At 45.5% G+C, this 129032-nt stretch overlaps 1 protein-coding gene across 1 annotated transcript; it reads right to left on the bottom strand.

The window, feature by feature from the left end:
• Positions 1 to 11113: 11113 nt before the first annotated feature.
• On the bottom strand, positions 11114 to 104445 carry BCAN (brevican). Its single transcript, XM_086947320.1, has 13 exons — positions 104336 to 104445; positions 100885 to 101274; positions 100592 to 100766; positions 97592 to 97719; positions 89272 to 89565; positions 86174 to 86572; positions 78080 to 79642; positions 55516 to 55623; positions 34650 to 34808; positions 33011 to 33093; positions 30572 to 30716; positions 12851 to 13033; positions 11114 to 11966 (listed from the first exon to the last, which is right to left on the bottom strand). The coding sequence occupies exons 1-13, from the start codon at positions 104409 to 104411 to the stop codon at positions 11944 to 11946; spliced, it is 3726 nt and encodes a 1241-aa protein (XP_086803446.1). The 5' UTR covers positions 104412 to 104445; the 3' UTR covers positions 11114 to 11943.
• Between the last annotated feature and the right edge of the window lie 24587 nt (positions 104446 to 129032).

Below are 129032 nucleotides of genomic sequence, written 5' to 3'. Positions count from 1 at the left end.
CAGTAGGTAAAACTAGACAGGGGAGATGGAGTCATTAACACAGCGCCCTGCCTACAACCCCCGGAGGGGGGGGCCGGCCGCGTGGCTTAGGGGAGAGCAGAGCAAGAGGTGGCCATAAGCTGGCAATGCGTCGTTGTGTGGGGTAGGCACGTATGTGAGGAATAGCAATGGTGTCACATTTTCAACAGGCCCAACAGGGACCTAACTGCCCCAAAGAGGGGTGGAAGCCAGAGTGGCAAGTAGGAAGGAAGTAAAGTCGGGAAAGAAGCTAGCAGTGACAAGGTGAAGAGGAGGCAGAGGGGTGCACCCGTGGCCACAAACAGGAAATGCAAAACACAAAGCGGCACTGGGGGTAGCGGTTAAGAGTCTAGTCTGCTGGGGTCAGCAGGGATGAGGGCGTCCTCGAACAATTGCAGAGCGCGAAGCCTGGGAGGCATGTGGCGGGCATAGCTGATGGAGCACAAGAGACGCACTAGGGGTTCCCACACTGCCTTGAAGCGCACCCCCCTGGATTGTATCCGCGCTGTGAGGAGTTCCATAGTCAGGACCTGCCAGAGGCGCACGAACCAGGATGCTATCGGCGGCGCCTCTGCTCGCTTCCAGTACAGGGCAATGAGCTGTTTGGCAGCACCTAACATGTGAAGGGTGAGGATCCATTCGCTGCGCGTGAGGGCTCTAAGTGTGGGGGGTCGGATGCCCAGTAGAAGTGTGCAAATCTCTTCAGGGAGGGGGAAACCCAACACCTTCTTGATGTGACTGAGGACCTCCTTCCAAAAGACAGCTAGGGTAGGGCAGGACCACCAGATGTGTACGAAGTCACCAGTCGCAGTGCCACACCTCCAGCACAACGGCGAGGAAGCGGGGAACATTTTGCTGAGTCGCAGGGGGGTGTAGTACCATTGCGTCAGCATCTTGTATGCGTTTTCCCTTTGCGGGATGCTGCGGTAGGTTTTGGGGATGTCGTTCCAGAGCCGAGTCCATTGAGAGGGCGTGATGTCAGCGCCTGTCGCCGACTGCCACTGCTTCTGATAGGGGTGTACAGGTGGGGCGGTGGGGTGCTGCAAGATGTTATAGATCTGGGAGATGAGCCGTTTCAGTCCCCCGAGGGATCGTGCCAACTTCTCAAAGGGGGTATATGCCCTAGTAGCAGCCTGGTACATGTCATCTCCCGAGGTCCAGTGGCGCAGCTGCGTATATTGTAAGTGGGCGGTGAGGGGGAGTCTAAATTCCTCCTTGCAGTCTAGCCATGTTTTAGGCGACCCGCCAAGAAAAAGGTCTCCTGCAACTCTGCAGTCGCCTTGCGTCCAGCTCTCAAAAGCTCGGGTCCGGGCAGCTGGGGGGAAGTGCGGGTTACCCGCAATGGGAGTGTGTGGAGAGGGAAACGTGGTGAGACCCTTGGCCACTGCCACCCTGTCCCATACTTCAAGAACCGTCCTCGTGGGGACCGCAAGATATGCACTTCTGGAACGTGCCGCCCGCGGTAACCAAGGCAGGTCCCATATGGTGCGCCCCGTGACCGATCGGTCCATGTGGAACCAGTGCTTGTCGCTTTCGCGTGCACCCCATTCGATCACGTACCGGAGGTGTGCCGCCCAATAGTAGTGGAGGAGATTCGGGCAGGCAAGACCGCCCCTGTCTCTCGGTTCCATCAGGACTTTCTGCGAGAACCGGGGTCTTTTGCCCCCCCATATGAAGGACGTGAGGTCACGTTGAAGGTTTCTGATGCAGTGAATCGGGATCGGGGTGGGGAGGCACTGGAAAACATACAGAATGCGGGGGAGGACGGACATCTTGACAGCGTTGAGCCGCCCCAGCCAGGAGATCATCAAGGGTTTCCATTTTCGCAGGTCAGCCAGAACTTCCTTGCGGCAAGAGGCCCAATTCCTCGAGGACCACGAGTCAAGATGGGGCGCGAGGTCCAGGCCCAGGTATTGAATATGGCTGTCCGCCCAGCGATAGGGCGTGACCCCCTGCAGGAAAGAGATCTCCTCGTCGGGGACGGTGAGGTTAAGCGCCCAAGACTTGGCGTGGTTGATTTTAAGGCCGGACGCCTGCTCAAACAGGGAAAGGGCTTCGTGCACCGCTGGGAAGGAGACCCGAGGGTTCGTAAGAGTAAGAATCAGGTCATCGGCGAAGAGCGCTACCTTATTAGTGCGCCCTCCGTGGGGGATACCATGAATGTCAGGGGTACGCCTAATCAGCTCCGCCAGCGGCTCAACCGCAAGGGCGAACAAGAGCGGCGACAGCGGGCATCCCTGCCTCGTACCCCTGTGGACCGAAAGCGGCGAAGTCAATTGGCCATTGACCCGGATTCGGGCTTGCGGTCCTAGGTAGGGGGCCATGCACCTGGCTATCATGATAGGGCCAAGACCTAGTTTCTTGAGGACCGCCCGCAGGAAGGTCCAATCGATCCGGTCGAAGGCTTTTTCTGCGTCCAGCGAGAGGAGACAAGCCGGTATTTTCCAATGGTGCACCTTTCCCACCAAGTGTGCCAGCCTGCGGACATTGTCGGCTCCCTGGCGGTCTCGGATAAATCCCACCTGGTCCGGATTCACCAGGCCCGGCATGTGTGGGTCAAGTCGTTTGGCCAAAACCTTGGTGTAAATCTTGAGATCAGTGTTAAGGAGGGCGATGGGGCGGTAGGAGGCGCACAGGTCCGGGTCTTTCCCAGGTTTGGGGAGCAGGGCTATTTCCGCCAGACCCATGTCAGGGGAGGGGCCGACGGTATCAGAAAAGGAGCTGTATAGTCGCAACAGATGCGGGCGGAGCTGGGTCAAGAACAGGCGATAGAAGGCCAACGGTAGGCCGTCTGGCCCCGGGGTTTTCCCCAATGGGAAGATCCTTAACAGCCTCCGTTATTTCCTCCTCCTGTAAGGGGCTCTCCAGCAAGGCCGCACACGCCGGGGACAGGGTGGACCCCCCGTAGTCTGTGAGGACGGCCTCTCGGGCCTCCGGGGAGGTGGGCTCCTCGGCATATAGGGAGGAGTAGTAAGCAACAAAGGCGGCCTGCTTGGCCTTCTCGGCGGTGGCGCAAGTGCCGTCCTGCTGCTTGACGTTGGCGATGTGGGCCCTAGCGGTACGTGCCCGCAGCCTGCCGGCCAGTAGTCGGCCAACCTTGTCCCCACCCTCGTAATACCGTTGCTTGAGCGCTAGCAGGGAGTGTTCCGCCTTGTTGGTGCGCAGGGTGCGGAGTTGCCCCCGTAGGTTAGCTAGAGTTCTCTTTGACGCCCGCGAGGGGGAGGCCCGGTCCCGGGCCTCCGCAAGCTTGATTTCGCTAGCCAGGTCGGTTTCCAACTTGGACGCCTCCTTTCTCCGTGCTGCCGCCAGGGAGGTGATGTGACCCCGAATGGTGGCCTTGAAGGCGTCCCAGACCGTGTGAAACGGCAGATCAGGGGTGTCGTTAACGGCGAAATACGAGTCTATGGCGTCACGGATGCTGGCGACGTCGTCCGGGACTCGAAGGATCCTCGGGGGGAGCGTCCATCGGCGTTCACGAGCGGCTTGGGACAGGGGGTCCTGTAGCAAGAGCTCCACGTGAGCGTGGTCCGACAGGGAGATGTCGGAGATAGCAGCAGCTAAAGAGTCTCGGGCCACCTCAAGGGAGGCGAAAAGATAGTCGATTCGGGAGTACGTCCTATGAGAGTGTGAGTAGAAGGAGTAGTCCCGCGCCCCCGGGTTGTGGTAGCGCCACACATCCACAAGCCCCAGGTCCCTTAGCTGTGTTCTAAGAGTGGAAGACATTGCTCCCGCTCCAGTAAAGGGGGCTCCCGCCCGATCTAGCTCGGGGTCCCAAACAAGATTGAAATCGCTGCCCAGGATCACATTATTGTCGCCCGATGGGAACTGCTCCCGCAGGAGTGTCTGGAGGTATTTGTCCTGCGACTGGTTGGGAGCATAGACACACCCAAGCGTGAACTGCGCACGGCCCAGCTGTATCGTGGCTCGGAGGAAGCGCCCGTCAGCACTTTTGGAAGGTTTCACGGGTCCCCGCCTAATGCCAGCCCTGCATAGGATTGCCACCCCCGCTGTCTTGGTGTCAGAGGATGCCCAGAACTGTGTAGGGTATCTAGGGTGGGCCATGCGTTTGGTGTCTCCCCTGAGAAGGTGCGTCTCCTGGAGGAGGATAATGTCAGGGGCGTGGTGTAGGAGGTAGCGCCATACCTGCTGCCGCTTGTTGGGGGAGTTGAGCCCTTTGACGTTGAGAGAGAGGACTTTCAAGGGTGTAGGGATGTTCGCTGTCATAGCACTAAGGGGGGGTGGAGTCGCGCATAACCCAGTGTTGCAGACCCTCCCGTAGACAATACAGCGGCAGCCACTTCTCGCCCCCAGCGCGTCAGCCCCCGCAGAACCCACCCCTCCACCCCACCGCAGGCGCGAGAAGAACGCGAAAGGAAAGGGCGGTATAAAAGTGAAGTAGGAAGAGAAAGGTGAGGAAAAAGAAGAAAGGCACAAAAAAGAGATCGAACCAAAACAGGCCAACAGGGCCAGTATACAATGTCCCAGGTACCGGACATCCTCTACCCGAGGGTTTGGATGAAGCCAGGAATGTCACTTCCTACAGGACAAAGGGAGGGAGCGGAGATCTGGGCAAGTGGAGTAGTATCAAATCGTCTCAGAGCCCATCCACCCCGCTGCCTAGAGGTAGTCCGGGGGTGCGTCAGGCTGCGGGGCCACTTGGTCCGTTCAGGCGCCAGTGGGGCGCAGGGGCTCTGCGGTGAAGTCCGTGACCTGAAGGAGGCAAAGAGCGTCGTCTTTTCCACGAACAACGGGGGTAGGCCACCATGGAGCCGGGAGACACGCTGAAGTGCCTAGAAGGCGAGCGTGTGCACAGGGTAGCTGGAGTCACAGTGGCAACGTTCAGTGGCCATCTGGAGTCGAGGGGCGATCCCCACCCTCAGATCCTGAAGCAGGGGGCTGGGAGGCCCGCTCCTCGCGGTCGCCCTCGAGGGAGCGGATGTGGGCAATGATGTCCTGCTTAGTCTGCGAGGTAGAAAGTGCGTCCACCGGAGGGGACCGCCGACGTCTGCGCACAGTGGACCATTCAGAGCGTGGAGGGGCCTTCTCCGAGCGGGGAGGACGCGTCGGGCTGTGATCTGGTGACTCCGGCATGTCCAGCAGTTGCGCCGCCTCTCGGTAGGACCTAAGTGACCTGCGCTTGCCCTCCCACCTGAAGATGAGTGCAAAGGGATGTCCCCACTGGTAAGAGATGTTGAGGGTCCGGAGCTTCTCTGTGATCGGGCGGAAGACTCGCCGTCTGTGGAGTGTGGTGGGGGCCAGGTCCTGGAAGATCTGGATCCTGTGGCCTTCGTATCGCAGGTCCGGGTTATCCCTAGCCGCCTTCAGGATGGCCTCCTTCTCGGTGAAGTAGTGGAGCCTGGTGACGATGTCGGGCAGGAGACCCGCTTTTCCTCCCGCTCCGAAGACACGGTGTGCGCGGTCTAGGCGCGGCGGGGGGGCGTCCTCTTCGCCCCACACCGCTTGCAAGAGTAGGGCCACATAGGCCATGGTATTAGTCCCCTCTTCTCCGAGTGGCACACCCCGTATGCGGAGGTTGTTGCGGCGTCCCCTGTTTTCCAAGTCTTCCTGTTTGATCTGGAGCTGGATATGCTGTTCCTCGAGGGTCGCCACTCTCCGCCAGATTTGTTCGAGGTCCTCAGTGCGGGAGTCGACCGTTCTTTCCAGGCCGTCGACGCGATCGCCGAGGTCGGTGACTTCCTTGCGCATTTCTTTGACGCAGGTGTGGACCTCCGTCCTGAGGGACCCAATTTCAGTCTTCAGATCAGCCATAAAGGAGGTCATGAAGGCCTGCGTCACCGGTGGGGAGTCGGGTGGCGGTGGGGGCTTCCCCCCTGACGGTGCCGAGAGCCCTCCGGAGGGTGATGGCGAGCCCGCCTTGCCCCACATAGAGGCTACTGACGCCCCTCTGGTCGTCGTGGGTGTGGGGTCCGGTTTATTCCCCTTGCCGCGGGTCATGGTCCACGTGGGCCGCACTCAAATAGAGGAAGTCCAGGCCGTGGAGGGGCCGCCGGAGCTAGGGTGGGCAGCGCACCCGAGAAGATGAGACAGCGCGGAGGCAGGGGAGGCGGCGGAGAGGTGAGGACTGTAGATGGGCCACAGCAGGCCGGGCCGGTGTCCGCAGGCGGGGGGCCTCTCGCAGTCTCGTGGTGCGGCTCAGTCCCCCAGCGCCGCCCAGGTCAGGGCCTCCTCCCCGTGTAGCAAGGAGTGTCCAGGAGGGCCCCTGCCTCCCAGCGGCGGGGAGCCCAGTGTCAAGGGGTAACAGGCAGCAGAGATCCCTGGGGTCCCCGCGTGCGCACAGCAGGGTCACCCAGTCCGGGGTCCGCCAGGCGTGGCAGGGCCGGGTCTCGGCGGCAAGGTGGCCAGGGGTCGGTGGCTGCAGGGCTGGGGCCCACCAAGGCTCAGGGGTCGCCAATGCACAGCGGCTCAACAGCGCGCCAGGCCGCAGTCCATGTGTCCAGGGCGGCTGGGGGCGCTCAGGCTGGGATTGTCGGTGTGTGGAGGTCGGCCCTCCGCCAAAGGGGGGAAGTGGCGGGAAGACCAACCGCCGGGCCCCGCAAGCGTCGGGCCCCTCCGGGAGATGGCAGGCGGGGGGGGGCAGCGCGCTGCAGCTCACCGTCTGGGCCCAGCGACGGGCGATGGAGTCCCGACCAGGGCTCGCGTGCACGGGGGCCGCCGGCTATCCCACAGATCCGGGCCTGGTTTTCCCGCCGAGGCCGGGGACTCAGGTAGGAGCGGCGTCCGGGCCGCCGCTGCGCCTCTCGCTGGTGGCAGTCCGGCAGTCCGGCTCTAGCAGCTCCGGCGCGGCTCCGCCGTCGACAGACTGGGGCCGCTGGTCCCGCACGGCTGCAGGTGAGGCCAGGAGTGCTCCGGTGTCCCCTCCGGGCCGCAGCGCCGGTCCTCTCCCCAGGGGCTCGTCCCGACACCCCAGTAGCAGTCTCTGGGCAAGATGGCGGTCAGCGACCGTTGGCGGGGATCCCGCCGGCTGGTGGTGTGGCCGTAGGAGCTTTCACGGCCGCGTCTCTTTGCCGATGAGGGGCACCAGCAGGGACCGTGATGTGTGGGGGTCCCCAGGAGTGATTACCCCCCGAAAACTACGCTGAAGCAGGCGAAATAAAGCAGCGGGGCGACGGAGCTCAAGTGAGACACGTCTGCTCACATCGCCGTCGTAGCCACGCCCTCCTTGAAGGTATTTTTAAGAAGGGGTTTATTGATGGGCATGCTAATACAAAAAACACCCGCATAAGAGTAAGACAGTTGCTATTCATAAAAAAAGTCTAACTCTACTAAAGCTGTAATGGTGATAAAAACAGACTTAAATCTTCTCTAGCACAGCTTTCGAATAAGTCAAGCACCACACCTAGCTAACCACTGGTGCTGCAATACACTCCCATACAAAATAATAGAGGCAAGCTCAAACAACAAGACACCATTGGAAATAATGTAAAATATAGTAACTTGTTTTCTAAATTCTATCTATCTATCTATCTATCTATCTATCTATCTATCTATCTATCTCTCTCTCTCTCTCGAAATATATATATAGATATTCGAGACACTTCTGTTTGATCTGCCGTGCTAAATAAAATCGATTTTCAACACTCCGTGGACTGCTGTTCTGTTACCAACCTAACAGAAGTGTTGTGAATGTGGAAATGCCCGGGTGCGGGCTTCCGACGAGCCCCCCCCGCCCCCCACGTGTTGGCTGTACGCCATCCACACACACGCACATACTGGTATATATATATTAAGAGCCGAAACGTTATGGCGGCACAGCAATAAACAACTAAACAAACTGGAATTTCTGGTCCGTGTCTGTGTTTGAAACGCAAGTTCTTTGCACGCGGAGTGGAGTGATATATATATGTAGGACTTACCGAACTACCTCAGGTGAGCGATCACATGGCAAGGGAGGTATGTCTCTCCAATTAAAGGAGGACTGCAAAGTCATTCAAAAGTGGTGGCGTGAGGTGGATTCAGTGTAGCAGCGGCATCTGAGGAAGACATTACGTCAAAATGCATTATGCCAGAACTGCTTTCCAATTAAAGATCTTTTCCTGGTGTGGCCTCTTCCTTCTGCTTGCTGGAGGTTTTGTGTGGATATATATATATATATATATATATATATATATATATATCAGTAACATATTTTCGCTTTCATGCTGTAGATAAGCCACAAATGTGTGCATATTTTTGGAGGTGTGATATTATTCCATGTTAGTTTCTTTTCCCATTTCTAATATAATCAAACTATATACAAATATATATGTATATATAGGGAGGAGAGAGAATCTGAAGGGCGAGTGGTTGATAAATGTCACCTCAATGGGGTTATAGGACCATATTACACTTGTTGATCGTTATGTATTTTTTATATGACATCATTTATGAACGATTTTAATACTCTTTAGAATCTGGTGCTCCAGAACAGAAGGACATAGTAAGCAGTCTTTGCAATGTACACTTTTATTCAATCTCCCATTAAGCACTTGAGGATTTGGGAAGCCCCTTCTGTTAGATCACTTCCATATTTATTTTGCAAGGAAATAAGAACAATTAGGGGGTCATCATCATGACCCCCTAGGATACAAATACTACAGTTGAGAAGTTTCTGTAAATGAGTTGCCCTTCCATATATACAAAGAAAAACATGTTGGGCACTGGAAAAAATGTTAATTTGCTATTGATCAAACTGGAAAACTGAATTCAGATAAAGGCCAAAAGGACCGTCACGTGCTAAAAGGGATCCTCAGCCATCATTTTCACTTGCACCAAGCTGGAGGCATGTTGTACTTTTTTTTCTTTGTCCTTCTTTCCTCTTGTAAAGTTCCCTGAAGGCCTATTTGGTAATGTTAGCACTTTGCAAACCCTAAAACTAATCAAGGAGGGAGTTTTTGTATGATGTTACAACAGCTATCTCAGACTTATAGATAGGCAGTTAAGATGCATAGCTTGGGGTCTACCACCCCCACAAATGTTTAATCTGTTTTGGCCACAGTATTTCCTCTGTCTGGATTCTTCTTGGGCTGAATACTAGACTGGCTGAGTGTAACTTGAGTTTGTGGCGTATAAGGGGTGCAATTAACCATGAATGAGTTTTAGTGTATATTTTGGTGTTAATAGAGTAGACTGAACTTCCTGCCAATATCCATCACTTCATATGAGTAGTCTAAGCCATCTCTTCCCCTCTTTGCTTTAATGCCCACATCAAGTCCTGTTGCCAGTAGGGTGGTGAATAGAGGCCAGAACAAGGTCTTGATAAGCAAGGATGTGGGGTGGAAAGAAACCAAGAGAAGGTCTTGAAAAAACGACTTCACACAACACACTATGGCGTGATCTTCGTGTTGGTGCTTAAATTAGTAATGGGTGCACCTGTTGTTCTCACGTATGGTGTTGGCTTGTTAGAACTTGAAAATAAGTATCTTACCCAGTGTTTACAATCCTTCACAACACTACAGGCTTCTTTACAACTCAACAGCAGTGAGCCTTAACTCTTTGAGTTAAATGGATTGTATGCACCAATGACCAGTCAATAGTTGCTACCTTTATATGTGAAGATCTACACAGTATGACTTGCACTGATATGGGCTCTAAACTTCCTTAACATAGGTCACAACTATGATTCCCGGCAGCATTAAGGCCTGCGGGACACTCAAGGATCTACACGCCTGTGTAAAAGGTCCAAGCCACCCTTGCAGAGTGAACATTGCTGTGTTGACCTGTATCAATGCATTGTCTGAGTATGTTTCAAAAATTCCCTGATAAAGAAATGTGGCTTGAAGAGTCATTGAGTTTCTTAGATTAGATTGCATTCTGATCTTCTGAAACACTATTGAATGCAGGTAATTTCAACGTTTTTGTCCCAGGAGCTCTGTGAGACATAAACACTAAAGTCTTCTTTCGTGTGGCAAGATTCCTGCACTTGTGAACTAGATAAGGCACAACAGGCTGAGCGCCATGTAGAAGGCAGATAATAGATTCCTTGATGGTGTGAAGCGATCACAGTGGTGAACACCACAGAAAGGGGGCCGTAAACTCATCAATGGGGTGGGAGGGGATCAGAGTGTCTGACATTATGGAAAGAGCAATAGATTAGTCAGTGGGATGGAAGGGATTCAAGCATTTGACACTATGGATAATAGAGTCATCTATGGAGGGGGGAGATGAGAGTGTCAGACACTAGGGAAAGTGTATATTTTATTCTTCCATGGGGGTGGACTGTGATCCGAGTATCTCACACCATGGAGATGGATATTAGATTCATTGATGGTATGAGAGGGGATCAGAGTTTCTGACACCACAGAAAATTGATAGTAGATTTGTCCATTGGGTGGGAAAGGATCAGAGAGTCTGGCAGGAATGAACTGAGATGTTAGATTTATTGATAGATGGGAGGGCCTCAGAGTGTCTGACTATATGCTAAGTAGATAGTAAATTTACTGATATAGTGGCTGACTCTATGGAAAGCGGATAATAGATCCATCAATGGAGAAAGGGAAGGAGAGTATATGATGCTATAGAAAGTGGATCATAGATTTCTCCACAGGGTGGGTGGCGATCAGAGTGTTGGACACTATGGATAATAGATTTATTCGTAGATTATATAGATTTGTTGATGGCGTGGGAGGGGATCAGAGTGTCGGACACTATGGATAATAGATAGATTCATTGATGGAGTGGGAGGGGAGAGGGCATCAGAGTGACGGACACTGTGAATAACAGATAGGTTCGTTGATGGCGTGGGAGGGGATCAGAATGTCAAACACTGTGGATAATAGATTCATCGATGTTAAGAGAGGGGATCAGAGTGTCGGACACTGTGGCTAATAGATTCATTGATGGCGTGGGAGGGGATCAGAGTGTCGGACACTGGATAATAGATTCATGATGATGTGGGAGGGGATCAAGGTGTCGGACACTATGGATAATAGATTCATTGATGTCAAGAGAGGGGATCAGAGTGTCGGACACTGTGGATAATAGATTCATTGATGACGTTTGAGGGGATCAGAGTGTCAGACACTATGGATAATAGAGTTGTTGGAGGCGTGGCAGGGATCAGAGAGTTGGACACAATTGATAATAGATTCATTGATGGCTTGGGAGGGGATCAGGGTGTCGGACACTGTGGATAATAGATTCATCGATGTCAAGAGAGGGGATCAGAGTGTCGACACTGTGGCTAATAGATTCATTGATGGCGTGGGAGGGGATAAGGGTGTCGGACACTATGGATAATAGATTCATTGATGTCAAGAGAGGGGATCAGAGTGTCGGACACTGTGGATAATAGATTCATTGATGACATCTGACGGGATCAGAGTGTCAGACACTATGGATAACAGATAGATTTGTTGGTGGCGTGGCAGGGATCAGAGAGTCGACACAAATGATAATAGGTTCATTGATGGCGTGGGAGGGGATCAGAGTGTCAGACATTATGGATAATAGATTCATTGATGGCGTGAGAGATTCATTGATGGCTTGGGAGGAGATCAGAGTGCCATACATTATGCTGTTGATAGCAAGAGGACCATCCTGATCATATTTGGAATCAGGATCTCTGATGGCTGCTCCTTGAATTTCCATATCCTAATAATCACTGCACCTTCAAGCCTGGAACGTGCATCTAACCTTGGCCATCAGAACTCAGTGGAAGCCACTGACGTGCTCCTGATCATGTGCCCCATTCCATTGTGAGGGTTCTGTAACCGGACCTGCTCTCATACTATACTTCGAGTCAATCTTCATGGGGTATAACTCCTCCTGGTGGCACCCTAACACTTTTGTGGTGATTGGCACTTTCAGTTGAATTGACAAAACTGGGTGGGGAAGATGATTCCTTGAAGTTGAGTACATGGTTGGCACTTCCAGAGCTGGCTGCAGGAGAGAGGACACTGCCTGGAGAATATTGTTGATTGCGGGAATTCAGTGTTGGATTCTGTGTCGTCCTGCAATGGGAAATAGGAAAGTAGATTATGCTACAAATATGGTTTAGGGCCTCAGAGCAAAGCAATTGTAGAAATGTACAATCAACCTGTATGTTATAGTTTGGTACCTAAGCCACTCGCTGGTGCAAAAAAGCATTTTTGATGTGCTTCAAGAATTTTGGGGGTACTGGGCGAAACAAGATTTAGCTACCCCTATTCAGAGCAGTGTTTTTCATTTAATTTCCCATTGTCTACTAATTCAAGACCCATAATGCCATATAACAGCAGAGATGGAGAAATGGAGAAATGGATGTGAGCTAGAGAGAAAGTTCACTATCCTAAAGACCCCTTGGCAGGGGGTGACCCTGGGCACTTGCCCACTTTGCAGCTGCGTTAAAACGTCTCTGCCTCCCACCCATCCACCCAGAGGAGTCACCAGTCAGGTGACCCTGCTATTAAAAAGCAGCTGGGTACATATGCTCTCAGTTCAGTGACACAACACTGCAGAGAGGTTGAGGGACAGCCATTGGGAGACTGACCACACGCATGGGCTAGCATTCAGACTGGTCAAGGATGGGAAGGAGTCGGTATAAAGCAAAGATGTTTGAGGAGAAGGTGCCCTGGGCTCCTCTTCATGGCTGGTGCCCATTCTGAGGCAGTAATTCCCCCAATGTCTCAAATCATATACGTGAGGCTGCCAAGCCACAAACAAATTGCTCCTAAATGCAATCATTAGTAATGGAACCAATGGTAGTTTGTGCGTTTTTCTGTCATTCACTATCAGTGTAACCTGGCAAGGTACTATTTGTGTCTATGTGCATCAGGCACTGCCACCTAGTGTTTGTATTCTTAACATGTACATTGCCCATTAACAAAACCTAATGAGGCACGTCAAATAAACTCACGTGTGACGCAGATGAGCTTGGGCTTCTCCCATTGGCCATCGGCTTGGCACCTGATTATAGCCGACCTGCGCTTGAAGGGGCCATCGTTACATCGGTGTCGCACAATCGAGCCGATTTCATATCGCTTTTTCAACTTGCCAAATCGAATGGCGTTGAATACTTCTGGCGGCGGCCCACAAGACACTAAAATCACAGAAACGGCAGATATGTGTTATTTACAGTCTGGATTATTATTATTATTATTATCATTATTAATATTGATTTTATCATTAATACTATTCAACTGTAGCATCACCTTCTAGGCTGACCAACTGGCATGATTGCAAATTCAGGACAGTGAGTGTAAAAATTCAGGACAAAGGGTCAAAATTCAGGACAAATATTCATGACAGGAGGTCAAAATTCAGGACAAAACTTTGGGACAAAAGGTAAGGTTTACAGACATGTCAGAGGAGGTCACACAATAGTATAAAAGTAAGTAAATAGGGAACCACTTAAGTGCAAGCAAAATAAGTTTATATTAGGTTGAGACAATCGTGCACTGCACGGTATTTCAGTATGCCCGCAGCTTGCTACCTTAGACAATTCAAAACTTGCATCTCGCTCCAGCAGGTATTAGTCACTAGGCAATGGTGAACCACACCTGAATTCAAGTGGGACCGCTTTTATTGTTGATTGAAAACTACTGGATATACAATGAACTTTGTAGTGCCAGCCCCCAGTAACAAAACCGCCTCCCCCTTCCAACCTCCCAGGGAAACACCCGATGCCCGGTGTGGCCTTGCTACCACCCTCCAATGGTGCCCCTCATCTTTATATAGACCGTCTCTCATGTGTATTTAATTTCTCTTATAGTGCTACTGATCCCAAGTATGTAGGCCAGGGTGTCGGAGTGTGTTACATCACACACATTATATAGAGACAATAACCCATATAAATGTGAAAGTCAATGTATAGGAAATGTTACTTAAGATAATGGGTGCTACAAGGTGTAATCATTCTTTTATCTATCATTCAGTCTTTCACCATTCATTCTGTCCTCCCAACTGTGTGCCCATCTATATCCAAACATATTCAACCATTTGCAAACCTATCCACCATGTATCCTTCCATCCATCATTTCACTCCTCCATCCCTCCATCCACCCTTTCGCTCATCCATATGTACATACATACATCCACTCTTACACCCATCCATCTATTCACTCACCCATCCAGCCATTTACCCTTTCACCCATCCAGCCATCCTTTCACTTACTCATCCATCCACCCAGTCACATATCCTTCCACCCATTCTCCCTTTCAGTCATTCATTCTACCTTTCTCTCTACATCCCCCCTTCACTTATCCATCCATCCTTCCACCCACCCAGCCATTTACTCATCCATTCATGAATCCATCCATTGACCCTATTACTCATCCATCCTTTCGCTCATCCATCCATCCATTCTCTCATCCATGCACCCTTTCACTTCTTCACTTATCTATCCATCCCTTTGTCCATCTACCCCCTTTCACTCACTCATCAATCCTTACCTCCACCCTTTCACTCATCCATCCACCCTTTCACTTATCAATTCAGCAATCCATCATTTCACTCATTCATCCAACAATTCACTCGCCCATCATCTACCCTTTCACTCATCCATCCATCCTTTCACTCACCCATCCACCCGTTTACCCATCTTTCTACCCTTCCACCCATACATCCATCTATTTACCTTTTCTCTCACCCATCCTTCCACTCACTCACTCATCCATCCTTTCTTTCATTATCTATCCATTCACCCTTTCACTAATCCATCCAGCCATTTACACATTCCTTCACTTATTTACTCACCCACCTTTTCACAGTATGAGCTGAGCCTTTGTCTGCAGAGTTGCAGACAGAAAACGCCCATCAAGAACTTCACCTCCCTTTAGTTCCTAAAGCAAGGTGTGGGGTAGGGGAGGGTTCACTAGGCCCCTGCACATAGGCAATCTGAAAACCTAGAAGTCATGAGTCATGCATGATGCACAGTGCCAGGGCATGAGGTGACTGTGACATGGTTTTGTTTCCAGGGACTTAAGTGGGGTAAACAAACTGAGGGGGTATCTTCAAAGGGAGTGTTTGCTGTAATTTAGGGCGTGACTTAAAACACCTAGGCTAAAAATCTGTACAGTATAATGTTCAATCCGACTGGTATTATGTTGTTTCTGTCATTGCATCCAGATATATAATACAGCAAGTATCAGTACACCAACAACAAGCCAGGACTATTGGCTTTGTCAATGGTTGCTTAAAATAAAAACGCAGCAATCATGGCTTTGTTGAATATAATATTGGAAATGTGTCAGTTCTAAAATGATGAGACAGTGAAAGAACTATAACAAGTTCTTTTTTTTACTTGTTTCACAGGCATCTTTATCTAAACTGTATTCTCACGTTTCAGCAAGGGCGCTGTACCTTTAATCCATGTGACAGAATGCCCTGCTGTACACTGAGGCAGGAGGAGGCCATCACATGCTTTGCAGCCCAGACTGCCCCATTCTCATTCTGTATGTGGCAATCAGCCGCAGACAGAAAGACAATGGGTGGGGTGAGGCTGCTATGGGCTCAGAGGAGTGCAAGTTGGTGGCCCCCTCAGGCGGCTAAGGCTTCTCTCAGGGGAGCAGTGCCGCTCCCTGCAATGGCCATAATTACGGACAAAAGGCGTCCGTAAACAGGATCCTCACGGACAACGGACGTGAGGTCCAAATTATGGACCGTCCGTGAAATTTACGGACGGTTGGTCACCCTATCACCTTCTCCTCGAAGATAGACATGCAATTTTAAGGTCTGTGTTGGAAGTGAATTCATCCAGAAAGTACAGTTCTCAATTATGACCACTAGAGGACAGTGCAATACAAGGGAGCCTTCTCTCAACTCCTAGCGCAGCTAAAGTCACTGTGCTGCGTTGCATCAAAGGGAGTGAGAAAAATTGCACCATATCGACTAAGATATACTACTATAACTCTGTTCTCTTGCGCCGTTGGACTTTAGGATGACATGCTGTTAGAAATGGGATTTTTGGTTGGCTGAGGCTTGCACCCAAGCCAGGCAGAAACCACAACTCCAGTCAGGGCAAGGCAGTTACACGCCAAGATAACCCCTGCTCACCCTCTAGGTAGCGTGTCGAGAGCAGTCAAGACTTATCCCGGAGGCATTGTAAGTTAAGCATTTGCGCACGCACCCACCAGCACCAACATCCCAGGCCCCCCACAAAAGGAACTCCACACAAGGTTATATCAAAAATAATCTTTGTATTATCAAAACAGATCAGAATCATAATCACAGGATGTACATTGTGCCAACTGGCACGGGCAATATTTACAAGGGATTATGTACACCTGACAGGGCCACATGGACCACTGTCAGGATCAGCACTTGGTAAGGAAATACTACATTAGATAGATGGTTAACGCACACAGCCTTGAATTATAGTGCAATTATAGTGCAAGAGTGTGTGTGTTCTGCGAAACACAGGTTTTGTGTTGGATGGGTAAACTTCCCTTACAAAATATGATGCTTTGACAAAGTTTAACACTTTTCCCACTTTATGTGTAAGCTGTACAATAGAAAGTTTGGATACTTATTAAACTTGCTCCACCATTACGTCTGCTTTGAAAAGACGTATATTGTTTTGGCACAAGTATCTGTCCACAAATATTAACAGATAGGGATTTGCATCAAACCCCAAGGGTGGTTGCAGCTGAACACATGTACCACCCATGGGACACACCTTTGACGCAAAGTAGGGCAAAATAGCACATCACACAATTTTCTAACACAAATCATAATTTGGGCTGGAAAGTTAATCCCACCTTAAAACACTTTGCATCAAGTTAATAATGGAAACCCAGAGCAAAATGTTAAGAAACTTCCCCAGTGTTTGTAAACTTTGAGATTGTACCTCAAATGGGCTTCATGGTAATTAATAAGGACGGTTTAAGCTGAACCGTACAGAAGTGACCCTTGTGACTTGATACGCTGGAAGTTCTGATGTGATGAGAAAAAACAATGTGAAGCAATTTAAGGGCATGTAGGACAGATCTACACATTTTTCACACAATGCAGAGCACCACCCAATGTTGCTGGACTGTGCAGCATGAAAGCAGAACAGCAACATTTCTACTAAGATGCAACCTTTTTCTTTTTTTTTCTTTTTTAAATATGTTTATTGACATTTACTTAATTACATTACAAAAGCACTTCTCCGCAGCAAAACGTAGTGGTATATTCAGTGCTACTTCAACAGCATACATAGACGACAGCGGTGGGCAGTCAAAACTCTGTATCATATCTTTGCACATTTTTATGAGACCCTTCTTATCTCGCAACCCGCACACCCACCCGAAATGATCATTGTGAATCATTGAGCGAGAGTCCATAATGTGTGAGCCATGGTTTCCATATTTTCCAAAACGGTTTGGGGAAACCCTGTGCCTTATAAGTCGTACTTTCTCCCAACATATACATATCCATGTTTTTTTTCCATTCAATCAGAGATGGGTTTGCCACTGCCCCTCATGCCCTAGCCAGGTCACGTTTCGCCGCCACTAATCCTAAATGAAGTAGGGTTAACTTTGGTTTGGGGAGGTCAATGTCAGTGGATATTCCCAACAGAACAAACTGGGTATTAAGCAGAATTGTCTCTCCCAGAACTGTTCCCAGCTCTTCCAAAAGGGTAGCCCAATACAGTTGAATCTTAGAACAATCCCAGACTGTGTACCTGGTAATGTCCTACAGCGCAGGCAGTCTGGTGTTTACGCCCTCCCTACATGGTGCAATCGCGCTCTATCATAGTATGCTCTCAGCAGATACTTAAACTAAATCAGTCTGAGCCTGGACTTAATGGCCACCTCTCGAGGATGCATCAACGCCATTTCCCAATCTAAGTCTTCCATCTCCCCCAACTCCGACTCCCATTTTGCCCGTAGCTTCTGTAAAGTGTCTGGCTTATTGTTTATTATCGGATGTATGACGTTACGATGCGTACTTTGACAACGCGTACCGTTACAACGCTACTTTTACAACGCAAGTCGTTACAACGACTTGCGTTGGGGGCGCTGGATAGTAAATAGTTTTATTTACTATTCCAACTCCAGTTCCCGTGGACTCTAGGGAAGGAGTTGGATAGTAAATTATTTACTATCCTGGAGCGCCCCCCAGCGCAAGTCGTTGTAACGACTTGCGTTGTAAAAGTAGCGTGGTAACAGTACCGCGTTGTTAAAGTTTCGTCATAAAGGATGTTCCCCTTTATTATCGTTCTGTATGTCCAGGAAACTGCCTTCTCTACTAGCTCTCCCATCAGGAGTCGCCCCTCCAAAGGTGCATTTTTGGGAATGTCAGTGGTGTCTGTGTGATGTGCTTGCCACTCATGGACCAGCTGCAGGTATTTGTAATGTTGTGTCTTGTTCATGTTGTACTCAGCCTGAAGGTGAGCGAAAGTAACTAGCTCCCCACGGTACAATATATCCTTAAGTTGTGAAATGCCTAGCAAGTCCCACTGTCTGAAACCACGTGATTTTGTGATTTTCTGAAGTCGGTTCCCTACCCAGAGTGGTGTTTCCCTCGTGGCACGGCCGTCCCATTTCATTTGTCGCTCAGCCAGTTTCCATGCTGTCACCACAATTCGTGTCGCTGTCAAAAGCTGTGTAGCGCCACTCTCTCCATATATGTAATGTGTGTTTGGTAAATTGTGTGCATTCAAGTACATATGTGGGGTGATCTCTCTCTACGTGTTGCCATTCATTCACAACAACTAGATGGGCTGCCCAATAATATGCCCGAAGATCAGGCAGGGAGATACCGCCGTTATATTGATTACGTTGTAGCGTCACAAATGCTATCCTCAGTGGTTTCCCTTTCCAGAGGAACGTCCGTAGTAGGTCGTCAATTTTAGTAAACACCTCCATCGAAATGAGCTAATAGGTGTTTTGCAATACATAAAGAAATTTGGGGAGCACTATCATTTTATATAGTGCTGCCCTGCCTAGCTACGTCAGTGGCACAGCCTTCCACCTCTCCACTTCCTCTCGGAAATCCCTGAGCACCCTATATAGATTGTGATCCAGGGCCATTGCTGCGTACATTGTAACATAGATCCCTAGGTATTTTATGTCCTCCCGGGCTAACTGGAGTTGGCTTGGGCCTACCGCATAGCCACCACTCTTATCAGATGGATATAGGTATGATTTCCCCCGGTTAATTTTGTATCCTGCGTGTGCGCCATATGTCGCACAGCATGATTCTAGGGAGTGTCGTCTCCGGGTTTGTGACATACATTATTATGTTGTCCGCATACAAGGATATCCGTTCGTCGATCTCGTCATTCTCTCCATTCCTGAATCCCGTTAATCCTGGGTGCAGTCGGATCACACAAGCGAGTGGTTCCAGCACCAGGGCAAAAAGCTTGGGGGATAACGGGCCGCCTTGTCGTGTGCCTCTACCTATTGGGAATTCCCTCGACATTACCCCATTGTCTCTAAACCTGGCCACAGGTCTCTCATAGACTACCACGACCCAACGCCTGAATACCGGACCAAACCCGAACTCTTCCAATACAGACATAAGAAAAGGCCAGTGGACAGTGTCAAATGCCTTTTCGGCATCAAGGGAAAGGATAAGGTGTGGATCGTCTCTTTTGCTAACCACTTCCAACCAGTTATGCAGTCTCCTCAATTTGAGCCTTGTCGATCTTTTAGGCATGAAGCCAGACTGGTCTCTATGAATGAGGTCGGGGACTACTGTGGTAAGCCTGTCTGCTACTACTCTTGCTAGTATCTTAGTCTCCATGTTTATGAGGGAGATAGAGTGATACGAGCTACACGCCTGTGGTGGCCTGTCCTTTTTGGGGATGACTGCGATCGTGGCGGTCCGCAAGTCTCTGGGTAGGTTTCCCGTCTGGTACGCCTCCAAGTATAGTTGCAAGAGGTGTGGGCTAAAAAGCATCGCATGTTGCTTGAAAAATTCAGGAGGCAGTCCATTAGGTCCTGGGACCTTCCCAGTTTTCAGTTGGCCAATAGCTGTCATAATTTCTTCTTTTGTAATCTTCTCTTCTAGTGTCTTGGACTCACTGTCTGCTAATTTGGAGAGCTGTGTCTCCCGGAGATATACTTGTATTTGTGACAGGTCAGCCAGTTCGCACTCCCTGTAAAAGGCCTCATAGTTGTCTTCAAAGGCGTCGGCTATCGCGACTGGGGTCAAATAAGTTAGTTAGTGTGATAGTAAGCACAGGTTTTGTAGCAGATGGGTACCATTGCAGCAAACACTTTGCAAAGGCATAGTTTAACACCTTTTTATCCTGCTTTGTATGGGAGCTCTGCAGAGCAGCGCACAAGCAAATTTTGAAAAGTATGGAGAAATTAAAATATTCTCAAAGTTAATGCCGGCCTAAATGAGGTGCTGCCCAAATCCCTGTCTACACATGTTAGTAGGTAGGGTTTTGCATCGAAAACCATGGGAGGTTGCATGAGAACACTCATGTGCCACCGATGATAGACTTTCCGATGCAAAGGAACACAGAGTAGCATGTAAGCTACTTTGTATTGTGTCACTTTAAGGTTACTTTTCAGTGCAAACCTTGCACCAGTGATGCAAGCCTGGCGGTATGTGTTAGTAAATGTGCCCCAAAGAGTTTCAGAAACACTGCTTCTATGGCCCCCACGCAGGCAAGAGGTGCTCCATTGTGGATACGCGGTGTACTCTGTTTCCAGCTGTACGTTGCCACCAGTAGTAACCTCTTTCAAGGAGTAGGGCCTCCATTTCCTTCAACGGGCAAGCCTGGAATCTCTTTTGGGAATGGGCACCTCCGTAGGTGAATTTGTGGTGGTCAAGGACAGCTTTCCACAACAGCGAGGAAGGCTTGGCAGAACCAGTGCTTAATTTGTAAAAAAATAAGTACCAGGGCCCTCGTCAGGTGGCCACTGCAGCTTGCACCACACATTGCCCCTGACAGAGCTGCCAATGACGTTACCAAAACAACTACTAACCATCACACACCTGCAAATATTAATAATGATATCATTCCTATTTGTAAAGCGCAAACATATCACCCCTTAAGGTTTCGAGGCGCTGGGGGCCACATGGGAGATTAAGAGAGCTGCTGCCCAGAGTCACCTGATGCTGAGCTGATCTGAGCTGCCACGGTTCGAACCGTGACCCCGTGCTCCAGAGTCAGCTGCTCTGGCCACTGTACCACACCTCTCTCTCTACAAGTGTGGCAATACCCACTATTCCAGCCCCTCCAAAGCCATAAGAATGGCTTGGGCGGTAGGTATTAGTACTTTTTAATGTATATTTCATTTATAAACAACTGTTGTGCTCATCTCTAAGCTAGGCAAACAGAGCCACCATGTGGCAGATTGTCATAAGTGCCGGTGCCAAGCACCAGAAACCACTGGCACAAATTAAGCACTGGCAGAAAACAAAACAGAAAAGAAACAAAACAAAGTAGAATGCCTTGATCCCAGGGGCTTGGCTTTTCCTACAGCCTGTTAAAGAAGTGGTTTTTGCCAATTAAGTGCACAAAGGTACACCTCTACTGACACCAAGATACGTCAAAGGTTTTGTAGTATTAGCCATTATCAGAATGCTTGAGTATATACACACGACACAAGGCCATTCCTCACAGTGTATACAAAATATGATGTGACATCTTTTCCTATGGGATGGAGCACACAGAAATAATACATTTTAGAGGATTTTTGTGCATATGTCTTCTGAGGTAGATTGCAAGTGTGAGTTTTCAAAAACAATACTCCAGAGGGTGCCAATAATGATTGGGCAGTAAAACCATAGGGCAAATTGTGCACCTACTAAATTGCCACTGTGCATGGTTTCTAATTTACATCTAATTATGGGATGGGCACCTTGGAATGGGGAATAATGTGTCAGTTGTTCATGTCATTCCCTATTGCAAGGTGTACAAACAACACATGTGTTTTATCTGCCACAAACCACAGGAGTAAACACGATTGATGTGCACTCTTATTGCAATCCCATTTTAGGCACAAGTTGTATTTTAAAAGGGGATTTCCAGGCGCATCAAGATTGTCATTTGGACATTATCTGATAAAGGCAAAGGATCCTTTTTTTAACCATAAACATTCTAGGAAAAGTTTCTTTGTATTCATGCAGGCTGGTGTCAGATGAGAAAAACAGTGTTTATCCTGACATCTGAGACTGGATCAAAATTGGAAGGCAGTAACTGTATTCCAAATTACATACTCCTGGTGCATTGAACATACACAATAGTGATGTATTGTGCCACATCTGCTATTTAAACACGTTTAAACTCAGTAATAACAAGCATATTGCAAGACCAAAATGGGGGTAAACGATTTCCTCACCATGTTTCTTTTTGATCAAGTAAATGCTGGTTTGGATGTTTTTAATTATTTACGAAAAATTGCTCTATAGGGCTGTGGAAGGATATTTATGACACAATATTTCTATCACATAATAATATGGTTATGATATTCTGGTACCATACCCATTGCTTATTTTGAGCCAGTGGTTTCCGGTGCTCAGCATCAGCACTTAATCATCAACACCAGCGCTTTTCATGAGCACCAGTTAAGGACACTTTCATTTTTGGTAGACAGGGAAAGATTAAGTGATTTGCTCAGAATCACAGGATGTTGAGCCGATGCCGAGACTCCAACCTGGTTACCCAGCTCCAAAGTCGGTAGCTTTGGCCATTATGCCACATCCTCTCCCCACTTAGATGGTTAGTACTTGGTTCTGGTTTAGGTGGCGCTAATAGGAGAAATGGGCTAGTGCAAGCTGCTTCCTGACGAGAGACCCGGCACCTATTTTTTTTTTACATATTAACCACTGACCATACCTTCTGCACAGGGTAATTAATTGGTTCAAGAAATATTGCACACCCCACAGTTTGCCCCAGATCAATTTCAGCAAGTTAAAGCCATTAGGGGAAAAATGGCCAGTAATTATGATTAAGGCTCCCGGTTTTATGGTATTTATTTTTCCGACATGTCCATCTGTATTTATTCATAATTATTTATTGCTATTTTTTTCTGTATTTATCCATTTTGTTTTTGTGTTTTCTGTATAAATGAAACCGCAATGGGTATTTTAACACATATATTTAACTGATAAATGTATACTCACATTTAAATGTCCAGAAGTATACAGTGCAACAGCGTTATCTGAAAACACTTGCATTGTAGAATGGCAGAAGTAACGGTAGATCTGCACTTAATTAAGCCTGATTAGTAAATCTATTGTTTTTTTCATCTCCCCCTACCTCTAAATCTGTACACCTACTGACCTTACACTCATGATTTACAGTAGAAAAAATCATCCAAAGAAGGCCTTTTTTCCGTATTTTTCTGTATTTAAAAATAAATACAGACAGGAAAATAAATAGTTTTCTGTCTGTATTTAACAGTAAAAATCAGTAAATGGAAACCTGGGAGCCCAAATTATGATTAGGGCTCCCGGTTTTTATGGTATTTTTTTTTAACACTTCCGTCTGTATTAGTCAATATTTATTTTTGTGCCGTCATGTTAGTATTTATCCAAATTTATTTTGTGCTTTAAGAATAAATTAAGTGGTAATATGGTATATTTCCACATTTATTAACTGCTAAATATGCATTGATACTTTGATTCCTGTTGCGTTTTAGCAAATTAAGCAGTCAATATAGCAAAATACTACATCCCCATGTAAATATGAGCATTATATACACCTATAAGTTAACAATATGTATTTAAGGAAATCTCATCCTGTTTCTTAACTTCCCAGGCTCTCTATCTGCTCAGATGTTGTCTTAGAATTCATGAAGGACAACATCAAAAAGCACTCACAAACAGCAATATGTTCTGTATGTCTCTGCTTTTATAAGTAAATACAGACAGGAAACACAGAGTTTTCTGTCTGTATTGTAGCTTTATAGCCTGCCGTAGCGGGCTATACCGGCTATTAAAGGCCAGCTGCAGCATTAAAGGCCCGAGCCGAAGGCTAGGGACTTTAACAAAGCAGCTGGACTTTAATAGCTGGTATAGCCCCGCTACGAAGGGCTATAAGGATGTTAGAACATTCTGCCACTACAGGGCAGAATGTTCTAACAAATAAAACAAAGCCTTCAGGGAGCACAGACTCCCTGAAGCCTTTGTTCAGCCAGAGCTGTGAACAAAGAAACATTGGAATGTTGGAGCTCCGGGCTTATACCAGCCATTATAAGCCCGGAGCACTCCATTGTTTTCAATGGAGCTCCCAACATTCCAATGTTCTAATTATCAGTAAAAAGCTGTAAAAACGGAAAACTGGGAGCCTTAATTATGATACATCCGGTTTTTGGTGCAGTACGCAAAAATGTAGGCAATGTGGCAGGGATTGAAAGGTAGAGAGAGAGAGAGAGAGAGAGAGAGAGAGAGAGAGAGAGAGAGAGAGAGAGAGAGAGAGAGAGAGAGATATGCAGAGAAAAGACAATGGAGTAGGGCTGTCATGATAGAGAAGTTTACAGATGGAAGCAAGCAACACAGAGGGAGTTCCACGGGATCTCTTTCGTGCTCTTTTCAGTAATATATCTTAAGCAATTTTCACTAATTATTCTAGGACTTCAGCTAGGCTAGTAATTTTACCAGTATATTGTGTCAAAGACATGCAGGTTTAATAAGTGCTCTGTGCCCTTCAGTGGTTTTAGCCATGTCTGTCATTACAAGGCCATTTAATAGGAAACCCCTGTTACAGACTGCATGAGGTTGTGAAGGAGGCTAAGTCAGATAAGCAAAATTATTTTAACTTTTAGTGTGCTTCTGCCACTTCTTTTTTTTTAATAAAACATTTTATTTGCTGTTAACATATAACTAACAAAACGAATGGCCCAAGTTAGAGCTTGGCAAAGAGGGTACTCTATTGCGCTGTTACAATCTCAATGACGTACTCACTTGAGTACCCTCTCTGCCAAAACGAAGGTCCGCACGCCGAATTTAGAGACAGGAGGACCTTCAGTATGTCAACGGCAGAGACTATTCCGTCTCCGCCGCCAATAAACCACTCCAATGGCCTGAAAAAGTAAAGGCCTTTGGAGGTTTTCCCATTTGTCCGCGGTCCCAATTCAGAGTGTGTGAACTAATAGCAAGTTCTCACCGCCTGTCACCGTCAGGTAAACCCTGGCATCAGGGAGCAGGTACAGCTGCAAAACTCATTGCTTTATTTATTTCCCAAAAACTCCACTTTGGGATTTTCTTTCTTGAATTTAAAAAAACAATTTGAAAGTTTGACTATGGCACTGTCATGTTGATGGAGCCATCCTTCAACCTTTCAATGCATATATAGGGACTGCCGTGACGAAGGTTCCTGGAAATCCAAGAGATGTCGGCGACCTGGCCTGGCGGACATTTTTAAATTTGGCGGGCAGAGTGCCCTCACCTTGATGAATGCGAAGCGCTACGACAGGGCAACGGTACATACACTATCTTCCAAAATCTAGATCACGCCTGAACTTCAGACACTTCTTGATGCTGCTTAAATATAATGGTATAAGGATCAAAGTATAGGCCTTTTTTTGTAAAAGGCGAAAGCTTTTTTAATTTTGAAGAGAAACTAGAGGTTTTTTTTTTAATTTGTTTTTGGTACATACTGTGATTAGCAAAATATCTGGTTTGCTCCTGCAGAATGAGGTTGGGCCATGTACTAAAGTCATTTGGAGAGTTGGAGCCTTTCCAACTCACAAAAAGGGTTTTGTGAATCATTACAAATTGATATTGGGAGAGGATGTGAAAGGGAAATCTGCTCCTAATTTCAATTTACCACGATTTGTATCAGTGGTTCCACTGAAAAGATGAAAAATGTAATATACTTCACAAAATATGCTAACTTATTCGCAATGGGGAATACCTCCCATAGGAACTGGTTGTCTCTTGGTAATAATGTTGGGCAACCTAGGGGTGGGGGGAGTGTGGGGGCGGGTGTTTTTGTTCCCAAGAGTGAAACATTTGTTTTTTAAAGCAGCACCCGTCTCTTTAAGTTTATGGTAATATTGGATTCTAATCTATGGGAATGCATATATCAAAAGGAGAATAAATCGAAGGTCAGCACTGGTTATAAAAGCTTTAATTCTCATAAAGAAAGTGTTTGTGGAAGAATAGCTGTACGGTGGAGTCAGAAAATGGGGTATAATATATCTGCCAATGTGATCTCATCTGCACTTAGTGGTATATGCAAAGTGGTGCATTCATATAATTGAAAATTACAGCTATATAGAACTATTTGTTTTTTATGTTATACCCCAGAGCGAATATCCAAGTGGGCATCAAATCTGATTACTGGGGATCGGATAGATGCCCGAAATGTGATCTGGTGGCAGCTGATCTTCAACACATGTTTTTCTTGAGTCCTATGTTGGGAGAATTCTGGCAAGGGGTGACTAAAGTCGTATCACTTAAATTAGATAGACATATCTCGTTCACAGTATCTGATGTCTTAATTGGGGGACACAACTGGGACTCTAAACAGAACGATTTAATAACTATATTACTGGCCTGTGCTAGATTAACTATAGCCCCGGCTTGGATTTCAAAATCACCACCAGCAGTGGTGGAATGGTGGAGTATGGTTAAAGATATACATAATGTGGAGCTTTTACTTGCTAAAACTAGGGGGATTCAATCGCTCTGTAAGATGAAAAAAATCTGGGAAACCTTTATGTAAAGTCTGGCTTTAATTTCTTTTTCCTCAGTTTCGAATCCCATGCCATCTTGTATTTTGTATCTTGTACTATTACTCTTTGGTTTCATTTTATCCATTGATGTGTGTCTTGATGTATCAGTATTACTAAGGTTTTACTTTATTTTTTGTTATTTGTTTATGATAAATGTTCTTATGTTAATAATCATATTTTTAAAAAATAAAATAAAAAAATGATCTCCTGTGACTTGTAGACTCCCATCTGTGCATTCCCAGCCATTCTTTGTAGCTTGCCCAATGAATATTCATTTGAAAAGTCATGCTGCATAATAATAGATACGCATATGCATTTGTAGAATGACTTGACCAACCTACGCCCCATTTCCCTGCTAGCAGCCCCCGGAAAAATGCTCGAGAAACTGATTCAACGCCAATTGAACAGTTTCATAGAGAATAACGGTATCCTTCACGAAACACAATCGGGTTTCAGAACTGGTTTCAGCACCGAGACGGCCCTTATTGAGGTTGCTGAGTCAATTAGATGGTCTTTAGACGAAGGGGCGTCAACTATGCTGGTGCTCCTGGATCTATCGGCCGCTTTTGATTCAGTAGACCATGGAAGATTGCTGTTAAGGTTAAGAGATACAGGTCTGGAGGATAGAGCACTGAACTGGCTTCAATCCTACTTAACAGATCGCTCCCAGAAAGTTGCATTGGGCACTTTCTCCTCCAAACCAAAACGGCTCTGGTGTGGGGTCCCCCAGGGGTCTGCACTCAGCCCGTTACTTTTTAATATTTACTTAGCCCCACTTTTTACCTTGATCGCCAAATGGGGGGTCAAGGCAATCTCATATGCCGATGATACTCAATTGGTTTTCCCCTTTGTTGAAGTATCTGAGATTGCTTTCAGTAAAATTAAGGGCTGCCTTAAAGACATAGCCAATTGGATGAACACTAATAAACTTAAGCTGAATGCATCCAAAACGGAAGTGCTATTCTTTGGAAAAAATACGCGTCCTACTCCAGACTTATGGTGGCCCCCGGAAATGGGACCAGCTCCAGCCCCTGGATCTAATGCGAAGAACTTGGGAGTAAGATGGGACGAGAATCTCTCTTTCTCCTCGCATGTTCAGCAGGTCTCCACAGGTTGCCTTCACAAACTTAGGAACCTTCGCAAATTTCTATCTCTCCTACCTCCTGAGTGCCGTAAAACGGTAGTCCACGCAACAGTTACCTCAAGACTGGACTACTCGAACGGCCTCTACCTTGGTCTCCCCAAGTATCTGGTGCAGCGCCTGCAGATCGTGCAGAATGCGGCTGCGAGACTTATAAAACCGATTCCATTTAAACATCATGTCTCTCCGCACCTTCGCGAACTGCACTGGCTTCCAGTGGCGAGCAGAATAAAATTTAAAGTTCTTACCCTGGCGTTTAGAGCATTAAAAGGTACCTGCCCTAACTATTTAAAACTTAGACTCACCCGCTACCATCAGGACAGACATTTACGCTCCAACTCCCTGCTTCAGCTAACTATACCAAGAGTTAGGAAGGCCAGACTTGGGGGTAGATCCTTTTCTGCCGGTACAGCGAAACTGTGGAACGCCCTGCCTCTGGCCATTCAATCCACCTCGACAGAAGCAAGTTTTAAGAAACTCCTGAAGACCTGGCTTTTCATGCAAAAAACCTAGACATTTGTCATAGCTTCTGTCTTAAGCTGTAAGCTCTCTACTAGCGCCGGGACACCTCCTTGTGAGGTAGCTGTTCGCGCTTTACAAGCATCAGTATTATTATTATTATTATTAGAATCATCTGCAAACCAGTCAGTGTGCGAATTGGCTCCCTGGTTTGCAAAAGGATATTAGTATATTTAGCAGGTAGTCTATTTTAAATTAGTCTTTGTTACCCCTTCTATGCTGATGACGGCCCCCGTCCGTCATGCACTGCGGTGGGCGTGTGCTGATGACGGCTGGGGGCCGTCATAAACCCGCCCACTTATTAAAAGCGCTGCACAGGCGCAGAATCCGGCCGCGCCCAAGGGGTAAATAGACAAGTTTCCGGCCTTGATGTCCTTATGTTCCTAATGTTTGCCTTGGAAGTTGCTGTTTATGAAGTTATTGTCACAATGTCACCATACTGTTTAGAAGGGTGGCCATTGGTATTGAATTTGCTAATGAGAAGCAGACAAGTATGGGGCCACGAGTGTGGGAACAGATTGTATGAAATGTTCTTGTAGGAAACAAAACAGCTCATGGTAAATCCCTTCTACATATATATGCTTATATCCACGGGTACATCTATTTTAAATGACAGGTGGCTGGTAAAGTCATTCTTATAACATTCGACTGTCATATTAGTGTCCTAGAATGTCGTGTTCATTTTCTTCTGGAACTCTTACAAAATTCATATAAGAGTGTCCCTTAAGAATGTTAGCCTAGACTGTCTCACCAAGAGCTATATCAGTCTTACAACAGGAAATACAGAGGATTGTGTCAAGAAAAATATAAACATTTAAGAAAACCCAAATAGAAGTCCTCATTATGAGTTTCACATTCTTGGGGTGAGGGGTGAATCTTTGATTTTAGCCAAAATTCTTGCACCAAGAGCTGGAGATTACTAGTTATTTTTAAGCCTGAGCGAGTTTGCAGAGTTCCGCTATGCGGAACACCGCGGAGTGACAAAAAACTCTGCAGCGCTGAGTTCTGCGAGCGGTGGAGTGCATTCGCCGTTCCCTGCGAGTTTAAGTGCCGGGTGTTTGTCTCACGCTGTAAAATCATCGCAAATGGCACCATGCACGGCGCAAGAGGGCGGAAGGTTTCTCAACACGAGTGGCCATGACCTGCTGCGACCACTTGCATTGAGAAATCCGACTACCCGAATTGATTATCCTCGCTCGCGCTTGCCAACTAGTCCTTGAATAAGGACTAACTGGAGGATCCAGGAATATAGGGTCCAAACCTGCCTGTTTTTCCCCTTCCGTGCGAAGTAATGGGCCAAACTCCAAACCAAATGGCCTCCTTTGAGCAGGAAATAAAAAGGTTTGGTGGCTCTTTGAAGGCCCCTGGTGCAGGTGGTAGGTGGCAGAGGGTTCGGGAAGGGTAGAGAAGATTTGAGAAGAGCTGGAAAGAGCTTTTTCTTCCCCATCCATGCTACAGAAAGATAGTGGGAAAGGGGTTGGATCTAAGCGTGGCACACTTGTCCAGGTCTGGTCTCTCCAGGCCTAGAATAATCTGTTCCTGTATCTTCATACCTGGTAAGTCCAGGCCTGAAAACACCATCAGTTGGAATGTCCGGGAGCGGTATCCCTACCGGTATATCTCTCTCGGCCACGTGTAGCAAGGGTCTTGGTAGTGAATATAGTAACCAATTTTCATGAAACACCAGAGAGTTACCCACTCCCAGGTAAGCCTTATTGTATTGTGTGGAAGAGCTTTCCTTGCAAAACACAGGCTACATACAAGCCAGACCTGACTGTATGGAACATGTGTGTACATGTGACTAGCTTAGGGCCCTAGAAAGCTAACTAACCATTGAATAGTAATTCTAACAAATTTGTGCTTGATCTCCATATTTATTTAGAATTTCTTTTTGACAGTAGTCATGTTTTAAAACAAGAGAACTGAGAATTTTCTGTTTTCTGAAAACTGAAGCGCTGTCAGGATTGTATCACTCCTAACACGCCCAGGCCCCCAGACTAAAGCAACATAACTTGTTAGGGAGGGGTCAGAGGCACCTGCCAATTATCCCTTTCTCCAGACGGGGTAAAGTAGGCACGTTTCCTTTTATGGCACAGGTAGGGGATCTATTAAAGAAGTGCGGATTACAATACCATGGATCTGGTGTGATGGTTCACAATGGGCATGAACCAGGGAGTATCTCATTTGAGAGCCCAAAGTAATGTGAGTGTTGCACCGTTGGAGTACATTGGAAGAAAAAATGTGGGGTGCGAGTGTGTGTTGAAAGAGTGGTTGGTGTCCAAAGTTATTTATTACAGCAAGCACACCAAATGGATACTCCTGGCAAAATTACATGAGCCCCATACTTACCAAGGCCCATCTTGCAGGTGTATGACAGGTGGTAGTTGCAAGGCACATCACTCCACTGGCCGCCATCATGCCACACAATCACCGCACAATCTTCTCCAGACAGGAAGTAGCTGTCTGGTTGACCATGGTGCCAGTTCTCATAAAGCTACCAAAGGCAGGCAGAGGTAATAATAATTGAAAGATTGTAAAACAAACACAATAAGAACCACATTTTTCATTTATGTATTACTCAAGATTATGTTACAGTTTGATGAGCATTGACCAACCCTATTAGGCTGCAGGATGATAAACCAATTGGAAACTAATCTAAAACTTTGAACATCAAAAAATAATTCCTTTGTACACCACAATTACATAAATTCAATGTAATTCTGAAGTTTGTCATTATTCAATGTATAAAAGTTAAAAACATATTTAAATTAAAAAATACATAAACATATTGTTTGGTGTACAAATATAATAAATGTTAAAATCAAACCATTCTAAAAAATGATATAGTACATTAATATATCGATCAATTAATGTGACAAAGAAGTATTAAAAATGTTAGTTTTTTATGTAAGATAATTAAAAAAGGTACATTAGGCTAAAGGCTGCCTTTATCTCAGCTGTCTATTTTTTGATATGCTTTCTGAGCCAGGGCATGACAGATTTCTATATGATTGTCCCTTTGGTAATGGCATGCAAGTTAAAAAAAACAGCATGCTGCTCCGAGAATCGAAAAATAATAGCAACACAGGATAAGAGCTTATAACGTGACCATCACATTTTCTCATTGTTAGTGATTCTCTGTTATTGAGTTTTCCACATGATTAAAATAAATGCAAACATAAAATTAAGAACATTTGCTCAAAATTATTATAAGCTGTATGGCTTCTAAGTTTATTGTATACGGATTGGTCTTCGATTTCATTATTTTAAAAGACAGGATAATGAAAATTCTGAATATCCTTCAGTACAGTCATATTGTCGATGATGAAACCCAATCTATGAAAGCTTGTGTTCAATATGCAAATCATAATGATGCCACAGGCTCTGAAACCTTTGACCCCTCATAAATATGTTTGCTGCTATTAATTTAAGAACAGGCGGATTAAAAACGACAGATTTTTGCATCTGTATTTTCTTTTTCCTTAAGAAATCTTTTGACATTGATGCTGCTCTACCAAAATGGAATGAGGTGAAGGTCTGTTCAGAGAAGCTGGTTTTAATGCTTAATAAGATGTCACCCTAAATATTTATAAGACAAAAGCAGACTACCACAATGTAACATCCTTGACAGCATTTAAATCTGGTATCAACAGTTCACATGAGTATATTGACAGATTGCTTTGGGGTTTTTATATTTAATTTGCATAACAAATCTAATAAGTAACTCATCTTACATGTAAATGTTTCTGTACATTAAAATAATTAAAGAATTACATTTGTTTTGACCCATGAAAGTTTGCCAAATCTCCATTGAACAGTGAAATCTTGATGTTTTTCTTCCCAAAAGATTCTTTACGTGAAATATAACTAAGACATTTTTGACCATTTTTGGAGTGCCATAATATGACATTAGGAGAAAAAGAAGGTGTGCAATCTTTTTAAAATCCTAAAGATTTGTGTATCAAATTATAATCTTCAAATTAAGTGTTTTGTGGCATGTTAATTGGGTGATTTTAGCATTTGTGCATATATATCTAATCCAATTCCAATGATGATATTAATTATAAAACAAAGGGGGGGCTTTTCTGTAAAGGGCAGGTGATGGGAATCCTACGCAGTGCTAAAATGCGAGAGTAGAAAAATATTCTCAAATAAATTATTACACAAAATTGGAGCCCTACTTAGATCAAAGAGCTTTCCAAAACCATCTTTGGTTGGCTGCTACTCTGAGTTTTTGACCACAGCAAACACTATCGTTTATAGGGTAAGCAGCTATAAAATACTGTACTAAAGTTCCTATTGAAAAGCACAACTCATAACTCCTTATATTCCTGCTCGGCACTGACCCCCAAGATAATCTTGATGTTTGGAATTTCTCAATGTATTAAAGAAGCAAAAGATGTTCTATCAAGATATTATAATCATATAGAATGTGATGCTCTAATATTTTCCCATTGCTGTAAATTGCAATGTATGTCTTTGTTTGGTCTCTGAGTTGATGAGACTTGGAAATACTGAAGTACTGTTAACCCCTTCCGTGCGGCCGCGTTTTCCCCCGTGTGCGGCCGCCGGACGAACAGGGGCGGGCCGTGACGAACCCAAGCCGTCATCAGCACACGAGCACCGTGGAGCGTGACGGCTGGGGTTCGTCACCAGCATGGAAGGGGTTAATGAGATATAGTTATTTTTTTATAACGCATATTGCAAGAATTTGCCTGAGACTTAACAGATTATAAATAAGCATCATAATACTGCATTCAAGATAATGCATTCATAGATAACATTTACCAAGGGGGTTCCGTCCGACCACTGAAAATCTCCTTCTATGGTCCTGTCATTCAAACCAATCCACTGATATTCCTTGTATTTGTCTGTGGATAAAAAGCTTTACATTAGTGCCAACAGTTTGCAGAAACAATCTTGTTAACAGCAAATAGTGAAGAGTGAAATACATCTAGAAGGATTTCAGAGCTTCAGGCCACTGGGTTTTGTGCAAACATTACATATCAGAAATAGACCCAAGAGAAATTTCGGATCTGTAGCCATAACTCGAAATTCCAGAGAATATTCTGTTATGCCACACCATGTAATTACATGCCATTTATGTAAAAAATGTAGCGCAAGTGAGCCGCAAACAACCAGAATGCGTGTGGGCGCTGTTTGTAACGTTATAGGTTGTTTTACACTATCTTTTAGCACATAACGCGTCCTCTAGTCCAAAATGGGCGAGAGAACGCAATACATGCTAAAATAGAGCATTAAATGGTGGTTTTGTATTTCATATAATTACACATAATTTTGCGTGATTACGCAAAAGCTTGTCGCAAACTGTATTTCTTTTACAGTGGTTTCTTTGTTAGTGGGGCTACAGTATATGCCATCTGGAACCACTTAGAAGGTTAATGCTTGATCTAGTTGTTACTTGGAAATGGGGTTGGGAGTATGTGAGCAGTATTTTTATTATTTCACCTACAACAAAGAGGTGTATAGCTCACAAAGTTTCAATATATGTCATTTAATTGGTGGAATCTTGAAGGTGAATTGTGATAGGCATTCTATCTTGGCACACGAGCCACAGACTTATCTCCTTTTTGAATCCTATGTATGGGCTTCACTTTAAAAAAAACAACAACTCTTCCTTCATGCCTTCCCAGCGGCATGCCTTTGCAAATGGAGGCGGATACACATGCGCAATGTGCTCACAAGCTAAGGGTATCTGAGAGCAACCTATTTTTTAAAATCCGTACCGTCGGGTGTGCAAATTAACAACAGCGTAAATTGAGCTTGATTCCAAGTTTGACAGCTTGAAATGGGGAATAACTTCTCAACAGTACACAGTTTCCCTCTTTGCAAAGTGTATAAACCGTGCATGTGGTTGTTTTCGTCATTGATTAATCTGGACATGGAATGTTCTGAGATCATTTCTCTTGACCAACCGTATCTAAGGTAAGGTCGAAAACTGAAGCGTGTGCTGCCATAACTCAGCATTTGCGAAACTCTGCTAGTAAGACGACGTTAAACTGAAGGTGCTCACAATGACTCTGATCAAATAGCATCCAACATCATCAATCTATACCTTCTAGACATACAATCAAACATTTATGAGCTATGTTGATGTGAGGTCTGATAAAAGATACAATGATCTAGACTTGCTTGTCATCCATCTGATGGGCCAATTGACACATACATACAGCCTTTGGGATTCAGTTAGTGAGTAAGTCGCCATTCCTTCTGGGGTAGACTGAATTCAAATTCTCTGATGGTCAGCCTGAGGCTGGTGGATGTCTTAGCCTGCCCTCAAACAGCCAACTCCTAAGTATGCCTTTAAAATCACTTTACCAGGAAAGGAAGGTCCTGGATCAGGGCTATCCCTCCATGAGAAGGATGTAAACATACATTCCAGCTCTGCACTCAAGCTGCTCCTTACTGTTGATGAAGTTCTGCTCCTCAGGTGTGTTGATGCTCGCCAGGTGACCTCCAACATCCCGGCAGTTGGTTTCCGCGTCCTCCCAGCTTCTTCGAGTCAGGAAATGCCGGTAGCAGTAGCCCTGGAATTTATCCCAGCCTTGGCCGCACTCTTCCCTACCTACACAAGGGGTTCAATCAGCACAAAGGCAGACATTTTGAAAGTGAAGTGACTAAGACACAGCAAAGAAACAATGTGAGTCAAAAAGTTGCCATTTATATTTTAATATATCAAGGACGGTGGTATTAGCCAATTAAAGGGGCCATTCCGGTGAATGATGTCTCAATGTGCCTCAAAATCCAAGCAGACGTCATCAATAAAGGAACATTCTAGAATGCTTCTTATTGGTCATTGTTTGGGATCCAGGACTAGATGGTCCCTTTCAATAATATTTTCCAACTCACAGCGAGACCCTTTGTGGGTATATCAGTGCTATACGATTACGTCAATCAACAAAATAGAATATGTTTTAATGATATATCTGTGCACTGGAAATCTAGTCACGGAAGTGGTTAATACTTTGTATTGTACTGGGTCAATGAAATCACATATAAATATATTAGCTTTTGAGCCCAAATAAGCACCCACAAAAGAACCACTGCCAGCAATAGACATAAATGATAGTCATATAGATATATATCACCCTTTCCTAAGCTTCTTATAAGAACCCATGTGGGAAATGTACAGCCGTCAACTGTACATATATATTACAAAGTCAGCGATAGCAGGACTATAGCAATGCAGTTATCGTTAAGTAACAATTTACATAGGAAATGCAATTTTAGGGTTCAATAATTGCTCAGATCCACTCCAATCAACCAAGATTTGGGAGACACTTTTACTCCCTTAATTCACTTTGTTTCAAATTTAGTCTAGATTTCTCAACAGTCGCAGTCTGTGCAGGAAAGCATGGTGTGGCGGGTGGTGGGTGGCGGGGGCGATAGTCGACAAATGACAGATTTATTTATTTTATTTTCTGTTTCTCAAGTGGGAGTTACTTGGTGACTCATTTTCATTCCAGTAGATGATGAAGACTTTCCAAAAGAATGCAAAAACTGCTGGACGGACTTACAGCACACATGGGATGAAAACAGTAATTTAATTAGAGTAGGTTCGCGTTTTGGTTTATTATAAATATGTTCCGTATGTTTTTTAAAGATGATGTATGTCAAAGATGTGACAGCTAGACACAAAGGTTTAGTTTTAAGTATGGTCCAACAATTGTGATCCCACACTTGTTCAAAGGTCTAAGGGTCTGTAATGGAAAATAAAATATTAAAATATGATAGATCCATATGATTTGTCCTCCATCAGCCACTGCAGAAAATTGGACTTCATAAGAGGCTGCAAGACTCAACATTTTGATTCACTGAGGGCGACAAGAAAATGTGTTGGTGCTGCCATTACTAGAGGAAAAGGAGAGACAGTGAACCGTGTATTCTGCAGACCCAGAAAGTTGGGGTCCCTGGTGAAGAGCTGGGGGGGGACCAATAGGACAATTTCTGCTCTTACAATTAAATACAGATATTTTCAATTGGGTCTGGAAGCACTTAGAGACTACGGATGCCACTAGGAAGTCATATTGAAATGACAGTCACCCACCCCCAAGAGATGGTGCTGATACAATAATAGGAAATTCTTGTGAACCTGGAAATATGAACAAAGGGACGGGAAAAACGTATGGAAACTGTTCAGGGGAATGGCCCAGCTCTTGTGAGAACTTTTAGAGCACCCGATCTGAGTAATAGCAAATCGACCACATTTAATTTTGAGGCCTATGAATTAAAGAAACAGAATGCCCCAGTGCCACAATGTACACTACAGGCTGGGTCATTCGACTCTGGAAGAGAATTCTGTGCATAACTAAAGATTCTGCAAAGTGGCAGTGAGGAAGTAGTGTGTATCTTCAATCATGTACCGCTCCCAGAATTTACTACCAATGCCCAAAGTCTGTGTCACGTGACTGCATACAGAAGGTTTCAGAGTTCTGCGCATTGGGCTAAAGGCGCGTCCGAAGGCCACAGCCTATGCCCTGGACCCAAAGTGCACAAGTGAAGGCTGGGCACAGCAGGCTCTGCCGGAAATGGGTTGGGAACAGGAAATGGCTGAATGTACCCAGAGCCTTATCTACATGGTTGAAAGTTGCACCCAATGGTTACGCGATAATGAGGCCTATTTGCTGAGTGCAGGGCACGACTGAAGGCCATTCTCAAAAGCCACTGTCAACCACTTACAAAGGCCATGTGCAGGGCTTCTGACTCATGGGTACTGTCTGTAGTAAGCATGGGCGAATTTTGCGAATCTCGCGTTCGGGAATTTTGCGGATTTGCGAACTCGCAATCCGCAAAATCCGCGAATTCTCGCAAATTTGTGGATTTTTTTTTGTGTTCGCGCGGGTTTCTGCCAGTTCGCGAGGGTTTTGTACAATTTCGCAAACGCGAACTTACCTGTCGGGTCGCAAGTTTTGCGAACTTGTTGTTTCTACGTGTCCAGCCTGTTTGGGACACTCTTCTTCATCACTGCCACTCTCTGTCACCACTGCCACTCTCTGACTACTCATGCCACCCTCTGGCCCACCCATGCCACCCTCTGTTTCATCACCGCACCCTCTGGTTGTCCAGTGTACATTATTTTCGGCAAAGCAAAGCACACCTTCCCTGCCTCAAGTGACCTGAATTAATTTGGGGCTGATTAATGTGTCACAGAATATTTTTTTAGCTGGCACCTGCTTCCTTAGTGCTTCCTGATTAGTGATCTTTTGCACTTGCTAAGTGCTTTCATTGTTGCAAAATTAGTTACAACACCTGCCCTGCCCCAACTGACAATAATGAATTAGGGGCTGATTAATGTGTCACTGGATTTGAACTTCCAGCCTGGCTCCTGCTGGTCTGCCTTAGCTGTAATTCAGGACCTTTGTGTAACTATTCTGAGGGTCAGAGCAGGGTCACATAATAGTTGCAAGTAGGCAACTGAACTCTGGAGGGGCCCCTCAGGAAGCACTACAGGAAATGGCTACTAATGATGAGCTTGAACTTTTGAACCTGGTAAGTAGTTTCAGTTTTGCTAAGATCGCATTTCTGCAATTTAGCGCTTATTCGCGGGGCGCGAAGTTGAACTGGGAAGCCGCGAACTCACGCGAACAGTGCGAGCAAGCCATAAAATCCGCTGCTTGCGGATTTGCGGATTTTGCGGGAAATTCGCGAATCTCGCGGATTGCGAATTTACCGAAAATCCGCAAAATCCGCGAGCGTAACGGATTTTCCGCCCATGGATTTTGTGTAAATGACAAAATTGGAGAGTATTTTGCTGACACAAGTTTTTGCATGATTTTTGTCGGTGGCAGACTGGTTCGAGCAGAAAATGACCCGTGCGAAATATTTCATTCTCAAACCAGTCTCCTGACTTTTTAACTCGAGGTTCATGCTCATATTTAATTTTCAAATGAGATACTGGCAATTGAATTTGGATACATTTCACAAAATTCCACGGAATTGAGGTGACTCAATGATATGTGGGTGCAGGCCATGTTGAAATGCCATGCCATGATGCATCCAAATTCCACGTTATATGACCTTAGTCCACACACGGGGTTACAGGGCTCAATGAATAACAAGCACAACTGCATGCTGCAAAGGCCAAAGGTTATTGGCAACTGATTTTGTGGGCACAATTACTGCGTGAAGACTGTGGCACACTGCCACGCCCTTTACCCAGAACCTGATGCAAACAGCTGGGTGCGGGGCATGGTAGGAGACAATGTCTTTTGCATTCCCACTGACCATGGCCAAACATCCTAATCAATGGGTTCTTGAAGGCAATGACTGGGCACCAATCATGGTCGAAGTCCATGTCATGCACCTTGATTCTGTTGCTCAGGTCTAAAGGCCACACACACGAGTGCCATGGACAGGTTGGTTGGGCGCAGAGCATGGCTCAGGGCCAATCCATGCACCCAAAGGATGCTGGACAATGCCGAGGGAATGCAATATGGATTCTAGGGGCAGCATAGCTGGGATCAGGGCATGGACTGTGAACTGTGCCCACAGTGGATTCCTAATGGCCGCAAATGGCGCCGGTGGGTTCATTAATAATAGAAGCTGGGCTTGGAGCAATTAGTTGAAATGGAATAACTAAAATATTCTCAGTTTAGGAAAAGAAATCTATACTAATATAATAAAGCGAGAGCCCAAACCTTTGAGGCGGGTAATCTCAGGAACCACAGCACCAATCACAACATCCAATACAGAGTTGGAAAGGGCAGTTGCAGCAGAAGGACATAGGCTATGCAGACGCCCACCATATACATTTAAAAGGTAAAAGAACCGTGCCAGCAAAGTAGTCCCTTGTGGGCGTGTCTGCGTTGTGCTGTGGGCGTGAGAAACGCTGGGGGCATGTGGTACGTTCCGCCCTTCATGCCATGTCTCATATCGTGTGCTGTGGGCCTGTGCTGGGGGCGTGGGCGTGTGCAGGGCGCAGGATTACGGGAAAAAAAAGCGAGCGTTGTGCCCAATATTTCATTGTTTTTTCTTCCCAGGTTCTCTACATTCCAGCTCCGGGTGTGCTTGCCCCGTGCTCCCAGTGACGTGCACCTGCTTTACTGTATGGAGGTCAGGCATGGAGCTATTCCCAAGGGCCGAAAGGAGCGCAAACAGGGGCCATTGTGCAGGAAATGTAATCTCGCCTTAACTTCCGGTGATGCCTGAAGCACACACTGGAGATTTTCCACTTCTGTTGCGCACAGGCCTCGCGCCACGCACATCCGGACACAAGGCCGGCCTCCACGCAAATAGCAAGAAAGGGACTATCCCTCCCCCGGGAATATGTGATGATATTCCGCAAAACGCAGGACTATTACTCCGCAGAGACATAATTTCTAAACCTTTTACAACGCATATGACTTTACCATGCATGCCATTATAACCCAAATGCATGTGTGGTAAAGTCATATACATTGTAAAAGTACATTATTAAAACATCAAATATATGTTTGTATATATGTGTATATATATATATATATTCAACAGCGCTTGCTCCTGCTGTAACTTCCTGCCGGATTCACAAAGAAGACAAGGCAGACCCAATTTGATGCATTGATTTTATTTTTCAGACACCACCAAAGCCCTCACGACGCATTTCGGCAGATCCCTGCCTTGATCATACACACATTTTTTTAATTTAATTAAAACATTTAGGGCCAGATGTAGGTAGCCCAATACCGGTCGGAAACGGCCGAAAATACCGATTCTCTGCCGTTTCCGACCGGTATTAGGCTATGGAGATGTAGGGCCCTTGAAAACATAAAGAATCGGTAATTTTGCCGATTCGGTAATATTACCGAATCGGTAAAATTACCGATTCTGTATGTTTCCAATGTAGGTAGCACTTTTGACACTGCTACAGGGCTTTCAGGATTCAGTATTTACCATGCAATACAATTGCATGGTAAATAATGAATTCTTGTGTACATGCACATCTTTGCATGTACACATGTGCCATGTGGCACACAGACATGCCCTACGGGCCCTACGGGCATGTCTGTGTGCCACATGGCACACAAGCCAAAAACAGGGGTGCAACAGGGTGTCAAAGTGACACCCTGTCCCCCTTGGCAATTCGGTATTTTTACCGATTCGGTAAATACCGAATCGGTATTTGCTATTGAATCCTATTGGCTTCAAGGCCCATAGGATTCAATAGCAAATACTGATTCGGTATTTATCGAATCGGTAAATACCGAATCTTACCGAATCAGTATTTTTTACTGATTTTTTACCTACATAGGTTTTACCGCTTCTTAAATACCGAATCGGTAAAATTCGGTATTTAAGAATCGGTAAAACCTATTTACCTACATCTAGCCCAAATTCTTTTAAATTGCATTATTTATATTATTTTTATTTATTATTTTATTTTATTACCCTTTACACCCTAAAAACTAATCCCACTCTGCTCCCTTTAAATATCCCTGCACCCCATAATCATAACCCACCCTTACTCCCTAAAATACCCCAACACCCTTAAACACTAATCCATCTTAACCCTATAAATATACCTTGTACCACAAAACCCAAACCTATCCCTAAACCCTAAAAATACCCATGTACCCCAAACCCCAAGCCTTGCCCTGAACCCTATAAATACCCCTGTACCTCAAAACCCAAACCTACCCCTGAACCCTAAAAATACCTCTGTACCCCAAAACCCAAACCTAGCCCTGAACCCTAAAAATACCCCTGTACCCCAAAACCCAAACCTACCCCTGAACCCTAAAATACTCCTGTACCCCAAAACCCAAACCTACCCCTGAACCCTGAAATATCCCTGTACCCCAAAACCCAAACCTAGCCCTGAAGCCTTAAAATACCCCTGTACCCCAAAACCCAAACCTACCTCTGAACCCTAAAAATACCCCTGTACCCCAAAACCCAAACCTAACCCTGAACCTTAAAAATAACCCTGTACGCCAAAACCCAAATGTACCCCTGAAACCTAAAATACCCCTGTACCCCAAAACCCAAACCTAGCCCTGAACCTTAAAAATACCCCTGTACCCCAAAACCCAAACCTAGCCCTGAACCCTTAAAATACCCATGTACCCCAAAACCCAAACCTACCCCTGAACCCTAAAAATACCCCTATACGCCAAAACCCAAACCTAGCCCTGAACCCTAAAAATACCCCTGTACCCCAAAACCCATACCTATCCCTAAACCCTAAAACTACCCCTGTACCCCATAACCCAAAACGATATCTGAACCCTTAAAATACCCAAACACCCCAAAACATATACCTCAGTACCCCAAAACATATACCCCTATACACATACTTACCTTTTCCAAACATAAAAAAACATGCTTTTACCATTACTGCATTTACAACTAATTTTGTTGTAAATGTATGCATGGTAAAATGGGGTCCAAGGGATGGTTTAAGACCTGCCCAGGTTTGTTTCCCCAAATACGTATACTCACAGCACAATAGAAACCGGGGGCCTAGTATTATAGTCAAAACAGTAGACTATAGGCAAGGCCTGACTATTAACAAATCAGTCACGGATACGAAATTCCTATAAAGCCTGTAGGAAAAACCACAACCGTTAGCGAGAATCGGAGCAAACAAGTGATTGTTGGTGAGACTCAAAATGTTTGGATTCCCATCAAATGTCATGCGATGATCAATAATCTCATTTGGTTATCCAAAATCATGGGGTGGTACGTCTCTTGATTATTGAGACCACTTCCACGCCCAATTCGTAGATCTGCAATGGGTCAAGCCCACAATCACTGTGCTAACCAAGAGAGAAATGAAATTGTATGGGAACCAGTGCAGTGCAAAAAAGAAGGAAGTGGTGAATAAAATAGAGTAAAGAGACAGAAAAGAGTTGTCTTTATTAGATAGAGTGTCTCTCTCCCTAATTAAAATCAAGAACAGTGCAAAGAGGCAGTATCAAACAAATAATTAACTGCCATGAGGGGCCAACATGTTTCAGCCTATAGGGAAAGGGGACCCGCGGCTTTCTTCAGGGCCTCTGTTCTACAAAATGCTACCGCTAGAGTGAATATAAGAAAGAAAAGTACGCTAGTAAACAGTAAAAAGGATACGGATAAACATATTAGTCTATATTCGTATTCCTCCGTGTCAATGGTGTGTCTCACATCCAGATTGACCGGGGACTAGACCTCACCTCTCCTGGGCCCAGCTCAGGAAGATGGAGGCCCCGCTCTGTCCGTCGTTGCCCCACAGAACAGTCCTGAGTCAGGGTGGAGTTCATTTTTTGTTTGATTCTTGTGGTTTTTTCTACAGGCTTTATAGGAATTTCGTATCCGTGACTGATTTGTTAACAGTCAGGCCTTGCCTATAGTCTACTGTTTTGACTATAATACTAGACCCCCGGTTTCTATTGTGTTGTCAATTACAAGTGACTCAATAATTATTAAATCAATAAGTGTGGTAATACCAAGCAGAGCATTATGACACCAATGGAATTTATGTGCCTTTATCTGGCCTTGCGAGCTTCAAATCAGGAATGGGGAGTAACATAGCAAAATTCATAATACCCCATTGACCTCTGAATGCTTTCCCTAAATCTGCAGAAAATGGGAATATTGGCCAACATGTAATCAGACAGTACTTTATTTTAAGTGGATTTATGTTTCTCTCCATAGATAGAATGCTAAAAGAAATACTTCCTCTGATGGTCACTGCTCTGTCAGGACATTGGAGGAAGTTTTCAGTCGACTGAGCCAACTGGGGCTCCGATGATGCAAAACATACGATCAGCCCGTCTCTACATGAGGCAGGCGGACTAAGGGCCATATTATCAAGAAAGGTTGTTACATTATCGCCACTTTTATCGGAAGGGAACTGCCGCTAAAACGGCGATAATGGGCTTGATAATAGGTCCTTCTGAATTTCCATAGAAGCCCAGGTTCTGGTGTTAACCTGGGCTTGCATGGGAATTCACAAGGGTATATTATCAAGGCCATTATCGCCAGTTTCCTGCTGATAAAAGCGGCGATAATGTATTAACCTCTCTTGATAACATGGCTCTAAGGGTTTTCCAGACAGGGCTCTCCATCATGTTAGCGAAATGTAATGAAAGGAAAAAGAAAGAAAGCAAAATGAAAGAGAGAGATACCGAGAGAAACAAAGAAACAAAAATAACATAAAAAGGAACAAAGAAAGGGAAAGGTTGTCTCAAGAAGACAGTGAAAGAATTTTGCCACCCATATTTCCTGTCACTTAAGGCACATTCACAGCTCCAACTGAGAGGTGTAAGGTAAGGAATCTGCCATCTGGATGAACTGAGTGTGGTTATCGTGCATTAGCTATAGATGTAATCAAGATAAGGTGGCCTTTACTGTCATCCTACAAGGAGATCTTAGGTAAATAAATAGATCAAGGCAAAGATTAATTTTAAAATTAAAGAAATACAAAACCAGAACTGCAAACCATAATGGCTGAACACAAAGACTGCAGGCTCTGAACAGTTGCTCAAATAGATAGATTCAACTTAGACAAGCTACCCAGAAAAAATTACTTTCGCCTAAGGTTTTTTTTGTATATAACTCTTTTTATTGTTTGTAGACAAACACAATGTAAACATTGGCAGATAACATGTGTTCTAAGAGTGTGCAGCATGGGTACAATGTGCTAAAAGACTCAAGATGATGTCTAGATATTGCTTCCCTAGGTTTTAATACACAGGGCCCAGTGATGGGCATACATCATATGACTTACAACTGAGCATGCCTCAGGAAAGCCCAGCTGCAATAGTTGAGCACTTAAATAATGATCTCGCAGTATATGATAACTGAGAGGTTCTGACCTGCTTAAACCTCCCCACAATTCTTGGATCTACGCTGTGAGTGAGTTTCACTCACTGGTCCTCACTCCCTTAAAGCTTATGTAAGATACTTTTAAGGGCTACCCGCCATTGCCCAGCTTTTATAATATTGTCCACTCCTGCACAGCTGGGGTAAGAGGCTCTCTACTGATTACACAAAAAACATGTGCGACCACACATGTACATATGTGCTGGCAGAACAATTGAGACTGCTGTCATACTCAGCCCGGTATCTGAGAACAGGCACCCTGTAGCAAATGGAACATTAAATAAATTGGTTATGGCCTGGCAGGCCTGATAACTTAATTAAGCATCCAAAATGAAGTACCCCTGTTTCTTGTTGACTAGAGTGTGGATCTGTGGTGCTTTACTGTATTCGTACTCTAGGTGAAAGCTACACTATAATAGAGTGCAGTTTTCTTTTGAGTCCGCCCTTAGTGAGATTCAGGCTCTGAACTATTCTGCTAGGCCAAGTTAGTTCCTCTGCTGGCCAGCAGGAAGATCAAAATCTCCCCCAGGTAACTGGCCCATTGAAAGAGATGATCCTTCTCTCATGAGAGAGAGCAGGTGGGAGATAAGTCCGCATAGGCTGGTTAGCTGCCAGTTCACTTATAAGCCGGGCGTGCCTTTCTAACAGGTACCAGGGGCGGCCTTAGGCATGTGCAAGCTGTGCACCTGCACAGGGCCGCCAAACCCCAGGGGCCACCACACCAATATATATCCTTAATATAATAATCCTCTGAGGATGGATACATATTTGCGTGACAGCCCCTGGCAGGGATTTGGCGGTCTCCACTTCCAGCCACTTCCAAACCCCCTGACCCCCCCCCCCACACTCTTCACTGGTCTCCGCGCTCCACGCTGCCCGGACCCCCTCTTCGGGGCCCCCTACCTACGCTCCATGCCCAGGGTCGCCATGAGCCTAGAGCCGCCCCTGCAGGTACAAAAGGAGACCGCCACACCTGTGGGAGCACCTCTCCCATAGGACCCCCTTTTGAGGTTTTAGAGGGAAGAAACCATTTTGCAGTGGCATTTATAGGCAAAAATGGGAGCCAAGAAATGTGATTTTTCACATTGAACAAAAGCCCTTTGCTTTAAAATACTAATTGTGTACAATGTTCAGAAAGGGATGCTTTTGTGGTGTCTGAGATGTTTCCTATTTCAGTAGCATTCGGAGTCACATTTCATACGAATGATCAAAGACATTTGGATTATTTTGTAACCCTTGTTGTTTGGGCCTTGAGTGCCTGCAGCCTGGATCTGACAGCTGGGTGTCTGTGTTGTTTTAGACAAATGATCTTCAGACCCACAAGAGAGAGTACCTGTTGCAATGATTTTTAACTGGGGATGGAAGCACTTTGGACTTGCTGTGAGTTTGTACTGACAGCTAAAAAGTTGTTTACAAGTAAAATGTACTTGTTAGCCCCAACCCTGAAGGAATACCGAAATCATCTAACGATGCCGTCCAAAATCAAAGGCAGAATTTTTTCAGCCTTGGCAAATTTTGTTCTAATTTGTGGAAGTAATACTAGACGACTGGGTTGGCCAGTTGAAGGAATCCTGGGAAGGAGCCACCAACAAAAATCGACGTCACATCCTGGGGTGGTCATCAAAGTGCCTCTTTTCCCAACTGGTGGTTTTGCTGTCAGTATTTCTCGGGAAACATCCTTTACGACGCAACTTTTACCACCCAGTGCCTTTACAATGCAGGTTTTTCAACGCAAGTCATTACAACGAATTGCGCTGGGGGGCGCTGTAGGATAGGTAATAGTTTAATTTACTATCCAACACCTTACCTACTATCCACGGGGACTGGAGTTGGAATAGTAAATTAAACTATTCACTATCCAGAACCCCCCAACGCAAGTCGTTACAACGTTGTAAAGGCATGCGTGGTAAAAGCACGCGTTGTAACAACGTACATCCGTATTTCTCTCTTCCTTAAGGACTTCTGCTATCTTATCAGCCTGACTGATTGTTGCTCCATATCAAAGACTAAGGTCCTACACCTAAATTAAAAGGAAATGTACTTCAATGCAAGTACATGTATGTTTGGAGTGCACTTCTGACTTTTTGGAATTTACAAAGGATCACAGGTACACTTCAAAGTATTGTCATAAACACGGTTTTCCTATGGTGGTACTGGACATTTCTAGTGAACTCATGTTTCTCCCATGCAAACACATTTTTGCATATGTAAATAGAGCAAATGAACCACTCTAGTTAAACTTTTTGATTAATTTTGTTAACTGAGTTATTAATAATGATGGCAATAGTTCTTTTAATCTTTTTGTGTACTAATTCAGAGTTTGGGCATTGCTGTGCAATTTCACTAACAGATGTGAGATTCTTTGGTTGGCTTGTCTGAGCACCAAACCGCTTACCCACATGAGCACAAGCCAGTGTGAGAGGTGATTGATGTCTGTAAGTTTTCTTAACCTTCTTAAAAGGTACCAGTTCCACGTTGGGGCTCGAGAAATCTACAGGGTGTGACCCTAATAATTTTGGAGAACACAACAATACCTTAGTTAATGTTGTAAATTAAAATAAACAAAATATAAACAATGTTGCAAGTTAAACACTCGTAGTAAATTGAAAGAATTGAATAAAGATTTGTAGTTTACTTTAGGAGAGCCGCTAGGGATTCAATGGATCACCAGTATTCATGCCTTGCCACTCCTTCCGGTCATCCACATTTGTGTACTTTACTGTTGTAAGAAATTAATATTATTATCCTATTCCAGTAACTTGCTGTAAGTGGTTTCCAAGCCTTAGAGCTGCCTGTGTTTCACATCAGCTTTAATAAGATCTTCAGTTGTTTGACTCAGAACAAGAGGTCCATAAAGCAGTTTGAAGCACAGTCTTGAAGCCCACGGAAATTGAAATTAGATTACCTTTCCGCATGCCCTGCAGTCCTTCTTCCATGCAGCTCAACTCTGCTTGCTTTTTTGTATCAGCTCATGTTCTTTCTGGACTTCAGCCAAATGCCTCACCTCTGATCTTGCCATCATCATGTGGACCTCCTGTACTGTCCCAAATGACGACCTATTTAGAGTCATAGGCATTCGATTCTTCCTACGACTATTTATGGCAGATCAGCAGATGACCTTAGGCAAAAATAGGATCATTAGCGGCAAGTCAATTCTGTAGATGTCAAAGCGCGACCCAAGTACGGGCTGATCGATGGCTGCAAGCAGGAGGCTGGCAGCGGCGTCGATGCTGAACCAGCAAAGGAAGGATCGCTGCTGCAAGAGGACATTCATTTAAATTTGGGTCCACTACAGTGGACAATTTGAAATGCAAAGCATGCATAACAACAGTTTCTGTAATGAACTATCAGGATCAGCCGTACCTGCTCCCTCTATATTACTTTGCTGTCATGTTGCAAAGAACAAAGGGGCATATTACCAACAAGTAGTGATATTTATCGCTAAATAGGCTTAGGGACGATTTTTTAATCGCTGCCTATCGCTGGATATGTTAGCGGAGAAAACATGCTATTAGCAACGTTTTTCTCCATTGTGCTAAAATATCCAGCGATAGCGGCGAAATGCGTGAATATCGCTGAGAATACAGCGATATTTACGCATTAGCGACAAAATGCTCTTAGCCATGTTATCCACCCACCATTGGATAACATGGCTAAGAACTGGTCTGGGCAGGTGTTAGTATTTGGAGATATTCGCGCTTAGCGTGAATATTTCCATCGCTATGCCTGCCTTGCTAATAGGCGATAGCGACGTTAGCGACTGCTTTCAGTCGCTAACTGGTTGGGTACGCCCACTTTGCATGTCATTAGCGATAAACATAGCTGACATGCAAAGCGGGCCCCAAATCGCTCGCTATCGCCTAAAAGCTGTCGCTAACATCAGTTAGCAACAGTTTGCTAATAGGGCAATAGAATTATCGCCGATTTAGCGGCCGAAAACGGCCGCTAAATCGGCGATAATTGCCTATCGCCCCCCTTGGTAATATGCCCCAAAGTCTCCAACACGCAGGTGAGTAAAGACCCAAGGATCTTTTTCAGCTCTTGTCACATGTCCTTGCAGACCATTTCCCCTCCAGTCACCTGCCATGGTATCATCCATGGAACACTGCGGTAAACGTATCCATGTCACAATCACTTCTTCCTCCGTCTTCCTCAGAAGTTCTTGCCCCCTCAATTCTTAAGTAAAAGAAAAGGAGGGTGTTCTTCCTCTTATTAGGAAAGCCTATTCCAACTATGGCGACTAAGTACATTTTGAATCTGCGTAACCACATTTTCTGCTGCACGAGTAAAGCACTCTTGGTGGGGTAGCTCTGTGCCTAATGACACTGTCATGATTTGTATACATGTCACGGTAAGCTTAGGATTTAAATAAGAGTCCGCACATTGTGATAAATTAGAATTGAGTTAAAATTGGGATTGCTCTTAAGGCATTTAGTGGATTTTCTTTTTTTTGTTTTTTTAAATCTTTTTATTAGTTTTAGAAAAACAAAGAATAAAAAGGGCGTATCAAGTACAGTTAAATCAAGCAATGGTAAAATCAGGATATTAGCGGGACATCAATCCGGACACCAAGACCCAACGCTTAAAGTTAATCAAAATACGGGAACAAATGACATTTACGACATACATTCAGCGTGTAGCACTTAGGGTCCACCCACCCAGTGAATCAGGATATCTAAGCTTGTATAGCCCCCTCGATATTGAAGCCGCTTGCAGGATAAATTATGGACATCAAAATACACCATAAATAAATCAGAATATTAAAGCTTGTACTGCCACCCGGTACTGCAATATGAACAGGATAAATGACGGATATCCGTACTTGGAAGACCAAGAAAAGGAAAAGAAACAAAAAAAAAGAAATAAAAACCGCGGCATGCGCAACTCCCCACCCCCCACCCTGCACCCCTGCATAAAGCTTACGCTCAACCCCAACTAGCAGTGTGCCTGTCGCCCCATCTAAACTACATTAACAAAATAGTAAATGGAGGAGGACCTTCGTACAGGCTCCCGGCCTCTCCCCCCGCCACATTTGAGCCTCCCCTTTATTTACAGATTAACTAAATATTAATCAAAACAGACTAAGAGTCGGGGAATCAATTTTCGCCAAGATCACCCTCATTACCAATATTTTGCAAGTGAGTCCCACACATCCACCAATCCAATAAATGTCTCTCAACAGTCAGTTGTTCTCAGCCTTGGCCAGTTCGATCAGGAACACGAATATTACCCAGCCGGCCTGCCGCCATCTCAAGAGAAAGGAAGGACCAAAGGTAGTCATCTAGCTGCACACGAAAGCAAGCCAGGAACAACTGGGCACTTTCGATCACACTGTCTCTGAGTTCCGCCTGACCCGACAAGAACCCCCGGCAATATTTCCAGACCAGCTGCTTAGAGTCCGGGAGGAAGGATAGGGCCATGCATTCAGACCACCCTTGAGTCGCAGTTCGATCAATCAGTAGATTAGCACCACACAGATTTACACCCACCAGAGCTGCCATTAAGTGCCAGGTTTCATCTGGGACCTCCGGCGATCGACTAGCTGTAGTGTCCAGACACTCCCGAATCTCCGGTTTCCTGGGGTGTACGCCGTTGGTTGGTTTGGTTGTTGTGGGCATCTTGGCTCTCGGTTTGTCGATCGGTGGGGTAACAGTTGTTCTCGTTAGCCCCAGTTCAGATGTTATAGCGACCAATTTATTTTCCAAGGCTCGGGCGCTCTGGTCCAGGGAAGAATATAACTTTCCGATAGCCGCCACTACAGCCCCGATCGTCGGTACAGCCCCGGCCAGCGCTAATTGTTCTACCATATCGTCGGTATTCTTACCAGCCGTGGACAGGATATATCGACCCAAGTGGTGTGTTCGATCTTTCTCTGTCACTTTGGAGGAGCGAGTCTGGTCTGTGATTAGTCCAAACATGGACGCCATTGCGTTCTTTTAGATCGCGGTTTGAGCCTCACGTCTAGCAATATAGACCCCGCATTGCTGTAAAGTCACAGTCCGGATATTAACACATCGAGTCGTTGGGAGATGACAGGGTAGTGTTCAGGATTGCGCCCGTGTCCAACGGGCCGGGTCTCAAATAACGTCCGAATTGTCCACCCTCCGGACTGCGTGAATTGGGGCGATCCAAATATTCCTGCGGTGTTGTTTTATCGCTCCACTTGCGCCACTAATCCATTCGGATGTTCGCCGCTGGAATTGGGCAAAACTCCACCTCCATATCGGGTGGACCGGTCCCTCCCGGACATTTATGGCCGATGGTATTCAACAAGTGGCCGGCTTCTCCCATACTTGAGGCCCCGGCTCAGATGCTGATGTAGGCCGCAAACTTCAAGGCGACGTTTCTCCGTCCTAAAAGCTGGTGGATCGCTCGGTACCACTCGATTAGGCATCGTTACGATTCATCTGTACGAGGGTGTTGCGTAGGCGCAGGATAAATTACAGGATCTTGTGGCAGGATAAGGAGGTCTTCGGAGCCGGGAGCCTAAGTGGCCATCTTGGTCGCCAGCTTGGCTCCTCCCCTAGTGGATTTTCCTAAGGGGTGCCGGAATCGCTGTTTTTTAAATAGTGAACCCTGTATGTTGTTTTAACGTATCTAACCACGAAAGTGCAACAAATGTTAATGAATCAGCTGTTCACATGGATGTGTTTCTATGCAACTCTTTGATTGTGATACCATGACAGTTAACTACATTGGCATATAGCGCTCAAAGATATGTATTTGTTTATACTTGTAGATGTCCCTGACGAAGGGAGGGTTCCTCCCGAAATGCATTGGACTATTGGCAGTAAATCGTGACATGGAATGAACCCCATGCTTCTGAATACTTTTTGGAATACGGAAATAACACATTGAATAAAATGAATCGAATAAAAAGAAAAAAGTATGGTGAAATTGCAAGGAGTAAAGTTTTACAGTGAAGAAGAATGAAACAAATTTGATTCGTTGGATTTAATCCAGCACCTGGCTGTGCAGCTTTTGTGGATCCGAAACTGGTCCACAGTACTTGTACCTAATGACACTGTGCCATGTGTAATACCTTACAGTCTGTGCCCCTGCAAATACACCATGGATAAACAACTCACCTGGAGCTCCACTCAATCGTTATCGGTGAAGTAAGCTTTAGTTGATCCACTTATTGCACCATAAGATGATCCACATCCTATGAATGGACACAATACCACAGGCTGAAAGTCCAGCTTGGCATCAAACCACTACATAAAAAACTGGGTGCAGAGCAGAAGAACCACGTGCACCACCAAGGTGACCAACGCTCTTATGCGGAGAAGCCAGTACATGCTCAGGACTACTCATCCTTGACAAAATAGTGCCCTGCTGCTGTGAAGGAAGATTCCAAAACACAGGTAAGTGAATCTGCTGCAAGGTGAAAATATTATGTGGTACGGCAGGGGTGACTTACCATGTTACATGTAATTTTAGCATAATGCACAAAGATGGACCCCAGGCACTCTCTCAGTATACCTTCTCTCAGTTGGTAGAGTGGCAAAGAGCAGACAGGCTACTTAGAGGAACATGTGTTAAGTATTTCACATCCCCAACATGGACAATAAGTAATTGACATGACTCGAGAAAAATCTGACACCAACTTATAAAAATAGCTCAGATTTGTATATATTTTAGACACCAAAACAAAATCAATATATACAGTATAAATGGAGTTGTCAATTTTAAAACATTAAATAAATCAGTACTTTTCAATGTGAAAACATTAAAGTTGAGGTAAATGGGAAAAACACAAGGTCTTGTGAGTCCCTAAACCATTTCATAACAGCTAGCACAATTTTACCTGGCTCAGGAGAGCGGGGTGCAGAGTTGCACTTTAGCTGTCAAACGGAGCTGTCAACCCGGCTCGCAGCATTGGAATGGTTACCTTAGCAATAAGGTACTTTCGAGGCAAGTCGAGCAAAACCTTTTGGAAACAAAACAAGGAGCTGACTCTGGACCAGGAGTCCCCAGGCAGATCCAATCTATCTGACTTGGGGGACTCGGTGCAGAGGTGCTCTTAACTATACGTGGTGCTGAACTGGATCCGCGGCCAGAGGAGCAGGTAGGCATGCCAAGAGAGGGTGAAAACCGATGCAAAATCTTTGTATGAAGTTACAGGGGTGGTTAGTCATTCGTGCAGGTGATTCTCTTCTTTTGAAGCATTGAGTAAAGCAGGTTGGAGTCGGACTGACCACCAACAAGCTTTGACTCACTGGACCAGGGGAATGTTGTAGAAAGCTGAGCCTGGTTGAGGGTCAGGACTATAGATCCCGGAAGCTTCCTGCCAAAGGACTTTTAGTGGCCACACCAGACTATTGGGGAACAGGGCTTAAGGATTGTGGACTTTGTGGAACTCATTGGAACTGGCCTCTTACCTTGGTCGAGTCAAAATCCAGTGGGGGCAGGGTGGCTGCCACAGGAAACCTCCATTACAAAGCAGTCATTACAAGGACCTACCTTTATAATGCATGACATTACAATGCATGTCACTACAACGCATGTCATTACAATGCATACCATTTCAACGCATTACAATGCTTTATAAGGTAAGTAATGGAGATTTTTTTTAGTATTAGGGTGGGCATGGGTTTTGGGGTACACGGGGATAGTAATTTTTACCCCTACACTATCCAACACTTTCCCTACTGTTGCACTCATTGAAGTGGGAATACTAATTTTACCCCTACACTATCCAAAACTTAGTAATTTGTACCCCTACGCTATCCAACACCCCACAGTTGCACTCACTTTAGTGGGAATAGTAATTTTTACCCCTACACTATCCAACACTTACCCTACTGTTGCACTTACTGTAGTAGGAATAGTAATGTTTATCCCTACACTATCCAACACTTTCCCTACTGTTGCACTCATTGGAGTGGGAATACTAATTTTACCCCTACACTATCCAAAACTTAGTAATTTGTACCCCTACACTATCCAACACCCCACAGTTGCACTCACTGGAGTGGGAATAGTCATTTTTACCCCTACACTATCCAACACTTTCCCTACTGTTGCAGTCACTGGAGTGGGAATAGTAATTTTTACCCCTACACTATCCAACACTTACCCTACTGTTGCACTCACTGTAGTAGGAATAGTAATGTTTATCCCTACACTATCCAAACCCTTACCCTACTGTTTCCCTAAGAGTATTATGCGTTGTAAAGGTTTGTGTTGTAGTGGTTGTTTTAAAAAATGCGTTGTAATGCCATGCATTGTAAAATCATGCGATGTAGTGGTAGTTGTGATGTAAAGACTGCATTGTAAAAGCATGCGTTGTAACATCATATATTCGGCTGCCACAGCTGCAGAGCTTAGTGCCTCTCTTCGCGGAGTCCTACCTTGTCATGGATACTGGGTTCTTCTTGGTATCACATTGAATCTGAGGTTCTGGTGTCTGGGGTGCCTCTTAAATCCTGGATTTAGGGGGTGTTTGTGGGTGTGAGGACTAACAGCCAATAAGCATGTAGTCTTGTGGATAATCCACCCCAGTGGTGATGGCATCCTTTGGGTGTATGTCACTAAAACTGCTCAGAACCTGATTTCTAACCTTAAAACAAGATGGTTAAAACCATCCTCGACTGTACATCTCAGCCGCAACCCCCTAGCAGTGTGATCAGCCTTGTGGAGGTGGGTGTCTCCTGCATAGCTAATTTCCTGCCTGTCCATGAAAAACAGTGCCTTGGGCAGGGGAGGCTTTGCCCTCAAGTGGGGGACAAATTCCTTTGTCCAGTGGCACCAGTGAAGCCTTTGAGGCTCGTCGCCGCAATGGTCTAATCACTAGCCATCCTGTGTAGGGGGAGGTGGCACCTCCTGCTTACTCGGGTCTTTGTCTCTGACCTCTCGGAGTGGCACACACTCCGGGGCATGAGGCCAGACTTCTGTCTTAGTGGCAAACCTTTGAAAAAGCCCGCCAAGGCACGAGAACACTGGCTGTACACAGTCTAAAGTGCCATCTAGGTAAATGCTGGTTAAGCCTCTGTGCTGGGCCTGGTTAGCAGGACCCAGCACATTTTCAAATCAGTTACCACAGCATCTATCAGGAAAAAGTGGGGGGAGGACCATCCAAAAAGGGCACAATACAACAGAGCCACGCAAGAAATTAATAAAGAGCACGACAACACCTCCATCCACTCACACTGCTCCAACAGCCTGCTTTGAAATCCCCCCTTAGCAACACAAGTCACATGAATACATCACGTGCACAGCACACTGACACACACAAACATTCACACGAACATACAGACAGAGCAGGATGGCACAACTCCTTGAGTGGTAAGGGCTGGACTCCAGTTTCAAGTAGCCACAATTGTGCACAAACCTGTCAATAGGTTGTGCAAAGTAAAACACCTTTAATTGCCACTTCAGTCGGGAACATTTGCAGATTCAATAAGAAGGCGACAGCTTTGTCTCTTACTGCTCTAGAGCAGTTAGAAGAGCCCTGTTTATGAGTAATCTGAACCCCTATCTGGATCCAAGCCCAATAGCTTTGTTACAGTTACTCCTGTCCACTGTAGGTCCAAGATTTAGGAGAACTGATCAATATGTCCCTAGAATCTGGTTCGGTGGGCTGGAATATAACGCCGTGTGTCGGAACCCAAAGATGTTTCTGCAAACTGGGGATCCGTATGTCTTGGAAGGGTAGTCTCTAGTGAGCTTGAATAATTCATTGGATAAAGTCTGGATTCTCTGGCGATCTGTGTTCCTCTCTACTCAATCCCTCAGACATCTGAGATGATGGCCATGAGTAAATGCATAATGCAAAATGTACCTACGTACCCTCTATCCCTTATGTACCCAGCACACCGCCCCTTCCTATATTATTGTGTACTTTTGTTGACTTCAAACCTATTGTATACTGTTTTGTTCCTGTAAAGCGCTCTGACACCCTAATGGGTCAAGTTTGTGCTCTATAAACCACAAAAATAAATAAATACAAAATGCAAATTTAATAACATTTGTTATATACAAAAGGTAGGACAATTGTTTGATAGGTCAACAATTGAAGTCTGTATAGCAATGCTTATAGTACAATGGAAGCTCCAAGGTAGGGGATATCTTGACAGGGTTTTGAAATTACTACAGTTCCCACATGCATTCCCATTCCATGATTTGCTTTCTCGTGTTGAAAGCTCTAGTACCTTGCTTCTTCTCACATTAGAAGACGTTTTCTTCAGAAAAAAAGACAGACTTTGGTTTATTTTTTATAAAAACTCCATTCAAAGAGGAAGTCCCACTTGTACCCTATCTCACTGTTGGTGTGCAATTTCTTTAAAAAGAAAATGCCATTCACTGACAATATTTAAATAATGGTATTTTAGAACTCATATTTAAAAAATAAACCAAAGTCTGGCAAGACTTCCTTAGAGTTCTTGGCATGTGGACTCATTCTACACCCTCCAAGCATTTTTCATGTGACTCATGAAAGAAGAAAAATACAATTGAGAACAGCAGTGAATCCCATGCCCCATACTCACTTGCTTCACAGAATGTCCCTTCATGGCCAGGGAGGCAGTGGCAAGTGATGCGCTCTCCCTCCTCGGAGCAGGTCCCTCCATGTTGGCATGGATTGGGTATGCAGTCATCTGAAATATTGGGCAAAAAAGGCTTCAAGTTTGCTCCTGGATTCAGGGTCAAAGGGTGGGTGGCAAACCACTAGTCGGTTTAAAAGTTAGTGGCAGGGATTTACTGAAACCAATGCAAACGTTTTTTCCCCTGGACTTGTTATAATCCAAACCTTTGCTAAGTGGATGTTTAATTATCAACCTAAGAACAACAGATATAACTTCAATGTAAAAATAAATAACCAATTATGCTCCAAAGGGGTTAGTCTCTAAATTGTTGATGGAATTATCAAAAAACCAGAAGCAGAGCTGAGAAAAATTATTACCACCTTTTACCATTGGCAAATTCACCTAGGATGAGATATTGAAATAAAGCGACCACTATAGGAAGCATGGTATTATCTATATTGCCTTGCATTGTTCCAGGGCTATGGTATTTAATGCATACCTAGCTGACATCTTCCTCCTTGTCAAGACAGGCTCAACAATCCTGGAAAGGTAGATACATGGTAGGTTTGTGCAGTTTTTCAGATATCTGTTTTCTGTATGAGAACCGAGTATTGGGGGTTAATCTGTAAGTTTAAGCAGGAGGTGCTGCTGCTTCCCTGCTTGCAGCCAGATAAACCCCATGACACCCGGAGATGCCTCTCATCTTCTCAAACGATAAAATGTTCAATGCAATAGAATAATAATTCGAAATATGAGACAAGGGCAGATGAGGGCAGATTGGAAAGGGGCGACCACTCGGTCCCCCCGAACGTATGGTTGGGGGCCCGGATCCTCCCGGGAAACCATTTTGGGCGGGGGCGTTTAACGGCTGGTATGCCCGAAGCGGCGTAGCCGGGGCACGCCTTTTTCCCGCCCAAGAGGGGTTGTCCTAGACACCTACACCGATGGCCACGCCCAGTAGGCATACCAGCGGAGGGTTCACGCCCGCCCGAAGAGGAATAAAGAGAGCGGGAATCCGAAGAAGCATCCTCTTGTTCCTGTGCTTGGAAGCTGCACCCACTCGTTGCACGTGAGCCCTCGACGGAACAAGGAGCAATTTTGAGAACTTGTAATTCTTGTGTTTCTCTTTCAGCGACTTCGAGGCTAAGGATCCAGGACCGTGTTGATCAACTTGGATCGAATATTCGAGAACAATGCCTGGCAAGAAGGCAGGAAAGAAGTCCGGGACTGACCAGATGCTTCGCATGCTGGTAAGAGATATGGCGAGCATGAAGAAGCAGATAGCTGCGATGAACAATCCGGGTAAACCAAAGAAGGTAATAGGCCCGGCATTGCCGGGAGTTGCCTCCGAGGGTAGGGGGAAACGGGTCAGGAATAGGGCGGCAGGGGGGGTGGTTCCGATCCCCGAGGTACCCCCGGCGAGCCTTGCCATTCCAGTCGAGGCCCCGGTACCAATCCCGGACGCGGGTCAGCCGATTCCGGTTGTGATTACGCCCGCCGACGAGGAGGACATGCCTCCTGAATTGGCCGCCCAGTTGGCCGCATGGCTCGGTAGAAAAACAGGGGGTGCTACGGCACCTGGAGACACGGCCGAAGAGGCCAGGTTACTAATGCAGCAGTTGCGGCAGTCGCGAGATGCCGCAAAGGCGAATCTCCCTCTTGTCCCCCCACAGGTGACCCCGGAAGGATCGGCAGCTGGCGTCGGAAAAACAGCGGGAACGACAACCGAGCCGGGTAAGCAGGCAATGCCAATTGCGGGGGAGGGCTCTTTGCCCTCAAGACGGGAGAGAGTGGTTCAACATATCCCGTTGGCCACGAAAGAATTGATATGGGCTGACAAGTATGTAAATATGTTTTCTCTGCTGACTGACCATCGCGAGATGGAGTATGCTAAGACGCAGAAAGATTTGTGGCTCCCGAGTGTCTGGCGAGCCAAGATGGCGGGATTCAGGGTGGATGAGACAATCACAAATTGGGCCAAGGCCTTTGCGATGTTTACTGCAATTATTGGGGAACGTAAGCCCGAGGTTTTGCCTGAATTGTCTTGCTATCAGGCACGAATAATGGATTTCTATTAAACGTATGAGGGGAATGAATGGATGGGTTACGATATGAAATTCCGTAAGGCCAAAGAGTACGATTCATCTCTGACGTGGGATTGTCTCGACTCGATTTCTTGGCAGAAGCAGCTCCTGCCGGGCGCGACGAAGACGTCCTCGCCAGGCGGGAATGGGTCGGGGTTTTCCCGCCAACAGCCCGCGGTGCCCTTTCGAGCGGGCGCCGGTGGCGACCACCAAGCAAATACTGGTGGGAATGGGGGAAAGAAAGGGGTCTGTTGGAGCTTTAACAGGGGCAATTGCACCAGGCCTCAAGGGACATGTAAGTTCAGACATGCTTGTGCAGGTTGCGGGAATTCCTCGCACCCCGAGAGTTCGTGCAGATCCAAGAATAGTGGGTCGGGTAGAGGAGGGTCCAAACAAGACTGAGGGGGACCACTGTGTACCGCTACCTACCCCTGTTGATATCATGGCAATGATCCCCTGGCTAAACGAATACCCTGATCATGTCTCCGCTGGGGTGTTGAGGAATGGATTCTTATATGGTTTCCACATCCCGGCGGGGGATTTTCGTGGGGAGCCACTTTGTAGAAACCAACTGTCGGCTCAGCATAATCCAGCGGTGGTGGAGAGGAAGATTGCAAAAGAGGTTGCCCTTGGCCGGGTTGCTGGCCCATATAGGCACCCGCCAGTACCTGATTTCATCTGTTCCCCGTTAGGAGTGGTTCCCAAGAAAGACCCGGGGGAATTTAGGCTGATCCACAACTTTTCGGCTCCGAGGGGTCTCTCGGTGAACGATGCGATTGACCCGGGAGTTTGTTCGGTGCAGTACGCATCCTTCGATGATGCCGTCACCATGTTGAATCGCCTGGGGCCCAGAGCGCTGATGGCGAAGTCAGATATTGAGTCGGCGTTCCGGTTGCTCCCGGTACACCCACGGGATCAGCGTCTTTTAGGCCTTGTGTTCCAGGGACGTTACTACATGGATAGATGTATGCCAATGGGTTGCTCCATCTCTTGTGCTTATTTTGAGAAATTCAGCTGTTTTTTGGAATGGGCATTCACCGAAGCCACTGGCCATAGCCATGTTATGCATTGCTTAGATGATTTTCTGTTCTTGGGGGCAGCCGGCGGCACAAAATGTGCGCAGGCACTACAGGAGTTTTGCATCCTCATGAAGGAATTCGGAGTGCCATTGGCACCAGGTAAGACGGTGGGACCATCTACTTCACTGGAGTTTCTGGGAATTGAACTCGATTCTGTGGAGGGATGTTTCCGTTTGCCAGTAGGAAAAGTAGCGAAATTCAGGGCTTCCCTGGAACTGTGCCTTATTAAGGAGAAAGTTACCCTCCATCAGTTACAACAAGCAGTGGGTCAGCTTAACTTTGCCCTAAGAGTGATACCAATGGCCCGCCCCTTTTCCCGCTCTATTGCACAAGCTATGGTTGGTCTCAAGGAAGGACACCACCGCACAAGACTGTCTACGGAGGTTCGCCAGGACATGCGCATATGGTTGGCATTTCTGGCGGACTTCAACGGTCGAGTGGTATGGAACAAGCCACCTGCGTCTTCGGACGAGCTAGGTTTGTGGACCGACTCGGCGGGGAGCGTGGGATTTGGCGCAATCTTTGGTAATCGATGGTCGGCGCAAACATGGCCGACGTGGTGGCACACCAGCGGTCTCACAAATAACATTGGGTTCCTCGAGCTATTCCCCATTTTTGTGGCTCTGATGGCTTGGCCGGACGAGTTCAGAGATTGCTCTGTGGTATTTTGGTCCGACAATATGACTGTTGTTGAATGTATAAATAATCAGGCAGCACGCTGCAAGTGGATATTGACATTGTTGAAGGAAATTGTACTACTTTGCATGAGACTGAATGTGCAATCAGGGCGAAACATGTGCCGGGTGTACTGAATCAGGCTGCTGATGCACTGTCTCGTTCACATATGCAGGCTTTCAGGGGTTATCTACCTTCTGCGGACCTAGCGGCGGCACCATTTCCCGAAGCACTCTGGCTACTCGGTGCCCCGGATTACAAGACCTCGTGGCAGCAAGCTTAGCCCCCAGGACGAGGAAGGCATACGAAGGAGCGTTTCGTTCCTATTGTGCATTTTTGGGTCCGGCAGAGGAGGAGAAATGGGGTCAGGAGGATTGCTTCCTAAGGTTTCTGGTAGCATTACACAGGGAAGGCCGATCAGTAGCAACGACCAATAGGCACCGGGCTGCCATTTCATTCATGGCGCAGGCGCATGGCATCAAGGACCCGACATCGTCCTTTTTGGTAAAGAAAACCCTTCGTGGCTGGCAACGCCTGGAAGGTCGTAGAGTAGACGAGAGGCGTCCGATTGGGTTAGAAAGGTTGTCCCTGCTCATGTCGATACTACCCACAACATGTTCCTCCCATTTCGAAGCAGTACTGTTCCGGGCCGCTTTCGCATTAGCGTTTCATGGGGCTATGCGGGTGAGCGAACTGGTCGCAAAGAATAAGAAAGATGTGGAGGGAGGTCTGTGTCGGGATCACATCCTGATTAGGGGTGATTCAATGGTGGTCACAATAGCCAAGTCCAAGACTGACCAGAGAGCTATGGGAGACAGTATCGTCGTCCAGCGCATGCGAGGGTCCCCCATGTGCCCGGTAAAATGCGTTGAGGAATATTTGGCGCGAAGGGCGGATACATGGGGGGGGAGCCTGCTGAGACACATTGATGCCACCCCACTGACGAGGTTTCAGTTTCAGAGGGTGCTAACAATGGCAATCGCAGCGGCGGGCTTGGACCCGTGCGATTTTGGGACCCACTCCTTTAGGATAGGGGCTGCTACTGAGGCTGCAGCCAGGGGTCAGAGTGTTGAAGAGGTGAAACAGTTGGGACGATGGTCCTCGAATTGTTTTAAAAGGTATGTGCGATTGCACATGTTGTGAAGTCAAGTTACATGCACTCACGCTTCTTGTCTTCTGTTTAATTTACAGTTTCGCAAGCATGTTATGCGGGGCGGAATTTGCAGTCGACCCGGCACCAGGGGACCAGCGGTCAGAGATCACCGGCTGAGGAGAGAGTGGTGTGGGTCGTGGGCCACTCTTACGTGAGGCGGGCCGGGGACGTTTTCAAAGCAGGTGACGCGACTCGCGCAGCTGGGGAGTACGGGTACAGAGTGACCTTCCACGGAAGGGGCGGGCTCTGTATTGACCAGTTTGAATCTTTTGTCGAGGAACTCTTAGGGCGGCAGAGGTCACCGCCATCTGTAATCATAGTACACCTGGGGGGAAATGACATGGTGACACTCGGTAGGCGAGTACTACTCGAGCGAGTTTTGTCTACCGTTAGCGGGCTGGCGAGGAGGATCCCGGGGTGCACGATAGCATGGTCCCACATGATTCCCAGGAAGGTGTGGCGGGGGGGCCTCTCGGTGTCAGCACTGAACCATTTGGTGAAAAAGGTCAACAACAAAATTGGTAGGTTGTTTCGCTCGGCGCAGTTGCACAGTATTCCGCATGGGTGTATTCGGGGGGATCACATGTATCTCGATGATGGGGTTCACTTGTCCCGGGAGGGGAATGTCTTACTCATAGGAGACTTCATAGCATGGCTAAGGAGTTTAAGAAAACATGACCTTTAGGAGGAGTTTGTGGGGGGGCCAGATAGCCGGTCAACTATCTGGCCTGTGGCGGTAAGGTCATGATCGGTGAGCAGTAATTTCAAGGTCCCTAGAGGGGGGCGCCACCCACTATGGATGGGAGCGCCTGGGGGAGGCGGCCATTGGCCCCTCCCACGGGGAGGCGGCACCCACTAAGTATGGGTCGCCTAGGGGAAGGCAGCCATAGGCCCCTTCCAGGGGAGGAGACGGCTATATGCCCCTCCTACGAATTTCCCGGGGCCCGGATATCCGCGACGGCGGATGTGATAGACAGTGTGGGGTGGGAGGGGGAGTCCACGCTGCCTTCTTACAGACACCTCACACGGGTCCTCGGACGACCTTTAAGATGGCGTCGAGTTAAAATGGGGGGCCCCCAACAAGACAAGGGAAATTGGAGTTGGCACAGAGGGTACAGTCCTCTGCGCGGCCGCCACTCACACCGTGAGGGCAAGAGTTTTGGTAGTAGGGATCTGACACCGGTTGCGACCTTGCCGTTGGCCCGTAATGCTAGGATGTACAATTTTAATTTAGAAAGTATGCATTTGCAGGATGTTAGACTCGGCTAGGAAAACCTTTGTACTAGAGATTTGTTAAGGTTAGCCAATGAACATGTCTTCATCGAAATGTAATAAATGAAAATTGTACATGATATGAAACTTTTATTTTAATGTTTTAATTTTGTTTCATATTTTAATAAATACGGCCGGGAGGGTAACTCCCTCCCGCCTTCCAAAAGTTCAGAACTGCGTCCGTCTTCCCATCCTTGGGGATTGTGTTGGGAGGGGGTGACAGGCATCCCGGCCATATGGAAAGGGGCGACCACTCGATCCCCCCGAAGGTATGGTTGGGGGCCCGGATCCTCCCGGGAAACCATTTTGGGCGGGGGGCGTGTCACGGCTGGTATGCCCGAAGCGGCGTAGCCGGGGCGCGCCTTTTTCCCGCCCAAGAGGGGTTGTCCTAGACACCTACACCGATGGCCACGCCCAGTAGGCGTACCAGCGGAGGGTTCACGCCCGCCCGAAGAGGAATAAAGAGAGTGGGAATCCGAAGAAGCATCCTCTTGTTCCTGTGCTTGGAAGCTGCACCCACTCGTTGCACATGAGCCCTCGACGGAACAAGGAGCAATTTTGACCCACCCACCAGCCCCTTATGGCAATGTTAGTTCTGCAATAAAGTAATTTTCTCTGATAACATCTTCTTCCCTTGGTTTAGCGGTATATGACGGTCTAGTTTAATGATACGATTAATGTCTGAAGGTACTGTTTTCTTGTAGTATAGACAAATATTGCAAATAAACAGGATGAGTTTTTCTCCCTTAGTAGGTAATCAAATGTCGTATTTATTTTTTGGTCGGGCGGTAAGGTCATGATCGGTGAGCAGTAATTTCAAGGTCCCTAGAGGGGGGCGCCACCCACTATGGATGGGAGCGCCCGGGGGGAGGCGGCCATTGGCACCTCCCACGGGGAGGCGGCACCCACTAAGTATGGGTCGCCTAGGGGAAGACGGCCATAGTCCTTCCAGGGGAGGAGGCGGCTATATGCCCCTCCTACGAATTTCCCGGGGCCCGGATATCCGCGACGGCGGATGTGATAGACAGTGTGGGGTGGGAGGGGGAGTCCACGCTGCCTTCTTACAGACACCTCACACGGGTCCTCGGACGACCTTTAAGATGGCGTCGAGTTAAAATGGGGGGCCCCCAACAAGACAAGGGAAATTGGAGTTGGCACAGAGGGTACAGTCCTCTGCGCGGCCGCCACTCACACCGTGAGGGCGAGAGTTTTGGTAGTAGGGATCTGACACCGGTTGCGACCTTGCCGTTGGCCCGTAATGCTAGGATGTACAATTTTATTTTAATTTAGAAAGTATGCATTTGCAGGATGTTAGACTCGGCTAGGAAAACCTTTGTACTAGAGATTTGTTAAGGTTAGCCAATGAACATGTCTTCATCGAAATGTAATAAATGAAAATTGTACATGATATGAAACTTTTATTTTAATGTTTTAATTTTGTTTCATATTTTAATAAATACGGCCGGGAGGGTAACTATGAGACAAGGGCAGATGAGGGCAGATAAGTCCTAATCTCTAGTATTGGCAATCCTAGTCACAAGTTATATGAAGCAGTTGTTTTTGAATAACCCAAAATTCTGGCTCCCTAGAGGGAACACTGGTTATTGTATGTTGAATTATTTAGGGAAAATCACATCTACCTTCAAGACGTGATTTGACCAGTGTGTGGTCCTTAGATTCAGGGACAAACAATCAGACCCCATCCAGGAGTGAAGACCAGTCTGTTCTACCCCGTTAGAGTGATGCTCCTTGGCCATACACGACCGGTGTAACAAACTCTATCCCCCTGGCTTGAGGGATGTTTAGGGCAACAGGGTAGGACTGGTCACGCATGGGTCAAATAACGCCTGGAGGGTGGATGTGATTTTTTCAATTACAAGGAGTGGTTACAAATTTGTCACTTGTGCTCTCAAAGATGTTGTGCCAAACACTATGGTGAACTAACTGTGATCAATTTGGCCCTGATGAAGCCCTGTTGAGGGTGAAACGCGTTGGCTGCGCTGTTTTTCTGACTCCACATAATAAGGAAGGATACAGATCCTACACTGAAGGCTGAAGAAAAGATTTGTTTTCACTTATTGTCTTGTTGCTATTGTTTACTCTCTACCTATGAATTGTTTGTCGCATTGTATGATCTATGAGCAACGGACCTTAGAGGTGGGCAACATTATTGATAATTACTTGATCATACAATTGTGTGACGAATTGGGCAGTGGGGCTTCGAATCCCTTGGTTGCTTGATATAATTTGAATTTAATTATTAAGGGTGCTAAAAGATTTAAGCGGCACTAATATGTACGAGAAAGGGAAATAGAACAAATCTGCTTCAGGTAAGCATGGGTACTACCTTTTATCCTCAACAGTTTGAAAGTTCCAGAGCCATAGAGCAGGCTCGGAGGTGGACAGAGCACCAGGGAAACTGGAAGATTTCTTGTCATACATTTGCCTCAAAAGATCTAAACGAGATCAAAATGCAGTTCCAGCAGGGAGAGGAACCAGACTTTTTATTCATATTTCTCTATTATAAAAACATTTGTACTTTTCGTGTCCTTTTTCTCTTTTTCACAAACGTCTTTTCAGGTTACTTTTCACTCTTCACGTCCAAATTTCAAATTATTGATCCTTAAGTACATTTATCAATGCTGACAGAGCTAAATTCGAACTACAAATCATATTTTTCCCAATTGATACATACATTTTAATAGCAATATCTGTGCCTTTTTTGCAGTCAAACCAGGCCTCATCTCTAAATCCATAATGTATGAAAGTATGCTATATGCCTTTATTTAATCACCTTTTCAGAATTAAAGCTGCAGTTCAAGCTGTGGGAGCAGAAAGCCAGGCCGCAAGATGGCTGCTACTGAGTGAGGCTCTGCCACCTAGGCTGCTCTTGCCCCTTTGTAGATTTGGGGTGAGGCGGAGTCTTCGACTCTCCTGTGAGGTGCCTGTATACCGACCTGGTAGCTCTGATCCCCTTGCTATTGCTCACAACATTTCACAAACTTTTGCAGGAATCAGTCTAAACTACAATTTGAATAAAAGCGCCCCTCGAGATCTATCACCGCGGATGCTGGTGACCAGCTGTGACGGGGCGGGCTCCACACCCGAGGGTCCAGAAGCAATACAGGACTGGTGGTCCGCTGTACCCCTCACACCCAATTGTGTCCCCTTGCAGCAGCAGTCTGAACCTCACCAAAGCACCGACTGGGATCCGGACGAGCAACCAACATGGAGCTAGGAAGAAGGAAAGGAATCCGGCGCCTTTAAATGGGGATATCACCCGGACGAGACTCCTCCTCCTTTGGATGACGTAGCACAGGACCCATCAAAATAGAACGGAACCCGGAAGAGGACGGACGGCGTTTCCCTGGAGGCGAGGTGCGAGCGAGAGCAGAGGAGAGCGTATCGAGAAGTACCGGAGGACGAAGGAGACGAGGAGACCGGAGACCTGATTATCCGCGGCAGTTCCAGCAGGCCCGGAGGCCAACGACCCCACGAGTCGCCCCGCCATGTTCCCACGGGAGGAGCGTGGCTTCAACAGGTACGGGGCAAGATAGCGGGTTGGGTGGGACCACGTTCCACTCCTTCTCCCTAAAACAACACAACTTGTGTATGTTCTGCATACATTGTATATAGTGTAAATAATCTGGAAGTCTCTGCACGTCCCCCCCCCCTTCACGAGCACTCATCTCACTGCCTCTGTAAAGGACAAACACCCAAACACTCGGTTTCCTTCACTCCCGGTCCCTTTAGAGTCCCACAAACAGGACGACCGTCCTAATACTTGTGTTTTGTTCCTTTTGTTTTTGGGTCTTCTCTGGTACGTGATACCATCCAGGAGGAGTGTTTCCTACCACTCTGCGGAGATCCCGCTGGGACTTAACAGGACATAACCGGCCAGACACTGGATCCCTTAAAGAATCCCAGAACCGATCCAGCGGCCTTCGCAAGAGAAAGAATCACAAGTCGCCAGAGAAGGGTGTTCATGAAAATAAAGCCATCATTGAAAAGCACACTTAAGGGCTCGGTGTCAGTTCCTCTTTTCCCACCTAGCGTCCCACGTTCCCCGCAACACCAGCATTCACCTAGTGGAAGACAGAATGAACTACCCGTCGGCATGGGCATAAGAACCATACTTGATAACAAGTGATGCAGTCTCCGAACCATAGACTTTAAAATTGACATACTGACGAATTGTCTAGATATTATGGGTGATAGACTTGTTAAACATGGTGACAAATTAGAACACCTTGAAGAAGAGTGTTTCATACTAAAGATGGGGCAGCAGAGCGCAACTAACAGCTTTTGTGGATGGTAAGCATAATGGAGGTAATCAAAACCAAGAATGAGGATCTTGAGGATCGCTCAAGAAGAAACTACATCAGAATCCGGCTACTATACGAACTGCCGACTTACAGAGTTCACGTAATTTTGCAATCAGCATAGGTAGATGTCAGGGATGTCCACTTTCCTCGATTTCGAATTAAACAGCTTTAGAGCTGATCTCAGCTCGGCTTCAAGACCATGGTGGACATGGCCTAAATCACATTGCACTTAGGGTTGTGGTATCAATGTATGCAGATGACATAATATCTAATCTTGAGCCCATGTTGAGGGGATTTCTAAAAATCTGGTGCTCTCACTGGGATTAGGGTTAAATGATCAAAGCCGTTGATTTTCCCTTGTATCGTAGCCATGACATGTTTTGCAACCAAGTTTCTATTGTGATGGGCTGATTTGGCCATTCAGTATTTGGGATTATGGGTGAGCAGGGACATCACACAGATATGGCAGGAAAATTATAGTGCAGTGTTCTGTGGTTAGTGGGGCAGCTTTTGCTCTGGTCTAGAATGCCCCGGTCACTCGCTAGGAGAATAGCCATCTCAAACATGGTACTATTGCCCAAGTTCCTTTACCTTTTTGTAAATTTTCCAGCTCCATTGACTAGAGCATTCTTTCACCACATTTGATCCCTCCTTGTAGGCTTAGAGTTGGCCGGTAGCAGCTGAAGCTATATTCGGAATTAGTGACCTTACCATATGAACAGGGCAGACTGAGTGTTCCCGTCCTGAAGCTGTAATACAACTGTATGTAGGCTCAATACTGGATCCATCCAACGCCGTATCACCTGCATGTTCGGGTGAGACTCCTGCCCCTAAGCTACAGGTTGTGCTGCCCCAGCGCAGTCTAGAGGAGTTATTGATACAGTTAAACATGTGGTATGGGCTTGGGATATGGTATTGGGATTATCTGCGCCGTAGAGCCTGTCTTGATTGTATATACTCTACTCAGCAGAACCTGTTTTTACCTCTTACGGCAGATGAGCGGGTCCAGAAAACAGCTGCGGTGCATGCGACTTGAGGTGATGGGGACATGTATCCTGTAGGTATATGTATTGCTTTACAAGAACATAGAGTGCATGCTACTCATGTATTCTTCTATCCCCGACTATGCAGTACTTGTAGTAAGATGCCTAGTACTTTCCCACGAAAACCCAAGTGCTTGACTGTGAACTAAATTCTCCTCCTCTATGGGGCTAATCAAAAGGCCGTACTCTCTATGCAGGCCAAAGCCCCAGTGGCCACATTTTGGAGAAGTCTTAACCCCTTGCGTGCTGCCGTCGGCCGTTGACCGACGGGAGCACTACCTCGCTAGTGCTGCCGTCGGTCGTTGGCCGACGCGGCCCCGCCCATTTTGCGGAAGTGCCGCATTGCCGCGAAATCGCGCTGCAGCAAAAATCAGGCTGCTTTGGATGACGATTTGACCGATGAGAAATGGTAGTATTGCTGCGCCCACACAGGGATGCTCTCACCCAATTACAGATTGCGAATAATTCATGTTACATTATTGCACAAACCGTACCCACACCCACTAGGCTACATACAGTGGATCTCTTGGAGGACAACAAATGTTTGCAATGTGGTATGCACGACATTTGTTTTCTGGATTTGGAGTGGAAGTGGCTGAGTTTTGGTACTCATATGATTGTATAGATGAAGTGATCTGTGAGACTGTGCAGAGAATGTCCTTAGTGTCCTTGCAAGGCTATGTAAAGAGGGGGGGCGCTAGAGGGCGCACTGCAGCATGGCCGCACTGCTGTGAGGCTCCTGCAGCCCGGAGCTTTCATCCGGCCATCTATCCTACGGATCATCGCCGTCCCCTAACCTGACCCTAGAATCTGCCTTGGGAGGTTCTAATCTGCACTCGGTCCGCTTCCCGCGCCGATCCGTGGTTCCCAGCCGGAGTTAGAGGCTCCTGAAGAATCACCGCCTGTTGCTCTGGAGACCAGGCGTTCTGCTGTCCGGCGTCCCGGCTTACTCCAGCTCGCTGCCTGTCACGTGGGGAGGAGGCCTGTCCCCTCCCCCCTCAGGGACTTTCCTTTGCTGCCTGCCTGGCCGCGACCGGCGGCGGCACTTGAGGCTGGTGCTAATAGGCGGGGGAGAAGCAGCGACATCGCGGGGGTCACGCTGGACTGTCACTGAGTAGCTGTGACGGGAGCATTGATTTCACCCCTGAGTGGACCGCCGGCCGTCACACGGAGGGGAGTGGCGGGGCATGCATGCCTGCTCGTGCCCCCTTCTGTGGTCTATTCCTGGGCGCCTGCGGACGGCGTGCTACGAACGGAGATGATCAGCTGTTGGTGAGAGGTCTTATTCTCTTTGCACTGCGGGGGAGCCGTTTTTCTCGCTCATTTGGCACCATTGTGGCTTTCATACTTGTGGAGCCTGTTATACTCGATATTTTAGCGGCATACCCCCGCAGACTACACGGTCACTCCCTGCTGTGCTTCAACGCTTTACTTTGGCATAAGGTCTATAGGCGGAATTAGCTCACATGACACAGCGGACCTAGACTTTTACCATTTGGCGCCCTTTTCCACTGCAGCGGTCGCTGTATTGCGGAGCCGGCCGTGTCAGGCTTCGCGGCGAGCCCCTTCCGGTGGTTTACGCAGCGCTGGCGCCATTCACCTGCCGCAGCCCACGGCTGTCCCCTGCTGTGCCTAATTTGCCCTGTGATCCTGGTTTGCACCGCCCTGGACCCTACGGAACGCTGTTGGGGCTGACCCCTACACGCTGTCTCTGTTTGTGAACTATGAGTGACACTGCCCTTTCTGCTTCGCGGTGAGGGGAACGGGGTCATCGCTAGGCCCCTCTGGACTACGTCCTGTTCTCCTTATAGCGGCTGCTCTGTTGGCAGTGTCGACCTGGTGTGTCTGCACTGAGGCTGCTGGTGGTTCTGTACGGAGGTGTGCACTCTACGACCCACTGTTGACATTGTTTGTGCAGCGTCTCCTGCTGAGTGCATCGCTGGGTTGACCGTGGACTTGCTTTCGAGGTTCAACCCTCCTGCCTCCCTGTTCACGCCATTAGTACATGCGTTGTGTATAACACCATGGGCAAACCGGATAATAAGCAACCTAAGCTCTCCTTTGACTCGGCGGCTTCCAGAAGGGGCGCCCGCCTAGTACAGGAGGCTGGAACCTCACGATCTCCTCCTCCACCTGCCGCTGATGCTGTCTTGCAACCGGCCACTCCTGATTTCCAGCAGATGATGCAGGAGATGCGGCAGGGCTTCGCCACCGTAGTGGACAAAATGGACAAACTATCCTCCCGCATGGACGCGGTGGTACAGAAACTTGATGTCCACGAGGAGCGCCTGACCACGGCGGAACAGCGGATCTCGGATCACGATGACACTGCGGCCACTCATACCACTCAGTTGGCGAGGATGGACAATATCCTACGTGTGATAGCCGCCAAGAATGAGGAGTTGGAGGCGAGAAGTCGGCGCAACAACATTCGCGTAGTGGGTGTGCCGGAGACGACGAATGTTGGAAAGATGGAAACGTATGTGGAGAGGCTCTTGGTTGGGGCAGTTGGGGCGGAAGCCTTTTCTACCCAGTTTATTGTGGAATGGGCACACCGCTCGCTTGGACCGCGACCGGCCCCCGGTGCGTCCCCACGCCCTATCATTGCTCGCCTCCTGAACTATCGGGATCGTGATGCGGCACTTCATGCAGCCCGCACTTCCCGCTCACTCTCCTTCGAGGGTGTCAACTTCACTATATACCCTGACTTCACTCCGATGGTGCAGGAACAACGGCGTAAATTCTTGGCGGTTAAGAAGAAGCTTCGGGACCTCCAGGTGGACTACGCCTTGCTCTACCCTGCAAAATTAAGGATCACTCATCAGGCGAAGCAGACTTTTTTCACAAATCCGCAGCAGGCGGAGGACTTTGTGAAGCGGCTGAAGAGGGAACGAGCTGCTGCTGACCGCCAAGATGGACTGGGACAGAATGATCGCCAATCGGCGGGAGAGGAAGAAGACTCCTGACCAGGTTTTTGATGGCATTGTGACTGTGTTGAACGCTTCCTATTGACAGTGCTACACCTGCCGCTGCCTGCTGTCTTTCCATAGCGTGTGCTATTGTGGGCTGATAGGTGGACCTCCGCACCTTTCCGAGAGGCTGTATGGTGTGGCTGTTGGGATGGCGATGGTTGGGTTTTTTTTTTTTTTTTCTTCTATTCTTTGCTCCGGGCACCCACCCTAGTGCTGTGCCTGCCTTGTATCTTTGCCTCATCGGCTGGAAGGGCGGCATAGTGCGAAGGGGTGGTGAAGTGCACCTCTGGTGGACAACCCCAACGGGAATTCCCCTATTATGTTCGCACTTTACTTTGTTGTGCGGCTGTTGTTTTGGACGAATGGATGGATGCCTGGGGTGTGGGGAGGGAGGGTGGTAGGGGGTCCTGACAGGTTGGGGTTGGTCGGGTGGGCGGTGGGAGGAAGGGACACTTTGGTACCTTTACATTCACTTGCTGGATGCGTTGCGACCGGGATGTTCTCGTGTGGCGTTGTGTGCCTGTTGCACGGTTGTGCTCTGTTCGGTTCTGGGAGGGGGGGTTTGGTTCTGGGGTTGGAAGACGGCGTGGCTGATTGTGCTTTTCATGTTACCAGGTGGGGTGAGGGTGCGGCGGCTGCGGCCTACTATTCTGGCTCGTGTGTTGTGCCTGATGCTGGATTGCGGGGCTCCTTGACACGTATCCCCTATGAGTAATGTCGGTCGAAGTGTTGGATAAGATATCGATTCTTTCTCGGAATGTGCGTGGGCTCAATGATGCCAGGAAATGCCGTAATGTGTTGCAGTATCTGGACCGACATGCCATACAGGTGGCACTTCTGCAGGAAACACATCTGGGCCGTTCGCCGGCATATGCGTTTGGTGGGAGGTGGGCCACTGTGAGGAAATTCTCATCGTACTCCTCTTATGCAAGGGGGGTTGCAATATTGATTAAAAAATCACTTGCCTTCCAGGAGTTGGGATCACACTTGGACTCTGACGGGAGATATGTACTGTTGTGGGGGAGGATTGGGCAAATCACTGTGCTTTTTGTGAACTGTTATGCACCGAATGTTGATACTCCAGCTTTTTTTCTTGCACTGTGGGGTCATGTACTTGCTGTGGATGCTTCTCATATTGTATGGGGGGGGGGATTTTAATCTGGCAATGGTGGCTCTTGAGGACAGATCGGAGGGGAGTCATCAGTACAATATACAAGCCAGGGATGTCATGCGGGGCATTGTTGAAGAGGCAGGGCTGGTAGACAGCTGGCGATATGTACACCTCACTGTTAAGGAGGGCACTCATTTCACGACACAGGCCCGTACCTGGGCGAGGCTGGATTATATCTTCCTTTCCAGGGGGCTAGTGGCAGGATTGCATGGGGTGACACACCTCCCCAGGACTTTCTCTGACCACTGTCCGGTTCGGGTTGTGGTATCGGTGCCTGGACTGCACCGACCGCGCCCGCCTTGGAGGCTCTTCCCATCGGCCCTTCTGGACCCCATTTTTAAGGCGGAGCTGGGCGAGGAAATAGAGGCTTTCTTTCCGAGGAATAGGGGGTCTGTGGACAGTGTGGAGGTAATATGGGAGGCATTCAAAGTTACGATTCGGGGGATTACAATCTCCAAGAGCTGTGGGGTACTCAGGACTGCTGTTCGTACACTTGCTGGCTTAGAAGCTGACCTAAGACGCCTGGAGCGCGGTCTACTTGCTGGCCCTGACCCTGATCTCATGCGCCAGTTTAGGAGTAAACTATCGGAATACGAGGAGGAGGCGGCCAGAGAAGCGAAGCACAGGGGAAAATACTGGGTAGCTAGACGGTATTGTGAGGGTGAGAGACCAGGGAAGGTGCTGGCGGCCCTTACGAGACACCAGAGGCACAGCTCAGATGTCTTGGAACTGGTCTTGGCTGATGGCACACGCTGCACAGACACGGCGACTATCCGGGACACATTTCTGCAACACTACACACACTTATACACTTCCCAGCACTCCGGAGATGTGAGATATGGGGGATTTTTGGATGAGTTGTCGCTTTGCTGGCTCTCTGATGATCACAGGGCGTTTCTGGGTAGGCCCCTGGAGGTCGACGAGGTCAGGAGTGCCATCATGTCTCTTAATAATGGCAAGGCTACAGGCCTAGATGGTCTCCCCGCCGAATTTTATAAGTGTTACGTAGATATTATGGCTCCGGTGTTGCGAGAGGTTTTCGAGGAATCCCTTGAAGTGGGGCACCTACCAGGGTCTATGAGGGAAGTTGCTATCACCTCTTTGCTCAAACCCGGAAAGGATCCCCTTGATGTGGGTTCCTATAGGCCTCTTTCATTGCTTAGCTGCGATGTTAAAATTCTGGCCAAGGTATTGGCGATGCGGCTCTCTGAACTTATGCCCGTTATAGTACTGCCTGACCAGTCAGGTTTTGTGCCTGGACGGGCGACCTCCCATAATCTTCGTACATTATTCTCCTTGATCCCGACCATATCCCTGGAGCTCCCAGTAGCTGCTGTTTTTCTAGACGCGACAAAAGCGTTTGACTCGGTGGAATGGGGTTATTTAATCGACGTCCTGTGCAGGATGGGCTTTCCCAGAATATTTATCTCATGGGTTAAACTACTCTACACTGACCCTGTGGCCAGAGTGGTTGTAAATGGTATGTTATCCTCCCCTTTCCCGATCACGAGAGGGACCAGGCAGGGGTGTCCACTCTCCCCTCTCTTGTTCGCCATTGCTATAGAGCCTCTTGCATGCAGAATTCGGCAACTGCATCAACAGAGCGCGTTTAATTGCCTTCAGCGGCAGATCGGCATATCCCTGTACGCTGATGATGTTACCCTCTATGTGAAAGACCCACAGTCGAATCTTAATGCGTTGTTACGTGAGTTTGTTGTCTTTGGCGGTATATCTGGGGTTCATATCAATTGGCAGAAATCCCAATTCTTTCCACTCACTGCAGCGGTTCACCGTTTCCCACTTGACTACCCCCTGGAGTGGTGTGACTCCGACCTGCGATATCTGGGTATTGTTGTGTCACTGCTCAAGGAGGAGACGCTACGGCTTAATTACGGTGTGGCTATAACTAAATTGGCAGATAGCGTCACGAGGTGGGTGTCTTTGCCATTGTCTATGGCGGGTAGGGCATCTCTCATTAAAATGGTGGTGTTACCTCGCTTCCTATATTTATTTCAAAACATTCCGTATTATCCTGGGGCTTATTTTTTCACACGTCTCCGCTCAGAGTTGCTTCGGCTGTTCTGGGGGGGCAAACAGCCACGAGTGGCGTGGTCTACGCTGACGCTGCCTTATGTCGACGGGGGCTTTGACGTCCCTGAGTTTGAACTTTATTATGTCAGCACTCAAGCGCACTTCACCTACCACTGGATGTGCCCCACGCCGTTCATGCCTCAGGTGGCCGCTGAACAGTGGGTCGATCACCCTCTCCCATTGGAGGGCATGGTCCTAGGTAATGTTGCAGACATTGACACACACCAAACGACGGTCACCTGCACTGTTGATGCCTGGAAGCGCATCGCAAAGGTGCTGGATGTTGCTTTTCTCTACTCACCCGCGTTGCCTTTGATGTATCACCCTGCCCTGTCTCTTCTGCAGGAAGCTGGCTTCCAACGCCTGTGCAGTCGTCTTGCGATACACACCTGGGGTGACCTGTTTCGTGAGGGCACCTTCCGTACCCTGGAGCAATTCTTCGGGGATGGGGCGTACTCCCCACTTGATATGTTTTACTATGTCCGGCTACGACAGGGCCTGAGATCGCTGTTGCCTGAGTTCCCTGGGGAGCCGGGTGTGACCCTACCGCTTCATGTGCTGTTGCTTTCTGATGGACGTCACTTGGTGTCTAGATTGTATAGTGCCATCAGGACACAACGTGCTGTCTCGCCTGGGCGGGCGCGGACCCAGTGGGATGCTGAGCTTGGCATCACCATTTCTGATGACCAATGGAAGTATTGTTGTGGTGTGACCGCCAACATTTCCTCTAGCTGCCGCCTAAAGATCATACACTACAAATTCATACAGCGGTTTTACTACACCCCGGCTAGGAAGCTCAGGTTCCGGCTCGCGGAGGATGACAGGTGCACTCGTTGTCATGCACCAGGTGCCGATTTTCTCCATTTGGCGTGGGAGTGTAGGGTGGTTTCGGAGTACTGGGTGCGGGTCCATGATGCTCTTCAGGCTATGACCGACAATGGAGTGCCACTTGACCCTCTGGTCCTGTTGTTGGGTTATACCAAGGCGGTGCCGGCAATGTATCGTAGGTTTGTGGATTTCACTCTGCTGCTGGCGAAGAGGCGTGTGGCCTGTTGCTGGGGAAGGGGCAGGATACCGCAGTTCGATGACTGGTTGAGAGATGTCATTTATTGTCAGGACCAATATAATGTTTACGCAGAATTGATGCCTATGCGCTGCAGGCCCAGAGACTTTTGGAGTCCACTGCAGGTGTACCTCCTTACCAGGGCTGTGCAGGATTCTGATTCGGACAGTGCTGATCGGGTTGGGGTGGGTTAATGGGGCTTCGTTTGTTGGAATTGCACACTTCTCTGCCACTTGCCCAGTCTACACGATGTGAGGATCCCTCTATTTGTACTGCTGCTTCTCTCGATGTAGGGAGTATGTTATGATCATTGGCGGGTGAACGGGGATTTACTACCCTCTCTCTTGGGATGCAGCTTCTGATGCTTTACCTCAGGGGCTACTGCGCTGTGCATATGTGCCCACGGCCCTGCCGTTGCTCTCCTCTTTGGACCGATATATGCTTGTTATTCGTATTATTGGTATGTTTATAAGCTCTGTAATGGTGTGTTACGTCTCATGCCACTGCTGTTGCCATGACCTTATTCCTGCCCACTGGACTTCCCCCTCTGGATATGGCACCTGGACACTTTCTGTACGCCGCTGCACTACACCACATCTGTATCCTTGTATGCTTTATGTGTACGTCATTGAAGATCTCATGCTTGTCTTCCACTACTTGTTATGAATAAAGGTTTAAAAAAAAAAAAAAAGGCTATGTAAAGAGGAGGAGTTGGCCTAACGGCTAGGGCGCTCGACCTGGGACCAGGGGAACTGGGTTTGAGTCTCGGTAATTACGTCAAAAACATCCTGTGATTCTGGGCAAATCACTTAATCTACCCGTGCCTAACAAAAATGAATTTGTGTCCTCATGTAATGTAACTGGTGCTATGTAAAGCGCTCTGATTCTCGATTCGGGTCAAGTTTGCGCTATATAAAACTCTAAAAAAATATATATATATCCCAGCTGAAACTCACAAGCCTAGACGAATGATGTTAATCCCTCTTAGAGACGAGCAACAATGCACTGGTGAGAAAGCCAGCCTCATATGAGCTGCTGGTTGAACGATGTGACTTATTGTCTGCACCAACTGGAAAAATATTGGTCAATGATGGCAGCTAGATCCCATCCAAAATATATTTGTGGTCCATTTGACATGTACTTGGCTTTGTGAGCTGGGAGAAATGTGTGAGATGGACGACTAACTACAAATAGACGAGGATGCTAACAGGCTCCCAACGGTGACTCGCGAAACTGAACGGTCCTATGAAATTAAGTCTCTTGACATTTTTCTTGCTTAGGGAAAGATGGAAACATCCTGCAAAATATTAGGCAATGGGTAACTGAGGAAAAGATGGAATGCACCAATATATGTTGCACATTGTTTGATGTCAATGCTGCAATGCGGATCTCTCCCCTCTTCAGCAGGCTATGCGGAGGGACTATATCCAAACATAAGGGTAATGTGGAGATATCACTGCTTATGTGAAGGGCCGGTAATGTTTGTCTTGTTTGTTGCCCTAAAAATCCCAATAAATACATTTTGGAAAAAAAAGATGCAGTTGCAGAGCTCTTAAGTGAGTAGTGTCCTGAACAGGCTGCAGGTAAATAACTGGTTGTCAGAATAGCCAATTATTTTGAAGGAGGAAGAGTAATCTTCACCTCTTTCACAAGCTCTGGCCTCCTTATGTTTCAGAATGTTTGGCATCTTCACAAGGGTTTTTCAAGCGTTAGTGGTGGTAATTCATGCTGGATTAAACTAGGCAAGTTTTCAGCTTGTTCCTAATTAAAGGAAAGGTTATTGCACTTTCTCTTTGACCTTAAATAAATACAAGGAACTTTTCAGAAGTTTGTGGCATTTAAATTATCCATTAGTATTGATTTAATTTTAAATGGTGTGCCTCAAATTACATTTTGTAAAATATCTCTTTTAGTGTGATGGAAATCATTTATTGTCAACATCTTTAAAACTTTTAAAAAATGGTCTGGAGTACACATAACTGTATTCACAACACCTGTCTTTCAATATTTTGATAAAAACATGATGTTATCTGCACTTTTGATAATATTTGTTAATTTCTGTTAGTACCACAGAAGGATTAGAAGAAGGTGAGAAACAAAGCATGTCACCCATTATATCCCTCCTTTTTTTACCACATTATTGAAATCTTCTGGGTGTCAATGTCAAATTATTGTTCTGCTTTTTCCTCATTGGAGATCCAAGAATTGAGGCTAGCCTTAAAAAGCAGACTGGAGTACTTCATAAGTTATATTACAGCAACTGTATTATTTAGGGCTCACTTAGATCCAGTGGGCTACCTGTACGATGAGGCTGCTGTGGTGGAGGTGGCGCTACCCCATTCCAATTCTCATGCCACCCACCATATTGAGGATCCTACACAGAGTAGGACAGGGGATTTTTTGTATGCACAGGATGGGAGTGTCATTTCACTGTCCATGTTCTTCTAGCATTGTGGGCTAGTCAGCAGTTTTTCACTTTTACAAATACAACATACAAAATAGGATTTATTTTTAAAAACAAAATAAATAATGACCCTATTGCAGTGGGCATTTGTGCCCTGGATATGGGGGATATTGTTGCTTTTTTCCGGTACTGGGCAGCCATCTTGTGCACAGAGCTCCCGGGCATTAAAAGAATACCACCAGAAAAGTGTGTCTAATAGGATGGGCCGTTCAACACGATAGGGTGGTTCTGTAGTGGACTCCTGCCTGCAAAGGGGTTCTGATGGCAGAGTGAACCTCTGCTTCCCTGCGAGAACAACAGTATTTTCCTCCCCTCTAAATAAGACAGAGGTGCCCAGAGGTAAACGGAGGGAGAATTTGCCAAAGCGAATTTGTGGTCAATGTTCCATTATTGCCCACATCTAAATTAGCCCCTTAGTCCCTCCAATGAGGACCAAAGTGATAAGCCTTCTTATATGCGCTAATTTGTGGTTTTACGATAGAGATTTACTAAAGGGCGTAAAGACATAGCTAATCGATGGGGACCCATCTTGAGACCACCACGAACATTTCACATAAAACGCGAGGTTAAGGTTCAAACCCCTGTAGTTGGAGGTGAAATCTGAATAAAAAAGCACTGATCCATATCAAACAACCAAATCTTCTGCAGTTATTAGAAATTGAGTGGCTTCCATGTTTTGAAATGGCGGCGAGACAGGATCATTGGGTTAGATGATGCTGTTAGAAATGTTGATTAAATCATTGGGCCCATGGAGTGGGATTTGGGTTAAGTAGAAAGAATGACAAATGAGCCAGACACAAAAAGACACAGAGAAGAAGAAAAGGATACAGATATAAAAAATAAAGGCAGATGCATTCTAGAAAGCATTTTAATTGTTTTATTTCTTTCATGGAAACAATCATAAAACACTTCATAGAAGTAGAAGGATGTTAATGCATGCATAGTAGGGCTGATTTGTTTGACAAACACGTGTTGCTCGTATTCTAATTTTACCCTGATTCTAATGAAGAGGAAGAGCATGGGAGAGAGAGAGAGAGAGAGAGACAAGAAAGCATCGCAGGATGGGCGTCCTCAGGTAAAGAAGATCATTTGTATGATGGTGAAGAAGGCCATAGCTCTACGGAAGCAAGAGTTACCTGAAATGGTGGCTGCTGCTCCTAGACTTGCCCTTTCTGTTGGCTTAAGGGGCAGATGACGCTCCGTGGACAAAGGGTCATCCGTGAGTGGGGTCCCACTTAAGTATGGACTTGTTGATTCTATTGAATGTTCAGAGGAGTGCTTTGTTGACTCGTGCGATGGTGACACTGCGTGGATGTCAGAGGCGGCAGATCTAGTTACAGGAATAGCCGGTTCCTGGTAGTTTTTTGTGGTAACAGTTTCCTCAAATTGCACAGTAGTTGCACGAAAAGACGGGTTTCCAGAGCCTTTTGTTTGTTTTTCTCTAATATCTGTTTCAACAAATTCCTTATTGGCTACATTATCTTCAACTCGTATGGCAGATGGCTGTCCACTACTTGAAGACTCAAGTGAGTCGGCAGTCCCAGGTGGTTGAGCTACAGGATGCATTGCAGTTACTCCCTGGGGTTCCCTGCCGAGTCGAAGAAGGGAGTGGACGAAATGTTCTGAATCATTCCCTGGGTGATCTTCATGATTGGTAATTGTTTGTTCATGAATAACAAAAGGGGTCTTAGTGATCCCAGATTGGAGAGCAGGCGCTTCTTCACTCTCTTCTTTGGGTGAGGATGCAGAATTACTATTCGATCCAGAATCAGCCTTTTGATGACTGCCAGGCATGGTTGCATCAACACCAGCACTAAAAGGTTTCATGATCCCCTGAGTAGAAGATTCTCCTGACATTACTGGATCATTAGAGGAACCTGGTGCCTTTCCAAGTTCCATAGAATGTTGACTCGGTAAACCAGAAGTCTCTCCAGAATTTAGTTGATCAAACACTTCTGTGTTGGTTTGAGTATTATCCGTTGTAGATTCTCCTGAGAATTCACCCTCTTTCATTTGGCCTAAAGTTTCAAAGTGGGTTTCTTTCAATATAGAATTTGTGGTAGCAACAGGGTCACTGTTAAGGATTGCAGGCACTTTTGGTGTCTCCTTATTATTTCTAGGATTGTTTTCAGTTTTCTTTGATGAATATTTATTTTCAAGTCTTTCGGAAGCTGTGTATGAAGCACTGGTTACCAGAGATAATTTTGAATCCCTTTCAACAGGTTGATTGGTTGGAAATACAGGTTTTTGTGTAGTTTCCTCTGATGCTTCAGAAACCCTGTTTCTTGATTGCAAAGACTTATCCGATTCCTCTTTTGCTTCAGCGGAGTGTGCGTAAAAAACAACAGATGAAACAAATTCTGTTGTTGTTTCGACTCCAAGGTCGATATCACTAACATGGGGTACTATAGAAGTTGCCATACTTTGTTTGTAGCTTTCATTAACTCGGCTCTCTTCTTCAATGTAACCAGAGGCAATTGATTCTGAAGCCTCAGTGGGACTGTCGGAGGCATAGATTTGAGGCAAGTGTGATTTAGATAATTCTGGAATTTCTGTTGCGTAAAATTTATGTTGCATCTGTTCATTTTCATCCTGACTTTCATTGGTATAATTTCCTGAGCCCCCACTTTCTACATGGACCTTGTCTTTCTCCTCATCAGATGTAGTTGTGTGCTCCGTAGCTGAATCAAACTCACTCACTGAAAATATATGATAACACACAACAAATAATTAGAAACTAAGCTAAACATATCTAAAATTGACTTTAGAGAAACTGAGAGGCTAAGAACCACATTAGCCCTAGCTGAATTCTAAACCTTAACGGCTGATATTTCTCTATTGCTTTTCGCAGATTACGGTTACATGCCAGTGAGTGACCTGCTAATCAGAAACTGTGCATCCACTCTTTGTATGTTTCAAGTAGTAATTCAAGAGTGAAATATTCAAGACCAAATTTTTAATTAATCAGTGACAATCTACCTCTTTGAGTAACCACTCAATATATTAGTTTGATAAACCAGAAATTGCAATACATTAAATATAAATGGAGAGTTCTTAGTGCTGGAAGGAAAGACAAATTTCTTTATAGGATTTGCACTACAATATACCATACCGCAATTTGGGAATTAAGTTTGATGACACTTTGGGGCCTATTACGATGGAGGATTTTCCGCATCCTCCGGGCCGGCGGAAGCCACCGCCGGCCTGGAGGATGCGGAAAATCCTCTGCGGACCCACCAAAGACTCACCGCCACATTATGATGGCTGGTGGGTCCTGGTTTCCGTCCGCAGCTTTTCCGCCGCGGTTGGCTTACAACCGCGGCGTAAAAGCTCTAATATGGTGACGGTGTCTCTCAGACACCGTCAGCCAGATTAGGATAGGCTGTGAAACATGCTTTTCCGCGGCGGCTTTTCCGCCATGGAAAAGCATGTGTAACTTCACTGCGGGGGCCCGTTGCGGGCCCCCTGGTGAATGGGGGGTGGGGGGTACCTATGGTACCCTCCTGCATTTGTATGCAGAAATCGGCAGGCACCGCACGGTGCATGCCGCTTTCTGCATACAAATGCAATGTATGCATTTTTACCATTGCGGCGGATGCAGCTTGAAGCCGCACCCGCTGCAATGGTAAAAATAGAGGATGTGACCGCCAGGGTGGCGATCACATCCTAATTGCACAGGAGGGAACTCCGCAGGCCATGCGGAGGTTCCCTCCTACTCTATGGTGGCGGATGGACTCAGGTCCGTCCGCCATCATAATCGGCCCCTAAGTCTTTTAAGCAACAGGCGTTGGCTGTGGCAGGCACCTGCTTTAACATCATAAAGGGATTGAGAAAATTCTTTGTTCTTCTCCCATTAGCAGCCAGACGAACGATGGTGGTTGCATTGATAACATCGAGACTAGACTATTGCAACAGCCTTTATGCGGGATCGAATAAAGCGGTCCTACATAGGCTGCATATGGTCCAGCATGCAGCTGCTCGCCTAGTGCTTAGATGGCCTAGGAAGTCCTCTAAGCTTTTAGGCGTTACTGTCCAACGCGTAACCTTACATCCTCAAACGCGAATCTGCTAATTATCCCCAAGTTTAGGCTTGCTACCAAGGGAGGGAAATCCCTGGCAGTGATCGGGTCCAGGGCCTGGAACAAACTCCCCCCCACATTTACATCAAATTCCTTCTGAAACACGGTTCAGAAAATTACTTAAGACCTGGATATAAAGTCTTGCGGACACAGCGTGCAAAGCGTTAGTTTGAGTGTTGGACCCCACGGATAAGAGCAGTATGACCAGATTACATCTGTCTCTGGTTTTTGAGCGCCAAGATGCTCCTTGGAGTGATAGATGCGCTATAGAAATGTTTCTTCACATCACATCACACATCACATTAAAGCAACCAAACCTTTAGCTTGAAATTATCTTTGCCAAAATATAATTGGGAGAACATCAGTTGGGCACTGAAGACAACTAGATAGCCATGGTTTTCTACTGCTGTACTGTTTCTAGTGTTCTTCTCCTGTTCTTATCTATGCAAAATATCAGCCACTTTCTTTCATGTGACAATATCTCACCATTAGTAGACCTATTATGTTGTTCACCAAGTTGGATTTCACTTAAAATACCATAAATCGGATCCCATTGGATTCTTATAGGGAAGCCGGCCGGATTTTTATGGATAGTTGACCATACTAGCTTTGCCATTATAGCTGCTCCTGTGATAACATTTTTCTGGAAGTAAATATCTGTGACTTTTTCAATTAGGTAAAAGGACTGATTTTACCACAACAATCTCTCTAGGTCTCTTGGGAGATTGAGGATGTTAACTATTTAATCAACAGTCCACCAGTGCCTAAAGGCATAGAAGATGAGGAAGCAACACATCTTTGGCTATGAAATGGGAGCTGTAAGTCAGAATATCAAAATTACACATATGAACCTAAAATATTATTGACTGCCACAATATTGATAAGTATATGATCAAATTAAGAGTATATTGGTACATAGAGATGCACTTCTTCTAACTCCACATCCACATATTTTGAAAATCAAGGCGAGTAGATGCGCAGATAATACTAGTAAATCTACGCTTACCCACATGTAGCTACTTTGAGGATCTAGTGCTAGCTAATATTCTGCAGTCAACATTTTTGTAGGTCAATGTGAAAATGTATATTTAGGTATTATGCCAAAATATGACAGTTCGATGAAAATGAGATGAGTGATAAGTTATGAGGGTATTAGTAATTGCACATATTGTTTGTCTATTGATCTGCAAATGAAAAAAAAACAATAACACTTATGTTAAGAAAAATAGTAAAAGCTGAGGAATGTGTATGTACGGTACGTATAGGTATGCCCATAACTTGTAAGCTAATATCATGTGTCTTTGACCCTATCTTTGGGATATAATGATGTTTTTCAGTCCTTTAAAAACTTTCAGTCTGGAGATTAAGGGGGTCATTAGTATGACGGGAGGACTTAGTCCACCGGCCATCCTATCGGGACTAGGGACCACCCGCCATAAGGGCGGGGGTCCCGTGGGTGGAATTAGGATGCGGCTGCCACAGTGACGGCCACATCCTGCATTCATAACATTGTGGCGGGCAGTGCTCTCTGCACCACCTGCCACAATGCCATAAATGCATGTATTCATTTGCATACACAATGCGGCAGGCACGTGCGGTGCCTACCGCATTGTATATGCAAATGCAGGGGGTACCACAGGTACCCCCCCCCATGTGCACCCCCCACCCCTTCTTCACTTTAGTGGCCCTCAGGGGGCCCCCAAAGTGAAGACCGCATGCCTTTCCTTGGCGGCATCTCCGCCACGGAAAGGCACCTGCCCAGGCCCATCGTAATATTGCTGGCGGTGTCTAATAGACACCGCCACCATATTATTCCTTTTCCGCTCCAGCCGTAAGGCAACCAGGGCGGGAAAGCGGCAGACGGTCTTGCCATCCACCGAGGTCCCCCCCGCCATACTAATATGGCGGGGGGGAAAACAAGTGTGAATGTCGGGCGGATTGCCTCCGCCAGGTTGGCGGAGGCATCATAATGAGCCCCTAAGTTTGTCACCAAAATCCATCCCTAGCAGCATGGCATACGATAATACATGGATACCTATTGCATACACTCTACAAACACGTTACAATTGGCAGAACCTCCAGAGCACTTTCTGTTAGTTTTCCATTTCTCACCAAAAAATACAAGCACCTCTAGGTAAACCCCCCATGACACATCTTTTCACTATTGAGTGGGTTCTGGATTACCTGAATATGGGTGAGCTTTTTGTGTGTAGTCCAGGAAAGCACATTTAAACTACAACTAAACATCTATACAACTTGACCAGTCTAAAAAAAACTCTAGCTCAAGAACCTTTAGTAGAAGTTGGTGTGGTGACTTAATCTGTGGAAACACATTTTGTGCAAATATTTAGCCATGAAATAGTTAGGGAATTACAACAGAAAAAGCCTGTCCCTTAAGTAAGTTTGGGAACATTCATGCACTATTGTTTCCTTCCCTGGTGGTGAGAGCAACTATATCATTATATCATTAAGGCAAGGCTCAGTTCTCAATTGAAAACATTCTTTTGGTATGCTTATAACTTTAGTGGTGTTTGAAGAATCAGTTTCAAAGTAGCATACAATTTGTTCAACTGGCTAACTTTTGGCATGTACATCCATTTTGTGTACATCCACCTGAGATGGAAAGTTATGGGGGTAAATATCCATTTAATAAAGCTCAACGAATCACGTCCGAAGGAGTATCGTGGCGCTCAACCTCCTCATAAGACACATCTTCTCATTAAAACAGTCAGGCTTTTAACAATCTTTTAATTTTAACAAAGTCCAAACAGCTACGATGGTAGCCTGGAAGCTGATTCCACACCCTTGGATCAGTATAGGCGAAAGCTCTGCCCCCACATCTTGAGGCACAGATCCGGGGAATGGCTAGAAGTGCCTTATCACTGGATCTCAAAGTGTAAGAAGGACAGTGATAGCATAATTTGTCCTTAAGGTCCAGAGGGGACCTGCCCAATAGAGCTCTGTGAGCAAGACAACATATCTTGAAGATAATGCGCTTGTTGGCCGGAAGCCAGTGAAGGGCCCTGAGGATGGGAGCCTACTGTCAGGTTACAAACAAACTGAGCAGCCACATTTTCCACCACCTTTAGTTTAGTCAAGAGGGTGTCATTAGCTGCCATAAGCAAAGCATTGCTGTAGTCTAAATGGTTAATTATCAACGCATGGACCAGCGTTTTTTTAGCCAAGGCAGGTAGCCACGGGGGAGAAACTTTTCTCAAGAGCCGTATTGTGGCAAAACGTCCCTCTTGTGGTGGCTACATGGCTTTTCATAAACCGTTCATGGTCAATTTTGATACCTCATTTTTTTTGCCAATTGACTAGGGCAAGGAGGAGACCCCAATTCAGAAGACCACCAATCAGGAGACCAGAGATGTTGAGTTTTGGAAAACAGCAGAACCTCTGCAATGTTCCTCATACAATCTTGAAAATGGTACACAGTACCATTAATGTCCTGTCCCAATCTAATCTTAATATACGGTTCCAACCTTTTTGTAAGCACTCATAATTTTGGCAGATAACAAATATGATGCTGAGGAGAATCACATTCATGTTGTCATGAAGGGAGGAACATGGTTAGAAACCAGGTCATATGGCTTGAAAATTGATGATTTAGTCACTCTGATAGCCAGTTTTAATATTATGATGGCTGAAACAATAAAGACCTATTAGGGAAGCCACTGCTGTGTGCAACCGAAGGAAAACAGCATCCATTTGTCTTTTCAAACTGCACACTACATTGCTAGTCAATCTAGTCAGAAGGACAATGGAAGATCTATGGGCCATCGTACATGAGTTTCTAGGGGGGCATATGAGTTAATATCATGTTACCAGCATTCTCTTTTTTAAACCTGACAAATGATGCCAATTAATGTTTTCATTAAAGGTAATACTGGGTAAAGTCATATCGGTTGAAATGAACTTCATGAATTGACAATAACAAGTAGTAGTTTGTTAAATTATAGTTGTTTCCAAAACCTTATAACTACACGGGAAATTGAATTAGTAGTTGAAAGAGATTGAAACCTGTTAAAGAATATCCTCATAATTGTTACGAAATCACCTTATAATCCTTCCTCTAACCATTAAGCGATTAACAATTGAGCATTCCAGTACAGTATTTGACATCATTTTGAATCCAAAAATAGGAAAATATATTTTGACGGTAATTGAAATGTAAATATTTTGAAAAAGGAAATATGAAAATGATAAACATGGTGATGTCTATTTTAAGGTTTAAAAACGTATGTTTTTAAAATATTTTTTTCTAATTTAATTCGATAAAAATATGTACTTTATATTTCAATGATTTGTCAGAAATGTCTATATTTTTAGTGAAGGTGCCCAATTAAACACTAAAATTAGGCTCAAGACTATTGATTTCAAAACATACTCTTTAAAAATTATACATCGGATTGAAAAACAGTGTTTATAATTTTTAATTGTGCTGAATTGCACTTTTAGGATTTTTCAACATTCAGGATGTGCACAATGCATTCGTGTTGGGATCAAAATTTAGAGTAGTCTTCATTCTTTTTTAAGCAGACCCATTGCTGTTTCTAGAAGCAGTTTCCACATGTATTTGCATTTTTACACAGAATTATCGTGTATCTTATTAGTGTATTTAACAGTATGTTGTTACTGTTTGTTTCTAGGGAAATGTTTGGTTTTTATAACGTTTATCCAGTATAATACTGACAAATTATTTGCTTGTGTGCTTGTGATGCCATGACTTTTTGGATGCAGTTTGAATTTTGTGGATAGCTCCTGGATTTTTTTGTCTACTTTTCAATGTTCAATTTTATTTTAAGTGCTATTTTACAGAAAAAGAAATAGGACTGTGTGGATGGATAAAGGGTTTTGGATCCAATAAATCAAAGAACAAAACCAAATTAAAAAGAAGCTTAGTCTACTAAGCTTACATTAATGTGGTCTTTAAATGCAGAAGTTATTTCAAATTAACTAGACCTTATTTGTGATTGTTGTGTTATAAATAGCTGTAGGTACCTACCTGAACCTACTAATAAACCACCTTCCAATAAAATGGAAAATCAATGTTAATAAATTACAAATATTTCAAAAAATTAATAGCATTTACTAACATAAAAAGTAATCAAGTGACTTTTCTGTTAGAATCAAAACTTCTTAACCTACCATCCTTTGGCTTTCCTCGGCCCAACTCTGCAATATTTTCTGACTTTAATTCTTCCTCTTCATGAACAAACGCATCAGGATTGTTTTCATCAGGGTGTAACCCAGAATCACTGGAGTCTGCAGGACTGGGAATCTTGTCTGATGTATCATTGTGGAACTCATGGTCAGAGATATCAGTGCTTACTTCTATCGCACGATGAGGGTCCTCCAGCTCTGTGCCATTGACATCCTCGCGAATTGGCACAGAGTCCACTGAGCCTCTTGCCTCATTCTCAGCTTCAACATCAGGCAGCCTCAGCTCTTGCAGTTTTTCTGTCACTGTGATAATGTCCTTGATCACTACTTCAGATTGCGTAACTAGGTAATCTTCAGGAGGCTCGGTGTACGGGTTGGGTGATCCTGAAAATGAAGTACAACATTAAATATACAGATACCCCAAACACTTTTAAAAATCCACTGGCGATTCTCTTACCTCATAAGATGTACATGTGGGATCCAAAGCATTTGAAGTTGCCAAGTTCTAATCAAACACCAAACATCACATATAATCTGTAGACGTATCCTTTCTTTTGTTTATTGTACTATTCCTCTTTTAACTCTTAACAACCCATGTTCAACAAAGACCCCATGGAATTCCATGTGATGACAATACATAATAAACCACTGTATGACATTCGGAAAGTGTGAATGAACATGTTACAGAAAAATGACATAAACCCCGTAGTAATAGAGTTGCCTTCTTAGGGGCCTAATTCCAGAATTATATTTGTAGTGAAGACTAAACCGTTCACTCACTAACATTCAGGAGTGCTTGCACAATGTTCATCTTGGTTGTTATAGTCCTGCCATCAGAGGCAACAGAAGAAAAGCACATGATTCCCCTTATTTGAATGTGATGTTCTGGCTTCTGTGCCTGGTCACTTCACATGTTTGAAAATGTGCAAGGAGAGCCTCACTTAACATTTGGAAATCATGTAGTGGTGTTTTGGTGACTTAACCTCTTCTATGCTCATGACGAGCTTAGCTCGTCATGAGGCAGAGTGCAGCTGCACTCATGACGAGCTGAGCTTGTCACGGCCGTTGGAACATTCGCATCCGGGATAATTTCCCAGCTGTGCTGAACGTTCGAAAACGGGTGTGGCTGTGACGAGCTCAGCTCGTCATCAGTGCAGCTGCACTGTGCCTCATGACGAGCTGAGCTTGTCTTGAGCACAGCGGCGCTGCGCGCAGCCCCCCTCCCCCCAGCACAGCGGGGGGAAAACACCCCGCAGCAAAGGGGTTAAATCATTACAGGGTTGCTTTGCAGTACCTGATCCAAACTCCCACCAATAACTTGGCGAAATTTAAAATTTGGTTACAGGTTGGTGAAAACCCTGGTCCCCTGAATGTAGGACCACCCATCATAACTGGAGACCTCCACCTGCCTGGTGGGGATCTCAATAATAAAAGAACATCCATGGGTGGGCAGGTGCACTCTCACTACTGTTGATGTCTAGCCAGTCACCATGTTGAACTGGCCCGCTCAGCATTTTCTCTATCTTTGTACTAACAAAATCACAAAACAAGCAACGCAAAAAAACAAATGTCTCTGTGCAACAGGGACAGTTGAACATTTTCCATCAGATCTGCCTTGTCTAGCATGACTTACCCAGGTGGTAAAGGCAGCGACGTTGTTCCATGGTGGCGGAGGAACCACGGTACCAAGGGTCTCTACTAGCAGAGCTGGCTAAGTTTCTACCAACAGAAACCCATTGATTCTCCCACCCCTAAATGGGGTGTGGAATGGTGATTTTGGTGAGGCAAGAACACCATCAATTTATGGTGGTCCTTCCATCACCACCAAACTCTGCCCCTCAATGTATAATGAGGATAGATGTTGAGAAGTGATCCTAAACTAAACTTGTAAGAAGGGAGGAACGAGTTTTTGGTGTGTATTAAAGCCCACAAAATATGAAGGCATTTTCCAGAAGAATGTTCTTGCGATGCTGCTTCCTCTATATGTATTTTTAGATTTCTTTATAGATCTATTTTTTTTATGTATTTGTAAACCATGTCTCGCAGCTGGTTGCCCCACCAGAGTGCTTCATGTCTGAATACATGAAGCTTATAATCACGACAATAATTCTTGAGCATAAAAGCAGGATGTGCCCTGCCAGGTTGCGTTTGTGATCCTCATAACACCCAATGTATATATTATGGTAAGCGTGCCTTTCCCGTGCCCTGCCTACACAGCGGGTCTGGCCTTAGGCACCTCACATAGAACAAAGGCCCTGATTGAGTGTTCGGCGGATGCGTTACTCCATCACAAACATCAGGGATACCCCGTCCGCTAAATTACAACAGCCATTGGACATAAAGCACGTGTAATATGATGAACGAGATATCCATCACATTTGTAACACAGTAACCCATCCGCTGAACTCTAAATCAGACCCATTGTTTGCCAGACACATAAAAAAAGCAACAGTAAAGCGGAAAATTTACATTTTGGCCTGAACGTACTTTTACATGTTTTGGACAGCGAATCTGGCGGCACAACGTCCAGATGATTTTTGGTGGAGCGCCCAGTCTGCCAAACTCTAACTGTACTCAGCTATGTGGCCTGTAACTTAGCAGCACGCTTGCCAAATCTCAAAATTGTTGTACTGTGCGCATGTCTGACATTTCTTATTTACTGATCTCAGTAAACGGCTTCGCGTCAAAGATGGCTGTGGTTTGCTGGATGCAAAAAGAGGTGGGGCTCAATGAGAAAGAAATAAGAAAAACAACTCAAAGCATTGTAAAACATAAAAAAATAATGCTAAATAGCAAAATGTAAGAATAAAAAACAATGTATCTGTTATTTTCTTTTAACCCCTTCCATGCTGATGACGGCCCCAGCCGTCATGGCACACAGTGCTCGTGTGCTGATGACTGCTGGGGGCCGTCATGACCACGCTCGCGATTGGAATGTGCCACACAGGAGCGGAATTCCGGCCGCGGGCAAGGGGTTAAACCTAAGAAATATGCAATTTCTTCATCAGCTGTATTTTTTAGTTTCATTAAACAATGAAGAGCAGGATAACGTCAAACTGCTGTTCCTGGTTTGAGGTCCTTACCTCGGTAGCAATACACGTCATAGGCTGCGCTGGAGTCAGGGAACCCTGTCTGGTTTCGGAACAGGAAGATGGTTTTCACTCCTGGCGAGCTTCCGCCGCAGCGCTCCCGCGGTGTGATGATGGGGTACCGCACGCTGCCATCGGCCAACCAGCCGGGGTTGCATTGGTCAAGACCGTCATTCCAGGCTGCATAGAGCTGGCCGGTCGTCGCTATTTCGGCTCCTAGCTCTCTACAGTGGTTCCTGGCCTGCTCCAGGCTGAATTTTGTTGGGGTGGATTCCAAAAACACCTCTCCTACAACACAAAAGCAAGGTTCATTGCACAAGATAGACAGTTAGGCATCAATAAAAAGCAACAGGAATCTTCTTGGCTGTGCAAATGTTTTGGAAGCTTGAACTTCATGAATTCTCAGGTAGTAGGCTTGTGTCACTGATTTAATGTTCCTCACTCCATTGTGTCATGTGGGTGGATGACCAAGGGCCTGCTCACATAAGTAGGTCAATGCCCATATGGATTCTGGACTCATCATTGTCTGCATGCAACTTACAAGGCCCATGCTGGAAAATGTAAAGCTAGAGAAAGACATTAATTCATGAACACAAAAGTTCATGCCTTTGTGTTCAAGATCCTGCCGTCAGGAGTGTAGCTGTCAGAAGTGTAGTACATGCAGTGGCGCCGGAGCCTGGGGCAGGCGCGGCGACATAGGTAAGAGCGGTATGGCAATGGGGCGCGAGGGGAGTCGACAGACGACAGGATAGGTAAAATTCAATTAAAAAAATAAAACCACTTACCTTCTGCTCGCCACATCGCCAACTCAGCGATAAGGTAAGTGAAAAGTAAGTGGTTTTATTACTTTTTAAATTTAATTTGACCTATTCTGTCGTCTGTCGACTCCCCCTGCCCCAACACTCTTACCTTTGCCAGCCACACCTGGCCAGGGGTTTGAGGGACCCTCTGGAAACTGAACCCCAAATCATTGCACAAAACTGGTGCCATGTTGGTACTTGTAAACGGAAAAGTGGCCATCAATCGCCACACATCTGTGTGCATCACTTGGCCAGCAAAGGGTTCATACAGATCTTACACTTTCAAATCTCTGACCCAGCTCCCATACAAATATCGCACAGTTCAATTTGTGCAAAAATGTACAATATGTTCATGCCAAACTCCCATTGTGAATTTGCTCAAGCACAGATTTTCTTCTGAACAAAGCAAATGATTCCCAGTCCTCCATCCATTTCCCATTCACGCCTGTGCATGTCATACAAGAGCATTGCAAGAATGTAACCCAAGTATTATGCATCTGAGTCAAAGATCTGATTCTGAACTATGGGGCACATTATGATGGCGGACGGACCTGAGTCCGTCCGCCACCATAGAGTAGGAGGGAACCTCCGCATGGGCTGCGGAGTTCCCTCCTGTGCAATTAGGATGTGACCGCCACCCTGGCGGTCACATCCTCTATTTTTAACATTGCGGCGGGTGTGGCTTCAAGCTGCACCCGCAGCAATGTTAAAAATGCACGCATTGCATTTGTATGTAGAAAGTGGCAGGCACAGCGGGGTGCCTGCCGCTTTCTGCATACAAATGCAGGGGGGTACCTTAGGTACCCCCCATGTGCACCCCCCACCCCCCTTCACCTAGGGGGCCCGCAACGGGCCCCCACAGTGAAGTTACACATGCTTTTCCAGGATCACTGACAAAATATCGACCTACAAAATATCGACCTACAGGAATATCGAGTCAAAAATATCGAGGGCAAGAATATCGACATCCTATCTACAACATGGTAAGTACAAAAATTTCAAAAAAATAATATAGATGTTAAAAATATCGATGTTAAATAAAATCGTTTTTTTTTCTTTTAAAATATAAATGTAAAATAAAGTAAATCACACTAATAAATAAAATCTACATAGTTAAAAGTATCTAATAATGTTTAAAATTAATAAATAATACATATATAATAATAATACATTAATTAAATATATACAGTAAATATATAACATATATGTACTGAACAATAAGTTGTAATAATTATTTTACTAATTTATAAATTAATAAAATATATCTAAAGTACAAATACATTTACAAACATAAAACAATAACATAAATCAAATGTAAAAAATATAAAAAATTAAATATACTTTTAATATTTTTTAAATTAAATATATAAAACGTTGGATAGCGTAGAAGTATAAATTACTATTCCCACTCCAGAGAGTGCAACAGTAGGGAAAGTGTTGGATAGCGTTAGAGTAAAAATTACTATTCCCACTCCACAGAGTGCAACAGTAGGGAAAGCATTGGATAGCGTAGGAGTAAAAATGACTATTCCCACTCCAGAGAGTGCAACAGTAGGAAAAGCATTGGATAGCGTAAGAGTAAAAATTACTATTCCCACTCCACAGAGTGCAACAGTAGGGAAAGCGTTGGATAGCGTAGGAGTAAAAATTACTATTCCCACTCCAGAGAGTGCAACAGTAGGAAAAGCATTGGATAGCGTAAGAGTAAAAATTACTATTCCCACTCCACAGAGTGCAACAGTAGGGAAAGCGTTGGATAGCGTAGGAGTAAAAATTACTATTCCCATTTCAGAGAGTGCAACAGTAGGGAAAGAGTTGGATAGCGTACAAGCAAAAATTACTATTCCCACTCCAGAGAGTGCAACAGTAGGGAAAGCGTTGGATAGCGTAGGGGTAAAAATTACTATTCCCACTCCATAGAGTGCAACAGTAGGGAAAGCTTTGGATAGCGTAGGGGTAAAAATTACTATTCCCACTGCAGAGAGTGCAACAGTAGGGAAAGCGTTGGATAGCGTAGGGGTAAAAAGGAGGAACCAGATCGACAGTTTCGGTCTTTTTCTCTGCCAGGCGACCCAAGGAGGCTTTGAACAGCAAAATACTCAAAGCGAGAGGGAATCCCCTTCTCACCCATATAGCACCTTAGGGAGTGCTACACATAAAAACAAAAAACACTCACTGTAAATTAACCTTTTCAACTCCACACATACTCACTTGGTCCTGAGGAAAGCCTGTTTTAAATTAAGAAAGGCCAGGCTGAAACATGTAGACCACACAGGACACTGGAGGTCATAATCCATACTCCACCGTGTCCGTCTGCCTTTTAATATGCCAACAGAGACCCAGTTTATTAAAATAGTTTTTTTACCCTCGGGTGCTGGGATTTTTGTATGGCTTTTTAATCTTCACCTTCACACTCACCACACTGCACACTCAGTAAATATACCAGCTCCGCAGTAATCTGGCGTCGAAGCACACCCGGGGCACGTTAGGTGCCACTGTGGTGGGCCCGATGATGAAGCATGCCACCAACTAGGTTGGTGGGTGAGGGCTTTCAAAAAACCTACTGGTTTTCGTTGACATACGTACTCCATTGAGTCTTCCCTGTAAAAAACCTAGCTAGTCTTTCTTGATTTTTGATATATAAAAGCGGGGATGCAGACTAGCTTACCTAGTCCTCCCTCTCTCCTTTGATTCAGTGATAAAAATTACTATTCCCACTCCAGAGAGTTCAACAGTAGGGAAAGCGTCGGATAGCGTAGGGGTAAAAATTACTATTCCCACTCCAGAGAGTGCAACAGTAGGGAAAACGTTGGATAGCGTAGGAGTAAAAATTACTATTCCCACTCCAGAGAGTGTAATAGTAGGGAAATCGTTGGATACCGTAGGTGTAAAAATTACTATTCCCACTCCAGAGAGTGCAACAGTAGGGAAAGCGTTGGACAGCGTAGGGGTAAAAATTACTATTCCCAGTCCAGAGAGTGCAACAGTAGGGAAAGCGTTGGATAGCGTAGGGGTAAAAATTACTATTCCCACTCCAGAGAGTGCAACAGTAGGGAAAGCGTTGGATAGCGTAGGGGTAACAATTACTATTCCCACTCCAGAGAGTGCAACTGTAGGGAAAGCGTCGGATAGCGTAGGGGTAAAAATTACTATTCCCACTCCAGAGAGTGCAACAGTAGGGAAAACGTTGGATAGCGTAGGAGTAAAAATTACTATTCCCACTCCAGAGAGTGTAATAGTAGGGAAATCGTTGGATACCGTAGGTGTAAAAATTACTATTCCCACTCCAGAGAGTGCAATAGTAGGGAAAGCGTTGGACAGCGTAGGGGTAAAAATTACTATTCCCAGTCCAGAGAGTGCAACAGTAGGGAAAGCGTTGGATAGCGTAGGGGTAAAAATTACTATTCCCACTCCAGAGAGTGCAACAGTAGGGAAAGCGTTGGATAGCGTAGGGGTAACAATTACTATTCCCACTCCAGAGAGTGCAACTGTAGGAAAAGCGTTGGATAGCGTAGGGGTAAAAATTACTATTCCCACTCCAGACAGTGCAACAGTAGGGAAAGCGTTGGATAGCGTAGGGGTAACAATTACTATTCCAACTCCAGAGAGTGCAACAGTAGGGAAAGTGTTGGATAGCCTAGGGGTTAAAATAACATACTTATAAATAAAAGCTTTTTTTAATAATAAAAATTTAAACTATTAAATAAATATAAACCATATACAATACCTATACATAATTATAAAAAACATGATTAGCTAAATATATTTATCCAAAAATAAATATTAAAAAATACCATTTTATAATATTTAATTACCAATTAATATTTAATTAACAATTATATTATTAACAAAACAATTATTTTAAAAACATTATTACTTAATTACATTTAAATTACTTCCCACCATATTCCCCTATAAACCCACTACCCGCAACAGAACACATTTATCTATTTATGAATTAATTAAAATTATTTACCAATTATTTAAAATTAATTACCAATTAATTAAAATTAATTTATAATTCCTACTAATTAATAATTAATTAAACATAATTAAATTACTTCCCACCCTATTCCCCTATAAACCCACAACCCGCTACAGAACATATTTATCAATTAATCAATTAAATAAAATAAAATACCAATTAATTAAATTTATTTACCAATTATTTAAAATTATTTAATAATAACTACTAATTAATAATTATTTTAACATAATTAAATTACTTCCCTCCCTATTCCCCTATAAACCCACAACCCGCTACAGAACATATTTATCAATTAATCAATTGATTAAAATTAATTTCCAATTAATTATAAATAATTACCAATTAATTACAATTTTTTAATAAACCCTACTAATTAATATTCAAGGTAACATAATTAAATTACTTCCCACCCTATTCCCCTATAAACCCACAACCCGCTACAGAACATATTTATCAATTAATCAATTAATTAAAATGAATTCCCAATTAATTAAAAATATTTACCAATTAATTACAATTTATTAATAAATCCTACTAATAAATAATCAATTTAACATAAATAAATTACTTCCCACCCTATTCCCCTATAAACCCACAACCCGCTCCGGTACTAAAACATATAATTTGCTTATGAATAAATTTAATAATAAATAAAAATAATACACATATAATATTAATTATTTTAAATACTTAAGTTAAACATATAACACATACATAATAAAAAACAAAAAAATAATACAAATATCGATATTAGTGTCATCAAAATTAGTGACATCGATATATATGCTATCGATATTACTAACTTCGATATTACTTACATCGATATAAAGAATTTCGATATTACTTACCTTAGGGTCGATATTCTGTCCAACGATATTCTTGACATCGATATTCTGCACCTTCGATATTTCAAACACGCTATTTTGGTAGGTCGATATTTAATACTCGATATTTTGACCGTCTACCGCTTTTCCACGGTGGAAAGCCGCCGCGGAAAAGCATGTTTCAGAGCCCATCCTAATCTGGCTGACGGTGTCTGAGAGACACCGTCACCATATTAGAGCTTTTCCGCCGTGGTTGTAGGCCAACCACGGCGGAAAAGCTGCGGACAGAAACCAGGACCCACCAGCCATCCTAATGTGGCGGTGGGTCTTTGGTGGGTCCGCTGAGGATTTTCCGCATCCTCCGGGCCGGCAGTGGCTTCCGCCGGCCCGTAGGATGCGGAAAATCCTCCATCCTAATGAGGCCCTAAGTTTGTAGGTAACAACCTTATTAGCCCCCTGCTTATTTTTGGTAGCCTTTTGGTTCAGGCCCTCCAGATGTTTCCCATTGGACACCAGTTCGTAAAACATTTGATTAACATAAATTCTATGCTCCCAGAAGTTTTGGTTGAGAGGCCAGAACTTGGTCAGATTTGGGATCTGGCGACCGAATCACCGACTTGAGCATGGTATCTGCATGCTGGTGTCTGGAAGATAATAATCCGTGAAGTCTTTTGGTTTCTAAAGGTTCCTATACAGAAGTTTAGCAACATCCAAATTCTCAACAGACATTCACTGGGCCTGGAGGAAATAAAAAATAGCTCTATGCATGAGCCCCGAAAAAACAACAAACTCACCCCCATTTATAGTGGTTGTATGACGTTACAATGCATACTTTTACAACGCATGCCTTTACAGCGCATTTTTACATCGCAACATCCTTTACATCACAGGATTTTACATCACATGTCACTACAACGCATTTTTAGAAACTACTTTTACAACGCATTCCATTACATCGCATTATACATTTACAACACATACCATTACAACACATACCATTACAACGCATACCATTAAATCGCATTTAAGGTAAGTGTTGGATAGTGTAAGGGTAATAACAATTATTCTAACTCCAGTGAGTGCAACAGTAGGGTAAGTGCTGGATAGTGTAGGGGTAAAAATCACTATTCTAACTCCAGTGAATGCAACAGGAGGGTAAGTGCTGGATAGTGTAGGGGTAAAAATCACTATTCTAACTCCAGGGGGTGCAACAGGAGGGTAAGTGTTGGATAGTGTAAGGGTACTATGCGTTGTAATGGTATGCATTGTAATATCTTGCGATGTAATGCCTGCGTTGTAGTGACATGCGTTGTAATGGTATGCGTTGTAGTGGCATGCGATGTAATGCCTGCCTTGTAATGGCATGTGATGTAAAGGATGTTGCGATGTAAAAACTGCGTTGTAATGGAAGTGCGATGTAAAAGTTGCATTGTAAAGGTTGTTTCCCATTTATAGTATGACCTCTTGGAATCGTGGGACAGATTTACTAACATTTTCTGGCGGGCTTGCGTTACAAAAGTGCGCGCTTGAAAGTTACCTCAAAGCAACGCAAAGCAGGCATTCATTGGCGTTCTCAATCAACCACCCATGGTTTGCTGTGCAACGCCTTATCTTCTAACAACGGTAGACTGGGCTTTGCACCAACAAATAATGGGACACTTTTACAAAAGAAAATGAGCGAGTGTGGTGTTACGCCAAATTTGGCAACGCTGAACTCGGACATTGTAAAAACGCTGGGATGCGCTGTATATACAAGAATATGGCGCACCCCTGCGTTCCCCCTAGTGCTGGTGCTAAAAAAGCCCCAGCGCAAGCGTAGGCACCCTTGCACCATGTCACAAGGGTGCCTGCACTGCGAGGGTGATTGTTTATGTGGAGGAAGTGACACCTCCCAGCAAATAAACAATCAATAGTGGCGATTTGCTCTTTCTATGTGTGATGCAAAGCAGCACTCGTAGAAAGAGCAAAAAACGAGGAGAAATTATTAATTTCTCCTCGTATCGCCATTCTAAGATCCGGTATCACTGGCCTTCGTTTTTGGCGCTGCCTCAGCCTTGTAAATCTGGGGCAAAGTCAAAAAGCAATGGGTGTTGCAGCGGAATGCCCACTGCAATACCCTTTGCCCGCCCCTTTGATTCAGTAGACTGTGGCGGACAAGAGCATATTTACAAGGTGGCGTTAAGGGGCTTCGCGCCACCTTGTAAATATGGAGAATGGCACAATGCCACTGGAGTGTCAGAAATAGTGCCCTCCGGTGGCATTAGGGGCTTGTAAATATGCTACCAAGACTCTTTCAGGCAGGTGTTACAAAGGAGAAATATTTTCATTTCTCCTGACTTTTCAGACTTTGCATTTTTGGTGCAATGGACAGCACACACCGAAAATGTGAAAAGATTGACCCTTTGTCCAAGAATCGTGTTTTGAACTGGAAGGGGGCACTTCCTGTACAAAACCTATGATAGACATCAAGCATACACCTTTGTACTATAGTCCAAAGTTATATGCTTGGTGCTAGGCTGCCTGATTGTGTGCCAGCACCAGGGAAGAGAGCAGCAGTGCTATATATTAGTAGACAGGAGGCCGCCCTTCTCCCTTCCTTTCACGCAACGCAGTGCTGCCCACGTTCATTTTCCAATGAAACATCCCGCAGATGATGTGATAAGCAAATACTTTAGAATACAATGATAAGATGGGTGGATTACCGAGCAGCTCCTCAACATAGCAGTATACGTCGTACATGTCTTCGGGATCCACCACTCCGTAATTACGAACCCCGGGGTGTCCGTCCATGTCTCCATAGCAGCCCTCCCGGGGAACCTGGATGGGGTATCTGCCATGGTATTCAAGAGAAAGTTTATCTCATAACTGCAGATGTAGGGGAAAAAAACACAAGTACAGTAGACTACAACAGTGGGAAAGAAATGCAAAATACCCATTAGTGATTGGTGGTGTATGAATTCTGTCATATTTGTCACCATACAATGTACACCACTAATTAGAACTAAGGGGGTGCGAAATTCACAAAATTAGTTGTATGTGATTGGCAAAATTTTGGGGAAATTGTGGGAAATGATACATAATTAAGTAAAATGCAAAACCAGCATTTGGCAATATATTTTAGCATGAAATGCATCCTTGCTTCCATTCTGTACACAAGGACACCTTTTGCCACAAAAAATAGTGCAAGAAAACGCAAACAGCAGCTGTTTGCATTACGGTCATTCCTGTTGTTCTCGTGGGTTTGTGCTGAATTGTTTACAATAAACATACTGTAGTTACTCAACATTATGTAATAGGGTACTTTTGGGAATTTCATGTAACAAGCGTAAAGCAAAATTACCAAAATTAGGAGAGATCATGCGGGCAGAACGGTAATTATCTGTTTTATTGTTCTTGCACAAATAAAGTTAATAAATGGAAATGGTAATCTCTCCAGGGCCTAATTGGAACATTATCACCACATGAACAAAAGGGTTGTATTTTGGAACCACACAGGCGTTAATCACGTCTGCCTTAATAATGCGGTCTGAACAACAAATGTGTCTTTACAACGCATTCCGTCACAACGGAAGTCATTACAACGACTTACCTCAGAGAAAGCACTGGAGTTCTAATTGTATAATTTACTATTCCAACTCCAGTCTGTTCAACAGGAGGGAAAGTGTTGGACTTAAAGTACAACATCAATCCAACAGCATTTTCCTTGATGCAAGACGTTCTAACCACTTGCGTGATAAAGGAACGCGTTGTAAAGACGCATCCGTGGTTTGGACCATGCTGTTAAAGCATAGTGTGCTTCGAGCTGCAGTATAAAGGCTGTTTCCCAAACTAAAGCACTTCTACCTCCTTTTTTCCACATTTCAATAATGTCCCTTCCCCCTACTACTTGTTCCATCCTTTCTAGCCATGTTCATGCCGGTATCAGTTCCAGTAGAAAGTTATTAGCTTTTTTTAGAGCACTGAGAAAGGAATAGGTTGCTGAGCGCGTTATACGGAGGATACGCCTATGAAACTTTATGTACATAGTTGTATTGAGTTGTATATGTAGGAGTGTGTAAAGATGCAAACTTTATTGCCTTGTTGTGAGGTTTTGGCCAAGGCACAGATCCAACGGTGGTGTCAGCGGTCATGATAGCCGTGTCTGCTTTGGCGACTGAATCCAGCAATGAGGGTAGCCGCAGATAACGCACCTTGAGAAAGTGTGGGAGACCTACATTATGATTACAGATCCCTGGAGAGACTTACTTGTAGGACATATGATGACAAAGTTACCTCCTTGGAGTATTGTATCAGAATATCATTGTCAGAATACCATTTGATTCACTGAGTCCTAAATATTGTTTACAAAGTTGTTGCCCCATTGGAATGAATGGTAAAAAAGTACATTGTTCATTGAAGATAGGCCCACTGTGTGACTACCATTGTGATTGGACAGTGCCCTGTTAAGATGTTGGCTTTTAAAGACTAAGAATAGAGCACCATTATCTGATGGCAGGCTTTAACAGGAAGAAGGATGTAGGCACCATTTGTGACCCCTCATCGAAACTGGAAAGGGTTCCATTTTTGAATGGTGCGCATTCTTAGGAAAATTGATATAGAGGTGTGATCTCATTGTGCTTGGTGACTGCTCTATTTAAAAGGTATAGCAGGAGTCTAGGCCCCACGTGGGACTATCATAACACTTACGAGTGCTCAATTTTCACATGGTCAGCTCTCATCGATAAAGGTACATAGGTATTGGGCTCGGAGAGCGTTCAAGCTAAAGATGGTTGAGTTTCATAGAAAAGTTTCATAGAAAAGGTATCTAGACATATATTTTTTGTCCCTGTTTAGCATTATTTTTTGTTTTTGCTGAAAATAACTCCCACAGCGTGAGTTTCAATAAAATAAAATACAACTCAATGGCCCTGGCATGCAGGGAGTTGACTCCTTGTGCGCTAGGCCATTGTTTGTTTTCCCTGTCCAGCACCACCATGCCTTGCATGGCAGCCCCTGGCAGGGAAAATGATTTATGGTCACCCTGCCCTAATTAGGGTGGGTGCAAATTTCAAAGTGACCTTGCAGCCCGGGTGTAGTTGGGCTGCCAAGTCAATGGTTCCTTTTGACAAAGCCAGCTGGGTCTCTGTTGGCAGAGGCCCTGCTCTTCCCCCACCTCTAATATGGAAGGTTGAGCTCCAGGTTGGAATGCATAGTATCTGCCATATTTTGGCATATGCCCTACACTAGCTTATTACCTTACATAAATTAGCACCTAGATGACGTGTTCACCGACCGTTGGCTGCAAACTAATATTTCTGCGTTGTTCATTCATTCTAATGTTGCTTTTATACTCAATTTGCACTTTGTGGAGCAAAGTAGCCCAGAATTAGACAAAACTGCCATGTACATGTGCAATTTAATGAGTTTCCATTTCTTAAATTTTCTAGGGCCATGGCTTCAACACGGGTGTACTGGGTATACAACATACGCCCAGTGTCTCCACTCTGCTTTGAACCCTGTAATTCCTGAATGGACTATACAATTGTTCCAATGCTCCACTAACAGATGTGGCTCATACTACACAAATACCCTGAAATATATAAGTGCATCACATGCTAGTTGTCCAATATGATGAATATGGTAGAAAAAGTAAAACAGCACAGATTAAGCTTTTCTGCTCTAACTTTCAATTTTAAATGAATTATTTTAAAACTGCTACCCACCTCACAGTCTGGTCTGCGATCCAGCCGGCATCGCACTGTTCATATCCGCTTTGGTAGGCAGCAAACAGTTGCTCGGCTGTGGCTATGTGGGCACTGATCCTGGAGCAGGCTTCCTGGGCTTTGGCAAAGGTGAAGGTATAGCGCGTGGAGCCCTCCCGATAGAGGAAGACAACTCCTATGGCAGAAAGAAGAAGCTGTAAGACCATCATGGCAACTGCTAGCATTGTGCAGCATTGAGCGAAACATCGTTGCCCAGAATAAAGCCTTCATCAGGGCAGGAAAGTGTTTATTACCTTTGACATTCACTTCCACCAGGTCGTGGTCATCCTCGATTCCATGTTGAACATCACACCTATATATTCCTGAGTCATTTGATCTGAGTTCAGACAGAACTAACGTGACATCTGACGCGGACACTGCATAAAAGGGTAAGGCGACTCGGAAGCGGTAAGCTTCACTGATTTTGACTTTCCTTCCTCGAGCCACTAGGATTTCCACCTCCTTCTCATCTGTGATGAAGCTCCATTTCACCCGAGGTGTAGTCAGTGCAACAGGGCGGCTAGCAGTTGAGGTTTCCACGGGGGCCAGATAGGTAATATGGCACGGTATGGTTAGGGTACCAGAGAGGACAGCTTTTATCGGTTGATGTTGGGGAATGGACACTCGCAGAGCTTTCTTGTCATCTGTATGGGGAAAGAAAAAGCCTTAAGAGACAGACCTGCAACCAAAAGCACATAAATGAGAGCAAACAATGGATGCTAAAATAACAAATATATGGTCAATTTTTAGTAGTATTAGTAGGAAAGCATACACTGTCTACATTATGGTATACTGCAGATGTTGTCTAGTATAACTTAGCATCTGTCAAACTCAAAATAAAAGACATGAAGTCTGAGGATGCTGTTGACGTGTCAAAGATCTTAGATTATCCTTCCGAGCTCGACCACAACTGCGGTCAGATCACGTGAAGAAACTTCTGAAGTTCTGTAGAAGCTGGTTAATTCTTTTTTTTTTAAATAGATGTCGCTTAGCAAGTGTTGTTACTGTGCCCGGTATATAAGATTCAAACCAGCACAATATAATCAGAAAAGACATTATTTGAGTATGCTAAACATGACATACTTGACACCCCCCCTCAAGAAGTTAGGAGACATCCCCATGCCTGCCTTTTATTCACACTCTCTACTCTTTCCCTCCCTTGGTATCAGATGTTTGATGTGCTCACTACTCTAATCTCATTTATGGGATGTGCAACATTATGTAGCAATAGTGCTGTTTCAGCTTTGTTCCAGATATCTACAGTGAAACCATGGTATATACCAGAGATTGGACCCCAACACTCCCATTAGCCCAATAACTGGTTAAGCTGAGTTTGCATGGTGCTGGTTTATTATGCAGATAAGTATCATTAGACTACTCTGTGGTACAAAAATATTGAGGCCCTTATGTATGAAGCATTTGTGTTGTCCTTGCGTCGCACAAGGCGACGCAAGGACAACAAAAAGCCTTCAGTCATATTTACAACACCATGCAAGGCCTGATCAGCGAGGCCTTTTGTGGCTTTGTAAAGAAATGTAGCCCAAGGCTGCTGTTTGCGCTGTGTTATGTTACATTTCAACTTGGGAGGTGTTGCACGGGTACAGCTTGCCCGTTCCGATACATCCACCCAATGTTTTGGGTGAATTCCAAGATTTACAAAGACTTGTTCACCCGCGAATATGTATAATTTCTATCCCTTCCCAAATGGGGCATAATGATAAAAAATATTTTCATTTCTCCTCGTTTTTTCCTCTTTTCATGTGTGTTGCATTCTGCAGCAGACGTAGAAAGAAGAAACTGCCTCTGAGGGTTGTTTTTATGTAGGAAGGGGTCCCTTCCTCCACAAAAAGCAATCCTGCCTGTAATGCAGGCACCAATGCTAGGCGGCACACGTACACGCTAGTGCAAGGAGAGGGCAGAAGTGCTAAATATGTTTGTAAGTATGGAGCATTTCTGCTCTCTGCCTTTCATGCAACGCAGCACAGCAACTTTGCTTGCTGCCCTGCGTTGTGTGACAGAAGGGATTTGGGGTACGTCAAGCGGGAGTACAAGAGCTCCTCACTTCAGGGAAATTTTGCAGGTTCGATAACACTGAAATCGGTGAATGTACCAGTCCTTCAGGAATTCTCAAGGAATATTGGGCTAAACAAAAAGCAAGTTGCTGCGGTCCAAAATGTGATAGAGTCCTCGTGCAATGCTGCCAAAGTCTGCCCCAACTTTGATCTACTTGAAATTGCGGGGTCGTCCTGACATTGGACAACTCTTTTTTCCCTTTTGTATCTTGACTATACAAATTGGGTAAGATTGACTCGCCTTTCCCTAAAGCCTTGAGAAAGCCCCTGCACACCATCCAGGGGGTCGAAACATGTGTCGGCTAGGAGAATCGTTTCTTATAGCAGGAATGAAATAAAGGACTTTAATAATTATAATACAAAACTTAATTGTTTCAAACCCTAGATTGATTCCATTTTTTAACAAAAGCCATGCTATATTGTTATCTGTCTACCCTAGCCATTAGAAAGTGTGGTAAAAACACTAGCTGCCTCTCAAAGCCAGAAACAGATGCAAGGTTGTTTTTAGTGCAAAGAAGGCCTTCCTCTTGGCAGATAGGTTTGCAAAACTAAAGCTCACTGCAACAGCTTTAACTCCATGGATGATTAAACTGGGACGTGAACATTTTTATCAAACTCCAGTGGTGACCAGTGCAGGTAAGCGTGGTGGGGTGGGTTGGGGAGGGGATTGACAGATGATGGAATAGGTTTGATAAATAAATAAATAAAACCACTTACCTTGCGCTTTCTGCATCTCCGACTTGCCGATGAGACGAGCGCAAGGTAAAGGGTTTTATTTAATTATTTTACCTATTCTGGCCTCTGTCGCCCCCACCTCCCCCCGTCCCGTCCTGCCCTACCGCGCTGACCTGCACTGGCCGCCACTGAAAAACTCAAGTCTGCTCACATTCTTTGTGCAAAGTAGAAGTATCTGGGTGAGAGCTCATTTATCCAGCTCTCTGTAAAGCCTCATCTCTGCCACTATTTAGAAAGAAACTAAGGGACAGGTTTGCTATTTTACAGAAAGCATTGCCGCAACCAAAGTTGCTGCCATGTGGGACAGGAAAGAGTAGGGGAGTGCATATTTAATAAGATTCGACGTTGCTGCTCTTTCCTCCGACTCACTTTAAAATTGTTCCTACTTTGTACGTGTGCTGTACACTGCAGCATGCAAAGTTTGCAAAGTGTGGAGAAACATTTTTTTCTCCCACTTTACAACAGCTTCAAAGAGGTTTAAATTGTTTTGCACATATCCCTGTTTACCATTGTTATTAGATATGGCTTTGTGTCAAAAAACGTGTGAGGTCCCATGCGACCACCATGAGACCACCGTGAGTGGTCACATGGGACAGCCCATGTACCACCCATGAAACACCCTTTGACGCAAAGTACCAGAAAGTGCTATTTGCTGTATTTTTACTCACATTTCCAGTGCAAAAACATTTTCTGCTGGAAAATAAACAGTTTATCAAGATTGTGCTGATTAGTATGACTTCTTTAGATTTAACTTGTACTACCTCTGTTTTCCAATGCTGTAAACAGAAGGATTTTTTTGCTAATTGTTGCTATATGTAAGTTGTCATATGTAGCACAGTTACATTTTTGGTTTAGTTCCTGGCATGCTAAATAAAATAATTCTTTGAGAACAGAAGACCTGAATGTTCCCCGGTCGGCGAGGTGGATGCCAGCATGGCCTGGATGAGCACAAACAGCAGTGAGATGGTCCCCATCGCTCCTCCTTCGACAAAATGCCAAAACCAGTTCCTAAAATGAGAAAAATCTATTATAGGGGAGGAATGGTGACGCGTTCTCCACAGGAGGCTGTACACACAAGATGGCTGACACCAATGCATGATTTGTAAAAATAAAAAAGTGCCAAGGCTCTCAGGGTCAACTGCAGCTTGCACCATACATTGCCTCTGCTATGCTCCCAATGATAGTAACAGCACAACTACTAACCATCACACTCCTGCAAGAGTGACATTTCTGACTATTTCAAGCCACCAAAGCTATAAGAAAGGCTTGAGTGGCAGGTAATAGTAATTTTTAATATCTATTGAACAAATAATGACCTGTTGTTGTAGTCATCATAAATTAGCCAGATGGCGCCATCTTGTGGCAGACCGTCACAAATGTCTGAGTTGACAATTAAGTGCTGGTGCAAAGCACCGGAAACCACCGGCTCAAATTAAGTAGTGGCTGACACATGAGCACAGTACATGCAGGTGAGGGATTTAAAAATACGCTTTGACTATCACCGGCAAGGTATGCTCAAGCTCATCGATGCAAAGGTTGTGGACATTCTTGCTCCTTTCCTTGATGTATAAGAAACTATGGTCATAGTGTGAAGTTATACTATTGAAGTTCTCCAAAGTTTCTCTAGCCCATATACTGTTTGTCTTTCTTTCAACTGATGGCTTTCAGATAGATATGTTATTTGCCCATATCCCTGTGAATAGGATGACCAGCCATTCTGGATAAGCTAGGACAGTCCCAGTTTTTCGCCATCTGTCCCAGCAAATCCGAGTAAATTAAGCGTCTCATTTTTCAGACAGGGTCGGCTGACCACAGAAGAAGCAAGGTGTCATATATTCAGTGAAGAATTAGTTAGCAGCCCTTTGCAGAAAGAAAATAAAGAGCACAGATGATACTGTGTGACACAATTTGCATTTAATTCTCTTTAATACCCCGTTCTAAAAAAGTAGGATTGCTTAATCTTCGTTCTTTTTGGGTTCCACTGCTCTTACCCCCCTAAATCGCCCTCCAATGGTGCAGTGGTATTTTGCACTACATGGGTGAAATGTATTGTTGCGTCTTACCCAAGCCTAAAAAGAGTCATCACACTGATTTACCAGGTGTTGAATGCAGAGTGAAAATGCCTCCCTGCTCCCTGTTATTGACTCTACTTTTCTACATTAGTTGTCTTAAAAGCGTGCAATGTGTCAGAAAATGTGCTGTTTCTTCTTTATTCCTGTAAATAATATTTATTTTAGTGATATTAGTGTTGTGTGGAATAAAATTACTGTCTCCAATCTCTTTTTTGCCAAATATTGTAATTACTAACAAACTTATATAATATAGTTAAACCTCAATACTTCTGGTAACTAGGTTTAGATTGGGCGCACTACTGTACGTATGGGTAAAGTAACAATACACGAGTATATTTAGTGCATCAAAAGGTTGGAAGAGAGATTGGCTACCAGACAACCCCACAGAAACCCACGTAGTGAGTACCTAAACAATATAAATACAATCCTCCCTGAGCACTAACCATACAGTAAGTATCAATGTTGGTAATGGTAAGTTCTGTGCAATCAAAATAGATACAACCAGGAACAACAACAATCGATCACAAAAAAATATATATCATAATTCAACAGCCAATTCTTAGTGTAATCCATAGCATAATTCATCCAATTTGTTCTTATAACAATGGTCCAACTCAGAAGTCTTCGAATGTGTTTATTTCAAATCAATTCTCAATAGTTCCAAAAGAAAAGCCACTTCTTCCTCTTTGAAAAAAAGGGCAGCCATCACGTGTTTCGTCATGCACTATTCTGTGCCAAAAGACTTCATCAGGGCTCTCTCTTTTCTTTGTCCATCAGCGGCGGCAGGAGTGTGCCCCACGTGGAGGTCGCCCGCTTCCGTGGCTATAATGGATAAAGATGTCACTGGGGAGGTCGCTCCGCCTGTGATACTTCCAACCCAGCAGGGCCCAGGACTCTAAAGGATGATGTAGAAGTACTGTGTAGGGAAATGCAATGTACTGTAAAACGTGGAGCGTAGTATAAGCGGTAAGTGGATCTAAGCCAGACCGTGGATAGGAACTTCTTCCTTCATAAAGTTCCTCAAGGACGTCCAGATGAGAGAGTCTGATTGGGTTATTCAGACCAACTGTTAGCAGGACGTAGTTAAAAAAAGAGAGTGAGTAACTCAGTGCGCAGATGGCGTCGTTAATTAGGCAGAGACGGGTGCGTCTAACATTTGGGAATTGAGTTGAGGTGCGCCGATAATTCTGCAATTGAACGTGCCCTTCGTTAGAGAGAGACGAGTGCGCACTCTTCAGTACTTAGTTCTGTGTTGCGGAACATAGAACTACGTACTGAAGAGTACGGAGTCCAACTGCACATTCAGCTAGCACTAGCTTTTTAGCCAACAAACACTTTGAAAGCTGGAATTTGTATCTGCTACTTTCAATGTTAACTACAAGTCCCAGAATGCTTCCACTGGTAATTACCACAGGGAGTGGGGTACTGGTGGCAGGGTACCAGGAGAGAGAAAAGGAGAGACACAGTTGATTCATAATATGTCCGCCTGGTTATGCAAAAGTGGTTTGGCCACATTATTAGAAAGTTTGAGTTCAGAAATTACGTCAAGTAGTTCTGTCCGAGAGATCTCTTGGAGATCAATATTTAGGAGATTTTTGGCATAGGCAGACACAAGGACGTTAGAATAGAGCCACTTTGATTTTGGAGGTAAAGAAATGGGCATATTTCTCACATTTTTTTTTGGGTTCAGTCATACTGAATTTAGAAATTGGACTGGGGCAGTTTTGATTATTTCAAAGAATTCCTTAAATTGGTTTTCAGCCATGTAAATTTGAAATTTGATGTCTTTACACTTAGCTTCAAGGATTTGCTTTTTCAAAGTTCTTCTAGCACGACAATGCATTTATGGTCGATTCTAGTAGCCGAGTGAGCTCAGACAATCTGAGGAGGTTTTTTTTCCATCACTGAACTTCTTGGTCTACCGTGAGCCAGACTTTTTTTATCTTCATTTATTTCTGTGTGAGTGAAGTGAAGTCACTGTTAAAGTAGGAGGTAGCCTCCTTAAGCTCTTTGGTTGAATAACCGTTGGTTGTTTGAAAAGCAACCAACAAGATCACTTGGCATTTCACATGAAATATCCCTAATCCTGTTTTGGAAAAAGAAATTCTTGATCAACAATCTTCGTTTTAGAAAAAATATTTAGGGAAAAAGGTTTTCATATTGAGCTGCCCAGTCAATTAGAATCAGATCATCAGCAAGCAAGACATTCTTTTGAGCAATACAGTGAAAATTAGATTTTTGGTGGACAGAATAGTTTAAGATACAATATGATCCATTCACCACTCAATGAAAGAATTATTACGCTGTAACTGATGAGAAATATATTGATTCTGGTTGGTCTTGCAGTAGCAAACAAGATGTCAACAAGTAAATATTGGAAGGTGGGTTAGGTGACTCACTACACATGTCAGCAACCAATAGTGTGTTATTGATCACATCCAACTCTCCCACTGATTTTACCTTCTCTCTACTGACGGAAAATGGAATAGTCAGTGGAATGAGGAAATCTGTGCCGGGTTGTAGGATTTCATTCAACCATGTTTCAATCAAGAACATGAGATCCATATCCACGTCAGCTATACATTCTGTGACCTCAATTCAATCCTTTACCACCGACCTACAGTTGTGCCTTACACACTGTAACTTAGCGGTCCCTCACAGGTGTGAAAAAGCTAGCCGGGTCTCAATAAGGTTTCTCAGTTCTTCTGGGAAGGCCGTTTCTAAGATATGTGATCAAAATGGATATATTAGGAATCTCCGGTTTGGACTGCATTATCACGCAACTATCGTCCTTCAAGGCGCTATCAGCAATAATTAGTCAACATCCTCATTAGGGATCTGGATCTCAGAGTTCCTTCTATTAAAATGAATGTCAAGAAGTTAATTAAATGAATGTTGAAGGGGTGATAGTAAGTTCCTGTCCATAAGGGGTGTTAACTTCCAGGGATATATTCATCATACTGTAGACACTAGTAGCCCATTAAGAAGTATTGAAAGAAAGGAACATAAGGTCAGTTTTTGACACCCATTTTTTGCACAGTGACATTGCTCTGTTTCAGGATCTTCTTCCATAAGCCTATGCATTTTGGGTCATTTTTTTGAAAGGTTCACAGGGTACATTCATTTGTAAGAGTTATGTCTAGATTTAGATAGTTGGTTTAAAGTCTTGCCTCAGAGAGTTTGGGCAGCGATTTAACTTCGCAGGCACAGGACTAAAAGGACATATCCAATAAACAAGCTCTGGATGCCTGGTAGATTCAAAGTGGTAGGAGAAAAAAACCTACTGCAGGCAGAGACATCAAGGGATGTACATGTAAGGGGAAAAGGATTTTAGAAGTCACAGGATTAAAGTTTCATTAAAAAGTAGCATCACGTTTAATAGATTGTGGCTTCAGACAGAAAAAAAAGTACGTCCATTATTAACATCCGAGTGAGTCGTGCAAATAATCAGTGTAGTGTAGAACAGATGCTCTATGTTGCCTTAGTGTAGGGGCAGAAACACCTTTAGGGGACATGGAGGTGTACTCCACAGGCTTGAAGCAATGCAGAGGTAATCACAGTGACAGACACAACACATCAAAGCCTCCTCCTCACCTCTTGAGTTTCTGCAAGAAGCTGAAGACGCGGCACTTCGGATTACTTTGAGGGTCCACTCGCCTACACACCTACTCAAGTGCCTGGATAAACTCACAGCTGATTCATGCGCTTTACAAATAGACATAACTTAACATACTATAGGTAGCAAACTAATCGGCGTTGTACATATTAGTAAATTGATGTTTTCACATAGAGATCCTGCTCCTGTTCCCTCCTAGGGTGAGCTGCAGTCTTGTGTTTTGTGAAAGCTAATCAGTACAAACCAAGCAAGCTTTCTTCGGACCATTACCTCATCAACAGCGTGCAGTTGGAATCCTGGGGCCATATGATGGAATGGAAGGTTCGTGCAGCGCTAACAAGGAAAATGCGCTGCATATATAATACGGCCCCCATTAAATTTGAAATGCATCAAACACAGTCTTCTATTCTGGGGGTGATGAAATTAGAAGAGGGGACATGTCTGCTGATAGAATGGAGGTGCGGGCGTCAGAGTGATTGGCCCATGGTTGCAGAAAGTGTTCAGGTGAGGTCACTTGGTTAAAAATGTACGTCTTCTCGCTCTAAAGCTGACACAGATAACAAAACAAGCACATCTACACGCTCAGACGGGGATTTCTATCTGGATAAGACATGGGGCCGTATTATGCATTGTGATTGTTTGCCCCTGGCGCACCTTTTAAAAGGTGTGCTGGCGCAAACAATGATAATGTGCCCCATTATGGTGTTATGGTGCTCTGTGTTTTCACAGTGCAGGCGGCACCCGCCTACACTTACAAATGGGATTAGAGATCACCTTGCAGGCAAGTGAAGTCAGTGACTTCACCCGCCTGCAAGGGGATGTCTGGGGGGTCCATGGGACCCCCCTTTCCCCCTGCAGAGGAATGCTCTCAGGGGGCGAACTGACAGTGCACCACTTTTTAAATGGTCCACTGCCAGGGCACCTCCTGAGGGCTGCTTTGACTCTGCGCCCCTGTCTGTAATAAGGCGAGGCGCAGTCAAAGGAATTCCCTCATTTGCCCCTAAGCAAATGAGAGAACACCCTCTGAAGGTTGCGCTGGCACATTAAGTGCGCCAGCCCTATCGGTATCATGGAAGGGGACTCACAAGTGTCTGCGCCTCCTTTTATAATAACAAAGTGCCCCTGAGGGTCGGAAAGTGAGAGCAAACACGTGTTGCGCCCCTGGGGAACTTATTCTAATATGGCCCCAGGGGTGTAGATATCATTAGTGTACCGGGTTGGACACTAATGGTGATTCATATGATCCTTCTCAAACGCCTTCGGGAAGTTGGGATCAGGGGCGGTGCCCTGGATTGGATTTGGTCCTTCTTAGAAGGGCAGTCCTTCCAAGTCTCAGTGCCACCCTTCCATTCCTAGGATTATGCCCTGTGCCAGGGGGTACCACAGGGCTCTATTTTAAGCCCGCTCTTGTTCAATCTTTATGTGAGACCCTTGGCGGAAGTGGCTAAAGGCAGGGGGCTGTCCTTGGTGTCGTATGCAGATGACACCCAGTTGGTAATTGCCTTTTCTAAAAACTGCTGTGCCAACTTGGAGAAGTTTAAGGAGGATCTGTTGGTTATCTCAGATTGGATGAGGGCAAACTGTCTTCAGTTAAACGCCTGCAAATCTGAGATTTTACTGTTTGGGAAGGATCTGGAACTTTGGTCTGAGCAGTGGTGGCCTGACCATCTCAAACCCGCCCCATCACCCAAGGAGGCTGTGAAGAACTTGGGTGTTTGGTTCAACAGTAGATTAACATTTGAGAAACAGACAAAAGCTGTTGCCGCTGTCTGTTTTGGGCTTTTGAGTAAGTGTGGGCAGAAAATTCGTTCCGCTCGTGGAATTTGCGGATTTTCCGCGATTTCGCGATCCGCGAATCTCACGAAATCGCAAAAAATCCACGAATTCACAAGCGGGACAAATTTTCATGGAAGCACTTACAGGGTTACAGCAGCAGGTGCACAAGTTGAAGTTAATTTCTTTGTAACCATTTAAAAAAGGGTTACATAGAAATTAACTTCAACTTGGGCACCTGCTGTAACCCTGTAAGTACTTCCTGAGCGGCGCCTCGTTGCCTACTTGCAACTATTCTCTGACCCTGCTCTGACCCTCGAAGCATTGTCAGAGAATAGTTATAAGTAGACAGCGAGGCTCCTGTCACAAAAATTAAACCTCAACAGGAAGCACTTACAGATACAAATAATTTAAGCAGGTGCCCGAGTTGAAGCACAAATTCAATAACTCCTAATCAGCTCAAAAAAAAATGTGCGCTTTGTCGAGGCTGGGCAGGTGTGCGTTCTCCCCATATCTACAGTCGAAAATTAGCTATGATGCTTGATGGAAGCCTTTGCATCCTTGACTTTCACGGGCGCAATCCCTGTGACAAGGAGCTTCTTTCTCGTCATCTGTTGCTCTGATCGGTGTCTGACCTTTTATACACACACAAGAGGCATGTGAACTCGCATAGAGGCCCCCCCGCCTCTGAGGTTCTGTGACGATTTGAACCCGTGTTTTCAATATTGTCGGAAATACATAATATTGGTATCAGCGAACCGCAAATGATCCGTTTAGCATATCCTGGTGTTTTCGCTATGCTACGAGCAAGAGTACTCCTGTTACGAACACATCCTGATCTACCCATGGCATCCATCTTAGATCATGGCAGCCATTTTGTGTTTCTTGCCCTCACATACGCAATAACCTTTGATTACTTCATTTCGATTAAAGACACGTAGCCTTAGCCGGCGATTCACCTTTCCAGTGACACGTGTACCTTGGAACAGAACACGCTGTAGCTGCATGACTCGACAAAGGCTGCCTCCTCTGCCCGAGGCCAGTCCTGCTATACTGGTTCTTGTGTTCGTTGGCCTGATCATGATTAGGCGGCCGAAGTCGGTAGCCTTGCCCATTTATAACCCACAAACATCCCTTATCCTGCTTTTCTATCTTCTGCACCTGGCTCTGCTCCTTTCCTTCTGAGCCTTTATTAGGGGGAGGTAACGAAATTTACGATGAGGCGGTCCGGGTCTTGAATGAAAAGATGACATGAGATTATGATGGAAAAGTGGGAACCCCTCGTTCGTAATGTTTTGACATCAGATATTGTCGACGATTCCTGTGCAACGCCAAATATTTATTGTTTAGGACACAAAGGTTTGGGAATGTACTAACATGTGAAGAATTTGCCTGAAGGCCAATATTTAGTATATAAGGAGCAACCCTCTTTGTACAAATCGAACAGGCTCCTAGATACTGCCCGTGTGTAGTTTCTGTGACTTCTGTGTCCCTGCAGTAATAAACCTTTGGTCTTTGACGCCACCATCGAGAAGCCCGTGTTTCTGTTTATTTGTGCACCGAGACAGGTGGAACTCCGGGGTCTTCGGGTGTTGTTCCCTGACACCTCTGGACGGAACCAAAAAGTCCAGAACTCCAATTGGCGCCCAACGTAGGGCGACGTCATTCAGTACCGGTCCAAAAGCCTGAAGAGTTCGAGAAGCTTCGTGTGAAGATTCCTGAGGGAGGCGCCCCACTTCATCGATCCCGGCATATCGCAAAAGTGGCCCGACGTTCTCTTCCACGAGGGTTCCCGTTCAGGACGGCTGCAGTGGTCCGTTGCCTTGACCGTCGCCCTGTCTTGGACCCGAGGTGCAGTCCTTAGTACGGCGAAACGTGACGGGTTTCTCCTTGGTGACGTCTTCAGTGCCTCAGTTAAGTATTTAGTGGTTGCTAGTTGGTTACTTCGTGAGGGTTGTTAAAATCCTTTTTGGTTCTTGGTTTGGTTTGGTTTCGTAAGATTATCACTGGTTGTTCTGGTTACGATAATCTATTGGTTTAGTTTGGGTATCGATACATTTGTTCGCTTTTGGTAGGCCTAAGTTCTTGGTTCGAGTGCACATCCCTGTTTGTGTTGTTTGTTCTGTGTTCCGGATTACAAAATGGTAAGTCGGAAAAATTGTATGTTGTCGTGTTTTGGTTGCAACAGTGATTCACGATTGGAGGACTCATGTCTGGTTCCTCCGATTGGGACTCCTCTATATGATCTTTACTGTAAGCATGGTGTGGGTCCTATATCGTATAATGAGGTGTGGGTCCGATACACTGAAAAGGATGGTGTCCTTAGTTGGCCACTACATGGTAGTTTTGAATGCGAAATCCTTGACAATTTAGAAGTAAAATTGTTTAAGAAGAAAGCCCGGCCGGCAATGTTTGATTCTTTCCGTTACTGGCGAAAAGAATCTAAACAGAGAGAAATTAAAAGGTTGAAAAAAGAACAGAAAGAGCAAGAGTTAACTTTAGAACAAGCGGCTAAGCAGCTGCAAGATAACGAGTCTGAGAAAGCAATGGAGATAGCTACTAAAGAGCGTAGCTTAGCAATAGATAAGTGCTATCCAGCCTTGCCATCGAGTACGACTAAGATAGTAGAGGACCCCGAAAACGATCCTCTGTTGTCTTACTTGTTACGGTCACCCCCACCGTATGCACAAGGTTCTACGGCTCCACCTGTACCAAATGTTCAATTGCCGGTTGCTGGACAACCTGGTATTCCTGCTCCTGCCCCTCAGAATCAAGTTCCTGTACCACCTGTGGTTAATGTAAATGTTCCTACGGCACCTCCTCTTCCTGGGTTGCCGACTTCTCTACCTATACCTGTATCGCTTACACCTACTGTTTCACAAGCTATCTTACTCGATACTCCTACTGTCCCGCTATCTGTTCCAACTGCTACTGTGTTCTCCGCATCTGCCAGTATTATGACTCCACTTTCTGTTCGTCGAAGAATCACTGATTCTGTCTCTAACATTCTGTCTCCTTTCTATAAATCTTTAATTAAGACTCCTACTTCTGACTCTGTACAAAGACGTAGTCAGCTCCCAAGTACTGAGGAACGGGGAATATTAGATTCCACAGCTCTCAGATGGATTTCGAAAAGTAGAAGATATAGTACGAGAGATGTACTAGATACATTTATGCAGTGGAATGAACCAACGCAACGATATGTCTTCGACGAGATGTGCTCTCTTTTACGTGAGGAACTAGAAGAAGATGACTCTGAATTGAATTTAGAAGACTTAATTAAGGTTCAGAAAGAGTTTGCTGCAGGAATGATAGTAGGTCAAAATATAAAAGAAGCGATGGAACTGATTTTAAGTTATAGGAATGATCCATCACTTCGTTCACCGAGAGACTTAGAGAAAAGTAGTACGAAGCTGAATCGCCAATATCCAATGAGGGAGGTTCCTCCAATTTGGCGCGAAGCTATTCAAGCTGACGCAGTGAATGGTGTTGTTGGCGCTCCGGCCCAATTCCAGAGAGTGTGGATACACATTCCGTGGAAGCGAGCCGAAGTGTTAGCAGTGAAACAGGCCTTGCCAGATCCGCGTAAGAATCCTGCCGGATATTATAAGGAGTTAGCACAAACAGTTGAGGCCTGTGTAATGAATCTGGCGGACATTGACATGTTATTTGGGAATGTAGTTCCGCAACCAATTTGGGCTAAGATTCGTAAAGAGAATCATCCCGTTGCTCTAGGTGGTGATTGGGCAGCTATCATTGCAGCGGATGGTCAGCAAATAGGTGGTTCCAAACCCGAACCTCTAATTGCTAATCTTCCAGGTAGGATAATCGACTTAATGAAGACTCTGATGCCAGCATTGCGTGTTAATTGGGACAAGTTGTCCGCATGCAGGCAAAAGAAAGACGAAAGTGTCTCTGACTTTTTCACGAGGTTCGAAAAGACTTTTGTAGATCACAGTGGTCAGGATATGAGCACAGAAGGAGGACAGAGATTGTTTGTCGATAAATTTGTACACAACTTGCTACCTGAGCTATGCAATAAATTAAAAGATTCCGAGAGTGCGTGGGCTGTCTCTACAACTGCGCAAATACTTGCAACTGCACAGTACTATGAAAACAGGGATAAAGAGGAGAAAGAGAAATCAGATAAGAAAACGAAAGACTTAAAGACTAAAGTTCTTTTGCAACAGGCATATCCGCCTCGCATGAATCAGACTAATACGCAGCAAGGATCGTATCAAAGGACAGATTATGGTTCTCAGAGACCACAATATCAGTGGAATCAGTGTGCGTATTGTAAGAAAGAGGGTCATTATAAAAATGAGTGTCCAGTCTTAGCGCAAAATAACGCAGCCGCAGCTCAGAGAGGTCATGGTGGTTTTGTGCAGAATTCTAGAGGTCGAGGACGAGGTGCTATGCCTCCACAGATGAATGATCGCCCTTCCAATCACTTTGATCAACGAAATGGACAGTCTGCCCAACAAAATAGATGTCAACAGTATCATGTTGAAGACTATTGTGAAAATGATGAGGGATTTCAACAAAATGAGTACTAGGACAGCCATGGACAGAGAGAGGGAGTAGTATCAGTTCCAGTGGATCAGAGTGGGCCTTATGTCGCAGTAGCAACATCAGGTGTAGTCGAACCGTTTCTGTTGGATACTGGTGCCGCAAAAAGTTCGATCATGCATGCGAAACTCCCTGGCGCACCTTTGTCCGGCTTAACAAATGTTTCTGTAGGTTTTTCAGGCGCCCCTGTTTACAACCCCGTATCTGGTCCTTTGTCTATTTCTGTTGGACCGTGTCAATTGAAAGCACCCCTGATTTTGACGACAGGTTGTAATGAAAATCTGCTTGGTTTAGACTTGTTAAAACGCCTATATGCGACATTGTACTGTTCTCCGGAAGGAATACAGCTTACGTTGGGTAAACGAATCACCTCTCCGATGTACTTGTCATTGGATGCACTCCCGCCAGAGCTGCGTTCACTCCCTGATACTCTTTGGGTGACTGGTCCTAACGATGTAGGCCTTTTAGAAATACCACCATATGTAGTCACTTTGAAAGCAAATATAACATTTCCACGAATTCCTCAATACAAGATCTCTACTGAAGGTGAACGTGCACTTTTATTGATTGTGCAAGATTTGATTAAGAAAGGGGTGGTTGAAGAAACTAGAGGAAATGTCTGTAATAGTCCTGTATTGCCAATTTTGAAACGTACTGATCCTTCAAAGCCTCCAGTATATAGATTTGTTATCGATCTCAGAGAGGTTAATAAGATCGTGGTTCCGCAGTTTCCTGTAGTTCCAGACATTACTGCATTATTAACATTGATTCCTGCAACAGCTACATGGTTTTCAGTCATCGACTTGAAAAATGCCTTTTTCAGCATTCCAATAGCCGAGGAAAGCAGAGATATTTTCGGCTTCTGTCTAGGAGGTCGAAGCTTCAGATTCAAACGCGCTCCACAAGGCTATTGTGAGAGCCCATCCATTTACAGTCAGGAATTAAAAAGTCAGTTAGATTCCTTTGTACTTCCTCCAGGTTCTGCTCTAGTGCAGTATGTAGATGACCTTCTAGTGGCCGCCGATGACAAGGAAACTTGCAAAGCAGCTACAATTTCGTTATTGCATCATTTGTCTAATGTGAATCACAAGGTGTCACCTTCGAAAATGCAATATTGCTGCCAAGAAGTGACCTACCTAGGTCATCTCTTGTCAAAGGAGGGAAGGAAGTTGACCCCAGAGAGAATAAAAGCAATTAGGCAGATGAGTGTTCCTCGCACACAGAGAGAAGTACGTGCCTTTTTAGGTATTACCTCTTACTGTAGGCAGTGGATCCCAAATTTTTCTCTTTTAGCAAAACCGTTGGTAGCTTTGACTGGGAAAAATGTTCCGAGTCCAGTGCCATGGTCTGCTGAATGTCAGGAGAGTTTTTCTGAGTTACGAAATGCACTTTGTTCAGCTCCTGTATTGGGTACACCCGATTACAGCAAGCCATTCACGCTCTATGTTCACGAAAGAGAAGGCTGCGCGTTGAGCGTTCTGACACAGAAATTCGGTGATAAACAACGCCCTTGTGCGTACTTTTCATCAACATTAGATCCGGTAGCTAGAGCGTTACCTAGTTGTTTGAGAGCTACAGCGGCAGCTGCGGCTTCCATTCGACAATCTGCTGGTTTGGTGATGAATAACATGCTAGTGGTCATGGTTCCTCATGCTGTGGATACACTCATGAACAGAACCAAGACACAACACCTTACCAGTGCGAGATTATCTGGCTACGAGCTGACACTGCTAGCGAGTCATATTCAGATCAAAAAATGCAATGTATTGAATCCAGCAACACTGTTGCCGGCTAATCAAGAGTCGAGTGATTCCGAACCCCATGACTGTTGTTTCAGAACCGAGGAAGAGACAAAAGGACGAATTGATTTAAAAGACACCCCATTGTCAGATCCAGATGGCACGTTGTATGTTGATGGGTCATGTTTTAAATTGGAGAATGGTGATGTGACTGCTGCTTATGCAGTAACGACTTTGAGGACGATTGTGGAGACTGCAAGAGTGAGTCAGAATTCTGCCCAAGCTGCAGAATTAATCGCTCTAACGAGAGCGTGTGTTTTAGCAAAGGGAAAGAGAGTAAATGTGTTCACAGATAGTCAGTACGCATTTGGCGTAGCCCATAGTTTTGGCCGTTTGTGGAAAGAAAGAGGTTTCATTACGTCCCATGGGACTAAGATTCAACATGGTCAGTTAGTTAACGACTTGTTGGAATCTCTAACCTTGCCGACTGAAGTTGCGATTGTGAAATGCAGTGCGCATAAAGCAATCACGGATGATGTTGGTCGTGGGAATGCTTTTGCTGATGAGACTGCTAAACAGACAGCTAGAAATATGATGAGTAGAATGTATGTTGCAACGTCTGCAAGATGGATTTCCGAGTCTGGAATGTGTGAGGATACAGTGGAAAGTGTGAAAGAGATTCAGAAAGAGGCAACTGAGGAGGAAAAACGTGCATGGAAAGAAAGTACGGGCAAGTTGGATTCGAGTGGGTGTTGTTGTTGTTGTTGTTGTTGTGTCTTGTAAAGCGCACTGCTACCCGGAGGCCTCGTAGCGCTATAGACCGCTGGGGAACCCGTCCTGGCTTTCCCTGTGAGATAGTCCCTCCTGGGGGTCTCCAAGGTGAAACCAGGCATCCCCGGCGTTTGTGTGGGGCCGTTGTGGAGATGAGGCAAGCTAATGCCCAGAGTTGCCGAGTGTGCTCCCTGGTCGGAGTAGGCACCGATGCGAGAATTATCAGTCCGCTGATCCTGGTCCAAGACCCTGCCGCGTCGGGGATCGAACCCTGGTCCCGGGCCGTTCTCTGCACTCGGGTCTGCCGCCTCTAACCATTGAGCCACACCTCTCCACTGGATTGACTTGTCGGAACAACAGCGGTGGATGTTGCCTGATGCGTATGTGCTTGCAGTGGTGCTTGCAGTGGTGACAATGGCACATGGAGTAGTGCACATAAGTTCTAAAGGAATCTGTAAAATGTTGGCTCCAGTCTGGAAGAATGATGGGATTAGTAAATGTGCAGAGAGAGTGGTGAAAAATTGTATGGTATGCCTGATGCATAATCCTGGCAAGGAAATCCCTACTCCTGCTGGTCACTTCGCTCCTCCCTCTTGCCCCTTTGAAGTGATTCAGTTAGACTTCATTCACATGGATCGGTGCAATAACTTAAAATACGTCCTGGTGGTAGTTTGTGCTTTCTCCAGATGGATCGAAGCATATCCACTAAAGGACAACACTGCCCTATCAACTGCCAAAATTCTTCTCAAAGAATATCTCCCTAGGTACGGAATGCCATGGATTGTATGGTCAGATAACGGAAGTGAGTTTATAGGGAAAGTTATGCAGAGTGTGTGTGCCGGTTTAGGTATTAAGCAAAAATTTCACAGTGCAAACCATCCCCAGTCTGCTGGTTTAGTTGAGGGTTACAATGGCACCCTCAAACTAAAACTTGCTAAAATACAGGCATCCACGGGTTTATCCTGGCCAGACGCACTACCCTTGGCTTTGTTATCCACGAGAGCGACTGTGCATTCTAGAGTAGGGCTTAGTCCATACGAAATTGTCTTTGGCCGTCCTGCTAATATTTGGGGAGTGCCAAGGCCAAAGGAATTTTGTTCTCTGGAATATCCAATGTTGATTGATTACCTTTACGACTTGACTGCTAAATTGAGTCTTATTCACCAACAGGTTTTCGATGCATTGCCAAAGCCTCCGGAGAGTCCAGGTCATCAGCTGAAACCAGGTGACCACGTTGTGGTACGAAACTTTGCGAGGACGAAGAACCTTCAGCCCAGATTTGTTGGCCCTTTCCAGGTGTTATTGGCGACGAGAACTGCTGTTCGTGTGGCTGGTCGCAAGCATTGGATTCATGCAACACATGTCAAACGTGTGCCCCTGCCACTTCCTTATGACAACTGGGTTAAGAAGGGAATTGGTGCCTCTGAGTTCGAGCGAACACCCAAGTTTATCCCTTTCAGCGATGCCGAATTGATAACTGACACTTCAAACTCTGACTCTCCTCCTGAAACTACTTCCTTAACTCCTGAACACTTGCCATCTGCATCAGAAGAAACTTTGCCATCTGCGAACTTGAACATTGCAAACTCTATTGACAACACACTGTTTCCTGATCAAACGGTGCCTGCAAAACTAAGATACAACTTACGATCTCGTAATATGGACAAATAAAGCAGGAAACTGCCTATTGTGATATTTGAAATTTTGAACTTTTGCCTTCAGCCAGGAAGTTTGCTATTGTTTTATTGTTTTTAAAAATTGCCTTGCCGTCTGGGTAGCCGTAGGGTCGTGGCTGTGTGCCTAGTTGAATCTGCGGGGATCTGACACAAGGTCGATCTTTCTGTTGGTTCTGGGAACTCCCAGGGCTGATAGAGGCATTTTCATCTACGTACACATCATCAGTGGTCGCGAGCGGATTGTAGAAGATGGAGCTTCCTGCGCTGCAACGAGAAAATGTGATTTATGTTCGCAGAAACAGACTTTACAGAATCCTTCATAGTAAATGTTTTCTGATGCAATGTGCTATTACATTTTTAATTGTTTTAATAACGTTGGTGGGTGGAATCGTTTTTGGTATAAATTTAATCTTTGTGCCAGTAACTACAGTACCTCCCCTTGATCCTGCTACCTCTACTGTTTCTTCCATACACTCTTTTCATTCGTTTCCTGAACATGAGCAAGCTCGACGCTCAGAATTTATCAATAACACTTTCGTACAGCTTTTGCACCAACACCAACTGGTAGTTAACACTACAGACTGCTGGGTGTGTGGCTTGATACCCCACACTATGGATAAAGGCATTCCCTATCTGGTTTTGCCTTTTAGCTATAATGGATCATTTCAGGCCTTTCAAACCATCTTTGCTTATGCCCTTGAAACCTATCCTCCGCGTCCACCACGTTCCACTAAATATAACTCTGCCAACAAAGCTTTAGTCCAGGGAATTATTGACATGATCAAGGAAGTCAATAATACTCCATCTTACCCTAGAGACGAATTGCGAGTATATTTGAGTTAGAATTCTTCAGAGTATCGCCTTAGTTTGGGAGAAAGCAAGCGTAAAAGCTCCACTCCAATCTGGGTCGTACCTCACCGAGGTCAGGTCTGTTTGCAAGGAAATGGGAGAAATCCGAGAGCTCAGCTAGGGAGGAGTGAATGCGTAGAGACTTACGTGTTTCCGTCTAACTCTTCCCCTGCTTTTCTTACTGCTAGGGGTACCTACTTCATCTGTCAAGACAGAGCGTATACATGGTTGCTTGCTGACTTTTCAGGTTCATGTTATATTGCCCGATTGTTGCCTCCGACATACACTGCTTCATCTGATTATCACAAGACCAGAGTAGCAAGAGGTGTTTTCAGCAAGGAAGACACCGCTGGTCAGGAAGCTGGAGACTTCTTCAAAGGTTTCCTTCCGTTCTGGGGGCCTATGGCCAATAGTAGAAACATACGTCAGCTAACACGGGTAGTTGAATCTACTATTACCGAAACTGCTGGTGCCCTTAGCAATTTGACAGCTGAGCTTCAGGCGGATAGACTCATGATGTTGCAGAACCGTATGGTTCTAGACGTAATACTTGCAGATCGAGGTGGGGTATGCAGAATGATCCAATCGAGCTGCTGTGTCTTTATTCCCAATAATGCTCCAACAGTCTATGAGGCGATCTCTAAGCTACACAAGATTTCCGACTCTATGCACGTAGACCAGGGAAACTGGTCCTTCATGGAGTGGTTTTGGACTCTGATATCAGCGTGGGGATGGAAGGTTCTGATGGTCATTGGTGTCATCTTAGTATTCCTATTCTCATGCTGCCTGATTATCCAGTGTGGTCCTGCTTTGTGTAGTCTCTGTGCTGCAACCTGTTTTAGAAAACCACCTGCGTTTGGAGAAAAGGCGTGAGAAAGGATGATGATACAACAACATGTCACTGACCTGATGAGCATAGAATTAGACTCTGACATAGACTCTGACATAGACTGAGTAATTGCCTATGTAAGGGCAAAAGGAGGGTCTGAGGTTCCGTGACGATTTGAACCCGTGTTTTCAATATTGTCGGAAATACATAATATTGGTATCAGCGAACCGCAAATGATCCGTTTAGCATATCCTGGTGTTTTCGCTATGCTACGAGCAAGAGTACTCCTGTTACGAACACATCCCCGATCTACCCATGGCATCCATCTTAGATCATGGCAGCCATTTTGTGTTTCTTGCCCTCACATACGCAATAACCTTTGATTACTTCATTTCGATTAAAGACACGTAGCCTTAGCCGGCGATTCACCTTTCCAGTGACACGTGTACCTTGGAACAGAACACGCTGTAGCTGCATGACTCGACAAAGGCTGCCTCCTCTGCCCGAGGCCAGTCCTGCTATACTGGTTCTTGTGTTCGTTGGCCTGATCATGATTAGGCGGCCGAAGCCGGTAGCCTTGCCCATTTACAACCCACAAACATCCCTTATCCTGCTTTTCTATCTTCTGCACCTGGCTCTGCTCCTTTCCTTCTGAGCCTTTATTAGGGGGAGGTAACGAAATTTACGATGAGGCGGTCCGGGTCTTGAATGAAAAGTTGACATGAGATTATGATGGAAAAGTGGGAACCCCTCGTTCGTAATGTTTTGACATCAGATATTGTCGACGATTCCTGTGCAACGCCAAATATTTATTGTTTAGGACACAAAGGTTTGGGAATGTACTAACATGTGAAGAATTTGCCTGAAGGCCAATATTTAGTATATAAGGAGCAACCCTCTTTGTACAAATCGAACAGGCTCCTAGATACTGCCCGTGTGTAGTTTCTGTGACTTCTGTGTCCCTGCAGTAATAAACCTTTGGTCTTTGACGCCACCATCGAGAAGCCCGTGTTTCTGTTTATTTGTGCACCGAGACAGGTGGAACTCCGGGGTCTTCGGGTGTTGTTCCCTGACACCTCTGGACGGAACCAAAAAGTCCACTAGCGGTCCACTAGCGGTGTGCACCGTCTTCCCGCCCTTTACACACTATGATGGACAGCTCACTCGAGGGACTCCGGCGCCCTTCGGCGCGATGGTAAAGTTAATCAGCCCAAAAAAATGTGCGCTTTGTTGAAGCTGGGCAGGTGTGCGTTCTCCCCATATCTACAGTCGAAAATTAGCTATGATGCTTGATAGAGGCCTTTGCATCTTTAACATTCATGGGCGCAATCCCCGTGACCAGGAGCTTTTTTCTCGTCATCTGCTGCTCTGATCGGGGTCTGACCTTTTATACACACACAAGAGGCATGTGAACTCGCATAGAAGCCCCCCCCGCCCGTTTGGCCCCGCCACTCACACTAGCGGTGTGCACCGTCTTCCCGCCCTTTACACACTACGATGGACAGCTCACTCGAGGGACCCCGGCCAGCGCGATGGCAAAGTTACACACACATGGTCACTGGAGGCAACTCTTCTGGCCCTTTACGAAGCTCTAGTGTAGGAAAAGCACTATACATTTACCCAATGAGGTAGCACTTACTGATTAGCCAGTAGAAATTTCCCTGTGAAATCGCGGATTGTTTTGCGTTTTTGCGCGAATTCGCGAACAGCGAATTTGCCAAATTCACCCATGCTTACTTTTGAGAGGGCTGAGACCCTTGCTTGGTTTTATTCCTCCCAGAGTGTGCGTCAGACTATTGTGCAGGCATCCATTCTTTCCAGGCTTGATTATGGTAACTCTCTATACTTAGGCGCTAACAAAGCCAGTATTAAACGTCCACAGAGGGTTCACAATGCGGCGGTGCGTCTTTTAGTGGTCCTACCTAGATCTTGCTCGTGGGTGCATGTGCTTCCCAAGCTACACTGGTTGCCCATCGAAAAGCGCATTCAGTTTAAGGTATTGTGCATTTCACATAAAATCCTGACGCACCAAGCCCCTGTTGGGCTATCTTGTCTGCTGATGCCCTATGTGCCTAGCTGCGCATTGAGATCTGCCGACCGTACGCTTGTCTGTGTCCCTTGAGTTTGGAGAGCGAGGGCTGGGGTCCGTTCGTTTGTCCTTCTAGTGGCTAAACTTTGGAACTCTCTCCCAGCGCACATTAGAGATATTTCCAATCTCTTGATGTTTCGCAAAACCATAAAAACCTGGCTGTTCCCATTATCTGATGTTTAAGCGCTAGGCGGTCTTTCTGCTTCTGTCTCTGGTTTCTGGTTGCGCTGGGACGCCACGTTGCTGAGGCAGCCATGCGCATTACAAGTCCCAAATAAATAAATAAATAAAATAAGGCCAAAACATAGGGGGGCAAGATGGCCGTTGACTGATGCCACGGAATGCAACCCTGACCTTTCTCTCCCTTGTGAGCCCCCGCTTCGAATGGACGACTAACTCCGAAGGATATGCCTCGTTGGATTTCTTCTGAGAACGCCCCGATCTCGTTGATCCCGCTGGTTCTCGAGGCTGCTGACTCTGACGAAAGTCCGAGTGGCTGATTTTCCTACCGGACTACCTGCACTACTGGCACAGTTCTCACAGGGTTTTCACAGTCTATGACCTCTAGGCGACGGGCCAGGCCAAAAGGCAGAACCTCGGACACAGCTAGCAGAAGGCTCGAGTGGGATTATTCCGCTTTAACACTGACAGCTGGCGCTGGCAGCGTGCCTGAAGTAGGAGGCACAGGTGGAATTAACAACACTGGCAGTACATCACCATCTCCGACACTGGAGCTACTATACGTGACTCTCAAGCAAATGCAGGGCGAGGCCAGGCAGGAAAGCAAGAGGTCGCAACTCACTACTAAGAAGCTTCAAGGGGCAATCCGCAAAACAAATAAGTTATGCTCTGACATGTCAGAGCGAATAACTCAAGTAGAAGCACAAACTGTTGCTGTGAAGGAGAAGGTCGAGAAACTGCATATATTTAAAGCTGCACTGGAAAAACAAACACAGGATGTAGACTGGAAGCTCGAGGATTTCGAGAACTGGCAGCGCCAAAACAATGTCCGGCTGCTCGGCCTTGAGGAAAATGTGGAGGGAGAGAACATTCTGGCCTTTGAGGTGAAGTGACTGAAGGGGGCTTTCCCAAATTTGACCCACTGGAACTGGGAGATGGAAGTGCAGCGGGCACATCGCTTCCCAATGTTCAGGAGAATCAAGGGGAGCGACCTAGAGCGATATTGATCTTCAGGCAGGCAATTATAGACTGAGCCAGACACGATTCAAAAAGTACATCAGAGGGGCACCCCTTCTTTGCTTGACCGGACTTTTGCCACACAACGGTTGAGCGGAGATGGAGGCTACACCAGATGATAGCCCTATTTCAGGGGCGGGTTGCGAAGCCTTTTTGCTCTTGCCTTTTTAAAAAATAAAAAAAATTTTTAAAACAAGCAAGGCAAACACAATATACATAGCGCTTCGCTCACATGAGGTCAGGTAGACAGTACATCAAATAATAAGCAATCATTGTAGGGAGGGAGGGGCACAGGAGAGAGACCATAAGCAGACGATATTACAAACAGTGAATGTGGGGTCAGGGGGAAAGTGGGATATCGATATCATCAACAGCAGGTGGTGTACATATGTCACCTCGAAACCTATTCCATTGCCCCCAGATTTTCTGCCATTTTCGGGGACGGCCCGGGCCAGATACTCAGTTTTTTCCCAAAACATGCACTAGTCCACGGTTGAGATGTTTTCCACATCTCAACCGTAGGCGGTCTTTGGGAACCCCACAGTTGTGCGATATCACGTTTAGCAATCATGGTCCCCAGGGTCGGCCACCGGGTCTGAGCCACGTTATAGTCTGTGGGTTCCCAGACGTTTAGCAAACAGCGTCTAGCCTCTGGTAGGAGGGGGACACCCGTGACTTCTTCCATTACCTCATACACCCCGTTCCAATGAGCCACCACGTCAGGACATTCCCAGATAATATGTAGAAATGTCCCCACCAGACCACATCCCCGCTTACACAAACCCTCCTCGGAGAAGCCCATGTGAGCCAGACGAGGGCCCGCGACATACACCCTATGAAGGATCTATAGTTGAACCAGCCGAAGTCTCGCTGGGATCGCGACCTCCTTGGGAGAGGAGATCGCCGACTGCCAATCTTCATCATCTAATTCAAGACCGTCTCAGACCCAGAGTTCGCTCAAGGGCAACAGAAGATCCGATCTATCATTAATCAGCTTTTTATACACAAGGGAGATTGTACTATCCGGAACGTGGCCATCTAACAATCTATCCTCTAACGGGGATGACTCAGGTATCGTCTCCCCCACCGAAAAGACAGACAACAAAGCATGGCGGACCTGAACATAGCGAAAATATTCCGAGTTCCCCAATTCAAACTCCTTCTTCAACGTATCAAACGATTTCACTTGTCCTTTGACCCATAGGTCTCCCACCTTGCTAATGCCAATGAGATCCCATCTATCAAACCCTTTTGTCTTCCACAGAGTACCAAGCCTATCTGAGTCAAAAAGAGGGGTCGCTAAAGTCAGGCGGTCTTTCCAACCCATAGAAGCAGTTGCATCATGCCATACACGAACCGCCGTCCTAGTAGGCCCTGACAATGACCTGACCGCTGATTTCGAGTAGAGTGCCCTATAGTAATTGCCCCCCGACAGCAACCATTTGCCCATAGCAAACACGGGATTCAGTTCAGGACCATACACACCGTGATTAATGGCCCCCAACTGAGATGCGAACAAACAAATAGGACTCCTTGAAAAAGAGCAACGGTGGGTGTTCCGCCTCGGAACTGACACCACCGGCCTCAATGATTCTATTCCATGGAACCTTTTAAGATGATTAGGTATCATACCACCTTTCATCATTTCAGACTGTTTTTCGAGAATAACGTCTGGGTTTCACGCATGCGCTTTCACTTCCTGTGATACGCATGCGCAGACTACTGCTACTGTTGCCACTATCACATGTGCGGCTGACACTGAACTGGTCGCGCAACTCCGGATCTCGAGGCAAAATCTCCTTAAATGGGCAGGTTTCCTGATTCCATTAGCCAGTATTACCAACTAATTGGCTAACAGATGAGTATAAATAACACACCGCCACCCACAACCGCTCACTTCATCAGAGCAGCGTTGAGGGGAAGGCAGGCAAATAGCTATGCGGTAACCGTGAGTAACAGCCGAAACTACTAGTACTATCTGCGTGCTTTACACTGGCTGGTGCTCATAAAGACAACTGAGTCATACTTTTTAAATCTTTTAGGTTGCTTTACTGAGCATTGTGGAAGGATCCCCCCCAATACTACGCATAGGCTCATGAGGTTATCGGACTGAGACCAAGAAGTAAGCCCTGATCTTGTCATCCTTTCCATAGGTTCTCTTTCCATTGAATCAGGGAGAGTTTCGACATTGTGACTGTACGTTTGTGTATATCTGTTTATTGTCCTTTTTAAACTTTCGCTCTTTGAATGTTTTTCTTACAGGTTTTTGAACCCCATTTTTGGGTTCTATTATATAACCGTGTGTACTAGGAAAATCATTCTTTTCTTAGTTTTTGAACCATTGTGTTTTATGCTTTCTCCACAGGTTCTCATCAACGCCTATTGGGCGCAACTGAACTGACTTATAACATTGTTAAGTACATTACACATTGTTGTAATTCTTTTTAAACACTTTGACATTTCTCATGTGAGTAAGGTGAGGATACGTGCTTATCCTTGTCCTAAAGAAGGAGCCCCTGCGCTCCGAAACATGTTGACACCTTGGTTGTAATACCTTAATTTGTATACCTACAACCGCACTTTGCACATTTTTAACAATACCAGCCGAGGACGTAATAAATTATTTTTTCCCACGTGCCAGGTATTTTTTTAATTTTCTCACTTTTTCACCTCACTTCACTCACTTAGACAACACACCCCCTCACATAGTTCACTACTTAGTGCTCCTGCGTAGCCGTGAGTCGTAGCACGCCGCATCCCGTAGAGGGGTGCGAAGGCCCCGACGATGAAGCATGACACCAAGGGGCCTGTTGGTGTGTGAGGGGCATTTAAACAACACTGTGTGTTCCCCATCACTTTAGGGACCACCACCACTCCCAGAGTGGATTCCATTTTGTTTGTTCGCATTACCAAGGGAGACCGAATCCACTGACTCTCTCTCTCTCCCCCCTTTGGTTATATCGTAGTTCCCCAACTGAGATGCCCAATAATTGGCTTGATGTCCGGGGGGGCGATACCCCCATCGTACCACGGAAGCGTTAGTTTAGACAGTGCAATGCGAGGTCGACCGTCCCATATCGATTTCCTCTGAAGACCCTCGATGTTACGAAAATAACTGGAGGGGACTATGTCAAGCGTATTTTGGAGGGCGTATAAGAAGTGAGGCAAAGACATCATCTTAAAAAGGGCCGCGTGTCCCAACGGCAAAAGCGGAAGCCTACGCCATCCTGGGACATCCTGCCTCAATCGAGTTAAAGGTGGGAGAAGATTGAGCTCATACCGGGCTACAGGGTCTATAGAGACCCAAATACCCAGATATTTAAATCCCGTTTGTGTCACCTGTATGGGGCAGTTACGCGGGAGGAGGGGGGCATCGTCAGAAAGAACATATAAATATGATTTTGCTAAATTAATAATTAATCCAGAGTTTCTACCGAAGGAGGCCAGGACATCACAGAAAACCATCAACGATTTCTTGGGCGAGGTGAGATATAGCAATCTGTCGTCAGCATAGAGCGAAATGCGATCTTCATAATCAGTGGACCACCGAATACCCCTTATTGAGGGTTCCCAGCAGATCCAGGCGGCAAGGGGCTCCAGGGCAAGGGCAAACAGGAGCGGTGATAGGGGGCATCCCTGACGGGTACCACGCCCGAGACTAAACGGTACCGAAACTCGACCATTGACTACAATCTGAGCAAGCGGGTCTTCGCAGAGAAGCCGGACCCAACCGATAAAGCCGGGACCAAACCCAAATTTAGCCAATGCAGCCCACAAATAAGGCCACTCAATGGTGTCAAAAGCCATTGTGGCATCCAAGGATGCCAAGATGGCCGGCTCGCGCAACGTCCCAGCCCTCGCGAGAACTCCATGCAGATGCCTGAGATTCAACTCAGTGTTACGATGGGGAATAAAACCGGACTGATCTGGATGGACCAGGTCACTAATGACAGTGATCAAGCGATTGGCCAGCACCTTTGCGAGAATCTTAGGCTTGGCGTTCAAAAGAGATATAGGACGATACGACCCACACTTGTCCCTTGGTTTCCCTTCTTTATGTATAACAACAATCGTCGCAAGGCGCTGGTCTCGGGGGAGAGAACCACACTCACGAGACTCCAGAAACATATCTCTCAGATAGGGAGCTATCTTATCAGGCCGCAACTTGTATAGCTCTATCGGCAGCCCATTAGGACCCATGGCCTTACCAGACCGCAAGGAGCGGATCGCAAGGGCAATCTCATCGGCGGTTAGTGCGCTATCCATTAGCTCTCTATCAACGCCCGAGAGACTCGGCAGTGCAATGTCACGCAGCAACAAATGAGAGTCCTCCTCCGGCCTATCTGACACGGGGGAGTATACCGTCCGAAAGTGATTAGCAAAGCACTCAACAATCTCGACCGGGTCCGTGACCC

The sequence above is a fragment of the Lissotriton vulgaris genome, chromosome 12 (genome assembly GCF_964263255.1).
Source record: "Lissotriton vulgaris chromosome 12, aLisVul1.2, whole genome shotgun sequence".
Classification (NCBI taxonomy): Eukaryota; Metazoa; Chordata; class Amphibia; order Caudata; family Salamandridae; genus Lissotriton; species Lissotriton vulgaris.
This window is presented reverse-complemented; position numbering and strand designations above follow the sequence as displayed.

Bases quoted from the DNA above. Each gene is read 5' to 3' on its own strand.
- BCAN (XM_086947320.1), bottom strand. From the start codon at position 104,411: ATGGGGACCATCTCACTGCTGTTTGTGCTCATCCAGGCCATGCTGGCA. The intron at 100,767-100,884 runs GTAATAAACACT...TTTCTGCCATAG, and splicing joins GGTGGAAGTGAATGTCAAAG to GAGTTGTCTTCCTCTATCGG. The intron at 34,809-55,515 runs GTGAGTATGGGG...CCCCTTGTGTAG, and splicing joins AGGGACATTCTGTGAAGCAA to GTAGGGAAGAGTGCGGCCAA.